This window comes from Choloepus didactylus, chromosome 1, assembly GCF_015220235.1.
Source record: "Choloepus didactylus isolate mChoDid1 chromosome 1, mChoDid1.pri, whole genome shotgun sequence".
NCBI classification, from domain to species: Eukaryota; Metazoa; Chordata; class Mammalia; order Pilosa; family Megalonychidae; genus Choloepus; species Choloepus didactylus.
Window position 1 is genome coordinate 65,322,054 of NC_051307.1, and position 144,179 is coordinate 65,466,232.

Below are 144,179 nucleotides of genomic sequence, written 5' to 3' on the forward strand. Positions count from 1 at the left end.
GTACACGTAATAAAGTTATTTTGTCAAGAATCTCTGTGCCTGAGTCTGTGTTCCCACAACACACTGTACAGCCACTCTACAACTTGGTTTTTCGATCACAGCAATGCTCATGGTAGCATCTTCTTTGTCTTCCAGATTCTGTTGACTTTCAGCTTCTGGCTGCTCCCTGTGGCTTCTTTTTCTGGGTTCATTTTCCTTTGTTTATAATAAGGACTTCAGCCATATTGGATTAAAGCCCACTCTCATTCAGTCTGGGTATACCGTAATAACATCCTGTGTTATATAACATGGGAAAAATCTACACATTGCATACTAGGGACTGTAATTAATAGGAATACCATACTAGTATTACACAAATACTAGGGACAAATCATTGGGGGCTGACAAGAGCTGCAAGATACTTTGAGTCCTGAGTATTGTTGAAAATGAAGAGTAATGAGTATTGTACAACTTAGTGGTGAGAGTGTGAGATATGGATAGATTATCGTGGACATAACATATGCTATGTGAACTTAGGAACCCCCTACTTTATAACTTGGGCTCTTGAGATTGAGGCTTCCTCAGGTGAAATTTATGGCTGTGAAGACGAGACTGAGCACATGTGCCGGTTTGAATATATTATGTCTTCCCAAATGCCATTATCTTTGATGTAATCTTGTGTGGGCAGACCCATCAGTGTTAATTAGATTGTAATTCTTTGAGTGTTTCCATGGAGATGTGCCCCACCCAACTGTGGGTAATGACTCTGATTGGATAATTTCCATGGAGTTGTTGGCCCATTCAGGGCGGGTCTGAATTAAATTACTGGAGCACTATATAAGATCAGACAGAAGGAGCAAGCTGCTACAGCCAAGAGGGACACTTTGAAAAAAGCACAGGAGCTGCAGATGAGAGACAGTTTGAAGACGGCCATTGAAAGCAGAGAAGCTAAGAGGACAAATACCCCAAGTGCAACTAACAGTGACATTTTTGAGGAACTGCAGTCTAGAGAGGAACATCCTGGGAGAAAGCCATTTTGAAACCAAAACTTTGGAGCAGATGCCAGCCACATGCCTTCCCAGCTAACAAAAGTTTTCTGGACACCATTGGCCATCCTCCAGTGAAGGTACCCAATTGCTGATGTGTTACCTTGGACGCTTTATGGCCTTAACTGTGTAACCAAATAAACCCCCTTTTATATAAGCCAATCCATCTCTGGTGTTTTGCATTCCAGCAGCATTAGCAAACTAGAACAGCACACCTGTAATTATGCCTAGAAAACACCTCCAGAAAACCTTTTTTGTTGCTCAAATGTGGACTTTCTCTCTCTAAGCCTAACTTTGCAAATAAATTCATCACCGTCCCCCCTGATGTGGGACAGGTACCCCAGTACCAGTTTATATATGTTATGTTCCCCAGAAAAAGCCATGTTCTTTGATGCATTCTTGTGGGGGCAGACATATTAGTGTTGATTACATTGGAATGTTTGGATTAGGTTGTTTCCATGGAGATGTGCCTCACCCAACTGTGGGTGATAACTCTGATTGGATAATTTCCACGGAGGTGTGGCCCCGCCTATTCAGCATGGGCCTTGATTAGTTTACTAGAGCAACATATAAGCTCAGATAGAAGGAGCAAGTTTGCTACAGCCAAGAGGGACAATTTGAACAATGTACAGGAGCTGAGAGAGGAGCTGCAGCTTACAGAGACATTTCAGAGATGGCCTTTGAAAGCAGACTTTTGCTCCAGAGAAGCTAAGAGAGGACAAATGCCCCAACAGCAACTGAGAGTGACATTTTGAAGAGGAGCTGTGGCCTAGAGAGGAGCATCCTGGGAGAAAGTCATTTTGAAACCAGAACTTGGAGCAGACACCAGCCACATGCCTTCCCAGCTAACAGAGGTATTCTGGATGCCACTGGCCATCCTCCAGTGAAGGTACCTGATTGTTGATGCGTTACCTTGGACACCTTATGGCCTTAAGACTGTAACTGTGTAATCAAATAAACCCCCTTTTATAAAAGCCAATCCATTTCTGGTGTTTTGCATTCCGGCAGAATTAGCAAATTCAGAACAACCCCCAAGATGAATGAGCCTTCCTAGCAATGTGGGACATGAATTTTGGGAATGAGCCTCACCCTGGTACTGAGGGATTGAGAATGCTTTTTGACCAAAAGGGGGAAAAGAAAGGCAACAAAATAAGGTTTTAGTGGCTAAGAGAATTCAAATAGAGTCAGGAGGTTGTCCTGGAGGTTACTCCTATGCAAACCTCACCTAGATAAGCTAAATGACCACAATATGATAGGCCCAAATCAACAGTAGTCCTGAAAACCTTTAAGAGTGCCTGGGTCCCTATCTGAAACTCTAAAGGTTTCATTCACTAAGTTTATTTGTCAGAAACTTAAATCTTTCAGAGTGCCCCTATGCCAGCTAAGTCCCAAAACCCAGAGGCAATAGCCTCTTCAAGAACATCAACTAGATGTGCCCCCTTTGCTAATAAAGTTGACACCCCTTTTCAACATGAACAGGTTAGGGTGGTCACTGCCTAGACATCCCTGAAGATCGGGAAAATGATTAAACGAGAGGAAGGGGTAACAACAGACAAGATGGAATTTAACAAAGGATTATGAATACTGAATCTTTATATAATTTTCTTTTTGTTTGTTGCTAGGGTATCAGAATAGTTAGAAGAATTGAAATGGTGGATATGTAACCCATAGCATACTTGGAAATTTGTTCTGTAGCTACTTGTTATATGGTAATTTGAAAGCTATACCTTTTTGTATATATGTTATATTTCATAATGAAATAACTGAAACTATGGTACTATAACTCATAAAAACTTTGGAAATTTCATATGTATCTGCTTGTTAAATCATACTTTGAAAGATATTACATATATGTATATCATAATGAAATAACTGAAACTGTGGAATTGTAAGCTGTAATATTCTTTGAAATTTGCTCTGTACTTGTTAAAGTTTACTACTTGGAAAGTTACTATTTTTATGTATATATGTTATTTTCTACAATTTAAAAAATATAAAAAAATTTGTCCTTTTGTGTCTGGCTTATTTCACTTTTAATCTTTTCAAGGTTCATCCATGTTGTAGTATGTATCAGAACTTCATTCCTTTTGATAGCTGAACAGTCCATTGTATGCATATACCACATTTTGTTTATCCATTCTTCCATTGGTGGACACTTGGGTTGCTTCCATGTTTTGGCAACTGTGAATAATGCTAGGTACATTGATGGGTACATATCTTGTTCAAGTCCCTGCTTTCAATTCTTTTGGGATATACCTTGAAGTTGGATTTCCAGGCCATATGGTACTTCTACACTTAACTTTCTGAGGAACAGCCAAACAGTTTTCTGCAGCAGCTGCACCATTTTACATTCCCACCAAGAATTCATGAGGGATGGATGATTGTATGGTATGGGAATATATCTCAATAAAAGTGAATTTTTAAAAAAATGTATGAGGGTCTAATTTCTTAGCATCCTCATCAATACTTGACATTTTAATGTTTGCAACACATCTTAATTTAAATTCCAAATGTTCAGTGGTTAAGGTGAAATGCAGTCTTACAAAACAACAGCATTGTGTTTAATAAAAAAAAATTGTACACTGCTTCACTTATTAAATTTAAAATAAAATTTAAAATTTCTGCCACAATAACCACATTTCAAATGTTTAAGAGCCAATTGTAGCTAGGGGCTGTCATACTGAACAGTGCAGCTCTAGAGTACTGCTTGCTCAATATCCCCACAATCTGTTTCGTGACTACATCACTTCTATAATTTCCAGCCACATACAGTGACCATTTCTTACTAATTATTGAACCATAGCATAAGTCTTTGGACTCTCACTTCCTTGAAATGTTCCTTCCTTGATTTCCATAACAAGGCAATTATCTTATTTTTCCTACTCTAGCTGCTTATCTTCCTCATTGGTGCATTCACTCATTAAATATTTATTGAGTACCCATTATGTGCCCACAAGTGTTTTAAGTGCTAGTGGTACAGCAGTGAACAAAATGTGGATGTTAAATTCTGGGTGAGGGGGAAAGGACACAGGCAAACATAAATAAATATGTAAGTGTCAGATGATGATAAGACATATCAAGGGCAAAGGAGATGTTACTATTTTATAAAAGGTGGCTGGGGAGCACTTTCTAGGCAGGTTGCACAAGAACACCTATACTACCCTTTCCAAGCCAAGCACTCTGGTGTAGTCCTGTGTTTGCTGGAAGGAAGAGGCAACATTTTCTTCATACATAGCATTATCTGCCTTTAAGCCATGTGCTTCAATGATTGCATCCACTAAGAATGTATCCCTTTTCTAATTTGCAGAAAGACTGATAAGGTGATATCTGAGCAGAGCTGAAGGAAGTAAGAGTGAGTGATGAAAACATGGGGGAAATGAGTTCCAAGTAGAAGAAGATCAAGTGTAAAGGCCCTGAGAGAGGGTTCTAGGTACAGCAAGGAGGCTGGTGTGACTGAAGCAGAGTGGGTAAAAAAAGTCAGAGGAGTAGCTGGAGCTGTCACATAAGGCCCATAGGCCATTGTAAAGAATGAGTTTTTACTCTGAATGAGAGGAGAAGAAGACAAGTTTTCAAACAAAGAGGTGACATCTGATTCATGTTTTAATAGGATAACCAGATTGTAAGCTCCTTGGGGGCAGGGACCGTGTGTGTGTGTGTGTGTGTGTGTGTGTGTGTGTGTGTGTCTTATTCACTGCTATATCCCCAGGGCCCAGAATAATGCCTGGTACATAACAAGCAATTAAAATTTTGTTGACTGAGTGAATCTAATTCATTTTAAAAGTGTCACTCTGGCTGCTCTGTTGAGAAAAGATTATAAGTGTGGAGGACCAGTTACGAGGCTATTGTAAGTGAGAGATAATAGTGGGTTGGATCAGGGTGGTAGCAGAGTAGGTAGTGAGAAGTAGTTAGATCTGAATACATTATTTTAAAGGTAGAGCTGGTAGTCAATGGATTGAATGGGGCTGTGTGTGGTGGCCTGTACCCCAGAAAAACATGTTCTTAAACATAATCCATTCCTATGGGTGTGAACTCTTATAAATAGGACCTGTTGATGAGATTACTTCAGTTGAAGTGTGGCCCAGATGAATCAGTATAGGACTTAGTTCTGTTGCTGGAGGATTTACAGAGAAGGCCTCAGAGCAGAAAGACACAGGGAGCAGCCAGAATTGGAAGTCCACTGTTCTGGTTTGCTAATGCTGCTATTATGCAAAATACCAGAAATGGATTGGCTTTTAAAAAGGAGTTTTATTTGGTTATAAATTTACAGTCTGAAGCCCATGAAAATATCCAAATTAAGGCATCAACACAAGTATACCTTCACCAAAGGAAGGCCAATGATATCTGGAAAACCTCTGTTAGCTGGGAAGGCACGTAGCTGGTGTCTGCTAATTCCAGGTTGTGTTACAGCTCCCCTCTCAGACCTGTGTGTTCTTCAAACTGTTGCTCTTGGGGTGTTTTGTCCTCTTTTAGCTTCTCCAGAGCAAAGTGCCAGTAAAAGTCTGCTTTCAAAGGCTGTCTCCAAAATGTCTCTCTCGGCTGTAGCTGCATTGAGTCCCTTCTGTTTGCCAGCCCTTTTATATGGCCCCAGTGATTTAATTAAAACCAACCTGAATAGGTGGGGTAACACTTCCCTGGACATTATCCAATCAAAGGTCTTGCCCACAGTTGATTGAGTCACATCTCTATGGAAACAATAAGTTCCAACCTAATCAACACTAACATGTCTGTCCCCACAAGATTGCATCAAAGAACATGTCATTTTGGAGGACATAATACATCCAAACCAGCAAATCCACAGAACCTGGAAGAGCAAATAGAAGCCAAGAAAGGCTGCCATATGCATTGCCATGTGACAGAAAAGCCAAGGGCCAAGAATTGTTGCAGCCAGCCCCAGAATGCCACAGTCTTCTGGGAGAAAGCATTGCCTTGATAATACCCTGATTTTGGACTCCCAGCCTCAAAACCATAAGCCAATAAATTCCCACTGTTTAAGCCAACCCCCTGCATGGTATTTGTTTTAGCAAACAGGAAACTAAAACGGGGGAATGAGAAAGGAAATTTGAGGATGACTTCAAGATTGTTGACTTGAGAAACTGGAAGGAAAGAGTTAATCATTTCCTGAAATGCAGGAGAAGCAGGCTTTGAGGGGATGAGTAATCAAGAGTTAACTCTGGGACATTTTTGTCAGAATTACCAAGTGGAGACATCAAAAAGGCAGTTGGATATGAGTCTGGAGTTCAAAGGTATGGTCTGGCTGGAGATATGAGCAACATCAATATATAGATGGCTAATTAAGTGCACCAGACTAATTAAGATAATATAGGGAGTATGGATAAAAACAGATCTCAGGCCTGAGGCCTGAGGCATTCCAACATTTAGAGTGCTGGGAGATCAGAGGAAGCCAACCAATGAGACTGAAATAGAGCAACCAGTGAGAAAGAAAAACAAGAGAAAATGTCCTGGAAGCAAAATAATAAAAAAAATCATTTCTTGCTGCAAATCAAGTAAGATGAAACCTGAGAATTGACCACTGAATTTAGGAATAAGGAGGCCACTGGTGATCTTGACAAGAGTAATTTTGATGTAGGTTTAGAAAGAAAGCCAGATTGGAATAGGTTCAGAAGAAAATGGGCAGGCAAGACTCTGGTCCCTGCTCAATCCATAAATGGCTACAGGACCTTAGGGCAGTGCCTCTGCCTCTCTGCCTTCATTTCCCCATCTGTAAAATATTGCATGTCAAACTAGATATTGCTGCAGTTCTTTCAGCTCAGCATTCAACAATTCTCTCTCAGTCTCAAAGGTGTTGGCTCTAAAGCCCAATTAGGATAAACCAATTTCAAAAATGCTCATTTCTCTCAGATCTGTTCTCCTCCAACTGAATCTCATTTATCTGTCATCATCCAAAGTAACTACTTATTAATTACTAAGGAGAAGGCAATTAGATAGAGAGGAAGGAGTGGCAATAGTCAATCTTAACAAAATGTGATTCCAAATAAAATTTCATCCCCTTCCCCTCCACAGCAACCACCACCAAAGAGAGAGAATGGATGGAGATATTGGAAACACTGAGTATAAACAATACTTTTGAAGAGTCTTAATATGAAGGAAATGGTAATGAGGAACTAGAGACAGATCAAGAGAAAAGTCTTGTTTTTTTTTTTTTGTTTGTTTTTTGTTAAGATGGGAGGTTTAACAGTATGTATGTATGTTGTTGGGGATGACCCAGTAGTAGAGAAACCTGATGAAGCAGTAGAGTGAGAGGGGGTGATGACTTTGTATAAGCAAGAGTGATGAGAACTACTGCCTGATTAACAGAAGAGGAGAATATGTAAAGGTAAAGATGTAGTTACCACACCAGAGATATGCAGAAGTTCTCTTGGTTGCTATTTTTTCTCAGTGAAAACAAGAAGCAAAGTCATCAGCTGCATGGGAGAAGGTATTAGACGTTTTGGAGAGCAGAGAAGGTATGAAATAGTCTAGGAGTGTGGATGAATTAGGGCAGTGGTTCTCAAACTGTGATCCCTACTACAGCAGCAGCAGCAGCAGCAGCAGCACATGGGAACTAGTTAGAAATGTAAATTTTCAGGCTGAACTAACTATATCAGAAACTCTGGCAGTGGGGCCCAGCAATCTGTGTTTTAACAAACCCTGCAGGTTATTCTGATACATGCTAAAATTTGAGAAGCACTGCTCTAGAGAAATGCAATAGGATTAGAAGACCACATTAGGAACACACTCAAGGTTAGTGAGACCAAGTTTAGGTGTTTTTCCTCTCCACTGATTTTGTTATATCTCTCTGCCTCAAATCCCAGTTCAGTTCCACCTGTTACTAAACTTTTCTGTGGCCCAGTTTCCTCTTCCATAAAAATGGGGGTAATAATAGTACTTAATTATTGGGTTGTTGTGATGATTAAATATATTTAATTTCATGTTAAATATTTGCAATGTGCTTGCCATGTAATAGATATAAATAAATGTAAGATATTGAAACTATCACCCTACAAATTACGTACCCAAACTAAAATCATAATTGTTCATATTACCTTCTATTTCCAACTTTTTATAACCACCACATAAATAGCTCCTTAGAGGTTACAAATAATAAAAGCTACCATTAAGCAAGCCCCACTATGAGCCAGGCACTGTATTACACATTTTACATATATTGCCCTTGTTATCTTCTCAGTAATAGTTAAAACAGAATCAGAAAGGTTATATTTTTCAGTACAAATGAAGAACAAGCAAATGGCAGAGTCAGAATTTAAACCAGATTTATCTGATGCAAAGATGCTGCTCTTTTGCCTTGTGCTACATTGCCTTTCCATTCCATAACCCATTTATAGGACATTACTAAAGCCTGCATTCATTTCTTAAATGAATATTTACTGAGATTGGTACAATCTAGGTTTTGAGGAAATGGTTGTGAGCAAGATAGACACAATCTGACATTTCTACAGAGGCAGTGTGACATATAGGAACTGGATAGCTGTATGTGATCTCTTTCAGCTTCATTTTCTTCATTTAAAAATAAGGTATCTAGAAATAAATACATTATTTTCACATAAAATCTTATGTTTATTTCCATTTAAAAAATAATAAAACTGAGGTCTCAACAATTAAGTAACTTGCCAAGATCATATCTAGGAAAAGTGAAACAAACATGAATTAAGCACCTACTCTATATAAGACATTTGTTGGGCACTTTTACATTAGGCCCTGTCATAAGTGGTGGACCAGAGACTTTAACCCAGTTCACGAAATAATCACCAAACTGCCGTGCTTTCTATCATGGGATGGATGGATAGTTGTGGAAATAACATATGCTATGTAAACTTAGGAACCCTCTTTGATTCTTTCTGTAGTCTCCAAACCTGAAGCCTGGGGAGTCATCCATTCACAAATACTGAGCAGCTTCCATAAACAAACAAGCAGTACAAAGTGCTGTGAAGAAAATTAAAAAGAAAAAAAGTTTCTGTTGTCAAAGAAATTTTAAGACATTTAGGGAGACACCTTTTTTTTTAAACATGTAGGAAGTAAAATGTGACCAAAGAATGGCATATAAAAATTATCTCATTTGATCCCCATGACCACCCTTTGAGGAGGTACTATTATTATTCCTATTCACAGAGAAGTAATTCAGCCAGTAAAAAAACAGATCAAAACCAAGTACTGACTCCTAAAACTATGTTCTGTAATACTCAGTGTATGTTGTAAGACAAATCCAGAAATTCCAGTTCCCTCAGCAAGAAACAGACCCATTTTAGCTAGAGAACAAGATAAATAAAAAGTGGAAGATGAGACTAAAAATGTTTAAGACTAGGATGGGATTGTAAGTATCAGAGCTGTATTGAAGGTGAATAGGATTGAAAGGTGTGTTTAAAGGCACCTTTCCCACAGATCATCACCAGAAATATAGATAGGAGCTTGCATGACATACTTCTAAGGTATGACACTAGCACAGATAGTTGACAACAGAAGGGTATATGGGAAAAATCTACACTAGGGACTATAATTGCATAGGAATACCATAATAGTATTATGCAAATACGAAGAGCTGACAAGAAATACGAGATGTTTTGGGTCATGAGAATTTGTTTAAAATGGAGAGTGATGAGGAATGTACAACTAAGTGATGATAATGTGGGATATGGATGGATTGTTGTGGATATAACATATGCTATGTAAACTTAGGAACCCCCTACTTTTTAAGTCAAGCCCTTAATATTGAGGCTTGCTCAGGTGAAACTTATGGCTGTAAAGAGGAGACTGAGCACACCTGTAATTATGCCTAGGCGTCACCTCCAGAGAACCTCTTGTTGCTCAAATGTGGACTTTCTCTCTCTAAGCCTAACTGCAAATAAATTCATCACTTCCCCCACCCCACCCCCACCCCCCATGACATGGGACAGGACCTCCAAGATGAATGAGCCTTCCTAGCAATGTGGGACATGGATTCTGGGAATGAGACTGACCCTCGTAGTGAGAGATTGAGAATGCACTTTGACCAAAAGGGGGAAAAGAAAGGCAATAAAATAAGGTTTTAGTGGCTAAGAATTCAAATAGAGTCAGGAAGTTGTCCTGGAGGTTACTCCTATGCAAGCCTCACCTAGATATGCTAAATGACCACAATATAATAGGTCCAAATCAACAGTAGTCCCAAAAACCTTAAAGAGTGCCCAGATGCCATCCAAGACTCTATAAAGGTTTCATTCAATAAATTTATTTGTCAGAAACTTAATCCTTCAGAGTGCTCCTATGATAGCTAAGTCCCAAAACCCAGAGGTAATAGCCTCTTGAAGAACATCAACTAGATGTGTTCCCTTTGCTCATAAGGTTGACACCTCTTTTCAACATGAACAGGTTAGGGTGGTCACTGCCTAGACAGCCCTGAAGATCAGGAAAGTGATTTAACTAGAGGAAGGGGTAGCAACAGACAAAGGATTATGAATACTGAAACTTTTTTTTTTTGGCTTTTATAAAGGGGGTTTATTTGGTTACACAGTTACAGTCTTAAGGCCATAAAGCATCCAAGGTAACTCATCAACAATCAGGTACCTTCACTGGAGAATGGCCAATGGCATCTGGAAAACCTCTGTTAGCTGGAAAGGCACGTGGCTGGCATCTGCTCCAAGTTCTGATTTCAAAGTGGCTTTCTCCCAGGACATTCCTCTCTAGCCTTCAACTATTCAAAAATGTTACTCTTAGTTGCTCTTGGGGCATTTGTCCTCTCTTAACTTCTCTAGAGCAAGAGTATGCTTTCAACAGCCATCTGCAAACTGTCTCTCATCTGCAGCTCCTCTCTCAGCTCCTGTGCATTTTTCAAAGCATCCCTCTTGGCTGTAGCAAGCCTGCTCCTTCTATCTGAGCTTATATAGTGCTCTAGCAAACTAATCAAGGCCCACACTGAATGGGTGGGGGCCACACCTCCACGGAAACTATCCAATCAGAGTTATCACCCACAGTTGGGTGGGGCGCATCTCCATGGTAACAACCTAATTCAAATACTCTGAATTAATCAACACTAACATGTCTGCCCCCACAAGATTGCATCAAAGAACATGGCTTTTTCTGGATGACATAATATGTACAAACTGGTACGTCTATTGAATGTATTTGATAATTTGTTCCTTTTGATTAATTTGTTCCATTGTAATTAATACACATAAATTGTTCATCCATTCACATGTTGATTGCTTATTTGGGTTGTGTCCAGCTTCGGGTTATTATGAATAAAGCTGCTGTGAACATTTATTGACAAAATTTTTTGTGGAAATACACTTTCATTTCTCTTGGAAAACACTTAGGAATAGAACTGCTCAATTGTAATGTAGGTATACGTTTAATACTTTAAGAAAAGGCCAAAGTGTTTTCCAAAGTAGTTGTACCATTTTATATCTCTTCAGTGCATGAGAGTTCTACTTATGCCACAACTTTGTCAACACTTGGTATTGGAAGTCTTTTTAATACTAGCCATTTTCGTGGGTATAAAGTTGTGTTTTCTGTAGTTTTAATTTGCATTTGTCCAATGGTGAATTTTATTGAGACTCTTTTCATGTGCTTATTGACCATTGGTATATTTTGTTTTCGTGAAGTATATTTTCAAGTGTTTTGCCCATTCTTAAACTGGATGTTTGTTTTATGTTATAGAGGTATAGATGTTATTTGTCTTGGATACTAGTCATTTATAAAGTATATATTTTTAAAATATTTTCCCCCAGTATATGTTTAGCCTATTCATTTTTTTTTTTTTTTTTTTTTGCCCCCATTTTTCTACTCATCCATCCATACACTGGTCAAATAGAAGTGTGATCCACATGGCTTTCCCAATCACAGTGTCAGCCCTCATAAGCTACATTTTTATACAACCTGAACACTGAATCTTTATAATTTTCTTTTTCTTTGTTGCTAAGGTATTAGAATAGTTAGAAGGAAAGAACTGAAATGTTGGAAATGTAACCCATAGCATCCTTTGAAATTTGTTCTATAGTTACTTGTTAAATGGTAATTTCAAAGCTATACCTTTTTGTATATATGTTATATTTCATAATAAGGAAATAACTGAAACTATGGTACTATAATTCATAACTTTGGAAATTTCCTATATATCTACTTGTTAAATCATACTTGGAAAACTATTACCTTTTCATCTATATGTTACATTTTATAATAAGGAAATAACTGAAACTGTGAAATTGCAACCTATACTATTCTTTGAAATCTAACTACTTGTTAAATTGCACTTGGAAAGCTATCACTTTTATGTATATGTTATAGTCTACAATAAAAAAAAAAGAAGAAAAAAGAACTTCCAAACTTAGGAAAAAACTTTAAAAAAGTAAGACTAGGGTCCAAAATAACGCAAGGACAGCATTCTTCATTCCCATGGGAATCCACTAAAGGTTTCTAAGTATGGAACTACAGTTTTGATTCCTTAACTCGATAGAATAATTGCGGCATGTAAAAAGAAGTGGTACTACCACTTGCTACGTACGTGACCTTGGACAAATTACCAATCCTCATAGCCAATTAGGAGAAGGTACTACATACCGCATTGTACTACTGTGGAGATTAAACAAGGTAGTGTATGAAAAGCGTCTGACACTAGAAGGCGCTCCGACAAAGTTGATTCCCCTTTATGGAAGAAAGGGTAGAGCGGATTTTTCTTTTTTTTTTTCCTTTTCTCTTTACATAGCGTAAGAAACACATGACCCAACAAGAACAGAAGACCCCGCCAGCTACAGCTGCAACTACACCCAGGTCTCCAGAGCCTTCTGAGTCCCCCACATTTCCAGGACGATGCTTCCATTTCCTTTCATTTCTGGGGACCAGACAACGGACCATGAAAACCTAACCGCCCTGTAGTTATTAAAGTCCCTAGCCCAGACCTCCACACAAACCGCACAACCTTCCTCGCCTGTCCTTCAGAATCGGTTCGTTTGTGGCGTCACATCCGCTTCCGAAAGGACCTGTTTTCCCTCTTTACGGCCGCTCTAGGCTGCCGCCTCGCCGGCTGACTCAAACCTCTGTGATTGCTGGGCGGGTCCGTGACGTTCTTGGCGTGGCATCAGGGGAGGCCGCGGCGCGGAAAATGGCGGACGGGAAGGCGGGAGAGGAGAGGCCTGAGAAGCCGCAGGGAGCTGGAACCGTCGGAGGTGAACACAACCCCAGCGTCGCGGGCTGCAGGGATGCTCCGGGCCGTTTTCTGAGTACCCCAGGGTGGGGGGAGTGGGGTGGAGCGAGAATGGGCGGGTCTGGCCCTCATCTGCTGGGGTGCTGAGCCCAGACAAGCCCCGGGCACGCCTGGTGCGGCCTGCTGGGATCCGGGCCTACGTCGCCCCCTTGCCGGGGTAAAACCAGCCACTGTCACCTCCTGGCCACAACGAAGGTCCCGCTTCCGAGGAGAGGGGAGGTGGGCCCTGAAACGGGAGCCTGACCTTTGGGTAGGACCCGGAGCGGCGGAGTAGGAGCCCGCTACCGCCCCACCGGAGACTCACATCACACAAAACACACAGAACCGGCGCGAGTCACCGAGCATTGGCTGCGGAAATTGGCCGCAGGCCGAGTTTCCAAAGGTGCCGGCCTCTCACTTAACCTAGGAGTTAATTACGCTCGTTTCTCTCTGTTCGCTGAGGAGGTGGACGACCGCGGCCTGTTCTCTGTTTATTTTCAAGTTGAATGCTGACCCTTTAATGGGATAGGCCGAGGCGATGGAGAGAAAGAGGAATTCCTCTGCCTGTACACTGGGTCTAGGGTTAGGGTTTGATTGTCTTTCTTTGAAATATCTGGTTTTCTTAAGCTGTTTCTAGCCAACACATGCCAGATATATTTAGGTAACTAAATAGGCTAGTGTGACTCTTCCTGTATTTTGTTACCATATGGAGTAAACTCAGGTTACAGCTGTCTTTATTCTATCGCCCACCACCCCATAAATTTGGTCTTGTACATTACGGGAAAGAAATACCGCGTAATCTCTCCAGCCTCCATTCCCGCATTGTGGTAACAAGGCAAATGATTTGACACGTGCGAACTGATCATAATGTCTTGTTTACAACATTTTGAGTATTATTAACTATGCTAAGTCTCCTGAGTCTTATCCTTGAAAGCATTTAATATGAGAAAATACAGAAGATTAATAGCACATGAAACTATTAGTACCTACTAACATGATCGTTAAAGGGAATTGCTTTAGGAATAAAATTCTGTTGAAAGAAGATGAGTGAAGTATTCAGTTACTTTGGACCCAGAATTTCCTTTTTAAAAACATGGGCAGTGCTATTAGTTGAGCCAAAACCACACGTTTTTTTTCCCTGATAAAATAGCTTATGAAACAGCAGTTTAACCTCCCAGTACTATCTCATTAGGAATTGTTTTCCCCAAAATTATTGTCTTAAAAATTTTCAAGTAAAATCACACAGACAATTAGAAGTAGCTTGTGGAAAAAACAAAGATCTGCAGTTTAAAAAAATCTTATATGGTTTTGACTTTTAGGCCTTCTTTTTCACTGTTGATGTGTTTAATGTGCTGCCAGAATGTACCTGAAGTGTCAGCATAATTCCACTGTGTAATTTACCCAGCACCCTTTCAGTCAGGAGATATTAATTATTAGTTCTGTGGTATGAGTCTTAAAACTGTCTACTGAAGTTTCCATTTTAACATTTTGAGGGAAAGGGGAGGATAAAATTATCTTTGCTAACCTGTATCAGAAAAATTATCTCATTGTTGGTAACTTAGAGTAAGTAATATCCCTCAAATGCTACATAATTTGCCTTGGGTGTGTTTTCCTTCACAAGAATTTCATGCTGTTGCATATAATCTTCTTGATTGTCATATTTTTAATGAGACTGTGCAGAGGAATCATGGTTGAAAATTTCATAACATGGATATTGCTGAATTGTTTATTTTTTGGCAGTTAGTCACTGCTTTGAAAACTATCAAGTTTGTCTTAAAGGCTTATTTAAAAATTATTCTGAATTTTTAATTCCTATTGAATGGTCCAATAAGTTGGCAGTATAAGTATTGTTTTATGAGTGGACTACTTCCATAGTTGACATGAATTTGTTGATCAGAGTAGCTACTTAACTTGAACTTCCGTAAAGAGAAATAATGCAAAGGGTGAGGCTTGGTATAGATTTTTTTTTTTTCTCCCCCTTCCTTTGGTTAGAATTTTGTAGCCCTTTGAAATGTAGAAATTTACAGAAAAGCTATTCAAGCTGTTTTAGTTTATGCTAGAACTACTTTAATGAAATTAACCTTTATTGTGCCAGACTCTAGTAGGATCTTGAATAGTTCACATTTAAGCTTCACCTGTTAGAGAGGTGGCATTGTTCCCTTTTCCCTCATGAACTTAAATTTCCTTTTTTGGTAATTATTTCAAAGTAAGGTACCTTTTGCTCCAAGGCCCATTCCTCTTCCCCAACTATTCAGTGAAAAAAAAAAAAAAAAAAAAAAAAAAAAAAAAAAATCTAGTACTATGTATAATTTGATTTCATATTAATCAAAATCTATGCATTGTGTGTGATCATGAGTGGAAACCAGATAAAAACCCTTTTATTAAAATATTCCTTGCTGAAGAATCTAATTTTATATAGTTTATTCATTTTATGTTTGTGATTTTGTTCTCACTCTTTAAAAAACTGACCATATATCTATTCATTCTCTAAAATACAAATCACATTGCTAAAATTTTCACAGTACTAGTCTGTGGTCACCCAAAATTTTGTTTCCACTGTTCCAAAATATAAAACATGTCATTAAATAAAATGAAAATAGCTGTCCTTGATTCAAACTTCCAACACTAAGGTAGTATGTGTGTTGTTTAAAGGAAAATACTTTGTATGTAGGAATTAATGTTAATATTTAATGGTATATTTTAGGGCTCACATTAGGTTGAAATAATCTCTTCTAATGAACTATTTATAGAATTGTAGAAATTGTCATAGCAGTCATGTTGATAATAACAAATAGATTTGATTATTTTCTTGCTTTGTTTCTCTGCTTATTCCATTTGCTTTATCTCTTAAATGCTTTGTATATTTTGCTGCATAATTGTTAAAAGAGGATTGCATAAAGAAAATAACACCTTAATCCAGGTGACACATTCAGCCTTTCAAGACTTAAGTAACAAGGACTAATAGTGCACCCAGCTTTCTTAATTCTCTCCACACACCTCAACACCTCCTTACTGAAGAGTGGATCTGATCTAAAAATGTTGATCAAGTTTTTACAATTGCTTAAAAAAACAAACAAAATAACTACTTGAGTGTGGGTAAGGCAAAACAGTTACTTACTGTGTCCAGAAATAAATTGCTGGATCTAGAATCAGTCATGTCCTAATAGATATAGTCTGTTTAATCTTCAATATGGACGTATGAAATGGATGGTCTTACTAGTTTGCCTCTTCAGATGATAGTAACTCAGGTATAAATAAAACTGAGTTGCTGACAGTTGATTCTTTAGTGAATGACAAAAGTAATTTTTCCAACTTCCCTTTACAAGCTACCTTTTTCTGGAGCAGTCTATTTGGAAATGTTTCCTATGGTACATTGCAATGGGCCATATAGTATGGTATTCCACTGTTCAAAATTATAATTAGCTGTTTGTTCATGAGAAAGAATAATGTATAAATATAAATATGATTGTTAATAGCTCTTAAGGGTAACTTTCATAGATATTAACTAAGCTTCCAAGTAGAGTTAAATTACTCATGAGAGGATGTCCTAAAAGTCCTCCAAAGTTCCTTTTCAACTTTTAAGATTCTGTGAAAGGTACTTGAGGAACACATCACTCAAGAAAATTATTCCAGGCTATATTTACACTGTAGTTCAGATTAAAATGGGCCTGTGTTCCTAACTAGGTACTTTGTGTAATGTTGCATTATTGAACAATATTATATTACAGTGTATTAGGCAAATGTATTTTATTCTTTTGTGACTAGTTGCTCACAAACTGATTTGTGTAGAAGAATTTATAGACATTAATTTCCAAAAAGCAAATTTCATAAATGATCAATTTGTTGTACGTCTTATATTATATATGATAGTGTTTAGTTGAAGGGTCGTTACTTTTTGTGAACTCTGTTTATAATTTTAAATTGCTCTGTATTTTATGCTAGTTAATTCATGGGAGCCTCTTCTACTGCCACACAATCTCAGTTCCTGCTGTATACTCTAACAAACAGTGGAAGAGACTGTTGGGTCAGTAGGTGACAACTACAGAGGTATCTTCCTTATAACGATGCTTTTTGAGGTTGCTGCTCCCATCAATCTGCTCAGTAAAAATAGCTCATCTTGGTAAGTTGTTTCGACTTCACCAGGACCTGAAGAAGAAGCAGAAAAACCTGTGAAAACTAAGACTGTTTCTTCCAGTAATGGAGGGGAAAGTTCCAGTCGCAGCGCTGAGAAACGATCAGCTGAAGAAGAAGCTGGCGACCTCCCAACAAAGCCTACAAAGATCTCCAAGTTTGGATTTGCCATAGGTAGTCAGATGACAAAGAAAGCATCAGCCATATCCATCAAACTTGGATCAAGTGTGAGTTATTATTTTAAATATAATGTTCACAATGTGTCTTAAGAATTTGCTTTCGAAACCTGCTTACTAGGTTATGGTTAATTAAGTTTAAAAAGGTACATTGCTTGAGGAGTAATTGTTGATTCATGAATTTGCATGCAACTGTTAAGAAAGTGATTAGCATCATGTTCAAGAAAGGTCTGGAATATTAGAAGGAAGACTATTAGGGAATCTATGATTTCTAAAGTGAAAACGAGCTTAGAATTTTGCTAAGTTTAGCAAAACCTCTGAAAAATATTTTCAGAGAATTTCAGTCTATTTTTATCTCTCAATGCCAGTAATATTAAAATTAGTATCTCTAGGACTCAGTTACTGTTTCTTAAAAGATTAGTGTTAGTAAAGTATTGTTTGATAAGAGCTTCCTGATTACCTTTCTTGGGAGCTATAAATGGGCACTGGGTGTTATATTTTCTCTGACAGTAGTCTTTTACCAGTCATCTTTTGCAAACTTTGAATTAATACTTAAAATATTAACTGTGGAATATTAGGTTGAGCCATTTGAGGTTGTAGAGATTTGACTAATTGTGACCTGCAGAAATCACGGTTTCAGATGTTTCAGCCAAATACATCTCTTCTTTAAGGAAAAAAGTTATGTAGTGTTAATTACTGTTGTCTTTAGAAGTGGTTACATTCTTGTGTAAGGAGAAAAATTATAAAACTGCTTTTGAGTTTTTTATTCATATTTTTTTTTGTGACAATTCATGCTCAGTTGCCAAATGTATACAGCTTTAGTTCTGCAAAGAACTTAAAATATGGTCGGAATCAGTTTCTGACCAAAGCCATTCTGTTTAAGTTGTTTCCAGTTTTAAACAAAATACTGTTCATCAGAATTACCTTGTGTTCTCTTCCTTTTGCTTTTTTTTTCCTTTTCTTCCTTTTTTAAAAAAAAATTTAGTATGAACAAAAAACATTTAGCTTATAACTTCATTACTATTCTCCCTGTTTGAGCTGATTCTTTTGTTTAGCCTGTTTTTTAAAAACATGCATATACCTGACAAAATAATTTTTTTGATACAGTGTATTAAACGTGTTCTCATGTACACTTCTAATACATGTGGTCCCCTTAATAGTTGTTATTGAAATTGGGCACAATTCCTAAATCAGATATCCAAATCCCTAGTTGTTCTAAATCATTGACATGATTTAGTAATTGTTGATCATTCTAGGAGGGAGGGTAATGTTTAAGACAGCATATTTATTAAAACTTTTTAATTTTGGGGGAGGGGGGCTGTTTTCATAAAATAAATTATAACCTAAACACAGTCTTCTTGGGGGAGTGAGGTATAGGATATAAACAATAATTGAAACTTATACTTTTGATAATATGATATGAAAAATAGTTGATCAACCACCAAATACTTACCTGTGTCTTGTTTATCTACATCAAATACATGACATCACCTTGAAAAAAGTATAGGGTGTTTCTCAAGTCACCATACATAATCTCTAACTTAACCGTATTTTATTTTTTCAATAACAAGCATTGTTTACATTGTGAAGGGAGAGAAGGGATGATGAATTTTGTCTCACCAGGTCAGAGTAGATTTCACTGATAAGGTGATGTTTGAATTGGCCTTAAATGCAAGCAAGAGGCAAAAGGACATTTCAGATGGAAGGAATTCCATACAAAAGTAGTTTAGACTTGAAGCCATATGGTACATTCAGAAAAGTGTTAATAGTTGGAAGTATTTGGTAGGCAAATGTAGGAACGGAAAGCCTTCAAAATGAAGCTGTAGGAACAGATCATAAAGGGCCTGTATGCCAAAATACAGTTTTGGTTTTATTCTTTAGGTTCTAGTGGAGCCATGGAAGCATTTTAAGGAGTCTTCAGACTTAAATAGATTTGCATTTTAGGAACACTGGCATTCTGGTGCCAGTATACAGGGAGGAAAAAGACACGGAGGGAGGAGGGACGGGAGATTTTCTAACCATAGTCCAGGCAAGTAATGCTAATTGCTTTAGGTTGATAGTTTGTTAATATGATAGGAAGTTAGAGGGAAAGGGACCTTTTAATAGAGCACACAAGTTGAGGAAAATGTTTTCTGGCTTGGATACTTAATGAAGACTATGAAGCTAAAGCACTTGTGGTAGCTGTGAATAGAGCTGTCCAGTAGAGAGATGGCAGCCTGTTTTGGGGTAGGCATAAGGATTTGGTAGTTAAAACTATGGTAATGAATGAAATTGACCAGGGGAAGTACAGAGAAGGATATGTCACTAAAGATAATCTTAGATATGAGTATCCCTTAAGAGGGGAGAAGGGAGGAGAGGCAGACAGAAAACAATGGGGCAGAGGATTATTTGAATAACCACCAAAAGCAGTGTCATAGAAGTAAAGGAATGATGTTTTAAAAAAGGAGCCAGTGATTAGAGTCAAATGCAACAGACTAGTCATTGGTGATTCTGTAGTGAATGATTTTAGGGAGCGGTCAGGGAGGAAGCCAGGTAACAAGGGGTTGACCACTGAATGGGTAGTGAGAGGGTGGACCTAGTGAGGACACATTACCTTTTCAGAAACTTAGAGAAGGTGTGGATGAAGCATGATTATAGGCTAAAGGGCAGAGAGCTAACTACTAGAGAGAAAGAGATTTGGTGCCTTTTATGTTCTCAAGGCACACTGTATTTAATGTTTTCTATGGGAAAAATATTACTAACCATTTTCTCTTGCCATACCAAGTACCCATTAGCTAGCTAATAATAAAGTATAGATCCTAACTAGAAAATCTTTTACAGGAGGGAGTAAAATGGAGATATCACTAGTACATTAAAACTACTCACAAATAATATCTCAATAAAATCGCATTACAAAAAAACAACAAAAAAACTACTCACAAATAACCCACATTTTCAAGAAGAGAATAGATTTGTTCAGAGTACTGAGTTCCTTACTGTATGAGTTTCTGTGAAAATATAAAGTAGAATCTTTCAAGATAAATTATGCATATTGTTAAACAAGCCTGTACAGATTTACTTATGGGATATTCTTTTTAATGTTTCTTCTTCAGAAGCCTAAAGAAACTGTTGCAACTCTTGCTCCAAAAACCCTTTCAGTAGCAGCAGCTTTTAATGAAGATGAAGATGTAAGTTGATACCTAGTGTTGTTTATTTTACTCTGCCTCTTTAAGGAAGGTGTTCATGGTAAATCTTAGGTGTATTAATGAATTTCTTTGCATCTTTTGAACAGTGTTTTTTGTAACACCTACAAAAACTGGATGTTTCTGTTTTTGTGTTTATTTTATTTGGTTCTAAGATTATTTAAAAATACCTTTGATGTTTGTGGCAAGAAGCTTGTGGACCAAATCAACAAATGCTTATTATTATTATTATTATTATTATCATTATCATTATTATTATAATTAGGTTTCTTTTTGTCATTATTTTTTTAATCTGTAGGTTCTGCTTCCAAGTTTTTTTTCCCTTTCAATTTATTTGTTAAAAAATACTTATTATAAATAATAATATGCTGTGCTAGGAAATATGGAGGATTCAAAAAAAAAAAATCCAAACTGCTGACTTTAGTCATTTTTTTAATTGGGGTCTTCAGTTGGTGATACCTTATAGATGCATTCATCTTAGGGAAGTGACTAGAATGCTTGTTCCCCACACTCTAAGGAAGAATAATTTAAATAGTGTAGGTGATTCTGCCTGAAATTGTACTCAGTAGGTCCCAGTTCCCTCATGCCCCTCACAGGGTCCCTATCTTACCATACTTATGAATGACTTATGAAATTTTCAAGGATAATTTTGATTGTCAGCTTTGCCTTATTTGACATTAGAACCTAACCCAACTTAAGATTTGACTCCATTGTATTAACAATTAAGTGTTAAAGGGTACATTACCAGAGCAATATGGGTAAGACTTATTCATTCAGAGAAACACAAACACTGCGGGGCCAGAATGATTTGGGAAGAATATATGAGAAGTAGTATGGGTAGGGTATTAAAACATAGATAAGGTTTTTGATGAACCAGGAAATGCTTTTGTAAGCCAGGACATCAGTTTTCTTGTCATGGGTGGTAAATACTGAGTAATTGCATTTGACCAGACTAGAGATTGTTGTAGAGGAGTATTGAACAAGGATAAATATGGAGCTCAGATTGATAGGTAAAAAATTACTGTGGTTATAACTGTATTCTTTGGGCTTTTGCTCATTGTACATGTTTGAGTGCTTTCTATATACTGAGCATTGGGAGGTTGCAAAGGTAAATCAGACATGTTCCTCTAGGAACTCAGCCTAGTAGAGCAGAGACATATATAAAGTAGTACAAGATACGAAATCAAAAGTATCTGAAGAGATGAAGTGATGTGGAAATTCAAAAGACCTGGATTCTTGTCCTGCCTTGGCTATTTATAACCAGCAGAAAGCCTTTGAGTAAATCACTTTACCTCTTTGGAGCCTTAGTTTCTCAAGTGTAAAATGAAGGCTCAATTAAAATGAAAACATTTAAAACTATTTCTCAGAGTTCTAGGGTTCTGTACAAGTGTCTCAGGAGCTAGTGTCATGTGGGGTGTGATGCCTAAGAGGACTCTCCTTGCCCTTGTTTGACTTATATTTACACTTTTGTCTGTTTCATATTTGGGAATCCAAGTAAGATTTTGTTGGGTGAAAACAATTTATTGCCAAAAAAATTTTTTGAGAAGCACTAGCTTAAATCATATTTAAGTTTTTCTGGCATCTCTGACATTCTTTTTTTTTAAAAATTACATTTCTTTATTGTGAAATTTATCATATATATATATATAATAGTGATAACTTTCAAAGTACAATTTAACAAGTAGTTATATAGGTAATTTCAAATAATGTTATGGGTTAGAATTCCATAGTTTCAGTCCTTTCCTTGTTGTGGAGTATAAGATATATACAGAAAGGTGATAACTTTCAAAGTACAATTTAACAAATATAGAGCAAATTTCAAAGAATGTTATGGTTTACAGTTCCACCATTTCAGTTATTACCTTCTAACTATTCTAATACCCTAGCATCTAAAAAAATTTTATATAAAGATTCAGTATTTGTAATCCTTTGTTAAATCCAATCTTGTCTTTTGCTACCCCTTGCTCTTGTTTAATCACTTTCTCGATCTTCAGAGGTGTCTAGGCAGTGACAACCATACTTGTCCTTATTGAGAAGGGGTGCATCTAGTTATTCTCAAAGAGGCTGTTGCCTCAGGGTTTTAGGGCTTGTCTGGCATAGGAACACTCTGGTGGATTTAAGTTTCTGAGGGAGAAACTTAGTGAGTGAAACTTTTATACAATCTCAGATAGGAACCTAGGTATTTGAGGACTACTTTTGGTTAGGGCTTGGCCTACTGTGGCTATTTGGGATATCTGGCTGGAGCTTGCATAAGATAACCTCCATTTGAAATCTCTTAGCCACTGTAACCTTATTTTGTTACCTTTCTTTTCCCACTTTTGGTCAAGAAGGCATTTTAAGTCCCTCGATGCCAGGGCCAGGATCATTCCTAGGAGTCGTGCCCCATGTCACCATGGAGATTCACTTCCTTGGGAGTCACGTCCCTCTTGGGGGGGTGTTTTAGTTTGCTAATGCTGCCAGGATGCAAAACACCAGAAATGGATCGGCTTTTATAAAGGGCATTTATTTGGTTACAAAGTTACAGTCTTAAGGCCATAAAGCGTCCAAGGTCATGCGTCAACAATCGGGTACCTTCACTGGAGGATAACGGATGGTGTCCGGAAAACGTCTCTTAGCTGGGAAGGCACATGGCTGGCTTCTGCTCCAAGTTCTGGTTTCAAAATGGCTCTCTCCCAGGATGTTCCTCTCTAGGCCGCAGCTCCTCTTCAAAATGTCACTCACAGCTGCACTGAGTTCCCTCTGCTCGTTAGCTCATTTATATGGCTCCACTGATCAAGGCCCACCCTGAACAGGTGGGGCCGTGCCTCCACTTAAATATCTCATCAGAGTTACCACCTACAGTTGGGTGGGGCGCATCTCCACAGAAACAAAGAATTACAGTCTAATCAACACTGACAAAGTCTGCCCATGCAAGATTACATCAAAGATAATGGCATTTGGGGGACATAATACATTCAAACTGGCACAGGAGGGTTAATGAATTCACTTGCCAAGTTGGACTTAGAGAGAGACAGGCCACATCTGAGCAACAGAACAGGTTCTCTGGAGGTGCCTCTTAGGCCTAATTATAGGAATGCTTAACCTATTTACAGCCCTAACTTTCACAAGAGCAAGCCTCAAGATTGAGTGTTTGACTTCTTAAGTAGGGGGTTCCTAATTTCACATAGCATATAGTCTGTCCAAGATAAACAATCAGTGTCTCACATTATGTTCACTTAGTTACACAATCATCACTCTTGATTTTAAACAATTATCATAATACACAACATCCCAGAGCTCTTATCAGCCACTAATTATTCATCCCTAGTACTAGTGTAGTGCTGGTAAGGTACTCCTATAAATATAGTCTATAATATGTAATGGGTAGTTTTTCCGTATAGCACTCTGTTATCTCTTTGTACCAGTGTCATACCTTAGAAGTATTTCATGCAAACACTTAACTTATATTCATAGGGCTACTCTGAGTAGCATGCCTTTAAACAACCTTATAATCCCATTAATGAACCATCATCACCCCTGTCTTTTCCCATACCTTTTAGTTCACCCGCATTATCATGTCTGTACATATTAGCTTATCACTCCCCCTTCACTAGCTTCTGTCTATCTCTAGGTCCCCTATATTTTACATTGCGAGACACTGATTTGACATTGTTCATTGTTCTCTCCATTTGTGTCTGGCTTATTTCACTTAGCATTATGTTTTTTCATCCCTGTTGTCATATGTTTCAGGACCTCATTCCTTCTTACTGCTGCATAGTATTCCATCATATGTATATATGTACTATATTTTGTTTATCCGTGTGTCTGTTGAAGGACACTTGGACTGTTTCCATCTCTTGGCAAGTGTGAACAGCGCCACTGTGGACATCAATGTGCAAATGTCTGTTCGTGTCACTGCTTTCAGATATTCTGGGTATATACCAAGAAGTGAAATTGCCAGATCATAGGGTAACTCAATATCTAGCTTTCTGAGGAATCGCCAAACTGTCTTCCACGATGGCCGTACCATTATATATTCCCACCAGCAATGAATGAAGGAGAGTTCCTGTTTCTCCACATCCTCTCCAGCATTTGAAGTTTCTTGTTTGTTTAAAGGCAGCCTTTCTTCCTGGTGTGAGATGATATCTCATTGTGGTTTTGATTTGCACTTCTCTAATATCTATGAACATTTTTTCATGTGGTTTTTTTTTTTTTTAGCCATTTGTATTTATTCTTTGGAGAAATGTCTTGTCATATCTTTTGCCCATTTTATGATTGGGCTGTTTGTTCTACTGTTTTTGAGTTGTAGGATTTCTTTATATGTACAGGACATCAGTCTCTTCTCAGATATATGGTTTCCCTACATTATCTTCTAGAAGTTTTATAGTACTGTCTCATATTGAGGTCTTTGATCCACTTTAAGTTAATTTTTTATAGGGTGTGAGGTAGGAGTCCTCTTTCATTCTTTTGGATATGGATATCCAGTTCACCCAGTCCCATTTGTTGAAGAGACTTTGTCCCGGCTCAGTGGCTTTGGGGGCCTTATAAAAAATCAGTCAACCATAGATTTTGGGGTCTATTCCTAAACCCTTAATTCAATTCCATGGATCAATATGTCTTTCTTTGTGCCAGTACCACACTGTTTTGACTGCTGTGGCTTTGTAGTAGGCTTCAAAGTCAGGAAATATAATTCCTCCTACTTTGTTCTTTTTTAGAATGTTTTACAGTTTGAGGCCCCTTTGCCTTCCAAATAAATGTGATAACTAGCTTTTCCATGTCTTCAAAGTAAGTTGTTGGAATTTTGATTGGAATTGCATTGAATCTGTAGATCAGTTTGGGTAGAATCGACATCTTAATGACATTTGGCCATCCTATCCATGAACACAGAATATCTTTCTACCTTTTTAGGTACCCTTTGATTTCTTTTAGTAAAGTTATGTAATTTTTTTTTGTAGAGCTCTTTTACATCCTTGGTTAAGTTTATTCCTAGGTACTTGAGTTTTTTAATTGCTATTGTGAATGGAATTGTTTTCTTGAGTGTCTCTTCAGTTAGGTCACTTCTAGGGTATAGGAACATTATTGACTTTTGCACATTGATCTTGTATCTCACACTTGCTGAATTTGTTTATTAGCTCAAGTAGCTTTGTCATCGATTTCTCAGGGTTTTCCAAATATACGATCATATCATCTTCAAATAATGACAGTTTTACTACTTCTTTTCCAATTTGGATGCCTTTTATTTTTTTGTCTTGCTGGATTGCTCTGGCTAGAACTTCTAGCACAATGTTGAATAACAGCAGTGATAACGGGCATCCTTGGAATGATGATAGCTTCATAAAATGAGGTAGGTAATATTCTTTTTTTCTTCGGTTTTTTTGAAAGAATTTGAGTCAGTTCTTTTTGGAAAGAACTTGTATCAACCATCATATCCTTTGGTAAAACTTCCTTGTGACGCCATCTGGCCCGGGCTGTTATTTGTTGGAAACTTTTTGATGACTGGTTGGATCTCTTTATTTGTGATTGGATTGTTGAGGTTTTCTATTTTTCTCTGGTCAAGTCTAAGCTAGCCACGTGTTTCCAGGAAATTATCCGTTTCCTCTAAACTTTCTAGTTTGTTGATATACAGTTGTTCATAGTATCCTCTTATGATTTTTAAAATTTCTTCAGGATCCACAGTAATGTCCCCCCTCTCATTTATGATTTTGTTTGTTTGGGACTTCTCTCTTTTTGACTTTGTCAGTCTAGCTAATCTTCTCAAAGAACCAACTTTTGGTTTTACTGATTCTGTTGTTTTTGAGTTCTCCATATCATTTCTGCTTTAATCTTTGTTATTTCTTTTCTTTGACTTGCTTTAGGGTTAGTTTGCTGATCATTCTCTAGCTTCTTCAGTTGTTCCATTAGTTCTTTGATTTTAGAGCTTTCTTCCTTTTTAATGTATGCGTTTAGAGCTATAAATTTCCCACTCAGGACTGCCTTCGCTGCATCCCATAGGTTTTAATATGTTGTGTTCTTGATTTCATTCATCACTAGATGTTTAGCATTTTCTCTTGCAATTTCTTCTTTAACCCACTGATTGTTCAGGAGTGTGTTGTTTCACTCCACATATTTGTGAATGTTCTGGTTCTTTGATGGTTATTGACTTCTGGTTGCGTTCCGTTATGGTCAGAGAATGTGCTTTGAATAATTTCAGTATTTTAAAATTTATTGGGCTTGTTTATGCCCCAGCATATGATCTATCCTGGAGAACGTTCCATGAGCACTAGAGAAGAATGTATATCCTGGTAATTTGGGATGTAATGCTCTATATATGTCTATTCAGTCTAATTCATTTATTACTTTGTTTAGGTTCTCAATTTCCTTATTGGTCCTCTTTTTTTCTATTTATAGAAGATAGTGGTGTAGAATTCTCCCACAGTATTGTAGAAACATCTTTTACTTCCTTCAGTTTGGCCACTGTTTGTCTCATGTACTTTGGAGCACCTTGATTGGTGCATAAACATTTATGATATTTCTTCTTGGCGAATTGTACCTTTTATTAACATATAGTATCTTTTTTTTTTTTTTTTTTGTCTCTTATGACATCTTTGCATTTAAAATTTATTTTGTCTGATATTAATATTACTTCCGTTCACTTTCAATCTGTGTCACAGGGTCTAAGATGAGTCTCTTGTAAACAACATATTGATGGTTCATAATTTTTAATCCACTCTGCCAATCTATACCTTTTAGTTGGAGAGTTTAATCCATTCACATTCAGTTTTGTTACTGTGAAGGCAGTTCTTGAATAAACCATCATATCCTTTGGTTTTTATTTGTCAGATCTGTTTCTCACCCACTCTACCCTTTTTTTTTCTCTCTCTTTTAAGTTTCCCTTACTAAAACTTTTCAGTTCTGTGCCCTTCTCCAGAACTTTCTCCTTTCCTTTTTTCTCAGCCATTAAAACTCCCTTTACTACTCTGTTAGGATTCTCTAGGGAAACAGAACCAACAAGAGATTATCTGTAAATATAAAATTTTATAAAGGTGTCTCATGCAACTGTGGGGATGCACAATTCCAAATTCTGTAGGGCAGGATGCATGAGTCCAAATTCTGTAGGGCAGGCAGCAAACTGGCAGCTCCTATGAAGGTATTCAGTGAACTCCTTAGGAAGTTCACTGCTGGCTGGCTGGCTGAAGAAATGAAGGTCCTCTCTCTGTCTCCCTCAGAAGTCTTCAACTGATTGGATTAAATCAGCTGAGTTCTCTCATTGCAGAAGATGCATCCGTTGTTGATGCAGTCAGTCACAAGTTCAGTCAATTGACTAGTTATTTAATATACCAGCCTTCTGGTTTATTAACCAGCCACAAATGTCCTTGCAGTAACAGGCCAGTGCTTGCTTGACTAGACATCAGGACACCATCACGTGGCCAAGTTGACACATGAACCTAACCATCACAAATACTTCTTGCAGGGCACATCTCTTGTTAACACATTCTCAGCATTTGTTTGTGAAATTTTAAATTCTCCCTCCATTTTGAAAGGGAGCTTTGCTTGATAAAGAATTCTTGGCTGGCAGTTTTTCTCTTTCAGAGTCCTAAATATGTCATACCACTGCCTTCTTGCCTCCATGCTGCCCGCTGAGTAGTCACTAGTTTAGTCTTATGTGGTTTCCCTTGTATGTAGTGAATTGCTTCTCTTTTGCTGCCTCCAGGAGGTGCTCCTTCTCTTCAAGATTTGAGAGTCTGGTTAGTATATGTCTTGGAGTATGTTTATTTCGATTTACTCTATTTGGGCATCTTTGATTTGCATGTTTGTGTTGTTTAGAAGGGTTGGGAAGTTTTCCCCAACTATGTGTTCAAATACTCTTCCCTAGTCCTTTTCTCTTCACCTTCTGGGATACCAGTGATTCTTATATTGGTGCGCTTCATGTTGTCCATCATTTCCTGAGTGCCATTTCAAATTTGTTTATTTTTTTCACCATTTGTTCTTTTGTGTGTTCACAGTCAATTGCATTGTCTCTGAGTTCACTTGTTTCTTCTGCCTCTTCAAATCTGCATTTTGTGTCTGTAGTATATTTTTAATATAATCAGTATCTTTTATTTCCATAAGATCTTTTTTTGTTTTTTGTTTTTTTATTATTTACTCTTTTAAATTCTTTTTTATGCTCTTCTAGAGTCTTCTTGATGTCCTTTATGTCCTTAGCCAACTCACTGAAGTTGTTTTGGAGATTAGTGTTTACTTCTTTGATTAATTGCTCCAAGTTACGTGTTTCCTCCGGCTTTTTAATTTGGTGGTTTGGGTTGTCCATATCTTCTAGTTTCTTCATATTCTTTATGATTTTCTTTTGTTGGCCTCACGGCATTTGCTTATTGTGATAAGGTTATTTGGGGATGTGCAGGATTATTTGAACATTTATTTATAATTTGGCAGAGGTACAAGTTGATGGGTTGCACTTTCCCTATTGTACCAGCAGATGGTACCCTCAAGCTAGCTCTCCCCCAACTTCGTCTGTGTGTTTGGTGGGGTTCATACTGCATGGAAATCCAATCAGCATACCAGTTTTCTGTGTGCACTTGGGACTGCCAGCCCTGTGGGAGGGAGGCGGACCTGCGGAGAGTCTGCTCCAGGGCACAGGGGCCCTGGCAGTTCCCGGGGCTGCAAGTGGACCTCTCTGGGGCTGTGGAGCTGCACGTCTCACACTCCAGTTCAGGTGCACCACAGTCCCTGTCCACCGTGCACCTACAAGTCCCTGGGGTTGGAGAGGCGCTCCTTGCGCTTCCATGCAGCGCCCTTGCCAGTCAGCTTTGCTCACCTTGGGCTTCTGTGGAGGAAGGGTAAATGTGGTCACCAGAAGTCCACCAAATCCTGAGTTTCCACTCAGGAGCTTTCAGTCTAGAGGCTGTGAAGGGTTATCTCCCCAGCCAACTGCTGAGATGGTTAAATGGGGTGTGGAAAGCTGCTCATTCCTGCGCTTGGTGGCTGCTGCAGCCACCAGTCCCTGGCACGGGAGCTCTCAGCTGCAGGATTGTGAAGGGTTTACTCCCCAGCCAGCTGCTGAGATGGGTGCACAGGGCTTGGAAAACTGTTCGCTCCTGCATGGCGGCCAGCTCTAGCTTCCAGTATCTGGCACGAGAACTATTGGCCATGGAGCTGTGAAGGGTTATCTCCCCAGCCAACTCCTGAGAAGGGTGCATGGGGCATGCTGAACCAAACACTCACCCCATCCTTTCAAATGCATTCTCTCTGCCTCTCCAGCTAATTCCCCACATGTGGTATAGAAGTCTCTCCCTGGCTGGTGGCACCCTGGAACTTCTGTTCCTGGAGTGCTTTCTGCCCTTTATCTAGTCTTTTTCTCAAGGATTTTGCTCTATCTCTCCTAATCCACCATCATCCCCTAAGTCCCCTCTAACATTCTTAAGAGATAAGGTACTAAGACATTTGGATATATACAGATTATACACGGGAAGGACAATATAAAAAGAAGGGAGCAGCATGTACAAAAGTGCAGAGGCTGGAAATTGTAAGCACACATAAGAAAGCTTACTTTGAGGGCTTACAATTTGAATATCTTTTCACATAAGTTTGCCCTACATACATCCCTGTAAATTGTGTGACATATTTATTCCTATTTTGCAAATGGAAAAATGAACTTGTGTTTATGAGTGTGTGCTAATATACACTGATGCTGCACTAGAACTTAGGTCTTCTGGTTTCTAATCCTGTCTTTGCTTCATTCCTTACTGTCTTCTCTAACTTTTTTTTTTTTTTTTTTGAGAAATTTTAGATAGGTTGAGACAACACTCTGCTACAGTATAGTAATGGGAGTGAGTAAAAGGTAAATTCTTAAAAAGAATAACATATCCATCTGAAATCTTTATCTGGTTCTTTTTTGTTATGTAGAGCATAGTTAAATAACCCTGGATATGTCTCTGAACCTGAAGTATATTGAACAAAGAGAGCACATTTTTGATTATTTTCAAAATATATGGTTAATGTTTTTTCAGTTATGCCACTTTAGTCTCCTTTAATCTGGAAAAATTCTCAGCGTTTCTATGTATTTCATGGCATTAATATTTTTGAAGAGTATAAGCCCATTATTTTATAGAATGATGTTTTCTCCTGATTAGATTCACATTACTTACTTTTGGTAGAAATACCACAGAATGGGTGCCAAGTTCTCAGTGCGTTGTGTCAGGGAGCACATGCTGTCAGTTTTCCTATTACTGACAAGTGTTAATTTTGGTCATTTGGTTAATGTGGTATCTGACTGGTTTCTCTAGTGTCAAGTTACTATTTTGCGTTCTGTAATTAAATATATCTTGCAGGGATAAACTTTGAGAATATGTGAATATTCCATGATTCCTCATTCACTGCCTAGTGTTAGCATCCATTCATGATTCTTACCTGAATCAGTTATTATGATGATTTTTGCCAAATGGTGATTTTCTAATTCCGTCATCCCTTCTACGTATTATTAATTGACTTACTGTAAGGAAGTGCTTCCCCTTAACCCTTTTTAAATTTATTTTTTTTATTCATATCAGTGTAGATTCATGCGTTCTTTATTAAATAGGTTATAATAGTTTATTGCCTGTAATGCTCAAATTGTTTTCAGATTTGACCAGTGGAAGCCCTTTAAGCTGAATTTTGAGGGTACCCTTTTTATGTTTAACACTGCAACAGCATTTATACATAACATATATATATAGAAAGAAGATTGACTTGTTACATATATTTTTCAGCAAATTTATAAGCATGGAAGAACAGTAAAGAATGAGCCTTTCAGATGTCTTTATAGTAAAGAAGATATTTTTGAGAATGAGCAATACTGTAAAATGGTTAAGGGCCTTTGCTTTGTCATCAGTGTTTGCCACTCATTACCTTTATGACCTTGGGCAAGTTAGGTCTCATCTGCAGCATGAGAATGATGAGAATCATATCCACCTTGTGAGATTATTAGGATTATAAAAGAGTGTTCATATTAAAGCATTTTACACAACGTATAGCAATGTATAAACAACTAAATGAGAATATTAGGATTTTACTAAATTTTTTTCTTTATTCAACATCAGCATACTAGAAGTAGGCATTTTTTAAAATGTAGTTAAGATAAATAATTCACTGATTTTCTTTTTTTACCTAATTTTATAATATTGAAAATGCTAAAAATATTAATTAACATTGTTTTGATATTAATATTAATTACTACTAAATATTAAGATGTTGATATTAATACTAATTTTAAATATCATTAAATTTAATGTTAATTTTTATTTTTTTCTCCAGAGTGAGCCAGAGGAAATGCCTCCAGAAGCAAAGATGAGGATGAAGAATATTGGAAGGTATTATAATTTTTCATTAATATAGTATTACAGAAAATGTTAGGGGTGAATTCAGAGTGAGAATAAATTGTACATAATCTTTTAGTGTTCAGCCTTTTCTCAAGTATTTGGGCAAAACAGTTTTCACCACTTTCTATATGCTAAATGCTTAACTAGGATTCAAAGATGAGTAAGACACAGACCAATCCTTATGAAGAAAAATAATGTGATGTTGTGTAAGCTATCAGTGATTTATTTTTAAGAAAAAAAATAACAATAAATTAAAGCTATTTTCAGATACATGTAACCTACTTTTTTCAAATGAGAAAGAACTTTCAGAAATTTTCCCAATTTAAAATTTAAATGAAAAATTTTTTTCTGTCATAAAATAGAATGCCATTTAGTCACTTCACTTGTGATACAATTCCCACAACCTAATCTCGATCCTGTGTGTTCTTTCTTCCTTGGTAATTAGATGCCAAATACCCAAATAAGACAAATAAAAGTATTTCTGTTTTCCTCCATTGTTTCTGTTGCCATGGAAATAACGTTAATTTCAAATTAGCATGGTGTTCATTTCACTTTTTATGATTTAAATGGATAATTTAGAGGCTAAAAAGAAAGTTAACTTCAAATCAACACATACTGTGTTCCATTTCTTCCAAATGTATGAACCTCACCCAAAAAACTACGTATATAAACCATATAGATACACATACACACACACACCGTATATAAACATTAGTCTTTCGAGATTCAGGTCTATGATTCAAGTGGAAACAGTCCCAGTGGCTGCCTGCCTGCCTTCCTTTCATTCTGGAACCTAAATAAGAAATAATTTCGAATTGTAACCTAATCCAAACACCCCATATACGTATTTCTAAACATATTATGTTAAAAAAGAAAAGTCCCTCAAACTGACCATACTATGTGTGATACATCTTCATGTTTTTATTTTTGTTTTTCTATTTCATCTTATTTTCTCTTTTCAAATGCTGATGACAAGCTACCAGATTAATGTCATGATCCTGTTAATGGGTTGCAGCTCACAGTTTAAAAAACTGTAATGGTTCCCAATCTTAACTGTGCTTCAGATTCCTTTTAAATGTTTGTTAAAACTACAGATTTACTTAGCTGTACCTCAGGTCTACTGAGTTTAAAATTCTAGGATTGGGTCTGTGGAAAGGTTGTAGAGGATCTGATACTCAGCCTCTGTTTAAAATAGTCACCAAACAAATGTGCATTGAATGAGGTTAAAACATAGCCCCCAAAAAGGCTTTATATTAAATTTTAAATAAATTTATTTCTTTTAACACAGGGATACACCAACATCAGCAGGACCAAATTCCTTCAACAAAGGAAAGCATGGGTTTTCTGATAACCAGAAGCTATGGGAGCGAAATATAAAATCTCACCTTGGAAATGTCCATGACCAAGACAATTAAATGATGTGTTTTGAGATTGGGGTGTGGGGGTGGGTGTAAAGTTAAAAGGAACAGTTTCCTTTTTTAAAGAATGGTATAAGACTATCTTTGGAGCCGCCTTTTTTTCTTTCTTTTTTTTTTTTTAAGATTGAGTGGTACACTAATAAATGAGAGTTTGAAATTAGAGGTAATTTATGTTTTATATACAGATTTCAAGACATTTGCTAATTTTGTAGTTTCATGTGATTAGTTTCCAAAGGTTACAGATAATAAAGAAATCAGAAATGGTACCTTTTTAGAATTGCATATTTTTTTAGACACAATTATTAGCACATTAAGAGGGAAACAAAAAGTAATTGCCTATTTAACCTGGTTCTTCAAAATGCAAGCAGTTGCTCTCTTAACTCCCTCATTACCTGAACTGTCTGGCTCCCAGGAACAGCCTTATAGAAGGGGGGAGTATTGTATTGGGAGGAGAATGTTACTGGACTATTGACTGAAAGTAAACTTAAATCAATTTAAAACACAGCTTTTTTTCCTATGGGCATTTGTTTCGTTTCAAGTCATCATAAACTAGTTATTGCATCGCTAGCAGTGGATACAGGCTTAGCTCTTTAAAAATAAACACTTTTTGAAATTCTGTGTAAACTGTTGAGTATTTGAAATAGCTCACTTACTTAATGGGTCTTGTCTACCTTCATTAGTCTTCAAAGAATGACCATTTGCTACCAAAGTAAATCAGTATTTTGAATGTGCTTCTGTTGGTTTTTGTTTTTAGCTAGTTCTTGTCAGCATTTCCACCAGAACTTGAGGTAAATCATAAGGAAGCTGTTTCTTTTAAAATACAAACCACCACCAAAAAAAATATATAAATGTACATATTGCTTAAATATTTGGCTATTTTTATTTTTTAAAAGATATGAACACCAAAAAAAATTAACATTGTGTGAAGATGGAAAATGAGAAGATGCACTTTCTGTACTTTGTCAAAGCATTTAAGTTACTAACTTGTGAAATCCAATTTGAATTTAACTTTCTTATTAATAGAATAATATGGCTTATTTTAAGTGTCTATGTATTGAAGAATTGCCTCTCAAAAGCACATTTTAGGGAAATGGAAGGAAAATGCATCTTCAAATGTAGTTCATGGAATCTGATCACATATACTTTGTCTCTGTGTTGTAGGGTTTGGTTTTATTTTTGGTATTTTTGTATTGTGTATGAACTTTTTTTAATGTGACAGTAAAATGCATCTTTAAAAGCATAGTCACAAATAAAAGAAACATTTAAGTATAATGGTTTCCTTAAAAATTCCTACAATGTTAAATTTGGAGGCAGCTTCAGACTATTTTATTGGTGGTGACTGCTCACTGATCTCTTCTAATAGGTAATTAATAACTCCAGAGACGCAGCCTGACTTGTATATTTCTAACACTTTGTTCACTTGCATTTAAGTTCAGAATAGGCCCCAAGTAAAACAATGGAAATATAGATGGAACTATTAGTTCTTACATGATTTAATTTTATCAAGATAATGTGGATTTAACTTACTTAAATATAGACAGACTTTACATTTTCATCCATTTTATTGTTTGTTAAAATAACAACTATCCCTCTCCTATATATTCTTTTCTTGACCCAAATGAAATATTTACCTAAGGTCAAGATGGGAGAGAGAAATGACTGAGATGAATGTCTTTACTAAAATACCAATAAATTTGTCAAGCTCAATAGTGTTCTTATTTTCTGTTCTACTTAATTGTTGCTTGTTTTTGTTTGTTGTTGTTACTTGTTTTTTTTTACAACGAAGTTAGACAAATATGATGGTTGTTTTTACTCAGCTTGTTGGCCAGAGTAATGGATTTGAAATTCCTAGATATTAGAGTCTACCTGACTTAACACATAATTGCATTATAGCATCTAAGGTTGGAAAAGACTAAAAGGGCCAAACCAATCCAAATCCTCCTCCTCTTTTACTGCCAAAGTGTTCTCTGTCCTATGCTGCAGAAAGTCCTGCCAAGGCATACATTTGAAGATCCCTAAGTTCCAGAAGGTATTCTCTTACTAATGTCTACTATCCATTAGCCCTATATATAGATTTAAGACTATTAAAAACAAACAAACAAAAATACCTAATCCCACTTCTACTTAATAGCTTTCTTTTTTCTTTTTAGTACAATAAGAATATTTATTGAATAACAGGATAGAAATTTCAGATATTACCATAGAAAGAGCTAGGCAAATCATAAGAAACCTTGACATTAACAACAGAGAGATTTTTTAACACTTGAGGATTATTTAATACATGAAGGTTAAAATGTAATTTTAAAGCATGGCATGTTTAAAAAATAACAAATCTCACATGTTTCCCTTGCCTAAATTATATTGTTTTATTTTCTTAACATGAAATATTTCAGACACTGGAGAAGAATATAGAGTAACATGATTACCATTTATCATTCAGCTTTATAAAACTGATTGCTTTATTTTCCTCAGATTTGATATAGGAAAAAAACATTGTCATACTGTTCTTTTTTACTCTCTAGAGAAAATCATTTACAAATATTTTATTCCTAATTTTACATATTATATTTGTATATGCCCATAAAGCAGTGTATGTTGTCATTTCGTATTTTTGAACTTTTACCTAAATGTTATCATACTTGTAGGCTCATTATGAAATGTTTTTCATTTAATATTATTTTTCTGAGATAGATCCATGTCAATATATATAGCTCTAGTTCATTTATTTTACCTGCTGATTAGTAGTCTATTTTATGAATGTACCACAGTATACATCATGTATCTATTTTTTTTATTTTTTTTAAATGCAGTAGCTTTCTTCAAATATTTGAAGCTATCATTCTGCCCTGCATCCCTGCCTGCCCTCCACAAGTTAAATAGCCTGTTTCTCTGATCATTTTTTAATATTGATGCTTCCAATCCCAGTTCAATACCACAGAGTTCATTCTAGTCTTCCTCCTTTCTATATTTCCAACTCCTTTTTCCAAAAGAGTGAGAAACTTGGTTTTGATTATCTCTAATACGTTTCCTTATTTGCTAAGTTCTAGAGTACACGTAAAATAGTTTCAGAATTACCCATTCCCCTCTGAAACAAAACTACTAACCAGAGTACAGCATTCATTATTTATTTTTTTAGGTATGTGAAACATTAGCATAGTTCTAAAGGAACTATACAAAAAGTGTCACTACTCCCTATCCTTTCTCTCCTGTTCCCACCTACCCCCATGGGTAGTATCTGTTTTGTTCTCGTTTCTTTTTGCATAAATGAGAAATTAGTACCCTATTGTGTGAATGTACCATAGTTCATTCAATTACTCTTCTGTGTGGGCATTTAGGTTGCTTTCAGTATCTTGCTGTTACAATACTGCAGTTGAATAACCTTGTAAGTATGTACTTTCATGTTGTTGAGGTCTGTCTGCAGGTAAATTCCCAGTATTATGATTGTTGGGTCAAAGTGTAAGTGCACATGTAATTTTGTTAGATATTGTCAAGGTCTGCTTCAAAAGGATTTACCAGTTGACTTTCCCACTAGCAGTATGTCAGAGAGCCTCTTTGTACACAGCCTTGTCAAGAGAATGTGTTGTGCTTTTTAAATTTTTGTCAATTTGATATGTGAAAGATGATATTTCAGTGTAGCTTTAGTTTTGCATCTATACCCATGAGTCAAGGTTCAGCATCTTTTTATATGTCAAAGGGCCATTTCAATATCTTTTCTCTATGAATAGTCTATTAATGTCATTCTTATTTTGCTTTTTTTTTTTTAATCTTTTCTATCATGTTAAATACTTTCCCCCAGTTTGTTAGTTGTCTTTTGGCTTTCATTACATTAATATTTTTCCATACAAAAAGTTTCTATTTCTATGTAGTAAAATCTGTCAGCCTTTTCTTTTATTACCTCTTGATAGTTTTAACCTTTTTTTCTTTATTAGAGAAGTTGAAGGTTTACAGAAAAATAATGCATAAAATACAGGTTTCCCACATACGACCCCACCACCAACATGTTGCATTGGTGTGGAACATTTGTTACAGTTGATGATAGCACATTTTTATAACTGTACAATTAACTATAGTCCATGGTTTAACTTAGGGTTCAGTGCATAGTGTAGTTCCTGGATTTTTTTTTTAATTTTTTCTTCTGTTACCTAATGTTTCCTCTTTTAATCATATTCAGATATATATTTCAGTGCTGTTAATTACGTTCACAATGCACTACCTCATACAAAAGCTAGATAAAGATACGAGAAGAAAAGAAAACTATAAACCAGTTACCTCTAGGGAATATAGATGTAAAAATCCTCAGTGAAATACTAGCAAACTGAATCCAACAGCATCTTAAAACAATTACACACCATGATCAAATGAAATTTATCCCTAGTATGCAAGGTTGGGATGAGAAAATCAATGTAATACACCACATGAACACAATGAAGGAAAAAAAAAAAACATGATCCTGTTGATGCAGAAAAGGCATTTGACAAAAGCCACCACCCCTTCTTGATAAAAACTTAGAACACTAGGAATCATCAACGTGATAAAGGACATACATGAAAAGCCCAAGCCTACAGCTAACATCCTACTTAATGGTGAAAGACTGAAAGTTTACCTTTAAGATCAAGAACAATACCATGATGCCCACTGTCACCTGTTATTCAACATTGTAGTGGAAGTTCTTGCCAGTGCAGTTAGGCAAGAAAACTAAATAAAGTTATCCAAATTGGAAAGGAAGAAGTAAACCTATTTGCAGATGATATGGTCCTTTTTATGAAAATCATGAAAAATCCAAAATAAAGCTCCTGGAGTTAATCAATGAATTTTGCCAGTGTTTTAAGAACTATGTCTGGAGTCCTCAACCCAGACCTAAAGACTTCAGTTAATGCGAGGCCAGATTATAATTTCCATTTAATTTCCCAATCCTATGTTGCATATGCATTTGTTAATCTATTCAGTGTTGAGCCCTTTAGTTATTCATGGCTCCACTCGAATGCAACCTCTTCTACTAAATGGGGGCTAAACCACACAAATACAAAGGCTCTGGGGTGTTTAACTGGGTTCCAACTTGTCTTAGTTCACCAATGCTGCCAAAATGCAATATACCAGAAATGGACTGGCTTTTAACAATGGGAATTTATTGGTTTACAAGCTTACAGTTCTGAGGCTGTGAAAGTGTCCAAATCAAGTCATCAACAGGCGATCCGGCAATCCTGGACTCCTGGCTACATGGCAAGGCACATGGCAGTGTCTGCTGGTCCTCTCCTGAGTTTCATTGCTTTTTTCTTCTAGCTGCTCCATCTGTGGCTTTTTTCCTGAACTTCTGTGTCCTCTCAGCTTCTGTGTGTTTCTCCCTGTATTTTAGCCTCGTGTAAAGGACTCCAGCAGGAGAATCAATGTTACCAGACCAAGGCAGGCGATTCTTTGCCTGATGCGTGCAAATGCCGGTTCCTGAGACACTGGGTTACAAAGAGAGAGTTTATTGCTAGGTGCGAAGCAGAAGAGCAGATGGCCAGTCAGTCTGTCCAAAAATCTGTCTCGCCAAACTGCAATAATTCTGATTGTATCAAAAGATAGGATAATGAGCACCATGGCCCCGATGATGTAATTAGAGGTGATTTAATTATTAAGCATGTGCAGATTGATTACATGCTTAGACACAGAATGTATGTAAGAAAATGATGGCCTTTATATGATGATGGGTGTGATTTTTAGTATTATAATGAGGTATAGGTAACCTATAGGTTAAAGCTGCTACTCATGTCAGGCAGGCCCACTTTGGTTAGATCCAGCTCCAGTTATCAAGATAAACTTTGGACTTGGGCCAGGTTAGTTCTGGGGTGACCCAAGACCTTTCATTAATAAACAGGCTGTCATTAGTGATCATAAGACTCTAAAGTCAAAAAACTGGATAAATGGGTACAAGTGAAGGTTAGTCACAAGGTTTTGCAATCACCAGGGCAGAGTCCTTGTATATGCCCAACTGCCACTTTGTAGCCTTTTCTACATCCACCTGGAAGAGACCCTGTGGATTTTGGGTCCTTGCCCAGCATAGCAGAAATGACTCATCACACTGGTTTGGTTGCAAAGAAAAGTGATTTAATAGCTGACAGAGACAGGGGACTTCAAATCTCAAACCTGCCTCCCTGAACTTGAGAAACATAGATTTTTATTAAAATCAAAGGGAGGTGGAAACAAGAATGTTTGGGGTATTGGCATATGGTGATTGGTAAATCTCTAAATTAGCAACTGCAGGTTAACTATTGCCATTGGCTGTTTAAAATATTCAAATTAGGGATTGCAAACTAGCTACTTCTGCTAATTGGTCCTTTATTGTGATAGTGGTGGCCTGTGTCCTTGTGGGAGCTGGTAATGAATGGAACTCTTGCCTTCTTTTTGGGTCCAGTGTTTCTTTTTCCTGTTGTTCCTCCTCACTTTAATTCTGCTCCCAGGGTATTTTATGTTCTAGAGTCACTTTAAGTTCAGGGTCCCTCTTTCAGCGCATGCACAGTACTGGTTTGGACTGCTTTTTACATACAGTGGGCTCCCGGTCTTATCTACACATTTCCAGAACAGGAGGAGACCCTTGGCTGGGTTTTTATCTGGCCATCCCACGAGGAGGAGGGAGTGGGTGGGGGCCCTTGGCTCAGGTAACCTGTGGTCAAAGGCCTGGACTCTATCACACCTCCCAATAATGCCTCCCTGAGGTGAAGCCCTCCACAGCCAACACAGTGGCACTGAAGTCAAATCTCTCTGGGTTATCAGAAAAAAACCTGGAGGATATTTCCAAATCTCACACATCTCAGATCCTCAGATAAGACTAGATAATGATTGGCTATTTCAAGATCCAAAGTATATGTTTAGCATTTTGCTCATTCCTGTTATTTGGCAAAAACTTGGGTGTGTACGCTTTGGACGTATTGTATGGTATGTGAAGATATCGTAATGAAACTGCATTAAAAAATTAAAATTGCATTTAAAAAGTGAATTAAGTTTGTGATATGGGCAAGCTGTAGACACTGAAGCAGTTAGTGACTCACTCCTTTCTTGCATTCTGGAGCAGTGATAAGGCAGATTCCCCACACTTTTCTAGCTCCATGGTGATGCTTTGGAAGCTGCTAATCTGTTCAGAGACCCTGACTTCACTCTCCTTCAGTTTATTCATGTTCTCTCTTCCCCAACTGTTTAGTCTCTTGGATCTCCTGGGACTTCTCTTCTGGCTCTCTGGCAAACCCTATCAGATGATTCAGACTGGCTTCTCTCATATTCAGGTTGAATAAGCATCCTTGCAGTTTCAAGAAGTTCATCTCATTCTCTTCATTCAACAACTGGAACCTTATCCTATATTCAAACTCAATCATCTCTTTAAATTCTGTTCCTCTGCCTGAATCATCACCATTCTTTCTTACTCATCAGCCATATCCTTTTAGCTACTTCAAGTCTCTCCTTCAATGTGTTCGATATCTCTTGGAATAACTTCCTGTAATTCACAGCAGTTTCATCTACTCCATTGAACATGTGATTCTTGTGCTCTTGGGACAGGAAACACAAAGCATGATTTGCTTATCATCACAGAATAGCTGTGGTGGTTCCAGATGTTTCATACAGTAGTAATCTTCTGGGACTTTTTGCTGTAAATGGGAGCTGAGCCTTTTGAACATCCTGGCATGTGTTGCTAGTTGAAGATAGGACTGCTTATTTCTGATGTGGACAGGAAAAAGATTCACAGGTTCCTTCCATGTTCTGGAGCAGACTACTTGGCAGCTGCTATACCCACAGTCAAATATCGATGGCCCAAGGAAACAGTTCATACAGGCATAGGCATTGGCTCATTCTAGACTCCTCAAATCACAGGGATCCCTGTGCTTCTTTCTTTCCAATCCTGAGTATTTTCTTTAGGGAAGAACAACTGGAACAAAGGAAGTCAATCCCACTCAAACATAGATTTAAAAAGCCTAAACTAAAATATTAGCAAACTGAATCTAATGATATATTCCAGAAATAAATAGTTGCTTTCACATTCGATACATCAATTAAATTTTCCACATTTTTGGAATGAGATACCAAAAGAAAATAAGGGTATGGTAAAAGTAATCATCCACTCAAAAAATCATCTTAGAAAACTTAGAAGGGAACTTTATTCATCTGATAAAAAAATGTCTGCTAAAATCTACAGCAAAGCATTCTAAATAGTGATATGTTGAAATTTTTCACTCTGAGAATGGAAATAAGAAAAGGATGCTGGCTATCACATCTATTTAACACTGTGCTACAAGTCTTAGATTGATAAGGCAAGTGTGAAGGATTGGAAAAGTAGAAATAAAACTTTGATATTTGCAGATGACATAATTTGGTAGGTAGAAAACCCGAGCTACTTAAATTAATAAGGGAATTTAGCAAGGTTGCTGGATGAAAGGTCTTATTTCCAATCTTAGAATGAACATTTTAGACCCTTAACCATTTAGGATAGTTTGCTGCAAGCTTTTTTTTTTCCCTTACTTGAACTTTTTTTTAAAGCACAAATATTCTACATACTAAAATTATATATATATATATATATATTATACCAATATCCAATCTTGTATCGATCTATTCACAATTAAACAGCACCAGCACCATGGTTTTCTCATCTAGGTTAGTTAAACATGCCCAGAGAATTGTTATTCAAAGCATATGTTCCTTTAAAATAAAATAATTTCTTAAGAGAGCTCAAATCAACAACAAACAACTGTAGACTATTGATGACATAACTAAATTTACTTAAGAAAAATAGGTGTAAACACTTTTTTTTCCCAGTTGACAAACTTTGAGAGATGTTGCTGTTCAATGTGGCACACAAATGAACAAAGAAATTTTTGATCACTGGGGTATTTAATGGAAATAACCTCATACCTCCATCTCCAAAAATAAAAATTCTCCTTTGGAATTAATGTCACTGTCTTATCTTGAATTCGGATTCCATCATCAGCACATCTAAGTGAGATACAGTTACAATTTTAAAAATAATTGCATTAAAACAGGAAGCAATTAAAGCTCTTAGAAACATAAGTTACAAATATACATATGCTATCCATCAGGCTATAGGAAATTTAATACCATTTTAAACAAGATATTTAATGATCAGTTTCATTTGCCGTCAAAATGAATAACGGTGCTTTGCATCCAAATAGGTGTGGTAGTTTGATATTTCCCAACCGAGAACAACGTAAGTGCCTTCTTGCCTCCACTCCTCCATCTCATGATGTCAAGGTTGCAAGGAACATGTGTTAGTCTCTGGCTCACTTATGGAACCAACTTCTAAAATCTCAAAATTAAATACATCCTCGGCAGCTTTATTACAGTCATAATACGGAAGAATTAGGTTATTTCACAGAGTTTTTCAGTCCCCTAACTAATTTTCAGATGGTTCTTAATTTATCTCTTTGCTAGGGAAGATGATGGAGGAGAATTGTCATCCACCATGGTAGAGGTAACAGTGACCTGGAAAGCACTAAGGCATAAAACAATGTTATATCATTTGGTCTCACTGCTGATGTTTAAGTGACATCAGTAAACCTTTCACACTGGTAAATTATGAGTTCAAATGTTCTCTAAAAGACCAAAATCAGGCACAGTTCTCTCAGGCACAGACAGAATAGGTTTTCCTTATACTCTACCTGCAATTTGAGAAAGAAAAAAGACAAATACTTTATTATCTGTATTGGGCATAGCTGTACTAAATTCACTGTGTTCCCTGGTCCAGGACCTGTACATCTAGGGGCAGAGTTAGTTATGAAAACTTCCAATCAGAGTAGGACTATCAATGAAGATATTATATAGTAATGACCTTCTAACCATGGATATGAAAACATCTTTGTTATATAGACATTTCAAAATACCTATGCAGCAAGAGGATAAGAGATGTTTCAGCTGAGTTTCAGTTGACACTCAAAGATGTGACTGCACTGACTGAATTATTGCCTAGTGTTCTGGAAGCATGCCTGCCATCAGCGTTATGGAAGGCACCAACATTTACTATGAATTTAAATAAGGAGCTCAATATGTAGAGATGGGGAAAGCAATAGTGAAACACAATTTGCCAGTCTCCTTTGTGGCTAGATATTAATTAAGCAAGTAATTAAAAACAGAATAGAAGGAAACCTTAAATACTGCTCTTCAATTTTCATTTTAAAAAAAGCTTAAGTTTTTGTGCTGGTTTTAATCTATTATGTATCCCAGAAAAGACTGTTCTTTTAATCCAGTCTTGGGAGAGCAGATCTATTTTAAGTGGGACTTTTGATTAGGTTGTTTCCATGGAGATGTGACCCCACCCATTCAAGGCGGGTCTTAATCGTCTTTACTGGAGTCCTTTATAGAAGGATAAAAGACAGAGACATTTTGGAGAGAGCTCAGAGAAGCTAAGATATGTAATCCAGAGTTTGGCCCAGGAGAAGCTAAGAGACAGAAGCTAAGACAGAAGCCCAGAGACATTTGAAGAAACCCACGGAAACCAGAAACTAAACCCAGGAGAGGACCAGTAGACTCCAGCCATGTGCCTTCTCATGTGACAGAGGAACCCCAGTGCCATTGGCCTTTCTTCAGAGAAGGTATCATCCTGTTGATGCCTTAACTGGGACATTTTTATGGCCTTACAACTGTAAATTTGTGAACTAATAAACCCTAATAATTGTAAAAGCCAATCCATTTCTGGTATATTGCATTTTGGCAGCGTTAATACTACTCTGTGGAGTGCCTGATGGCGCATCTGATGCTAGGCTGGGTGGGGTAGAGAGTAGGGGCGGTAGTCGGGGGTGGTGGGAGAAGGAGGAGGTGGCGAATCATTTATAAGTAGCGCCGAAGCAGGACCCGAAGCCTAAATTCCAGGAGGATGAGCAAGTGCTGTGCTTTCATGGGCCTCCGCTTTATGAAGCAAAGTGTGTAAGGGTTGTCATAAAGGACAAGCAAGTGAAATACTTTATACATTACAGTGGTTGGAATAAAAACTGGGATGAATGGGTTCCAGAAAGCGGAGTACTCAAATACGTGGACACCAATCTGCAGAAACAGAGAAAACTTCAAAAAGCCAATCAGGAGCAGTATGCAGAGGCGAAGATGAGAGGGGCTCCCCCAGGAAAGAAAACATCTGGTCTGCAGCAGAAAAATGTTGAAGTGAAAACAAAAAAGATCAAACAGAAAACACCTGGAAATGGAGATGGTGGCAGCACCAGTGAGACACCTCAGCTTCCTCGGAAGAAAAGGACCCGAGCAGATGCTACTGTTGAAAATGAGGAAACATTCATGAACAGAGTTGAAATTAAAGATTCCTGAAGAACTAAAACCATGGCTTGTTGATGACTGGGACTTAATTACCAGACAAAAACAGCTCTTTTATCTTCCTGCCAAGAAGAATGTGGATTCCATTGTAGAGGATTATGCAAATTATAAGAAATCATCAAGGAAACACAGATAATAAGGAATATGCTGTTAATGAAGTTGTGGCAGGGATAAAAGAATACTTCAATGCAATGTTGGGCACTCAGCTACTCTACAAATTTGAGAGAACACAGAATGCTGAAATCCTTGCAGATCACCCAGATGCACCCATGTCCCAGGTGTATGGAGTGCCACACCTACTGAGATTATGTGTACGAACTGGAGCAATGTTGGCCTATATACCTCTGGAAGAGAAGAGCCTTGCTTTATTACTGAACTATCTTCATGATTTCCTAAAGTATCTGGCAAAGAATTCTGTGACTTTGTTTAGTGCCAGTGATTATGAAGTGATTCCTCTTGAGTACCACCAGAAAGCTGTGTGAGACTGCTGACACTCACTTATGTTTGAATCTCTGTTAACACATTTTTGTTCCTAGTCTTCATGTACAAATGATGTACTTTGAAAATGTTAACTTATAACAGAATTGATGTATGTTCGTTTCTGTTTGATTTTAAACAGAAAATAAATGGGGTTATTCTCCTTTTTTTCTTTTCTTTTCTTTTTTTTTTTTAATTTCAAAATTGCTGCCAGTGTATTCAGTGATGGACAACAGAATGCTGTAGAGTGTTTTATGGCCTAATTGGCAAAGCTGCTTTTGAATGCTGGTGGTTCTATTCCTTTGACACGATGCACTTTTATAATATGTGTTAATGCTATATGACAAAATGCTCTGATTAGTGCCAAAGGTTCAATTCAGTGTATATAACTGAACATACTCATCCATTTGTGCTCTTTTTTCTTTCTTTCTTTTTTCTTTACGGTGCTTAAAGTAAAGAGCCCATCCTTTGCAGGTCATCCATGTTGTTCCTTAGGCATTTTATCTTTGCTCAGATTGTTGAAGAATGGTGGCTCATCTCATGGTTTTCGTATTTGTGTCTAATGCACGTTTTAACATGACAGATGCAATGCATTGTGTAGCTACAGTTTTCTGGAAATGTCAATCTTTTAGGAATTGCTTTTTAGATCTTCAATAAATTTTTTCTTTAAATTTCAAAAAAAAAATACTCTATGGCATAAAATTTATTTTCACTGTTTTGAATTCCTTGTGGATGGATTTATTTCTGAGGAATGACCAGTAAAAAATTCCATCAGTGATGGAGATGAAAAAAAATAATAATAAAACATAAAGAGCCAGTCTTTGAAACTCATGTAACTAGAATTTCTAAGACAAAGACTTTTAAAATGTCCTAAATATGCTCAAACAGCTAAAGGAAAATATGGACAAAGAACTAAAGGAAATCAGGAAAATGATAGATGAATGCAAAGAGAATATCAATAGAGACATGGAAATTATGAAGAGGAACCAAACAGAGCTGAAGACCATAGGAACAAATTTAAAATTCCCTAAAGGGGTTCAAGAGCAGGGTGGAGCTGGCAGAAGAATCAGTGGACTTGAAGATAACATTAGTGAAATCATCCAGTCTGAGCAGAAGGAAGAAAGAATGAAGAAAAGTGACCAGAGCCTGAGGAACCTGTGGGACATTGTATTAGTTAGGGCTCTCTAGGGAAACAGAATCAACAGAGATATCTGTAAATATCAGATTTTATAAAAGTGTCTCATGCAACTGTGGGGATACATGAGTCAAAATTCATAGGGCAGGCAGCAAACTGGCAACTCTGATGAAGGTGTTTGATGAACTCCTAGGAAATACTTCGCTGGCTAGCCGAAGAGTAGGTGAAGGTCCTCTCTCTCTTCCTTAAAAGTCTTCAACTAGCTTATTATAAAGCCACAGTTGCCAAAACAGCATGGTACTGGCACAAAGATAGACATATAGATCAATGGAATCGAATTGAGAATTCAGAGATAGACCCTCAGATCTATGGCCGACTGATCTTTGATAAGGCCCCCAAAGTCACTGAACTGAGTCATAATGGTCTTTTCAACAAATGGGGCTGGGAGAGTTGGATATCCATATCCAAAAGAATGAAAGAGGACCCCTACCTCACCCCCTACACAAAAATTAACTCAAAATGGACCAAAGATCTCAATATAAAAGAAACTACCATAAAACTCCTAGAAGATAATGTAGGAAAACATCTTCAAGACCTTGTATTAGGCGGCCACTTCCTAGACTTTACACCCAAAGCACAAGCAACAAAAGAGAAAATAGATAAATGGGAACTCCTCAAGCTTAGAAGTTTCTGCACCTCAAAGGAATTTCTCAAAAAGGTAAAGAGGCAGCCAACTCAATGGGAAAAAATTTTTGGAAACCATGTATCTGACAAAAGACTGATATCTTGCATATATAAAGAAATCCTACAACTCAATGACAATAGTACAGTCGGCCCAATTATAAAATGGGCAAAAGATGTGAAAAGACAGTTCTCTGAAGAGGAAATACAAATGGCCAAGAAACACATGAAAAAATGTTCAGCTTCACTAGCTATTAGAGAGATGCAAATTAACACCACAATGAGATACCATCTAACACCGGTTAGAATGGCTGCCATTAAACAAACAGGAAACTACAAATGCTGGAGGGGATGTGGAGAAATTGGAACTCTTATTCATTGTTGGTGGGACTGTATAATGGTTCAGCCACTCTGGAAGTCAGCTTGGCAGTTCGTTAGAAAACTAGATATAGAGTTACCATTCGATCCAGCGATTGCACTTCTCAGTATATACCCGGAAGATCGGAAAGCAGTGACACGAACAGATATCTGCATGCCAATGTTCATAGCAGCATTATTCACAATTGCCAAGAGATGGAAACAACCCAAATGTCCTTCAACAGATGAGTGGATAAATAAAATGTGGTATATACACACGATGGAATACTACATGGCAGTAAGAAGGAACGATCTCGTGAAACATATGACAACATGGATGAACCTTGAAGCCATAATGCTGAGCGAAATAAGCCAGGCACAAAAAGAGAAATATTATATGCTACCACTAATGTGAACTTTGAAAAATGTAAAACAAATGGTTTATAATGTAGAATGTAGGGGAACTAGCAATAGAGAGCAATTAAGGAAGGGGGAACAATAATCCAAGAAGAACAGATAAGCTATTTAACGTTCTGGGGATGCCCAGGAATGACTATGGTCTGTTAATTTCCGATGGATATAGTAGGAGCAAGTTCACAGAAATGTTGCTATATTAGGTAACTTTCTTGGGGTAAAGTAGGAACATGTTGGAAGTTAAGCAGTTATCTTAGGTTAATTGTCTTTTTCTTACTCCCTTGTTACGGTCTCTTTAAAATGTTCTTTTATTGTATGTTTGTTTTCTTTTTAACTTTTTTATCATACAGTTGATTTAAAAAAGAAGGGAAAGTTAAAAAAAAAAAAAGAAAAAAGAAAAACAAGGAAAAAAAAAAAGATGTAGTGCCCCCTTGAGGAGCCTGTGGAGAATGCAGGGGTGTTCGCCTACCCCACCTCCATGGTTGCTAACATGACCACAGACATAGGGGACTGGTGGTTTGATGGGTTGAGCCCTCTACCACAGGTTTTACCCTTGGGAAGACGGTTGCTGCAAAGGAGAGGCTAGGCCTCCCTATGGTTGTGCCTAAGAGCCTCCTCCTGAATGCCTCTTTGTTGCTCAGACGTGGCCCTGTCTCTCTAGCTAAGCCAACTTGAAAGGTGAAATCACTGCCCTCCCCACTACGTGGGATCAGACACCCAGGGGAGTGAATCTCCCTGGCAACGTGGAATATGACTCCCGGGGAGGAATGTAGACCTGGCATCGTGGGACGGAGAACATCTTCTTGACCAAAAGGGGGATGTGAAAGGAAATGAAATAAGCTTCAGTGGCAGAGAGATTCCAAAAGGAGCCGAGAGGTCACTCTGGTGGGCACTCTTATGCACACTTTAGACAACCCTTTTTAGGTTCTAAAGAATTGGGGTAGCTGGTGGTGGATACCTGAAACTATCAAACTACAACCCAGAACCCATGAATCTCGAAGACAGTTGTATAAAAATGTAGCTTATGAGGGGTGACAATGGGACTGGGAAAGCCATAAGGACCACACTCCACTTTGTCTAGTTTATGGATGGATGAGTAGAAAAATAGGGGAAGGAAACAAACAAAGGTACCCAGTGTTCTTTTTTACTTCAATTGCTCTTTTTCACTCTAATTATTATTCTTGTTATTTTTGTGTGTGTGCTAATGAAGGTGTCAGGGATTTATTTGGGTGGTGAATGTACCACTATGTAATGGTACTGTAAACAATCGAAAGTACGATTTGTTTTGTATGACTGCATGGTATGTGAATATATCTCAATAAAATGAAGATTAAAAAAAAAAAAAAAAAAAGAACAATGCAAGGCAACATATCCTGTAGTACCTAAATGAGCAAAATAGACAAGGAGTGGTGAAGTACTTCAGAAAAGGGAGGAGTCAGTGTTGACTGGACGGCCTTGTGGAATAGGTAGAGCTCGACCTGATGTATAAACTGAGAAGTAGGAGACTGAAAGATAAAGTGCTCTGGTCTCATCGGTTTAGACATATAGGCATGGCATAGCTATGGAGACAGGGTTACCCAGCACATCGTGTACCAGGCAAAATATGCATAATCTGAATCTAATCATGAGGAAACATCAGACAAACCCAAATTTAAGATCATTCTCGTAACTGATCAGTATTCTTCAAAAATGCCAATGCAATTAAATGACAAAAAAAAAAAGTTGAGAAACTGTTTCAGATGAAAGAAGACTGAAGAGATATGTTATGATAATCAACACAGTACATAATCCAGGACTGAATTCTCAAACTGCATTTTTTTAAGTGCCAAAAGGAACATCATTGGGACAACCTACAAAATTGAAATGTGGACTGTTAATAGATAAAAGTATTCTATCAGTATTTGAATTTGGTAAATATACCATGGTTATATAACAGAATGTCCTTATTCTTAGAAAATATACACTGAAGTAATGAGGAGGAAAGGGACATTATCTATGCATCCTACTCTCAAATTGTTCAGAAAGCAATTATACATATATAATATTTATTATAGCATTATAATATATCATTATTTTATAACAGAGAATGATAAAGCAAATATAGCAAAATATTAAAAATTGGTGATTTTAAGTAGAGTATATGGTGGTTCTTGGTACTATTCTCACAGTATTTCTGTAAGCTTGAAATTATTTAAAAATAAAAAATAAATATGGTTTATATGCAGAGGAAAAAAAAAAAAAAAAAAAAAAAGAACTCCAAGGCTCTGCACTGAGTATGCTACAAATTATTTTTCTAAAATCCCATAACAAAAGCAGAATTGCTAAGGATGACAAAGAAAACAATGAATCAACTGCCTAATGCTTTCCAACAACCCTTGAAAAATAACCATTGGCTCCTTCTCAACTATATGAGTAGTTTATCTAACTGTCCAATTACTAGTTGTCCAAGAAGCCAGTTTTATAAATAATCATCCACAACTGAAAAAAATTACTTTCAAGTTTGAGTGCTTGACTCCAGTTAGCTAATGCGACAAGAAGACAAAGAGTCCTGCCATTTCCACATAACACAGACAGAGGCCCTCTGTGCAGGGATATTAATACGCTAAGAGAACAGCCTTTCAAGGAACAGATGCGCTCACTGTCAATCAGTTAAACTTTAGAAATTAATGGCCTTCACTAGCTTTGTTTAGTTATTTTTTTGTGCCAACTACTTGGGTAACAAAGTTCAATTCAAGTCAGTTTGACAGACTTAAGATAAATCCCAAATATACATTTTTCAAGTCTATAAAAATTTACCAGCTTATTGAAAGGGCCCAGCTCTGCTCATACCTACCCCAAGTCAAGACACTTTGGTTAGCAGAGGATCAAAGGCCAATTACTGGACTAAAATATAATTTTTATGACCGTTCTCTCTTTCCTTGTCTGATTTGTTAGACTCTGTACCAACTGCTTTGGCTAAGTTAAGTTGATAATAAGTACTGTCCTTGTCACTGAGTTGGTGAAATGTTTTTAATAAAAGGATATGAACATGCAAAAAAAAAAAAAAAAAGAAAAAAGAAAAATAGGGGAAGGAAACAAACAGACAAAGGTACCCAGTGTTCTTTTTTACTTCAATTGCTCTTTTTCACTCTAATTATTATTCTTGTTATTTTTGTGTGTGTGCTAATGAAGGTGTCAGGGATTGATTTGGGTGATGAATGTACTACTATGTAATGGTACTGTAAACAATCGAAAGTACGATTTGTTTTGTATGACTGCGTGGTATGTGAATATATCTCAATAAAATGAAGATTAAAAAAAAAAAAAAAGTCTTCAACTGATAGATTAAATCCAGCTGATTGAATTCTCTCATTGCAGAAAACACGCCCAGTCCGTTGACCGATGATTTAATAAACCAATGATTTTATTAACCAGCCACAAGTGTCCTTGCAGTAATAGGACAGTTCTTGCTTGACTAGACACCTGGACACCATCACCTGGCCAAGTTGACACATGAACCTAACCATCACAGACACCATCAAGCATAAAAATAATATATGTATTGCAGGAATCCCAGAAGAAGAAAGAAAGGAGCAGAGAAGATATTCAAAGACATAATGGCTGAAAAATTCCCAAATTTAATGAAAGGCATGAATAGATACATTCGATATGCTAAATGAATTCCAAACAAGATAAATGCAAATATACCCACACTTCATCATGTTATAATCAGACTGTTGAATGACAAAGATAAAGAGAATTCTAAAAGCTGCAAAAGAAGCAGTGTGTTGTGTACAAGGGAGCCTCAATAAGATTAAGTGCCAATTTCTCATCAGAAACCTTGGAGGAAAGAATACAGTGTTAAGACATATTTAGAATGCTGATAGCAAAAATTTGTCAACCAAGATTTCTATATCTGGCACAATTGTCTTTCAAAAATGAGGGAGGGATTAAGACATTCCCAGATAAACAAAAGCTGAGGGACTGCATCACCACTAGACCAACGCTACAAAAATTGATAAAAGGAGTTCAGCAGGTTGAAAGGAAAGGACACTACAATGTTGGTTGAAGCCACATGAAGAAATGAAGATCTCCAGTAAAGATAATAATATGGGTAAATATAAATGCCAGAATTATTGTATTTTTGGTTTGTAACTCCACTTTTTACTTCCTACAGGATCTGAAAGGCAAATACACAAAATGTAATAAGTCAGTGGTTTGGGACTTACAATGTATAAATATGTAATTTGACAAGAATGACGTAAAGGTGGGGGGACAGAGGGGTTGAGGAACATAGTGTGTGTATACTATTGAAGTTAAGTTGCTATGACAGCAAACACGAATGTTATGGATCTAAGATATTAAATTTAAGCCCCATAGTAAGCACAAAGAAAATATCAGAGAATATGCAAACTCATAGAGACAGAAAGTCGAGTACAGGTAACCAGGGGTGGGAGGGTCACAGGCAATGGGGAGTTAATGCAAAATAAGTGTAAGGTTTCTGTTTGGGGTTAAGAGAAAGTTCTAGTAATGGATAGTGGTGTGGGTACTGCAACATCAGGAATGAGATTTACCTCATTAAATTGTATGCTTGGGCAGGTTTGGGATGGGAAGATTTATATTGCTTATTGTTCTAGTTTGCTAATGCTGCGGAATGCAAAACACCAGAGATGGATAGGCTTTTATAAAACGGGGCTTTATTTCGCTACACAGTTACAGTCTTAAGGCCACAAAGCATCCAAGGTAACACATCAGCAATTGGGTACCTTCACTGGAGGATGGCCAATGGTGTCCGGAAAACCTCTGCTAGCTAGGAAGGCAGCTGGCGTCCGCTCCAAAGCTCTGGCCTCAAAATGGCTTTCTCCCAGGACATTCCTCTCTAGCAAGCTTGCTCCTCTTCAAAACATTACTCACAGCTGCACTGAGTTCCCTCTCTTTGAGTCAGCTCATTTATATAGCTCCACTGATCAAGGTCCACCCTGAATGGGCGGGGCCACGCCTCCATGGGAATATCTCATCAGAATCATCACCCACAGCTGGGTGGGGCACATTCCAAGCAAATCTAATCAGCACCAAAACCTCTGCCCCACAAGACTACAAAGACAATGGCATTTGGGGGACACAATACATTCAAACCGGCACATTCCACCCCCTGGACCCCAAAATGACATTATCTTTCCAAATACAAAATACATTCATTCCATCACAATACCACAAAAACTTAAATCATTTCAGTAACAAAAGTTAAGTACAAGATCCCACCAAAATCAATTATAGGCATGGCCAGTTCTAAGGCATAATTTTTCTTTAGCTGTGGATCTGTGAACTTAGAACAAGTTATGTGTTCCCAATATACAAAGGAGAGACATTCATAGGATAAACATTTCCATTGCCATAAGGAGAAACAGTAAGGAAAACAGGGTTAACAGGAGCAAAACAGTTCCTAAAACCTGCAGGACAAGCTCCATTAGATTTCAAAGTCTGAGAGTCATTTACAGAACAATGTTGCATCCTTGGGGCTTGAGAGAGTGGGAGTCTAATGCTTCCTAAGTGCCTTTGTGGCAGCCCTTTTCTCTCCAAATGCTTGGGTGAGTGCTCCAACATATCCACACATTGGGGAGACCACCTTCTCAGCCCCACCCTCCTCAAACATCGGGGCAGCTCCCGGATTCCCTTCCATCTCTGGGACACATGCTCAACCCCTTCAGAACAGTGTGGTGGCAGCCAGGCTCTCCCCAATTCCCTGGGAATGTGCTCCACCCTCTTTGGGACCTAAGATGGCAAAACTCTTCCAGAGCATCAAGGCGGAAAGCCCGCACTCGACCTCCAGGGCAGACTCACCCTTTCCATGCATGTGGGCTGCTCCGCTCTCCCAGCCTGAGACCTCTTGACTCCAGACCTCAACCTCCATGACTCTGTCTTTGAAGAGATTTTTCCTTTAATTTTTTCCTTGTCTGTCTCCTCCAGTTCAGACCGGCAATGGCTCTGTCTATAAAGATCTTGCAAAAATTGTTGGCTTTGCATGAAGCACACAGGGATCAAAGCCATTAGACAATAGGACTTTCCACAAATCCTTTCTGGATAATTCCATCTCCAGTCTTGGCTTGTACTGAAATGGCGGCTGGGTTCCGTGTTTGGTTACATCCTCATGTTGGGCTATAGCTTCAGGGATTCTACCCCCTGGAAGCTCGTAATTTTCCAAGCGATCAGCTTCTGGTCTCTTTGAACCCAAGAGTTCAGTTCTAAGTTTATCTCTTTCCGCTCACATTTTACTATAAGCTGCAAGGAGAAGCCAGGGTACATCCTCCACATGTAGTCTGGAGATCTCCTCAGCTAAGTATTCCAGGTTGTCACTTTCAAATTCCTCCTTCCATCTGACACCAGGACTCAATTTTGCCAAATTCTGTGCCACTTTAAAACAAGGATCACCTTTCTTCCAGTTTGCAACAACACATTCATCATTTCTTTTCAAGGCCTCATCAGAAGTATCTTTAGAGTCTGTATTTCCATAAACAGTCTCTTCAAAGCAGTTTAGGCCTTTTCTATCAAGCTCCTCACAATTCTTCCAGAATCTTCCCCTTATCCATTTAAAAAGCTGTTCCAACATGTTTGGTATTTGCAAACTCAGCAGCAAAAGCACCCCACTTCTGGTACCAAGATCTGTTCTCTTTTGCTAATGCTGCAGAATGCAAAACACCAGAGATGGATAGGCTTTTATAAAACGGGGGTTTATTTCGCTACACGGTTACAGTCTTAAGGCCACAAAGCGTCCAAGGTAACACATCAGCAATTGGGTACCTTCACTGGAGGATGGCCAGTGGCGTCCAGAAAACCTCTGCTAGCTAGGAAGGCAGCCAGCGTCTGCTCCAAAGCTCTGGCCTCAAAATGGCTTTCTCCCAGGATGTTCCTCTCCAGCAAGCTTGCTCCTCCTCAAAACATCACAGCTGCACTCAGTTCCCTCTCTCTGAGTCAGCTCATTTATATAGCTCCACTGTTCAAGGCCCACCCTGAATGGGCGGGGCCATGCCTCCATAGGAACACCTCATCAAAATCATCACCCACAGCTGGGTGGGGCACATTCCAAGCAAATCTAACCAGCACCAAAACGTCTGCCCCACAAGACTACAAAGATAATGGCATTTGGGGGACACAATACATTCAAACCGGCACACTTACACATTTCCATAATTAAAAAATGAGGAAAGAGAAACTAAAGAGATAGTGACAAATGCAATACATGATAGTGGATAGAATCTAAGAACGGAAGAGAACATAAAAATAATTGGAATATATTATTTTATTGGAACATAAAAATAATTGGAATATAGAATGTAAGCTTTATATCAATGTTAAATTTCTTGAACTTGATAACTGTACCTAAAGTGATTACATATATCATGAAATGGGTTGGCTTAACCAATGGGAATTTATTAGCTTACAGTTTTGAGGCTGTACAAATGTCCAAATTAAGGCATCATCAAGGCAATGCTTTCTTCCCAAAGACCAACTGCCAGCATCCTTGACTCTTCTTCCACATGGCAAGGCACATGGCGGTGTCTGCTGGTCTCTTGCTTCTCTCCTGGGTTTCGGTGATTTCAGCTTCTTGCTTCGGTGGTTTTCTTTCTCTTTTTGTCTGAATTTTATTATCTTATAAGGGACTCCAGTAATAGGATTAAGATGCATCCTGAATGAGGTGGGTCACACCTTTAACTGAAGTAGCCTCACCAAAAGATCCTATTTACAATGGGTTGACACCTACAGGAATGGATTAACTTTAAGTACATGTTTTTTCTAGGGTACATACAGTTTCAAACCACCACAGTAAGTGAATATTCTTGTTCGCAGTAAATGTACATGGAAGTATATGTTCAAGGAATATTATGTGTGCAACCTACTCTCAATTGTTCAGGGAATAGATGATAAGTAGAAGATGGATAGATAAATAGATGATAGAACAATATGGCAAAGGTGGCAAAATGTTGAAATTGGTGGATCCAGGTATCTGCAGGGGAGGTGGGATAAGGGGTTAGTTGGAGCTCTCTGTATGTGGTTTGTGTTATTCTTGCAACGTTCTTGTAAGTTTGAAATTATTTCCAAATAAATTTTTTTTCAAGTTTATAGATTGGAAGATTCAATATTATAAAGATATCAATTTTATCCACATTGAGTCAGAGTCACTGTAAGCCCAGTAAAAACCCTAGGTTTTTATCATGGAAATTGGCAAGCTGACTCTCAAAGTTACATGGAAAAATATGTAAGACAATTGGAAATAAAAGTAGGAGAACTTACTCCATTAGATGTCAAGATTATTATAAACCTACAATAAATAAGACAGTGTGGTATTGGTGCAATGATAGAGAAATAGAAAAAAGAAACAGGAGAGTCCATAAAGAATCCAACACTTGTATGTAACCTTGACTTATGACAAAGATGTCATGGTTGATCAGTGGGGAAATATCAGTTATCAACAAATTATGTTAGCACAATACACCATACATTAAAATCAGTTCCAGATGGATTATGGACCAAAATATAAAAGGCATAATTATAAAGCTTTCAAAAGATAAAATAGGAAAATATCATAATGACCTTTAGGCAGGGACAGATTTTTTTTACATGACATGAATTTCATAAGCAATGTTGTGTGACAGACACCAAACACAATAAAACATACAGTACAATTCCACTTTTATATAAGTTGAAAATGGGCAAAACTAAAACCAATCAGACTGATGCATACATCAGCATTTTAAAAATGGCAAAAACATTTTTAAAAAGGGGGTGTGGAGGTGGGTATTACCATAGAATCAGGATAGTAGTTACCTATTAGGGAGAAAGGAATATCAAGAGGGAACACACAGGGAGATTTGGGTTTACTGGCAATATTTTTTCTCCATCTGGTTTGTGGTTATACAGCTCTTTAACTATTAAACTATATATCTGTTCAATGTACTTTTCTGTAGCTATATTTCACAATAAAATTTAAAACTAAAAATTGGAGGGAGGACTTATACTACCAAATCTTAAACCAATGAAAACCATGATTATTAAAAGTGTAAAAGAAATTAGAAGGCCCAGAATATGACAAAGACACATAGAAATTAATATTTGATAAAGATAACATTATAAATCAGTGGGGAAACAGTGGTTTATTTAATATGACAATTAACCAACTGATCAACTATTTGTAAAAACTAAAACTAAATTCCCATCTCATAACATATCTCAAAAAGCGAAAAAATGAAAGTACTAGAAGAAAATCAAGACATTGATTCATTATCAGGGAAGGGGAAGGCATGTTCATACATACGTGTGAAGAAAAGAAATTCTATACTGACATGCCATAAACTGTATTAAAAGGCAAATAACACACCAAAAAAACAATTGTGATTTATGACAAAGGATAAACATACTTAATTCATAAAGAACTTACAAAACAATAAAAAAAGCAAACTCTCCAAGAGAATAATGGAAGAAATGAACACACAATTCTCAAAAGAATGACCATATATGGCCAATAAACACGAGAAAACATGTCACTAAGTAATCAAAAAATATGAAATGTAAATGTAATCCTTTTCTGTGATTATTAAATTTTCAGTTTTTTAATAGCAATCTTCAATTTTAGGAGTTTTATATACTACTATTGGGAATGTAAATGGACACAATCTTTATGGTGAATAATATAAATCAAAATTCTCAAAAACTTACATATCCTTTCACCAAGCAATTCCATTTCCAAAAATGTATCATCTGGAAATAGTCATTTTTGTACAGATGTGACTGTCTTTTAAGATGGTGATCACATCATTGTTTACTGGTTACACTACTATAAACAATCAAATTGTTAAATAGGAAATTGATTTTTTTAAATTATGGTACTTCCATTAAATGGAATATAATGCTAAATATTTAATAACATGGGAAAATATTCACAATATATAGAGCAGACTATGAAACAACATATAGTATGATTCCACTTTTGAAAATACAAATGTTTAGCTATTCCTAGAAAAATAAGAAGTACATAAATGAAAATGTTAAGAGGCTCTCTCTGAGTGAAAGCATTACAGGTGACTGTGTACATGCCCATAAGCCCTTCCATATTATCTAGTTTTCCATAAATAACAAGAAGTTTTTTATTCTAGAAAGAACATGTTAGATAAAACAGCAAATACTTTTATATTACAAAATTGTTTACTATTAATTTTTAAAACTAAAAATAAATGAGACTTTTAGCTAAGTGTACTTTTACACTTGCTTTTATCTTGGGGGCTGGGGGGAGGGAGTTGGGGGACATGAAAAGCAGTAGCTATGACTAGACATGGATTATAAGGAACTGAGTCCTTCCTATCACATGTACATCTCACTTAAATGTACTTTCAGTCAAAAAGTGAGAAGTTAAATTTAAGTAAGCACCAGTAAAACATCACCATTAACATTTTGAAGTTGCTCTAATTAATATTTTATTCTTCCTTTCAACAGATTAGACAAAAAATAACCTTGACAACCTAAGTGTATAATTTCTCTGGAGACAAGCATATAATCCTTTAAGATGACATGGAAGTGCGTATATGTGAGACTGAGATTTCTGTGGCCTTTATATGCCTCTTTTGGGGAAAAACAAAATGACATATTGGCAAAACAACAATTCAATTTTATCGTTAGAAAAAAATCAACTTCCTAACTAAACTTGAAAATCCTGTAAATGAACCTATCATCTGTTAGAACAGGTAAAGCACAAGCACAGCTAAATCCCTTCACCTGCATCAGTCCACTTAGCCTCTGCCTAAACCTCATGTTATTTCAAGCAAATGTGGTCACCTAGAAAGACCCTCCACCTTCTAGCATCTACTAAAAGTACTCATTCCTAATCAGAAGAAAGATAACATTCTTCTTAAGGGACACAGAAGAAGGAAACAGATATTGGTTAGGCTTTTCCTATGAGCTCCTTCCTAGGTACTTCACATCCAATACATCAACACCCCATGCAATCATGCATAAAATTCTTTAGAATTCCCTTCTTCACTCAAGAAAAAGGGGAATTATGTCTGCCTCATTCATTTTAGGTGATGCCTGGGACAACTAAGATTTTTTACTGAAAAAGAAGTAATAAATGCTACTTGAATATGGGTGAGAATAAGAAAAAAAGCTAAGTTAATCTGCTTGCATTTGGTTTAGAGAAAAAAAAAATGCTCTCCTATATACCAGAGTATCTGACCAATGCACAACATACTGTAAAATTTAATACAATGTGGTTAATTGCAATATTCAAAAATGAAACGTTTCAATCACAAGAAAATCATCTTCTGAAAGATGAACTGCGCTTTTTTATAGCTATCCTAACTTTATACCAGTTTCTTTCCCTCAACAATTTTCTTTCTTTCAACAATGTCTGACACCAAACTTGATACTAGTTAGACAGTCCGATGTAAGATGACACGTCAACTTGAGAGACTGAAGAGACTATTCCAATGCCCATCTTTAAAATTTATCATCAGAAGACTGATCATCATCTTCATCTCTTACTTCTTGGTATTTCCCTTAAGTCTCACCTTCTGGATTATAGCTCTGCATTTTAATATTCAGTCTTTCAGCTAATTTTTGTGCTGTGAGTTTGGCTTGAATCTCCTCATAATTCTGTTTCTGCTGTTTATGAAGTGCCAAAGATTCTTCTAAGGAGAGCAGCTACGTAGGCATATGGTGAAGTGGCAGAAGCTGACCTGATGTTTCTTATCCCTGTGCCACCTTTCTTCTGAGGAAACAGGAGACCCTCTTCTTTGACGATGACTAGATGAATCATTCTGTTGCAAAGGTAATACATTTGTTTTAAATTTATGTGGTGGGGGCACTGGATTTTTGGCTCACATTTCTAGCGCTTCCATGTAATGGGGCTTCTTCTGAGACCTACTATGGAGGGCTGCCAAGTTAGCAGTACTTCTGTTTTCTTCTGAGTGGTGTTCACCTTGGTCTTCAATGGTGATCTTCTGTATTCTATCAATAAACAGGCTGTCAGAGCTGCTGGATATCTCTTCTGCTTAACCTGAAACACTTTGCTGAGGAAGATGCTCCCTAGCTTTGGATGAGCAAGTTGCACTGGCTCTATTTCTGGAAACTGGGTACTTGTTCACTGTGCACTTTGCCTCTGAAGCCTTTTCATTGTTTTTGTAAGTGAGATGTGCAATTCCCTGTTTTTGTGAGGTTGTTTTAGATGATTTGATGAGGAACAGCCAGGAACTAGTGATGAAATATCAAGCATCTGATCAGAATCCTGGGCCTTATCTGTTTCCCCATCAACCCCTACAATCACTTTTTTGCCCTAGTTTACAGTCAAATCTAACAGGATGAGACAGTTCACTTTTTCCTCTGAACTCTTCACATCCTGCAGTGGCTGCTTTAGGTTTGGCAACAGTCTAAGATCTTTTTACCTTTGTCGGGCAATTTGCAAATGAATTTTTCCTTGTGCAAAAGTCTTTCCTGGAGCTTCAACATGTCCCACAGCTTCGCCAAACTCCACTGCCTCAAGTCCTCGAGAGCTTGAGGCTCGAAGCTGCGTGGCAGCGAGAACATTCTGCGGGGGCTGAGGCTGGGGGGGAGGTGCTGCGGGCACTCGGCTTGTTCTGTAGCTCCCGCCGCGAGAGCCAGATCCGCAGCCGGCGGCGACTCCAGGGCATGAGCGCGAGTCGCCATCTTCCCGGAAGAACGAGTCTTCGTCAAGCCGAATCAAGCTTTATTCAGGGACAGATTTTAAGAGTGCAAATATATAAATTGGGCTACTTTAAAATTAAAGACTTATATTCATCAAAAGATACCTTTAAGATAATGGAAAGACCAGCCACAGAATGGGAGATAGAATTTGCAAAAACAAAGCTTTCTCCAGAAAGAGAAAAAGACAATCCAATAGAGAAGTGGGAAAGTATTCAAGCACTTCACAAATAAGGATAACTGAATGGCCAGTAAACATATAAAAAGGTGCTCAGCTTTACTAATCAACAGGAAAAGGTAAATTAAAATTACAATGGGCCCTCTTTCCCCCCTCCCTCAGGATCCAGTCCCAAGCAGAAGTGTCACAAATGGTAGCGAGCTTTACAGTAGGGCTGACTTTTACTGCAGAGTAACGCGCAGTTTTACCCGGTTGGCTCTGTGGCGCTGCTCTTGGCACCTTACGGGAGTGTGGCTGAGCAGCAACTGAGGGACCCATGGTTTCAGACTGAGTGGAGGGAACCTGTGTAGCCGGCGTTGGCTGGATCCTGAACTATAGACAATGGCAAACTTCTGAGCTACCAGCCCAAGAAGGCATAAAACTTTCCCAGGATGGTGAAGAGGAGGAGCTGCAAATGGGTTAGAGACACACTGGAACTCGAAAATGTGGGCACAGTGGGGAAGAGGAAATGCCTGGTGACTGGTAAAAGAGACATGATGATGACAAAAAAGAAAAAAAAAAAAGGCTGCTTCAGATTATTGACAGAGAGGTTGAGAAGAAGAGGAGGAGGAAGAACCACTGGATAACAGCTCATGAAGAAAATGCTCCTCACATTTGAAAAGAGATGGTACAAAAACCCAGAATTGTGGATCAAGTTTACAGGCAATCTAGAGAAGTTCTTAGAAAAGGAGCTGGACCTAAAGACATCATCCAGGAGATGCACATAGTGGCTACTATGCCAGACCTGTACCATCTTCTGGTGAAACTGAATGCTGTGCAGTCTCTTCTGAGGTTGCTTGGACATGATAATACAGATATGAACAAAGCTGTGGTGGATTTGCTTCAGGAATTAACAGATATAGACACCCTTCATAAGAGTGAACAGAGAGCAGAAGTACTCAATACTCCGGTGGACTGGCAGATAGTGGTGCTGCTGATACAGAATTTGGAGCACCTGATTATGTTTGTGAACGAGAAGGCTGATGGCATCCATGTGGAAAACATGGCCAAGATCCTACCTGTCATGTGTACATCTTGGCCAGGCAGGGTCTTTTGCAGTGGCTGCTGAAAGAGCTGAAGGCAAAGATGCCTTTTGATGCCCACAAACTATTGCAGTGATATACTGGCCGTATTACTCCAGGACAGTTGCTCCGGGGAATTATTTGGGGAGCTGGATGGAAATCAATGTGCTACTTTGGCAGTTATCCCTCTTTAAAAGACACAATCCCAGCACAGCAGAGGAGGGAGAAATGATGATGAATATGATTCCTTCTGTTCCTGACTAATACTTAGTTCCAATCATGAGCACTTCCTGAAGGGTGAAGGTCTTCAGCTGACAAATCTCATGCTTGGAGGAAAAAAAGAACTCCCACAGCAGTGCCTTGAAAGTTGTGGACCCTGCTATGATTGCATCCGAGGGCACAGCCAATTGCCATAAGTTTGTTGACATTCTTGGTATACAAACCATCTTTCTGCTCTTTATGAAACTCTCCAGGAAGATCAAGAACGTGGAACCATGAAGAAGGAACATGAACAATCTGTTCAATCCTGGTTTCCCTCCTGTGGAATCTGAGAGAGTAGCAATGGACCTAGATTCTGACTAAATTCACTAAAAATAACAGTAAGAAGGTTGACAGACTGATGAAGTTGCATTCTAAGTATCTGGATGCAGTGCAGGCGCAAATATATTGGAGGGTGTTTCTGATGGCGAAAGCTGTGGAAATGCAATACCAGAAATGGACTGGCTTTTAACAATTAAAAGCTTACAAGTTACAATTCTAAGGCCATGAAAATGTCCAAATTAAGGAATTTTTTCAACAGGATGATACCTTCTCTGAAGAAAGGCCACTGACAATCTGGGACACCTCTGTCATATGGGAAGGCACATGGCTGGCATCTGCTGGTCCTTCTCTCCTGAGTTTTGTTGCTTTCAGTTTCTGGTTTTGATGGCTTCCTCTCTCAGCTCCTCTGGGGGCTTTTTCTCCCTAAGCTTTCTCAGTTTCATCTCTCTGATCAAGATCCACCTTGAATAGGCTAGGTCACATCTCAATGGAAATAACCTAACCAAAAGGTCCCACCCACAATAGGTCTGCATGCACAGAAATGGATTAAAAGAATATGGCCTTTTCTGGGATACATAACAGCTTCAAACCACCACAAAGAGGGAAAACATGACATCATCTGGTGTGGAGGTATCAAAGACAATGACATCAAGAATGAGTTCTGGTAAGTGCTACCTCTGGTGCTTGGACTCTCTGTTCTCCAGCACATTTGCTACATTATGGCTAAGATCTGCAATGCCAGTGTCCCCCAGATTTGCCAAAAGGTTCACCAGATCCTAAACATGTAAGGAAGCTCCAAAAAAATTGTCAGGTACATCATCAAGGAGTATGCAGAGAAAATTGATGATGGCCAGAACTCACAGTTCTGAGATAATGAGCAAAAGTGCATTCTGGTCTTGCTGGAGAACTTCCAGAGGCCCCTTGGCCCTGTGCATCATGGACTTTTTCTGGGCTCCCTCCCAGAAACAATTTTTATACAGCTCAGTGTGACTTTTGGAAAAAATCAAGTTAGTTTTGTAAAAAACAAAAAAACAGAAAAACACAATGGGATACAGTTTCAGTTTGCTAAAGCTGCTGGAATGCAAGATATCAGAAATGGGTTGACTTTTAACAATGGGGATTTATTAATTTATAAGTTAAAATTCTAAGGCCATGACCGTGGGACGGAGAACATCTTCTTGACCAAAAGGGGGATGTGAAAGGAAATGAAATAAGCTTCAGTGGCAGAGAGATTCCAAAAGGAGCCGAGAGGTCACTCTGGTGGGCACTCTTATGCACACTTTAGACAACCCTTTTTAGGTTCTAAAGAATTGGGGTAGCTGGTGGTGGATACCTGAAACTATCAAACTACAACCCAGAACCCATGAATCTCGAAGACAGTTGTATAAAAATGTAGCTTATGAGGGGTGACAATGGGATTGGGAAAGCCATAAGGACCAAACACCACTTTGTCTAGTTTATGGATGGATGTGTAGAAAAGTAGGGGAAGGAAACAAACAGACAAAGGTACCCAGTGTTCTTTTTTACTTCAATTGCTCTTTTTCACTCTAATTATTATTCTTGTTATTTTTGTGTGTGTGCTAATGAAGGTGTCAGGGATTGATTTAGGTGATGAATGTACAACTATGTAATGGTACTGTAAACAATCGAAAGTACAATTTGTTTTGTATGACTGCGTGGTATGTGAATATATCTCAATAAAATGATGATTAAAAAAAAAAAAAAAAAAAAATTCTAAGGCCATGAAAATGCCTCAAGGCATCAACAGGACAAGACCTTCTCTGAAGAAAGGCCAGTGGCATCTGGGGTTCCTCTATCATATGGGAAGGCACATGGCTGGAGTTTGCTGATCCTTCTTTCCCAGGTTCCTCCAGTGCTTAGAAATCAGTGCTTAATCTTATTGGGCATCCCTTGTAAGTAATTAATTGCTTTTCTCTCAGTGCTTTCAGAATTCTCTATCTTTGGTATGATATTCTGATTAGTATGTGTCTTGTTGTAGGTCTATTCAGATTTATTTGGTTTGGAGTACATTGCACTTCTTTGATATGGCTATCAACACCTTTCATGAGAGTTGGAAAATTCTCAGCTGTTATTTCCTCAAGTATTTCTCATGCCCCTTTTCCCCTTCTCTTCTCCTGGGACACCCATGATGTGAATGTGTGCTTCGTGTTTTCAGTTAGCTACCTGAGACGCAACCCAATTTTTCCCATTCTTTTCTCTGTTCTTTTGCCTGTTCCAATTCAAATGCTCTGTCTTCTGGCTCACTGATCTTTCTTCTGCCTTTTTGAATCTGCTGTTGTGTGCCTCTAGTGTGTGTTCATCTATTGTGCCTTTCATTCCCGTGAGATTTTATTTTTCCTTACGTTTCAAATTCTTTATTCTCACCCAGTGTCTTCTTAATATGCTTTATCTCTTTAGCCATCTCCTTGAATTGGCTTAAAAAGTTTGTCTGAACATCTTTGATTAACTATTCCAGTTTCTGTATCTCTTTTTGATTTGCTCCTTTGGGCCGTATCTTCCTGTTTCTTTGGTATGGCTTATTGTTTGCTGATGTCTGGGCATTGGAGTATCTTAGTGAATTTACCCTGAAGGTTGGATTCTCTCTCTTGTCAACAATTTTTTTGTTGATTGGCTTTGTGTTAATGCTGTTCTTTGACTCTTGGTATTACCCAACCAGGGTGGGGCCAGTGACCCATGAAGGGGGCACACACCAGTTCCACAGGGCCACAGGGAGAGGGTCAAGTAAAGACACCAAAAAACCTTGAATTCCACTCTCCAAGTGTGCATTTTCCTGGCCTACCCAGCATACAGCCAGCCCTCTTCACCCAAAAGCCTTTTAGATGTCTTCCTGGAGGTTCGGTTTCTTCGTCTGCCAGGAGATGGTGCTCTTTGGCAACCTATTCCCCTCAGCCTTCAGTAGGCAGGTTATTCTTAGCTGTCTGTTCCAGACAATGACATAGCAGCATGGGGCTAGAAGGCTGAAACCACAGGTGTCAGCAATCCAAATTCACTAACCAAATGCTAGAACAGTGCTAGACAATGTCCCACCTTGTTCTTAAGAGAGTAGACCTCTGCTTCCCTTATAGACTGCAGCTGCCCACCTGCTGGGGACAGGATTCCCCGAAGCTTTCTGCCCTGAGGGTGGGTGATGGGCACCAGGAATTGGGCCTGAGGGAGGTTACAAGTTCTCACTGCAGCTTCTCCCTTTCTTCATCTCATACTTTCCCGATTGTTGCACAGCCTACGCTACCACCACCTCCCCGACTCCCTCTCCAGAGCTCCAGAACCATTGCTCTGGTCAGTTTCTGCCTGTCTCCTAGTTGTTTTTCTGAGAAATGACCTCAGCGTCTCCTCAATCAGCTATCTTGGATCCTCCTACATTTAATTTTAAGATAACTGTTTAAGAGTAGGAAGTTTTCATATTTTTCAGTGTTTTTAAACAGTTCAATTCCCCTTTAAAATGCATTTACTTAATAAATATCGAATAATGGCAACTGATCTAAAAATTGAAAATACTGACAAGCTCAACTCCAAAACTTATGCTCTTAAACAAGGTTCAACATCTTTTATTTAACATATTTATGACATATAATAATGGTCTTATACAAATAACTAACTCTAATAACAATGGTGAGGATGGAACATAAAAGACACAATTCTGAATTTTAGTCAGGTTGAAGTACATTTCCAGTAAATGAAAGATACAGTAAACACGCAGCCATTCTAAAGTAATGGGCTTATGTCAATTCACTTCTTAAACTGAAAGTCAGCCACAAGGCTACTAAAACAATGGAAGATTTGCAAATGCAAATATTACATATGCAGGTACAATGCATGCATGGTGTTCACATTTATTCTTTATCCTTAAAGCCATTTTTAAAGTAAAGCGAAGTATTTTAATAATATATGTACATCAAGGCACATTCTTTTCTTGTGCTTTAGGAATGATTTACTTGTGATTTGCTTATTTATAAATTTTACACCTTATAATAGATTCTAATACTTAAAAGTTTAATTTTAACAATTATAGCATTAGTGGTAGTTTCTCACAGGAGAGAAATGTGGCATCTTCTCATGGTTATTTTGAAAATCAGAAAACTGGATAGCTTGAAGATGTGGGAATTTAAAATCAACACATGAATTAATGCAATTTAGTTTCCAGGTAACTTTTTAAAATAATTTACTTTCAAGAATTTGGTGGACCATAATTAATTAAGTTCTTCAAGTAGTATATGATAATGAGGGCTGTACTGAAGAATTTTCAGTATTTCTGAAATTACTTGACAATTATAATGGTATCCACAGGACTTACTGCAATGTCTATATTGCCACCCTACTTCTAACTGGCAGTTTTTCAACAAAATTACACAATTAAACATGATACAATGGCAGAAAACATACTAAATCTAGTTTTAACTTGTTCATTCTTTAGCAAAAGAATGAGGGGTTTTGCTTTTTTTTTTTCAATCATTGTCCCGTTTTCAAGGAGAAATTTCCTGTCAACAGTGTTAAATAACAATTCTCTTGTGGTCAATTTACTTGCCTTGAGGAGATAATACAAGGCTAATAGGCATTTCATGCATTTTAATGGCATTTTAATAATCAGCTATTCATTTATGGGTTCCCCATATAGATAAGTATACTGTGCAAACTTGATTACAACACGTAACTCATTAAGTGCTTTAAAATAAAGAATCCCCCACTTAGAAGGGGTTAAAATAAATAGTAAGTCAAGAATCACAGACTTCAAGCATTAAAAAAATGTAATACACCTATACATTCTACTAAAATGCTTCATATTATAATTTTCTTTTTAATCCATAAATGGGGCAAATGAAATCACAGAACTTTACCTCTGTATTTTGAGAATAAAAGGGAAGAAAAGCCCACTGGTGTAGCCTTTTACACTCAAAATACATAATGAAGTTATGTAAAAATGCAAATGAAATGGTAGTTTTAAATTTAGTGCAGTCCTTTATAAACATTAATTCATAAAAAGTATACCATGATAAACCACTGCTATCAAATGGATTTGTTTTCAATTTACAGTAAATGGACTTTTCTACAGAACCCATGGGGGAGCTAACCGTTTAGAAATATCACATCACCAAACAGCCCAGAAGCTTGACATACAAACTCTAAGCAGATAGTCACACAGTCTTGTAAACAAATGTTCCAAAAGTTCAATGATCATAAGATGTCACTTCTTTTTGTCTCCATTGCTATATTCATTCTGTTTCTGATATATGTGCCACCTCTACTTCAACAGTTTGAATAGCTTCTGCAACTTCAGAGAGCTTCTGTCCTTGCTGTTGTGCCAATACATAGTTAACCACTTGCATAATACTTTGGTCAGAAAGTGTAGATACTGATGCACACTCTTCAGTAGCTGCAACAGCTTCGAGAGCTTCCATAGTTTCCCCGGACACTACCACAGTCTCAAGTTCTTGAGAACCACTGTTTTCTTGTTCCTGCATATCTGCTGTTAAGATGCTAACAGCATGCGCCACTTGAGTTCCTTGATTATGAAACTGAAGGGTATCTTTTTCCAGCATAATTTTGCAAGGCACATAATCTCTGTGGAATTTAGTCATATGTTTGCGGAGTGTTCGAGCATCTATGTAGGCTTCACTACATACAGGGCAGACATAAGGCCGTTCACCAGTATGTGTTCTGACATGGCGTTTTAGAGATCGGGCATCAGCCCAAGCTACTCCACATGTTAAGCACTCAAATGGCTTAACTCCTGTTAAAAATAAATATATAAATAAGGAGATGTGGTGAGGTATGGGTATCAAAATATATTAGTTACCTGCTAAATAATATTTCTCTTTAAGTGCAATAACCAATAAACCTTTCTATTTTGACTTTGGCAATATTTTATTTAGGACCTAATTGTTCATCTTAGAATAAACAAGTTTCTTCACTATAATCTAAGGATATTCCAGCTGGCAAAAGTTATTGAGAAATAAGTTTGAATTAAACAGGTCTTTGTGCATAATCTCATTTAATTTTCACACAATACTATAATAAATAGCTAGGATAAAGAAACTCAGGCTTCAAATATACTATTTCAACATAAAAATGCTGACACAGAATTAAACTCACTAACAGGAATCCACCTATATACACAAGTAGATACGCTGATTCATGACCAACTCTATCACACTTACGTGTCCTAAGACATGGGATTAACCTCTTATCAGGAAAGGTGTGGTAGTAGACGAGAGGAGGGCTGACAAACAGAGATTCAGTACTGGATTGGCTTTTATTCTACTTAGATACACATAATAATAAGTAGTTACCTTCATGGTTGTTCATGTGTCTCCTATACTCTCTAAGCTGAGTGAATTTTCTTCCACATTGTTCACACACTCGTTCCAGGTTTTGCTTTGCTCTTCCTTTTTTCCCGTGAGTAGCTTTCTTTACATGCCTTCTGAACAATGCTTTTTCATAAAATTCTTTACCACATATATTACACCTAAAGAGAGGGGAAAAAAACTAAATTTTTCCCCAAATAGCAGCAACCTTAAGAATCTCTTCAAGTACATATATAGCTCAATTAAGTTCATAGCCTTCTCAAATTTACCCACCTGTAAGGCTCAGTGACAGAATGAGACTTCACATGGGAATACCAATCCTTCTTCCAACTATAGCACTTATCACAAAATTGGCACTGGAATGGCTTCACACCAAGATGCTTATTCATGTGCTGGCGAAGATCTCTGGCTTCAAAGAAACTTTTTTCACATCTGTAATAGTAAAGTTCAATCACCCAACTGGATCATCTCATTCATTTAAAACAGTTTCCAATAACTCAGTATATGCTTGGGTTTCTAGAACTCCACCACAATATGAAGCAAATTTAAAACAAAAGAATTCCGTAGTATTTCAATCCTGCACCAAGATTAGAGGGTTTTAAGTTCTCTCATCTCTAGAGCACTAGAAACATTTTAGAAAGAATCATGTAGATTTCACAAAAGTTATTATGTCTTAACCAAAAGGGGGAAAAGAAATGTAACAAAATAAGGTTTCAGGGGCTAAGAGATTTCAAATAGAGTCCAGACGCTATTCTGGAGTTACTCTTACCCAAGCTTCAGCTAGACATTGCAAATGGCCACAGTAAGCCAAGCCCAAACCAACGGTATTCCTGAAAATTCCAAGTTTATTTTTCAGAAACCTGAAACCTCCAGATTGTTCCTATGCCAGATAAGTCCCAACACCCAGAGGCACCAGTCTCTTCAAGAATATCGACCAGCTGCATCCCCCTTTCCACATAATGTTGACACCCCTTTTCAAATGAAAAAGTTAGAGTGGTCATTGCCCAGATATCCCTGAAGATTGAAACAGTGATCAAATGAGAGAGAGGAGTAGCAACAGACAAGGTAGGATTTAACAAAGGATTATGACTACTGTATCATTCATGATCTAGATAAATATTTTTAGTCTCTAGTGTATTAGAGCACCTAAAAGGAAATAACTGAAATTATGGAACTGTAACTCACACTATACTTTGAAATTTGCTCTATAACTGCTTGCTAAATCATACTTTGAAAGTTATCACTTTTCTGTATATATGTTATATTTCACAATAAAAAATGCTAAAGAAAATTCTTTGATGTAACCCTAAATAAAAGGAGTGATAATGGAAAAAAAAGTTATTATGGTGTATATTTATTTGCCTGTATTCCCCATTTTTTCTAGCAGGAGCTCTACATTTTTATTAGGGGACTCATGTCTTTAAACCATCTTTGTTTTAAAATAAGATTGATCAGAGTGACATCACTGAAGGTGGTGGCACAGGGAACTCCAAAAGCCTTTCCCTCTATGAAATAAAAAATAAAGACAAAAACTGTCAGAATCAACATTATCGGAACTGTGGAAAATTACAGCTTATAGCAACTAGGTGAACACTTAAGAAAACTGCTAGATCTCAGTTAAGAGAGTTTCGTGGCATTTAAACTCACTCAGGTCCCATCCCTCCTCCACAGCTTGGTGGTTGCCTTGAAGAAAACAGTCCACATTCTTGACAAAGAATCCTAATACTGGAGGGAGCAGAATGGACCTTATTTTCAAAGAACTGTGGTTGGTTGTTTTGACCTCCCTGAATGATCCCTCAAAATACTTTTCTTCATTTTGCCTAACTCAGAACTCTATCACGGCTGAGGTGGCTATGTGGGATGGAGGAGGATTATGAAAAACATTTAAAGGCAAATCTTAGCTCCTGCTGCCTGAGGTAAGTGATAACAGCTGGGTCAAATAATAGACAAAATTAAAAGTTAGAGAATAAAGACTGGGGAATAAGATGCTATTGGGAATAAGGGCTTTAAAAAGTTCCCACATATTCCTAGGAATCTAGAAGACCACATGCATGCTCAGAAAAGGCATGAGGAGAACCTAAGCTCTTAACCTTTGGCTGACTAAGTTCTGCACCAGAAGACTAAGGAAGACTTGTAAACTATCTGGCTAAGTGATAAACGCAAGCCCCAACACACACACACACACACACACACACACACACACACACACACACACACACACTCAGTCACTCACTCACTCACTCACAGCCCATTTTTCAAAAACTGGGAGGTGCTTTTTCTATATTTTTTTGTGTTGGCTCCAGATATTTAAAGAAATCTTTATTAAGCCATTAGTTGGCCACTAAGCTAACAGAACAGAGACCTCAGTGGCAACACAAAATAGACTTTACAACAGCTACAGCAGCAACAACAACAAAACCTTGGGAGGGGGAATAAACTGATTTTCAGAAATGCCACATTATCATATTCAAAATGTCTGGTTCTCAATAAAAAATTACAAGGCATGAAAAGAAACAAGGAAGTATGGCCCATATGCAGGAAAAAAATTTAACAGGAACCATCTTTGAGAAAAACTAGTCACTGGACTTAACTAGACAAAGACTTTAAAACAACTATTTTAAATATACTAAGAGCTAAAAGAAACCATATACAAAGAACTAAAGGAAACAATGAGAATGCTGTTTCACCAAATAGAGAATATAAATAAAGAGACAGAATTATAAAAATGAACCAAATAACACATCCAATGTGCCCAATGAACACTAAAGGGACCCAAGCTGTGACATACCATAACCAAACCACCCAATGTGAAAGATAAAGAGAATTCTGAAAGCCACAAGAGAGAAGCAACACACCAAGCCTCAAAAAGATTAAGTTCCGATTTCTCATCAGAAACCTTGGAAGCAAGAAGGCAGTGAGAAAACATACTTAAAGTGCAGAGAACAAAAAAATCAAAAATCTTAAAAGGATTGAGGGAGGAATTCAAATATAATTTACACACCAATATTCATAGCAGCACTATTCACAATTGCCAAAACATGGAAGCAACCCAAGTCCATCAGCTGATGAATGGATAAACAAAAGGTGGAATACAACATACAATGGAATTATTATTCAGTCATAAAAAAGAAATGAAGTTCTGATACATGCAACATGGATGAATTGTGAAGAAATCACGTTGAGTGAAACAAGCTAGACACGAAATGGCAAATACTGTATGATATCATTACATGAAATAATTAGAATAAGCAAAGTCACATTGTCATAGGATACTAGGGGCCAGGTGGGGTTGGGGAATGAGGAGTTAATGCTTAATCGGTAAAAAAGTTTCTGTTTGGAGTGATGAAAAGTTTTGATAATGGATGGTGGTGATGGTAGCACAATACTGTGAATGCAATTAACTCAACTTAATTATACACTAGAATGCAGTTAAAATGGAAAATTTTAGTTGGCATATATTTACTAGGATTTGAAAAAAACAGGCATGTATGGCAGGAAAGATGAACCCTAATGTATACTAAGGACTATAGTTAATAATATCATGATATTGTTTCATTAATTGTAACAAAGGTACCACAGTAATGCAAAGTGCTAAAACCAGGGAAAACTGCATGTGTGCTTGGGGGGTGGTATATTTGAACTCTGTTTTATGCATGATTTTTCTGTCAATCTACATCATCTCCAATAAAAAATAAATTAAAAACAGAAAAAAGAAAAAAAAAAAAAAGCAAAGAAGCAGTTCCACTCATAGGTATATACCTAAAAGAACTGAAAGCAGGTACTCAGATACTTGACACCAGTGTTCAACAGCCAAAAGTGGAAATAACCTATGAATGCATAAACAAAATGTAACACACACAATGTAACATTATTCAGTCATAAAAATGAAGGAAGTTCTGATACATGCTACAATATGGATATGGCTCTTGAAAACATTATGCTAAGTGAAATAAGCCAGACACAAAGGGACAAATATTATGTTTCCATTTATATGAAGTATCTAGAATAGGTGAATAGAAATAGAAAGAAAGTAAAATAGTGATTACAAGAGGCTGGGGGGGAGAGGGAATGGGAAAGTATTGCTTAATGGGTATCGAGTTTCTGTTTGTGATGATAAAATGTTCTGGGAACAGTGGTGAAAGTTACACATTGTCAGTGCCCTTAATGGCACTGAATTGTACACTTAAAATTGGTTAAAATGATTTTCTTTTGTATATTTTACCACCATATATACACACACACACACACACACACACACATATGTAAAAAAAGATGATGGAGAAATGAAGGCATTCCCAGGTAAACAAAAACAGAGACATTTTGTTGCTAGCAGCCCTGTCCTTCAAGATATCCTAAAGGAAGTCTTTCAGGCTGAAATAAAAGGACACTAGACAGTAACCTGAGCCACACAAAAAAATAACGAACAGCAGTAAAGGTAACTATTGAGGTAAATATAGCAGTCAGTAAAATGTATTTGATTTGTAATTCTTTCTTTCTTTCCCCTATATGACTTAAAAGACAACTACATAAACAATAATTTTAAATCTATGTAATGGACACACAAAGTACAAAGATATAATTTGTGATAATAATATAAAGGGAGGGTGGAACTATATAGGTAGCAGGAAAGATTTTGCATTCTATTAAAACTAAGTTGGTATTAATTCAAACTAGATTGTTATTATCAAACTAGATGTTAATTATAAGACCCAGGGCAATACTAATAAATAACTAAGAAACAAATAAAAAGAATAAACACTAATAAATAACTAAGAAACAAATAAAAGAAATGAGAAGGGAGTCAAAGTGGTATACTAGAAAATATCTATTCTAACAGAAAAGAAGGCAGTACTGGAGGAACTAAGGATCAAAAAAGATACAAGGCACAAAGAAGACAAAAAGCAAAATGGTAGTAGTCCACCCCTTCAGTAATTATATTAAGTTATGTCTGGATTAAGGTATCATTTAAAAGACAGACTAGTATAGAATAGATTTTTTTGGGAAAAAAAAAAAAAAGATCCAGCTATATGCTCACTAAAATAACTCACTTTTTATTTAAAAACACCAAGAGTCTGAAAGTGAAAGGATGGAAAAAGACATAGCATGCAAACAGTATCTAAGAGATGTTGAGTAACCATACTAACATAAGACAAAACAGACTCCTGGGTATATATCTAAGAGAAATGAAAACTTACATCCACACAAAAACTTGTACACAAATGTTCATAGGAACATTATAACCAAAGAGTGGAAAGCATCCAAATGTCCATTAACTGAAGAATGGATACGTAAAATGCAGTACACATCCATACAATGGAATATTGTTCAACAATAAAATGAAATGCTGATACATGCTACAACATGGATGAATCTTGAAAACATCATCTTAAGTGAAAGAACCAACACATAGCATAATCAAATTTATATAAAATGTCCAGAGTAAGTAAATCTCTGGAGAAGTAAAGAAGGTTATCGGTTGCTTAGGACTGGGGGGATGGAGGGATCGGTGGGTGACAGCTAAGGAGTACAAGTTTCTTTGTGGGATGATAAAAATGCTCTAAAATTGACTGTGATGATTGCACAGCTCTATGTCTACACTAACAGCCTTTGAATTGTACATGTTAAATAGGTGATTTGTATGCTATGTGGTTGATATCTTGATAAAGCTGTTTAAAACAAAATAAAGAATAAATAAATAAATAGCAATATTCAGGCCAAAGGGGGGGGGGAAGACCGACTAAAATCAAGAGAAAACTGAGATGGTGGTAATGGTAGCATAACATCACAAATGTAACTGACAGTGGTTAAAATGGAAAATGTTACGCTGTATACCTGTTTCCACAATAAAACGAAACAAAGCAAAACAAGAGTACACTGAAATTACAGTTTTATATTATCTTCTAATATTTTCTTTTGAAAACAATTTTCAAAAAAGCTAAGAACGTAATGAAACTACCGGAATACTTCACATTTATTAAATACTTACTGTGTACAATGATAGCCTCGAACCTCAGGCTTTGGCTGGTGTTTCTTTAGGTGCTTGCTGAGCCCAGAGCCCCTGTGAAAGGACTTTCCACAAACTGAGCAAAGGTACTTGGACTCTCCTATAAAAAATAAGAAGCATGCCACAAATCCAACAATCAGGTGATCTTCCAAGAGAATCTGTCATATTTCAGTAGTTACTATAAAGGTGAGGCAGAAGCAATTTGACAGCCTCCTTCTAAGAAAAAGAGCAAATTCCTTATTTCTTCTCAACTATAATATTGGCAAAGGATGCTACTCAGAGAATGTGATACACCTGCATAATCCATGGATTACAATAGCAGGAGAGTTGTATATTAAGTTCCAGAGCAGATATCTACCATTCATCAGCCATTTCTACATACCTACTTTAAAGCATCTGAAAATAAGTATGTGCAGACTAAAACTTCTAATGAAAGTTTAAGCTACATATCAGGATGACATCTACTTCTGCCTACTGCCTAACTATTTAAAAACATGACTATTTCTTTAGGTGGCTGGATCTAAGCAATGTGCAATTTAACACTTGACATACAATTTTGGGACACTGAAGAAAACAATGAGCATTTCTACATAAAAGAGACAGCTCAGAAATTAAGCTTAAGAAAACTTTTAATTTTAAAAACTCTCACTAATTAAAAAAATGCACACATACCACCTTCAGTATACCAATGTAATTTACAATACAATTATAGTATATCAAAATAATAGTAAAATACTATATGAAATGGAAGTATGTCAATATAAAATATTTCTCATTACCTGTATGAATACTCATATGTTCCTGAAGACTCCGTTTGGTAACAAATGACTTAACACATAGTTCACACTGGAACTGCTTTTGTGATTGATGGAGACTCTGATGTAACTTTAGACCATGCTTGTAGATGAAAGTCTTTCCACAAACCTATGACGACAGGGTTAAGCCAATAAAATGAGGACAGAGAGGATAGGAGCTGTTTCTGAAGAATAAGGGCAAAGAAACTAAAATGCCACTTTAAATAAAAATTTAATGTAAATTATAAATAAAATGACAAAGTAAAAACTGAAACCACATGTGCCAAAGATACTAGCCGGTTGATCCTCTTCTGATTAAGTACTTATCAAATACTGCTGCTATTATTTATTAAATCCATGTTATCACCTGAGAAGCTCAAAACAGTACAAACCTTGTGTTATCCTTGTGAAACTGGTAAACAGAAAACCTTATGTTAAAAGAAACATAGGAGTTTAATCAAGAACAATATATTAATTTCCTGCTATGTCCACTAAAATAGTGCTTCTCAAACTCTCTGTGATGAAGAACCAGCTTTTTTCTTTTCCTAAACCATTGAGAAGAGATTTTTTTAAAAACAACAAAAATGTCACAACAACATGAAATTGCTGTAAGAGTTTCTACATGCTTACTCTCAATTTCTGCATTTACCTTCTATGGACACATTTTGTAAGTTAACTAGGTGACCAGAAGTCAATGAATACATAGTATTTAAATATATGAATAGAATAATACTTGGGAGTTGGCTTCAAAAAATTAGGGGGAAAAGAGTATGGCAGTGAGTGATAGTAAACACAAAACCATGAACCTGACCATGAGTGGTAACTACTGAATCTGGGTGAAGGATAGAAGGATTCATTCTATTCTTTTAAATTTTATTCTTGTATAATAAAAAGCTAACTAAGAGAAATATTAAAAATCTTATTGGCTCCAGATGTGTTAATAAAAAATAAAATGTCATGCTTACATGCAGGTCTACAGGAGTTATTAGAAATTTTTCACCATTCCAAATAGTCTAAAGCCGGCTGATCACAGAGGATTCTTTACCCCAGGAGTCACATTAAGGTACCCTGAAGTCCTCAGCTCTAGAGAAGGATACATAGCTTAGGCAGGACTTGTGCCATGGTTTCCTTTCCAGTCTAGGTAGGTAGGTCCTGCTAAAGACTATGGGATGGTTGGGATGATTAACTGGTTATGCCCTTCCAGTACATCTTCTAGACCCTAACAATTTTCACAAACATACTAAGTGGATTCATTTCAAATTACAACTTCCCACAGCAAATTAAAAAGGTAATCACCCTTGACCTAGACAACAAACTGAAGAAGCTGTAGATTTCCCCATGACATTTTAGAAGACTGAAGATGACTCAATACAAATCAGCCAGTCCCATCGCCCAATCTTTTAATAACAAAATAAATGTTATGGCTTTACCTGGCATGCATGTGGCTTTACACCTGTGTGTTTTAACATATGTATTCGAAGAGAATATAATTTAGGTAATGTCCTTCCACATATGGAACATATAAATTCTCGTTTGGTTCTGCCCTTCTCAGATGATGTTCCCGATGCTTCAGTAGATGTGGAAGTGGAAGAGGATGAAGTGGGTGCATCTTTTCTGGTATGTCGAATAAGATGGGCTCGCAAGGAGGCACTGTACTGAAATTGTTTTTTACATAACTAAAAGAAAAAGTAAACAAAATTCTGTCAATGTATTTCTATTACAAAATGTTAAGTGTAACTCAACTCACATTTAAACCCCATTTCTTTGTTACTGTAATATACGTATATATAAAAGACAATGTGTAGGTATAAGACTATAAAGACAAAAAAGATAATACCCAGCGCCTACGATGGATAGGCTTATAATCTCACTGCAGAAACAGGATTTATATATAAAAAGGGTAAAGCACTCAACCAGAGGGAGTGATCAGAGCAATGAGGAAGGGCATTATTGATTAGGCAGAGTCTTGAACTAGGTTTTAAGGACCCAGACAAAGATAGAAGAATGCTACCATTAAATAACTAATAATTCTTAGGTGGAGCAGAAATAGGGGTTGGAAAAAGTAAAAAGATAAGATTGTGATGGTCCTTGAATTCTATCCTGTATGAAAGCTGTTTATTTTCCTTTGTAAGTCAAAGTCATATAAAGTCATATACAGGCATACATCATTTTTCATTTATGTGCAGATATTACGTTTTTTTACAAACTAAAGGTTTGCTGGCAGATTTGAAAAAGCTTAGTTCTAGGTTTTCCATTGGGAAAGCTAAAAATCAACTTAAATTGTATCGCAGAACCCTCAAAAGGCTGAGAAATTGGTGGTATTAGTACCTTGAAAGTAGAGATTCCTTCAACCTCATGAACCAACTTTCACTAGCTTCCAAGTTTTCTTCTGCTGCTTCCTCACCTCTCTCATTCTTCATAGAATTGAAAAGAATTAGGGCCTTGCTCTGGATTAGGCTTTGGCTTAAGGGAATGTTGTGGCTGATCTGATCTTCTATCCAGACCACTAAACTTTCTCACTATCAACAATAGCCTGTTTCACTTTCCTATCACTGGTGTGTTCACTGGAGTGGCACTTATAATTTCCTTCAAGAACTTTTCGTTTGCATTCTCAACTGCTAAATCAGTTACTAGTCGTCTATTTATCAGATTCCAAAATTAGTTGCTAAGATCTCCTCTCCCATTTTCTTTGTCCTTTTCATGGGTTTATATATATATTTTATTTTATTTATTATTATTTTTTTTAATCTTCATTTTATTGAGATATATTCACATACCACGCAGTCAAACAAAACAAATCGTACTTTCGATTGTTTACAGTACCATTACATGGTTGTACATTCATCACCTAAATCAATCCGACACCTTCATTAGCACACACACAAAAATAACAAGAATAATTAGAGTGAAAAAGAGCAATTGAAGTAAAAAAGAACACTGGGTACCTTTGTCTGTTTGTTTCCTTCCCCTATTTTTCTACTCATCCATCATATATATATATATTTTAAATCTTTTTACCGTTGTCTTACTATGGTGTTGGAAAGAAACAGAGCTAAGACTCTGAAGATCTTTTTTTTTTTTTTTTGCAAGAAATGACGTACAAAGCAGATGATGACTCAAAGCAATAAGCAGAATGTTGAAATAGAGACAGAGAAAATACAAGTGTTAGGATAACAACCAAGCAATATAAATTGGATTCTATTTGCCATGAAGTTAGAACCACATTTTCAATTAACTTTTTTCCAGGTACTTACTGGACATTTGTAATCTCTGGCTCTTTCATGTTTCAGTGTGTGCATTATAAGGGCATATCGTCTCTGAAAAACCATTCCACATTCCCCACATTTATGGGATGCTGCTTCTTCAGTATTTTCTTTAGCATCCCTTTTGGGTTGTTTCATCTTTTTTCCTCTCTGAACTAATTTCTGGGCCACCTAATTTAAGGGACGGAAAATACAATCTAAGTAAATAGACTCATTTTTATTTTTAGTCATCAGTCATGTGATAAATTTCTAACAGAAATATTTCAAATTTACATTACTTATTAATATTGGTATTTAAAGCAATAAGTTGCTTTCTTGGTCTCTATCCCCCAAGTAATTTTCATTATAGCCATAAGTTTATGAATAGAATGCTTTCAACCTAAAGCTAGAACTACAAAGGTAAGCCCCTTTTACATCATACCTGTTGAACTGCTGACTTAGGAACAGCTTTCCGTTTCTGCAGCTTTTTCTCCATTCCCTTGTGTAGTCGGATATATCCCCCTTCACTAACAGAGCGCTGCCGAAGCCTACTTCTGTAAGTATCAACATCAGGAATAGGGTCTGCCTTCATGGCCTGTGCTACTACATTTTCCTGATCTTTTAAAGGTGGGTCAAGGTTCTGCCTGTGTTCTGATATGCCATCAGCACAGATATCCTCAGCTGATGCATCATTTCCCATATCACTGTTCGCTGGGGAGCTGATTACATTCTCTTTAGAAAGTTCAGGGTGAATATTAGAAACTGTGCTCTCTTCTTTGCTGTTTGAAGTTTCTTTTTCTGTCTGGTTGTTTTTTGTTTCTAAATCAATAGACTCCATTTCAGGATGGGAATCAGTTATACATTCTACAGATGACACAGCACCTTCAGCCTTTGAAGAAACCTGTGGCTCTGCCTGTCGTCCAGGCTCTCCATTCTGCTCAGCTTCTGACAATTCTCCATTTACTATTAGTACAATTTCACAATCTCCAAGTTCAGTAGATAAAGTTGTTGGATTTCCCTCACTGTTAGCCACAGGAGGTGGTGTACCTTCATTCTGTTCTGACAAGTTTTGGGTAGATGCAACTGTTTGTACTTCACCCTTTTTATATACTGTTAGCTGCTTCTCTTCCATTAGTTTATGTACACTTTCACAGATTTCTAAAACTTCTGACATGAAAAGATGACGAGCCAAGATAGCTACATCAGCCATGCTGTAGAAGTCAAAACTTAACACAGAAGTATAGGCAAATTCCAGTAAAGGAAGGAAACTTGCCTTACAAAAACCTATATGAAACAAGAAAAGTAAGAGGCAAAAAAAAAAAAAAGTCAATTACCACTAAAGCAACTTATGAGAACAATTAATATAGTATCACAACAATATAAAACACAATGTAACCAGTGTGGCCATTTATTCTGCAATTAAATACCCCTAGATTTGTTTTGTGTTGTGGTGGCTTAATAAACCTTGACTAACTCACTGCTATGATCCCAAGTCTCTCAATACCTAAAATAGAAGATAATATCAGACTTACTACCTCAAAGAGTTGTTGTAAGGCTGTCATTTTCAATGTACTCCTTAGAACCCTGCGGGTTCCTCAAATTCCCCTCAAGAAAACAGCTGCTGGAGAATGGAGGGTAAAAAAAGAGGGAGGCAGGTGAGTAGGCAGGGTTCAACCAACCTGTCCCTTAAAACGTCACTTCAAAAAGTATAGCTGTATTTGCAAACAAAATTCCATGTAAAATTTTCATTGAACAAAGAGTTCTATGACTAATAATTAAAAACCAAGGTCTAAGATAGGGATCAACACAATTTTTCTGTAAAAAGTCAGATAATAAATATTGCACCATAAGATATCTATTCAATTACTCAACCATGCCGTAGCTGGAAGGCAGCAGCCATAGATAATATATAAATGAATGGGCATGGTTATATTGCAATAAAACAATATTTACAAAAGGGGGTGGGGGGTGATTGGCCCTTGGGCTGTAGCTTGCCAACCCTTACTCTAAGGAATGAAATAATTACTATCACATATGAGATAAATTCTTATTTTATGTGAGAAAATAAGGACAGTTTATTTCTAAGTTCTAAGTTCAACTTACAAAAACCATTTTTAATTTTTCATAATTACATGGTTCAAAATCAGAAAAGATAAAGGATTACACAGAGATAAGTCTAACTCCGTATCTATAACCAATATAATTAACTTTTCAGAAATTTATAAGTCAAGCAAATATTTTTATTCCCCTTCTTAAACAAGGTATCATATTATATACTGTTCTACACACTTTTTTTTAATAACAATTTATCTTAGAGATCTTTTATTAGTACATGGAAAGGCAAAGCAACCTTTAAAAAAAAAACCTCACATTTGCTTTTTTTTTTCAGTTTTGACTCAAGGTATATAAAATGAGGTCCTTTTATATAGGCAGATGGGGGGAGATGGACAAGTATGCAGGGATACCTCAAACTGAAATACGTTAAAAGTCTGGTTGAAAAGTGAAGGGACTGCACACATCATCCTAGCTAATTTAGCCATTCCTAGGAAAGCTCGTAACCGAATAGCTAAAATTACATTAAACCCTGCTACAAATGAGACCAAGGTAAGCTTGAGGTAAGAATTATTTCTTAAAAGAACAAAATTGCATACAAACAAAACTATGTATTGTTTTTTTTTACATAATACCTTGTAAATTTCTAAGTTCAAATCATAAGAAGAAACTTGCCAATGAACTAACACTGTTCCAAATAACACTTTAAATATCAAAACATTTTTCAAAGATTAAGTCACATGTTTACTGTAAAATACTATGAAGCACAAAAGAGAATAAGAAATTAAAAATCACCCATAACTCTGACCAGAGGTAACTATTTTAATATTTTGTGTTTATACCTAGCCTTTTTACTCACACATACCTATATACCCCCTTATCCCCACAAAACATTTTAATGAAAAAGAAGTGTACAAAGTGTCATAGATGGAAAAAAATGACAGAACATTCACAGCCAGCAGTATGGAAGAATAGGATACCCTGACTGAGTCCCTAGGCTCATGAAAATATTGTTCACATAGCTCTACTAATAACAAACAAAACTGACTTTAAGGTAAAAAGCATTACTAGAGATAAAAAGGGTTAGTACATAGTGGTAAAAGGATGTTTTATCATCAAGATAGAATTCTAAAAAAATAAGACTCAAGCATCATCCATTCAAATCCCTAAAGTAGAAGATAATAATAAAGACCAGAAACTAATGAAAGAAAACTGCTTCTTTTTGAAAGGAGTGTCAAGGAAAGCTAGTCAAAACTTGGAAATAAGCAAGAAGGATTTTCATGAGTTCTTTCAGGGCAGTGATAAGCATCCACTACTGATTAAATTCTACTGACTGGACTATTTTACAACTTTGTACAAGGAGATATTACCTTATAGAAAACTGATAGCAATAAAAAGAATTCTTAAAAATCCAGAAGCTATTCCTATCAGACTAGAAAAGATAACCCCAAAAGTTATAATTTATTACCCTGTGGATATTAACCAGGTTTGGATCTATTAGCAAGTTCATTTCAACATTTCCTCTGGCTGAAAGAAACATACAACTCTTTTCTTCAAAATTCTCTTTTGAAGTAGCTTTAATATGTTACTAGTTTCCTCAATTAATCTTTTGCATAAAATCTTGCTCATGTACTCATTTTATATGTAAATTATATACATTTAAATATACATATTTAAACAAGCACTTTTTATTTAGCTCACAATTCTATAGACTGGCAGATTTGTATGGATTCAGCTAGACAGGTCTTCTGAGACTTGAATTTTTAACATTTTTAAAATTACACTTTGGCACAAATATGAGCAAACGTTTTCTGTAAAGAGCCAGACAGCAAATATTTTAGATGTGTAGGTCATAGGTTTGTGTGGCAATTATTCAATTCTGCCTCTGTAAGTTCAAAACCATCCACAGACAATATGTGAATGAATAGGTACGGCTACATTCCAGTAAAATTTTATTTACAAAAACAGATGGGTTACTACATTTGGTCTGAGAGCTGAAGTTTGCCAACTCCTGTGTTAGAATGATTAAAAAAAAAAAAAAAATCAATAAAACTCTAGAAAGAAGAAATTTTAAAAGTAGGAGAAAAGGCAAATAACAACAGGAATGAAAACGGACACACTCAATACATATAGAAGAGGATATTATGAAAAATTTTGTGCTAACAAACTTGAAAATTTAGGAAAAAATGGACAAATTCCTAGAAAAATAATTTTTCTATCAATTACTTAAGATGAAATAGAAAACCTGAATGATTCCACAACCATTAATGTTTTCAAATTAGTTGTCAAAAATCTTCCCCCAAGGTATACTGCAGGCCCAGGAAATTTTAGCCACGATTCTATAGAACATTCAAGAAAGAAATAATTTTAATCCTACAGTAACTGTTTTAGTGTATATAAAAAATGGCGGGAACACATATTTTATGAGGCTGAAAACAACTTTGGTATCAAAATGCAAGTAACAGAAACAGTATGAAAAATTGGTTAACATAAAATCAATGTAATTTCCCACATAAAAGAATAAGTGAGAAAAATAAAGATGATCTCAACAGATGCCAAAAGTATGTGATAAATCATCCATTTCAAGGGAATTTCCTTAGTGTCAAAGGTAATAAAGGATTTTTTATTAAAAACAGTTACCAAATAATACACCTTCTGGATAGCATTATAGGGCAGGAAAAAAAGTTGAAAGTATAAGGAATGGAAAGCAAGAAAGAAAACCATTGTTAGTAGATAATATGATGTTTGTCTTATGTAGAAACCGCCAAAGAATTTACAGATGAGTGTCTGAATTGCCAAGGGAATTAGCCATATTACCATATATAAAATTAACACACATCAAAATAAATTAGAAAATACATAATTTAAGAAGAAACAAGTTATACTAGTATAAGAAAATATAAAGTACCTTGGAATAAATCTAACAAAAGATGTCCGAGACCTTTATGGATAAATCTCTAAAACTTTATTAATTTGATACAATCCCTATCAACTACAATCATTCTTTTCTTTGTGTGTGTGGATTTTACAATTTATACAGAAGAGCAAAGGGTTATGAATAGCTAAGATCCACCTAAATAGTAAAGGTGGAAGACTTTCCTTATGTTAAAGAATTATTATAAAGCTAAAGTAATTAAGACCAATTGACAGTAGTATAGGAAGAGACTACCAACAGAATAGAGCAGAGGGCCTAAAATCTTTCCCAAACACATGTACAAATTTGTTTCGAAAAGGGTAGAATTTTCACTAATAGTTCTGAGACAAATGACTATCAATATAAGAAAAAATGAAATTGAATTTCTATCTCACACCAAAAATAAATTCAAAAGGGATTAAGTTGAATATGAAAAAAACTATGAAACTTTAAAAAGACAATATATGAAAACATCTTTATGATTTAGAGCAGGGAAGAATTTTTTAAAAGCATAAACAACAGCAAGGAAAACGCAGGAATTCAACTACATTAAAAGAAGTAATTAAAAAACCAATGGGCATTCTATCATTTTTTATACCATACACATATTTTATACTCTTTATTTACTTAATGTTTAAATCAAATACTTTTCTTTAATAATGTTTATTTCACCTGCTATTGGCTTACATCATGTTTGCTGAACAACACATGAAAATAAGCACCTCGAATTACATTATTTCTTCTCTAAGTCACCAAACCCAGAAAAAAAATACCACTACTATAAAATGTAATATGACTCTAAGTTCCAAAAAAACTTTTTGCTCATCATTGTATCCCCAGAGCCTAGGTCAGTTCCTGGCATACAGTGGATGTTTAATCAATATATTTTAAATAACTAAACATAATGCAACTGCTGAGGAAAATATATACATATATTTGTTTTCTAAGAAGAGGTGTGGCCAAAAAGTATAAGGTAGAAGAGGATCAATGGTTAAGTACGTAAGTATTTATATACCTGGATAAAGTCACTTTTTGTTTCAGAAACGAAAACATTTCAGTCAGTAATGTCAGTAATTCAATTTAAGAGTTATACCAATTTTATATTGAGAGAAAATAGGTAAATAAGGTTACCCATTTTAATCATTAGTTGACTCTTAAACTAATATATAAATTCTAGTGAGGCCAAAAGAAAGTCAACATATTCATTTATCAAAACAAACAAACAAACAAAACACCTCACCTGGAATTTTGACTGTTCTACACTGACAGTTTGATTGTTTAAATCTATTTTCTAATGATTAATCTTCAAAAGAAAAAAGATCCACAAAAGTACTCTATACAATTCTATGTTTCACAACAAAAGTGGAAGACAATCCATTTTAAAATAACATATTCACTTATTTATATCACTGAAGTAGCTGCAGATTTCTTTCTAATTGTTTTTAATAGTTTAAATCCCAGAAATCCTTCTACCAACTACAGTTGCTGCCACCCTTCCACCCCCTCCCCAAGAGGAAGTGTGAGGGAATAACAGCCTTTTCCATAACTCTGTTTTAGAAATCTTGCTGAAAGGAAGGACTTCCAGTTCAGCTTAGTCTTGTTGCCTGGCTTCTCCCAGAATAGCATAAATCTTGTGTTTTTAAGACAGACAGGCACACGCACACACCCTTTTCCCAGAACGTACTTATAAGCAAAAGCAAGAGTATTAGAAAATTCTTACCAGAAAGATCCACCACTGCCTCATGACTGGAAACAGCTCCTTTCTCAATAAAAAGATCTCGGAAGTATTCGCTATTAGCTGACAAAACAGATTTATGGGCTCTGTACTCTTCTCCTTCAATTAACAAAGTAACATCACAGAACTGGTTGGAGAGTCTCTGTTCATTCAGCTGTTTTAAGACAGCCTGACAATGTTTTGGAGAAGACCGTTTTACCACACCTTTAGTGTCAACCTATCAAAATAAGTTTGAGACAAAGAGTTGTATTATATATCATCTGTATTTTTATCCTTAACAGAATTTAAAACAAGAAACACTTTCCTTCTTAACAGGTATTCTTAATTAATATGAAGAAAAACCTGATATCCTTTCTTTGTTACCTCTGTATTTAAATAAATAGATACGCTGTCTTCACTACTGCCTGCTATGTTCATTCTCCTTGATTTAATGAAAACCTGTATCTCTTGCACTTCTTGCTGCCTCTTCTTATGGATCAGGAATTTGATGATGTATGAAACTGATGAAGGCAAACTCAAAGACTTAGCCAGCTTAATTTTATTTGGCTGCACTGATCCAGAGACTGCTTCCAAAAATGTGTTCTGTCTACCTTTATCAATCTACCATTAAAACGAAAGAAGGAGGGATAATTAAAAACCAACAAGTTACTAAGTACATTCTGAAGACAAGAGACAAAAGGAATGTTTATGTTTAATGAAGAGGCAGTATTAGCATTTAGCCTAAAATACAGTACTTACCCGTTTTTGTCTTCTTCAACAAGTTCTACTTCAAACACATACACATGTGTATATGATCTTCAATATCAGTGCCAATGGTCAAGCAGTCTTAGCGGTTTCAGAAAAATAAAATCCAAAAATACTACAAATACTACTACACTAGTTACAAACGTTAAAACTAAATGGCGGAGTAGGCAGGGCAAGATGGCAGACTGGTGAGCTGTATGTTTTACTTACTCCTCCAGGAAAGTAGGTAGAAAGCCAGGAACTGCGTGGACTGGACACCACAAAGCAATCTGACTTTGGGCATACTTCATACAACACTCATGAAAACGTGGAACTGCTGAGATCAGCGAAATCTGTAAGTTTTTGCGGCCAGGGGACCCGCGCCCCTCCCTGCCAGGCTCAGTCCCGTGGGAGGAGGGGCTGTCAGCTCCGGGAAGGAGAAGGGAGAACTGCAGTGGCAGCCCTTATCGGAAACTCATTCTGCTGATCCAAACTCGAACCATAGATAGATGGAGACCAGACACCAGAGAATCTGAGAGCAGCCAGTCCAGCAGAGAGGAGACAGGCATAGAAAAAAAACAACACGAAAAACTCCAAAATAAAAGCGGAGGATTTTTGGAGTTCTGGTGAACATAGAAGGGGGAAGGGCAGAGCTCAGGCCCGAGCTCAGGCCCGGAGGCGCATATACAAATCCCGAAGAAAAGCTGATCTCTCTGCCCTGTGGACCTTTCCTTAATGGCCCTGGTTGCTTTCTCTCTTAGCATTTCAATAACCCATTAGATCTCTGAGGAGGGCCCTTTTTGTTTTTTTTTTTGTTTGTTTGTTTGTTTTTAATCCTTTTTTCTTTTTCTAAAACAATTACTCTAAGAAGCCCAATACAGAAAGCTTCAAAGACTTGCAATTTGGGCAGGTCAACTCAAGAGCAGAACTAGGGGAGCTCTGAGACAACACGCAATAATCCAGTGGCTGAGAAAATTCACTAAACACCACAACTTCCCAAAAAAAGGGGGGTGTCCACTCACGGCCATCATCCTGGTGGACAGGAAACACTCCTGCCCATCGCCAGCCCCATAGCCCAGAGCTGCCCCAGACAACCCAGTGTGACGGAAGCGCTTCAAATAACAGGCACACTCCACAAAACTGGGTGTGGACATTAGCCTTCCCTACAACCTCAGCTGATTGTCCCAGAGTTGGGAAGGTGGAGCAGTGTGAATTAACAAAGCCCCACTCAGCCATCATTTCAGCAGACTGGGAGCCTCCCTACACAGCCCAGCAGCCCAGAACCGCCCTGGGGGGACGGCACTCACCTGTGACATAGCACAGTCATCCCTCAACAGAGGACCAGGGGGTGCACGGCCTGGAAGAGAGACCCACTCGCAAGTCTCAGGAGCCATACGCCAATACCAAGGACTTGTGGGTCAGTGGCAGAGATAAACTGTGGCAGGACTGAACTGAAGGATTAGACTATTGCAGCAACTTTAAAACTCCAGGATCACCAGGGAGATTTGATTGTTAGAGCCACCCCCCCTCCCTGACTGCCCAGAAACACGCCCCATATACAGGGCAGGCAACACCAACTATACAGGCAAGCTTGGTACACCAATTGGACCCCACAAGACTCACTCCCCCACTCACCACAAAGGCACAGAAGGGGAGAACTGGCTTGTGGAGAACAGGTGGTTCGTGGACGCCACCTGCTGGTTAGTTAGAGAAAGTGTACTCCACGAAGCTGTAGATCTGATAAATTAGAGATAAGGACTTCAACTGGTCTACACATCCTAAAAGAACTCTATCAAGTTCAGCAAATGCCAAGAAGCCAAAAACAACAGAAAATTATAAAGCATATGAAAAAACCAGACGATATGGATAACCCAAGCCCAAGCACCCAAATCAAAAGATCAGAAGAGACACAGCACCTAGAGCAGCTACTCAAAGAACTAAAGATGAACAATGAGACCATAGTACAGAATACAAAGGATATCAAGAAGACCCTAGAAGAGCATAAAGAAGACATTGCAAGACTAAATAAAAAAATAGACGATCTTATAGAAATTAAAGAAACTGTTGACCAAATTAAAAAGATTCTGGACACTCACAGTACAAGACTACAGGAAGCTGAGCAACGAATCAGTGACCTGCAAGATGACATAATGGAAAATGAAAGCATAAAAGAAAGAATGGGGAAAAAATTGGAAAAAATCGAAATGGACCTCAGGGATATGATAGGTAATATAAAACGTCCGAATATAAGACTCATTGGTGTTCCAGAAGGGGAAGAAAAGGGTAAAGGTCTAGGAAGAGTATTCAAAGAAATTGTTGGGGAAAACTTCCGGGGAAAAAATTGGAAAAAATCGAAATGGACCTCAGGGATATGATAGATAATATAAAACGTCCGAATATAAGACTCATTGGTGATCCAGAAGGGGAAGAAAAGGGTAAAGGTCTAGGAAGAGTATTCAAAGAAATTGTTGGGGAAAACTTCCCAAATCTTCTAAACAACATAAATACACAAATCATAAATGCCCAGTGAACTCCCAATAGAATAAATCCAAATAAACCCACGCCGAGACATATTCTGATCACACTGTCAAACATGGAAGAGAAGGAGCAAGTTCTGAAAGCAGCAAGAGAAAAGCAATTGACCACATACAAAGGAAACAGCATAACACTAAGTAGTGACTACTCAGCAGCCACCATGGAGGCGAGAAGGCAGTGGCACGATATATTTAAAATTCTGAGTGAGAAAAATTTCCAAACAAGAATACTTTATCCAGCAAAGCTCTCCTTCAAATTTGAGGGAGAGCTTAAATTTTTCACAGACAAACAAATGCTGAGAGAGTTTGCTAACAAGAGACCTGCTCTACTGGAGATACTAAAGGGAGCCCTACAGACAGAGAAACACAGAAAGGACAGAGAGACTTGGAGAAAGGTTCAGTACTAAAGAGATTCGGTATGGGTACAATAAAGGATATTAATAGAGAGAGGGGAAAAATATATATGACAAACATAAACCAAAGGATAAGATGGCTGATTCAAGAAATGCCTTCAAGGTTATAACGTTGAATGTATATGGATTAAACTCCCCAATTAAAAGATATAGATTCGCAGAATGGATCAAAAAAAATGAACCATCAATATGTTGCATACAAGAGACTCATCTTAGACACAGGGACACAAAGAAATTGAAAGTGAAAGGATGGAAAAAAATATTTCATGCAAGCTACAGCCAAAAGAAAGCAGGTGTAGCAATATTAATCTCAGTAAAATAGACTTTAAATGCAGGGATGTTTTGAGAGACAAAGAAGGCCACTACATACTAATAAAAGGGGCAATTCAACAAGAAGAAATAACAATCGTAAATGTCTATGCACCCAATCAAGGTGCCACAAAATACATGAGAGAAACACTGGCAAAACTAAAGGAAGCAATTGATGTTTCCACAATAATTGTGGGAGACTTCAACACATCACTCTCTCCTATAGATAGATCAACCAGACAGAAGACCAATAAGGAAATTGAAAACCTAAACAATCTGATAAATGAATTAGATTTAACAGACATATACAGGACATTACATCCCAAATCACCAGGATACACATACTTTTCTAGTGCTCACGGAACTTTCTCCAGAATAGATCATATGCTGGGACATAAAACAAGCCTCAATAAATTTAAAAAGATTGAAATTATTCAAAGCACATTCTCTGACCACAATGGAATACAACTGGAAGTCAATAACCATCAGAGACTTAGAAAATTCACAAACACCTGGAGGTTAAACAACACACTCCTAAACAATCAGTGGGTTAAAGAAGAAATAGCAAGAGAAATTGCTAAATATGTAGAGACGAATGAAAATGAGAACACAACATACCAAAACCTATGGGATGCAGCAAAAGCAGTGCTGAGGGGGAAATTTATAGCACTAAACGCATATATTAAAAAGGAAGAAGAGCCAAAATCAAAGAACTAATGGATCAACTGAAGAAGCTAGAAAATAAACAGCAAACCAATCCTAAACCAAGTACAAGAAAAGAAATAACAAGGATTAAAGCAGAAATAAATGACATAGAGAACAAAAAAACAATAGAGAGGATAAATAACACCAAAAGTTGGTTCTCTGAGAAGATCAACAAGATTGAAAAGCCCCTAGCTAGACTGACAAAATCAAAAAGAGAGAAGACCCATATAAACAAAACAATGAATGAAAAAGGTGACATAACTGCAGATCCTGAAGAAATTAAAAAAATTATAAGAGGATACTATGAACAACTGTATGGCAACAAACTGGATAATGTAGAGGAAATGGACAATTTCCTGGAAACATATGAACAACCTAGACTGACCAGAGAAGAATTAGAAGACCTCAATCAACCCATCACAAGGAAAGAGATCCAATCAGTCATCAAAAATCTTCCCACAAATAAATGTCCAGGGCCAGATGGCTTCACAGGGGAACTCTACCAAACTTTCCAGAAAGAACTGACACCAATCTTACTCAAACTCTTTCAAAACACTGAAGAAAATGGAACACTACCTAACTCATTTTATGAAGCTAACATCAATCTAATACCAAAACCAGGCAAAAATGCTACAAAAAAGGAAAACTACCGGCCAATCTCCCTAATGAATACAGATGCAAAAATCCTCAACAAAATACTTGCAAATCGAATCCAAAGACACATTAAAAAAATCATACACCATGAACAAGTGGGGTTCATTCCAGACATGCAAGGATGGTTCAACATAAGAAAATCAATCAATGTATTACAACACATTAAAAATTCAAAAGGGAAAAATCAAATGATCATCTCAATAGACGCTGAAAAAGCATTCGACAAAATCCAACATCCGTTTTTGATAAAAACACTTCAAAAGGTAGGAATTGAAGGAAACTTCCTCAATATGATAAAGAGCATATATGAAAAACCCACAGCAGCACAGTACTCAATGGCGAGAGACTGAAAGCCTTCCCTCTAAGATCAGGAACAAGACAAGGATGCCCGCTGTCACCACTGTTATTCAGCATTGTACTAGAAGTGCTAGCCAGGGCAATCTGGCAAGACAAAGAAATAAAAGGCATCCAAATTGGAAAAGAAGAAGTAAAACTGTCATTGTTTGCAGATGATATGATCTTATATCTGGAAAACCCTGAGAAATCGACGATACAGCTACTAGAGCTAATAAATTTAGCAAAGTAGCGGGATACAAGATTAATGCACATAAGTCAGTAATGTTTCTATATGCTAGAAATGAACAAACTGAAGAGACACTCAAGATAAAGATACCATTTTCAATAGCAACTAAAAAAATCAAGTACCTAGGAATAAACTTAACCAAAGATGTAAAAGACCTATACAAAGAAAACTACGTAACTCTACTAAAAGAAATAGAAGGGGACCTTAAAAGATGGAAAAATATTCCATGTTCATGGATAGGAAGGCTAAATGTCATTAAGATGTCAATTCTACCCAAACTCATCTACACATTCAATGCAATCCCAATCAAAATTCCAACAACCTACTATGCAGGCTTGGAAAAGCTAGTTATAAAATTTATCTGGAAAGGGAAGATGCCTCGAATTGCTAAAGACACTCTAAGAAAGAAAAACGAAGTGGGAGGACTTACACTCCCTGACTTTGAAGCTTATTATAAAGCCACAGTTGTCAAAACAGCATGGTACTGGAACAAAGATAGACATATAGATCAATGGAATCGAATTGAGAATTCGGAGATAGACCCTCAGATCTATGGACGACTGATCTTTGACAAGGCCCCGAGAGTCACTGAACTGAGTCATAATGGTCTTTTCAACAAATGGGGCTGGGAGAGTTGGATATCCATATCCAAAAGAATGAAAGAGGACCCCTACCTCACCCCCTACACAAAAATTAACTCAAAATGGACCAAAGATCTCAATATAAAAGAAAGTACCATAAAACTCCTAGAAGATAATGTAGGAAAACATCTTCAAGACCTTGTATTAGGCGGCCACTTCCTAGACTTTACACCCAAAGCACAAGCAACAAAAGAAAAAACAGATAAATGGGAACTCCTCAAGCTTAGAAGTTTCTGCACCTCAAAGGAATTTCTCAAGAAGGTAAAGAGGCAGCCAACTCAATGGGAAAAAATTTTTGGAAACCATGTATCTGACAAAAGACTGATATCTTGCATAAATAAAGAAATCCTACAACTCAATGACAATAGTACAGACAGCCCAATTATAAAGTGGGCAAAGGATATGAAAAGACAGTTCTCTGAAGAGGAAATACAAATGGCCAAGAAACACATGAAAAAATGTTCAGCTTCACTAGCTATTAGAGAGATGCAAATTAAGATCACAATGAGATACCATCTAACACCTATTAGAGTGGCTGCTATTAAACAAACAGGAAACTACAAATGCTGGAGGAGATGTGGAGAAATTGGAACTCTTATTCATTGTTGGTGGGACTCTATAATGGTTCAGCCACTCTGGAAGTCAGTCTGGCAGTTCCTTAGAAAACTAGATATAGATTTACCATTCGATCCAGAGATTGCACTTCTCGGTATATACCCGGAAGATCAGAAAGCAGTGACACGAACAGACATCTGCACGCCAATGTTCATAGCAGCATTATTCACAATTGCCAAGAGATGGAAACAACCCAAATGTCCTTCAACAGATGAGTGGATAAATAAAATGTGGTATATACACACGATGGAATACTACGCGGCAGTAAGAAGGAACGATCTCGTGAAACATATGACAACATGGATGAACCTTGAAGACATAATGCTGAGCGAAATAAGCCAGGCACAAAAAGAGAAATATTATATGCTACCACTAATGTGAACTTTGAAAAATGTAAAGCAAATGGTTTATAGTGTAGAATGTAGGGGAACTAGTAATAGAGAGCAATTAAGGAAGGGGGAACAGTAATCCAAGAAGAACAGATATGCTATTTAACGTTCTGGGGATGCCCAGGAATGAGTATGGTCTGTTAATTTCTGATGGATATAGTAGGAGCAAGTTCACAGAAATGTTGCTATATTATGTAACTTTCTTGGGGTAAAGTAGGAACAGGTTGGAAGTAAAGCAGTTGTTTTAGGTTAGTTGTCTTTTTCTTACTCCCTTGTTACGGTCTCTTTGAAATGTTCTTTTATTGTATGTTTGTTTTCTTTTTAACTTTTTTTTGCATACAGTTGATTTAAAAAAGAAGGGAAAGTAAAAAAAAAAAAAGAAAAACAAGGAAAAAAAGATGTAGTGCCCCCTTGAGGAGCCTGTGGAGAATGCAGGGGTATTCGCCTACCCCACCTCGATGGTTGCTAACATGACCACAGACATAGAGGACTGGTGGTTTGATGGGTTGAGCCCTCTACCGTAGGTTTTACCCTTGGGAAGACGGTTGCTGAAAAGGAGAGGCTAGGCCTCCCTATGGTTGTGCCTAAGAGCCTCCTCCCGAATGCCTCTTTGTTGCTCAGATGTGGCCCTCTCTCTCTGGCTAAGCCAACTTGAAAGGTGAAATCACTGCCCTCCCCCCTACGTGGGATCAGACACCCAGGGGAGTGAATCTCCTTGGCAATGTGGAATACGATTTGTTTTGTATGACTGCGTGGTATGTGAATATATCTCAATAAAATGAAGATTAAAAAAAAAAAAAAAACTAAATGGCAAATATCACTTACAAATATAAGTTCATGTTTGGATACTGGTTTCTTTTTCACAGGTTTGGAGGCTGTAGTTGGAGGTGAAGTAAAATTGCTCAGGTCATCTTCTGATTCGTTACTTTCTTCTCCAGATTCAAGGTCTAGTCCCAGTTCTTCCAACATTTCTGAAGTATCTGATATTGGACGGGAGCGATCTAGTTTTTCCTGGCATTTGCTACACTGTTTAATGTAATCTTTGACTTGCTTTAATATACCTATGACAAAAAAAAAGAGTAACAAATTTAACACTGTTGGGGATTGAATTATGTATCACAAAAAACATGATGTTTTATTAAATTTTAGGATCTATTGATATTTTAAGAAATACATAAAACTATATTTTATTTTCTTCAGTTTCACTTAAGCAGCCAGTACTTTAACAGGGATTAATTCATCCACCTCAAAATGGATATTGGCACCCAAACTGCTACACTTTCCAAAGCTTGTTTTTTTTTTAAAGTTTTATTCATATATCATACAGTCTATCCGAAGTGTATAATCAATGGCTCCTGGTACAATCACAGAGTTATGCATTCACCACCATAATCAATATGAGAACATTTCCATTTCTTTGGGGGGGGGGAAGCCCATACCCTTCACTTATATTTCCCTATTATTAACATTTAGCTTTGGTATATTGCCTTTGTTACAATGAATGAAGGAATATTACAATGTTACTGTTAACTATAGACCTTAGTTTGCATTAATTGTATTTTTTCCCTTTTATATTTTATACCACCCCATTATTAATACCTCATAATAGTGACATACATTTGTTCTAGTTCATGTAAAAATGTTCTTTTATTTATACAATTTATCACTATCATCAGACACTCCAGTTTCACTAAGTTATACAGTCCTAGTTTTTATCCTCTAGCTTTCCTTCTGTTGACATACACAACCCTAGTATTCCTCTATCAACCATAGTAACATTCATCTTGAAAAACATGTTCTTAATCCGTTCCTGTGAGTATAAACCCATTTTAAATAGGACCTTTTGAAGATATTAGTTAAGGTGAGGCCAACTGAATCAGTATGGGCTTTAATCCAGATTACTGGAGTCTTTTATAAGCAGAATGAAATTCAGACAGAGAAAGAAAGCCACAGAAAGAAGTGGAAGTCAATGGAACCCAGAGGAGAAAGGAGAAGACAGTATCATGTGCATTGCCATGTGACAGAAAAGCCAGGGATCAAGGAATACTAGCAGCTAGCCCCAAAATGCCATAGTCTTCAGGGAGAAAACATCACCAATGCCTCAATTTTGGACTTAAACTCGCCTCAAACTATGAGCCAATGAAGTCCTGTTGTTTAAGCCAACCCACTGTACGGTATTTGTTTTAGCACCCAGGACACCACTCTCATATCATGACTGAATGATATACTATATCACGGATTATTTAATTTGTGTACACTAAAGTACCTTCAAGTGCATATGTGTAGACACACATTATGCCCCAAAAAGTATGTAGAGTTAGTTCTCTTAGAAGGTAAGATACATTATTTTTCAAAGATATATGGATATAAATAATGGTTTGTTTTGATGCTGAGGTAAGACTGCTTGCTGTTTATTCCCAGTTATTCACTCCTCCTCCTTATAAGATGATTATATAGCCCTGTCCATTTTCATGTGAGTTGCAATTGGAACTATATGAAATTCCCAATATTCCACTATTTTTGACCTACAAAAATAGCTATTTAATATGGCTCAAGCTAATACTTCTCCACCTCATTCATATCAGGCTTGACTATGCAATTTGCTTTGGTCAATGGAATATGAATGAACATGATGTGTGCCACGTCTGAATAAAAACTTCCAGAGGCACTGAGTGATTCTGTTATGAACTGAATCATGCCCTCCACAAAGACATGTTCAAGTTCTAATCCCTGGGCCTGTGAATGTCAACCCATTTGTAAATGGGATCTTTGAAGATGTTATTAGTTATGGTGAGGCCAGACTGAATCAGGGTGGGCCTTAATCCAATGACTAGAATCCTTATAAACAGAGGAAATCTGAATGCAGAGGCAGTTGGAGACAGAGACAGATAGCTACGTGACAGAGGCAGACCTTGAGCTTGAGCTGTGAATTGTCAACAAGCCACCACCAGAATGCTCAGACTTCCAAGAGAGCATGATCCTGCCAAAAGACCTTAATTTTGGACTTCTAGCCTCCAAAACTGGGAGATGATTAATTCCTGTTGTTTAAGCCAATGAGTTTGTGGTAGTTGTTATAGTGGTCGTGGCAAACTAATTGTTTCTTACCAGTTCTTTGATCTTTCTTTTTTTTATAGTCACATATTTATGTATTCACTGCCTTCTCCACTATTTATATAAGGACATCTCCATTTCTTCCACAAAGCAGGAGGACAAGTCAAAGAAGGTAGAGAGACAAAAGAAAAAGAAAAAAGAGGAAAACAAAAAACAAAAAACCCAAAGAAACATATGACAGCTAGGAAGCCACAAAAGGAAAGATAACACCAAACTAAAGCTGAATAAAGAGTCAGACATCACCAATGCCAAGAGCCCCATATCCCTTCCCCATGCCACCCCACCCCCCATATGCATTTAGCTTTGGTATATTGCCTTTGTTACATTAAAGGAAGCATAATACAATGGTAAAGCTATTTCCCCCTCATTGTTTTTCTTTTACAGAACTTTTTTCTATTATTCTTTGCTTATTTTTCTGCACAGGCTTTAGAATCACTGTGACTAGTTTAAAAATGACATTTAATTGGGATTGCTCTAAGTTTATAAATTAATTTGTGGAGAAATGAAGATTATGTTGTCCCTTATACAAGAACAAAGTATGCTATTCCAGTTGTCTCTTGTTTAGTGTGCATCCTTCATAAGTGTTCTAAAGTTTCCTTTTTATAGGCCTTACATATTTCTTAAGTTTATTCCTAATAATTTATATTATTTTTGTTTCTATTTAAATGGCATCTTTTCTTCAACAATATCTTTTTTTTTAATTGAGTTTGTTCACATACCATACAACTATCCAAAGATCCAAAGTGTACTATCAATTGCCCATGGTACCATCATACAGCTGTGCATCCATCACAATTTTTTTTTTCCAATTTTTAGAACATTTTCATTACTCCAGAAAAGAAATAAAGACAAGAAAGGAAACTCCAATCCTCCCATACCCCTAACCAAACCCCCCTTCATTACTGATTCACAGTTTTGGTATAGTACATTTGTTACTATTGATGAAAGAATGTTAAAATACTACTAACTGTAGTATATAGTTTGCAATAGGTACATTTTTTTCCTATATGCCCCTCTATTATTAACTTCTAGTTATAGTGTCATACATTTGTTCTAGTTCATGAGAGAGATTTCTAGTATTTGTGCAGTTAATCACAGACATTGTCCACCACAAGATACACCGTTTTATACATTCCCATCTTTTAACTTCCAACTTCCCTTCTGGTGACATGTGACTCTGAGCTTACCCTTTCCACCACACTGGCACACCTTTCAGCACTGTTAGTTATTCTCACAATGTGCTACCATCACCTCTGTCCATTTCCAAACATTTAGGTTCACCCTAGTTGAACATTCTGCTCGTAATAAGCAACTGCTCCCCATTCTTTAGCCTCATTCTATAGCCTGGTAACTTATATTTCATGTCTGTGAATCTACATATTATAACCAGTTCATATCAATGAGGCCCTACAATATTTGTCCTTATGTGTCTATCTTATTTCACTCAATAGAGTGCCCTCAAGGTTTCTTCATCAACCCATTTTTTTAAGATGGTTTTGTTCACACACCATACATTCCGTCCTAAGTAAACAATCGATGGTTCCCTGTACAGTCATGTATTTATGTATTCACCACCATCACCTCTATCTATATAACGACATCTCCATTTCTTCCACAAAGAAGGAGGAAGAGTCAAAGAAGTTAGAGAGAAAAGGAAAAGAAAAAAGAAATAGAGAACAAAATGAAACAAAACAAAACATGACAGCTAGGAAGCAACAAAAGGAAAGACAGCATTAAACTAGAGTAGAATAAAGAGTCAGACAACATCACCAATGTCAAGAGTACTATACCTTTCCCCTATGTCCCGGCCCCCATATGCATTTAGCTTTGGTATGTTGCCTTTGTTATATTAAAGGAAGCATAATACAATGTTTCTGTTAATTATAGTCTTAAGTTTGCTGATTGTATTTTCCCCCCAATTCTACCTTATTTTTAATACCTTGCAATGTTGACATTCATTTGTTCTCCCTCATGTAAAAACATATTTATACCTTTTATCACAATTGCTGAGCACCCTAGGTTTCACTGAGTGATACAGTCCCAGTCTTTAACATTCCTCTTTCCTTCTGGTGTCCCACATGCTCCTAATCTTCCTCTTTCAACCACACTCACAGTCATCTTTGTTCACTGTACTTACATTGTTGTGCTACTATCTCCAAACCTCTCACTCCTGTCTATTTCTTTCTGTCTGCAGTGCTCCTTTTAGTGTTTCCTGTAGAGCAGGTATCTTGTTCACAAACTCCGTCATTGTCTGTTTGTCAGAGAATATTTTAAGCTCTTCCTCATATTTGAAGGACAGTTTTGCTGAATATAGGATTCTTGGTTGGTAGTTTTTCTACTTCAGTATCTTGAATATATCACACCACTTCCTTCTTGCCTCCATGGTTTCTACTAAGAAATCCGCACATAGTCTTATCAAGCTCCCTTTGTATGAGATGGATTGCTTTTCTCTTGCTGCTTTCAGGATTCTCTCTTTATCTTTGATATTTCATAATCTGATTATTGTCTTGGCGTAGGCCTATTCAGATGTACTCTGGGGTACGCTGCACTTCTTGGATCCATAGTTTTATGTCTTTCAAAAGAGATAAGAAATTTTCATTGATTATTTCCTCTATTATTGCTTCTGCCCCTTTTTCCTTCTTTTCTCCTTCTGGGACACCCATGACATGTACATTCCCGCATTTTGTGTTGTCATTCAGTCCCCAAAGATGTTGCTCATGTTTCCCTTCTTTTCTCTATCTGTTCTTTTGTGTGTAGGCTTTCAGGTATTTTGTTCTCCAGTTCCTGAGTGTTTTCTTCTGCCTCTTGAGATCTGCTGTTGTATGTCTCGTTGCGTCTTTCATCTCTTCTGTTGTGCCTTTCATTTCCATAGATTCTGCCAGTTGTTTTTTCAAACTTTTGATTTCTACCTTATGTATGCCCAGTGTTTTCATTATAAGATTCATCTCTTTTGCCATATCTTCCCTGAACTTTTTAAATTGATTTAGCATTAGCTGTTTCAATTCCTGTATCTCAGTTGTTTTTTTTTAATTTTATTTTGAAATAAATTCAAAGTTACATGAATAGTTGCAAAAACAATAGCCCCATACACAGAATTCCATATCCTGACCCCCCTCCCCCAATAGCTTAATCCACCAACGTTAACACGCTGTCACATCACTATTTCTTTCCCTCCCTCCCATCTATCATCCATCATATATTTCTGTCTTCTGAATATATGAGAGTTAGCTGCACACATCCTTGAACATCCCCTATAATTCACTTATGTACTCCCCATGAACAAGAACATTGTTTTATGTAATTCCATTAAGCCCAGCTAAGAAGTATAAGAGATTCAACAATGATACAATGCTTACATTCTGTATTTCCTTTTCCTTATGTCTAAACTGTGTCCCTTTGAGCCACCTGTCCTCCACCCTCCAATCCCATCCAAGTTCATCCTTAGCATTCAATTGTCGTCTAGTTAGACAGTCCTTTTTTTTTTTTTCTTTTTTCAATTGTGGAAACATATATACAGCCTAAATCTTCCCATTCCACCCCTTTCCTAGCCGTCCATTAGTGGGATTAATCACATTTAGAATGATGGTATGCTCTTTCCCACCATCCATTACTAGAAATTTCCCTTCACCTCAAACAACAACCCTACACTCCTTTCTTAACTTCCCATTGCCCCTTCCCCCATTTCTCTTAATCCAGACTCTACTTTTCATCTCTATGGTTATATTCTCTGATAATTTCTTTGTGTTTACTGTGGAGCTTAAAATTAACCTCTTAAATCCCTATCAATCTTGTTTTTCTTTGATACCACCTTCACTTCAATAGGGCACATGAACTATGTTCCTATACTCCTTCATTGCCCCACCTTTATATAGTTGTCTAAAATTACATATTTTACATTGAGTTCAAAACCATTGATTTGTCCTTAGAGTTTGTGTCTTTTTATCATGTAGGAAGTAAATAGTGGAGTTATAGTTCAAAAATTATTGACTTCTATTTGTATTCCATTGTGTATGGAGAATGTTCTTTGAGTATATTCAATTTTTTTTTTTTTTTTAATTTCTTGAGGCTTGTTTTATGTCTCAGCTTATGGTCCCTTCTGGGGAAAGATCTGTGATCACTAGAGAAAAATGAGTGTCCTGGAGATTTGGGATGTAAGGTAGTATATATGTCTGTTAAAATTCTCTATATCTCTGTTGTAGGGCTTCCTTTAGAATCTGAAGTAGGGCAGGTCTTTCATTGGCAAAGTCTCTCAGCATTTGTTTGTGAAGAATTTAAGCTCTCCCTCAAATTTGAAGGAGAGTTTTGCTGGATAAAGTATTCTTGGCTGGAAATTTTTCTCTCTCAGAATTTTAAATATGTCACGCCACTGCCTTCTCACCTCCATAGTGGCCGCTGAGTAGTCACTACTTAGTCTTATATTGTTTCCTTTGTATGTGGTGAATTGCTTTTCTCTTGCTGCTTTCAGAACTTGCTCCTTCTCTTCAGTATTTGAGAGTCTGATCAGAATATGTCTTGGAGTGGGTTTATTTGGATTTATTCTATTTGGAGTTCGCTGGGCATTTATGCTTTGTGTGTTTATATTGTGTAGAAGGTTGGGGAAGTTTTCCCCAACAATTTCTTTGAATACTCTTTCTAGACCTTTACCCTTCTCTTCCCCTTCTGGGACACCAATGAGTCTTAAGTTTGGACGTTTTATTTTATCTATTGTATCCCTGAGATCCACTGCGATTTTTTCAATTTTTTTCCCCATTCTTTCTTTTGTTCTTTCATTTTCTGTTCTGTGGATTTCTAGGACACTGAGATGTTGTTCAGCTTCCTCTGGTCTTGAATTGTGAGTATCCAGAGTCTTTTTAATTTGGCCAACAGTTTCTCTTATTTCCATAAGATCTTCTATTTTTTTATTTACTCTTGCAATGTCTTCTTTATGCTCTTCTAGGGTCTTTTTTATGTCACTTATATCCTGGGCCATGGTCCTCTTGCCATGTTTTCATTCTTTGATTGTACCTCTTTAATTAATTTTGCGAGGATTAACGTTTCCTCGGAAATCTTGATTTGTGTGTTTGGAGCTGGATTCTCCATATCATCTGGTTTTATCATAGGCATTAAGATTTTCTGTTGTTTTTGGCCTCTTGGCATTTGTTTTGCTTGATAGGGTTCTTTCAAATTGTATCGAAAAAAAAAGGATATCAATCTAATTTTTCAGAAACACAGTTTGATGGCGTGCACTTTCTCTAGGTAACCAGCAGATGGTATCTGTGAGCCACCTATATCCCTTCAGTCAGTAGTGTGGGGAAATGATTCTTGTATGTTCTGTCGGAGAATTCAGCCTGGGCGCGCCGCTGGAGTCGCCCGCCCTGAATGTGGGGCGCGTGCACAGGTGGCCAGAGAGGAGGGGCAGCTCTCTCTCAGTGTCCCATAAACCACCAGACTTGGCGTAGCGCCTCTGGGTTCTCTGAGCGGATCCCCCCTCCCAGCCGCAATCCTCCCTCAGCCGAGAGAAAATGCCGTGCTACGTCATCAGTGTGCGCCGTCCCTCTAGGGAAGCCCTGGGCCGCTTGGCTGTGCCGCGGGGCTCTCAGCTCGCTTCAGAATGCCGATTGTGTGAGGTTGTCTCCACTGCAACTCCTTGTTGGCTGAGAGCAGCCGAGGTTTTCTCCACCAAGAGAGAGTGAGAGACAGAATATTTCCTCCGATTCTCCCAAGGTCAGCCGTCACCAAAAGCCTCTGTCTGCTTGTTGAGGATTCGCTGTCTGTATTGAGCAGTTATCGCTAAAACCTCACTTGGGGCTGGGCTGAGAAAGTGCGCGGTGCGGCTTCCATGAGGGAGGGGCTCCCGGCTCTAGGTTTTCGGCTCTCAGTGTGGGTCCACAATTTTACTTACAGATTTTATGCTGTGATCGCGGGCATTCCTCCCAATTCATGTCGGTGGATGTTGAGTGTATTGTCACATTTGTCTCCCCACTACCATTCCAGGTTATTTACTGGTTTTTTGTTCATTTATAAATTGTTCTGGGGGAGACTAAGTCTTCCACCTCTTTCTATGCCGCCATCTTCCCAGAATCTCAGTTAAGTTTAAGTTTGTTCCTTTGACTGGGCCATAACTTCGTTTTTTTTTAGTGTAGGTTGTAAGTTCTCTGTTATCTAGGCATCTGGTTTCCTTGGTTACCCCAATCAGGTTTTCCCAGACCAGAATGGGCTCAGGTCTCAGGAGGAGGCAACAGTATCAGGGTTCCCTGAGGGTGTGTCTTAGAAGACTGATGTACCCTGTGAGGCCTCAAGCCACTGTGTTTTTCCGCCCAGCAGGTGGCGCCTGTCAGCCTGTCACTCCAGACAGGTGTAAGGAGGTATGGTCCTTGGCTGTTTTCCCTCAGGCTCTGGGGTCTGGTTTTGAATGGAAGTTGGGTAGTAGAGCTTGGCTCCACCTCTTTCCTCCTAGGGAAAATACACCCCTTAGGGAAATAACATTTGTATTTGAATAGTGTCTCTGACTCTGCTATCTCCACCCTTGTCTGAGTCAGAGCATTGGGAACTGAAAATGGCTGAGGCTTTCTCCACTGAGCTAAAAAAGGGACAGAAAGCCCCCCTTCAGGGCCAGTACATGGCCACCCTCAGTTTCACCTGTCAACCAGAGATAGCACCTGGTCCTCTGAGCTCCCCCTCCCTCCCAGAGAGGTCCTCCGGCTTTCCAAGTTCAGTCATCACCAAAAGCCTCTGTCTGCTTGTTGAGAATTTGTAGCTTGTATTGAGCAGTCAACATTTGTTAATTAAAACCCCAGTTGGAGCTGGGCTGAGGTATATTCGCTTGCTCAGAGAGTACTGCTCTCTAGTAAAGCAAGGTTTTGCAGTTCGGGCTGCCATGGGGGAAGGGCTCTTGGCACGGGTCTGCAGTCTTTATTTACAGATTTTATGCTGCGATCTCGGGCATTCCTCCCAATCCAGGTTGGTGTATGATGTGTAGACAGTCACATTTGTTTCCTAGCAGTTATTCCAGATTATTTACTAGTTGTTCCTGATTGTTTATTAGTTGTTCCATGGGGACTAACTAGCTTCCACTCCTCTCTATGCTGCTATCTTCTCTCTCTCCCTCTGATACATCCAGCTCTTTGATCTTATTTATTCTCTTCTGCCAAAAGAACAGTATGTCCCAGATGGACAGGCTGTCCAGATTGCAGATGAAAAAAGACAGACAGAGCCAAACTGCAACCTGGAACAAAACTGCAACCCAGCCTCCAAAGTTGTAAAAATAAATGTTTTTGAAAGCCACAATATTTTAGGATTGTTGGAAATAATAGCATGCATAACCTATGAAAATTGACTGTACATAACTATAAAAGCCTATTTTGAATTTCAACTTCCAGCTCCATAAGCTGGGTAAAGATGGAAGAGCTAGGTGGAAGACTACACCTATACCCACACCCACATGACATCCTTTATGTAAGGTACGAATGATTAATTTCCACCCTACAGAAGAGGAAAATACAGACGCTCTAAGAATTAGGTAATTTGTGTAATGTCACATTTATTAAAGGGTAGAGTGGGCCTTCAGAAGTTATGTGATCTTCAGTATATTATGCTGCTTACCCAGGAATACATTACCCCATCCCTGTGGCAGAAACTTCTTACCACATGATTTCCAAGTAAATACAAATGAAAAGGCTTGTTAATTAGCTAATATAACACAAAGGTATATGGTATATCTGTATATTCCTGAAAAGTTTCAAGATATAAAATCATAAGTTCCTTATACTTTCAACTTTCTGATCGTATTCAAGGAATAATTCTCAAATTGTATTCTGTCCTGTATTTAATAAAAAAGCATATACTGGACTAATAAATTCATAAAGTATATTCTCATTTTAGATATACACATAGACATTATCATATTAGAAGCTCTGCGTTCTAACACGTAAGGAAACCAGTGTAAACTAGGAATTTACCAAATTTGTTTACTGTAGACCTTTTTTTGCAGAAACAATTTAAAAAATAATAGGTTAGGGTTAAATATAACTTTCAACTAAAAGCATTTACATGTGCACAGATTTAGAGACCAATTTAGAGACTGTATTCTTGTGCCTGATAATATTAAAGCCAGTAACAAGTCTGTACTGGTAGTGCAGGCACTGCGCAGGTTTAAAAAAACTAAGAAGGCAGAATGGATATATAGTTTACATACAGTTAAGACTAGATAGATATGTGAGAGGGAGGAGAAGTGTGTAAGAAAATCTTTATATTTTAGATATATTTCTATGTAAAAAATATATTTAGAGAATAAGGAGAACTACCATGGAAATTTCCACATCCAAAATAAAGAAGACAAGAAAAGACAGTTTTTAAAATTAATCTTGGATGTATTTCTAAACATTTAAGGATTCTACACATTTAAGCATACTCTACATACATGAGAGTTTTGATTAAAATATTAACTGGCTGAGTTCAAACGGTATTGGAAGAACTACAATGAAAGCATCTGAACAAGGACAAAAAAAATAAGAAAAATTGCAGGAAAAAAAAATACTAGTGTATACAAACCCAGCAGTTGTCTCAAAAATCTCCCTGTTAGGTTAAATATAGCCTTTAACCTCAAGGTGTCAGAGTCTTGATGGGATCATCTTAAATTGAGCTTTACAGATTCAGAAACTTGATCACCTCAGTTCAAGTTTGAGTTGACCAGGCTTAAAGAATTTGACTCAAATTAACCACACAATGTATAAATACAGTTAATTTACAACTTTGAGTGGGAAATTACTGCAAGAGGTTAAAATTATTTACGTGGCAGAGCAGTCTGAATCCACTAACTAGCTTTGTGACATGGACCTCTCTGTGCCTCTGTGTTATCATCTGTTAACTAAGCATAATTGTATTTACAACACTTGATAAGGTACTGAGGGTTAAATGTTAATATTGATAAAGCACTTTGAACAGTATGACACATAATAACTACTACAAAAGTGTTAAATAATGCTATTGGTCACCATTTTGCTCTTGTACCAAAACCAGAGAGTCCAAATAAAACACCAAGTTACTGTTAAAAAAAGTGTTAACATCAGAAAAGGGAAAAAATTACTTTAGTGGGTAGTCCTCTAATAAAACAACTTGAGGAACAGTTTCTCACTCTAGAGAAGGTTTCTGAACCTCAACAGAATTGACATTATGGCATGGACAGTAGTTCTTTGCTGTAGGAGGTTGCCCTGGGCATTGTAGGATGTTTAGGAGCATCCCTGGGGGCTCCTCACTAGATGCCACTAGCGTATTTCAACCCCCACTCACTCCCAAGTTATGACAATCAAAACTGTCTACAGATACAATCAAATATCCTCTGGGAGGCAACATTGCCCCTGGTTGAGAATTACTGCTCTAGAGATCTATTTGCCAAGTTGAACAATTTGCTCCTGTCAGCTGTTCCAGAATCTTAACGGCAAGGCTGGTTGCAATAACTGGTTGCAATGACTACTTCCTGCTTAGTGGCTCCTTTTTCTAGTTTCCAATCGTATTAGTCCCTCAGTTTTGTTTCCTTCAAAGAGGCTACACTACAAGTGATTAGTTATAGCTTTACTTTACACAAATACAGTTCTTAACAGATTTTCTAGAGATTACATACTCATCTTCATCATCAGGTAACAGCAGCATCAATGTATCCCTATAGTCTAAAATAAACAATTACAAATCATTTCTTAAGATAGGAACTTCGGATGTAGCTAATTTTACCTATTATGTGATTCTGCTAGTTTAATCTTTTTTCCCAACTTAATCTTATCTCCACATTTTAGAAGCATTTAACTGTAGATCTACACATATCAGCTATTGACTGAGGCAGGGGAAAGAGGCATTTATTGTGAAACTCCAGCACATATTACAATACAAGATAAAATAAGGAGGTGGGGAAAAAAAGGATGGTACTTATTAACATATTACATTCTGAAATGAATTTGGTAGCTAATATACATAAACTTTAGGCACTGAGCCAGCATTTTTCATGGTGCTCAAACAAGGCAAGTTGTTACAACCTTGCCAGGACACTAAATAGCTTATGATGGCAGCATTCCAGAACAAGTGGCATAAACAATGAATCCCTAATTCCTGATATAACTTCTACTGTACTGACTTTGACCAAATCTTAAAAGGTCCCAGATAAACAGTATCCAATGGCTTCAGAGTATGTATTTGTTTAGAGACGCCATTTATAGTTTATGACATTTAAAAACTGGGGATTAATAATGTGGACACCCATGTTCAAAAATTAATTCTGGTGATGAACGCACAACTATATAATGGTACTGTGAACAACTGATTGTATGCTTTGTATGACTGCATGGTATGTGAATATATCTTAATAAAACTGAATTATTAAAAAAAAATAATGTGGACACCCATTTTTAATATGAACAAATTAGGGTGGTCACTGTCTAGACATCCCTGAAAACTGAGAGTCACTGAACGAGAGGAAGGGGAAGCAACAGACAAGGTTGGATTTAATAAAGGATTATGCATACTGAATCTTTATATTGATACTTTTTTTAGATGTCAGGGTATTAAAATAGCATGAGGGAAATAATTGAAATAGAACTGTAACTCATAACATTCTTTGAGATCAGCTCTATAGCTACTCATTGAGTTGTACTTTGAAAGTTATCACCATTCTGTATGTTATATTTTACAATAAGGAAATAACTGAAACTGTGGAAATGTAACTCATAACATCCCTTGAAATTACCTAATGACTACTTGTTAAATTGTACTTTGAAAGTTATCACCTATCAGTATATATTTCACAATAAGGAATAACTGAAATTGTGGTACTATAACCCATTACATTCTTTGAAATTTGCTAACTACTTGTTAAATCATACTTTGAAAGTTATCACTGTTCTGTATATGTTACATTTCACAATAAAAAATGTAAAAAACAAAAAAACACACAAAATAAAAAAATAATAAAAACTGGGGGTTAAAAATGCCTCTTTTAACTATTAGATTACGACCAAAACTTGTTATAAATCCCATCTTACAACTAGAATCAATCTGCTTTATCATTCTTTTTAATTACTCAGAAGCATGCTACATAAGTTTGTTATGAAAAAGCTTTCAAAATTTTAAAACAAATTACTTATGAAGGAATTGACTAGTAAAAATTCCTTTCATTTCACTATTGTATTAAGAATGTATTTTTTTCTATTTATATAGCTTTGGTAATTCAAATAAGCCTATAATAAAGAAACAAGTACATTGCCAAAGTGTTAATGCAGTGGCAAATAAATGTATCAAAATGAATCAATGACAAACTGTTCCAACGCTTATTGAACAGTAATTCCAATTTTAAATGAGGAAACATTAAATCATAAGAAATACAGTTATCAAATAACAAACCCATTTATTATGCATTAAACAGCATTTTTATGAAAAATTATAATTTTCAAAAAAAATTAGAGAAGAGTGGCACTGTTCCACATTTTTGCAAATCTTTTTTAATGTGTGGCTTAGAAGACAGATTATCATACATGCTTCTGCACTCACTCTATTGCTGAATCACATATCATACAGCCTCTGGAAAATTCCACCGTGTATTTGTGACAATAAGAGTGAAAAAGGCACTTAACATCTCTATGAAAACAATTTTGATCTGTGGATACCCTGAAAGGATCTCAGGAACCTTCCTGCCACAGGGGTCCCTGGATCATAATTTTCAAACAGCTGTTGTAAATACTTAAGGATTTTGAAATTCCACATCTTTCATTTTCTAATTAAGCTAACAAAAACATGGCTGTAGTTTTGTTTTGTGTTTTAAGACACTGCACACTAAAGAATAACTGGCTTAGTTATTATCTATGGATATTAAATTGAGGAAAGGAAAATAAACTCATATGGCACCATATAATATGTATAATATTAAGCAGCACCATATTATTAATACAGTATTAAACAGTACCAAAATAATTTAACCAATTAAATTAATTAATTGTTTACTTAATACGAAACAGCACCTTCTTAACAGTGGTTAAGAAGAGTGTATGAAATCACAAAGGTCAGCTGTATGGCCTTTAACATGTAATTTAACCTCTTGATGTTTTTATCTAGCTGTAGAAGATATAGAAGCTTTATCGTTACCTTTAACTATAATTTTCATCTTTAACCTGTCGAAATATTAAACCTGAGAAATCTGTTCAAAACAACGTCTACCCAAACTGACGCTAACAAAATGCACTGATTACCCCGTATTTATTCTTCACAGGAATTTATTTCAGATATCTGAAATATACTTAATAAAGGAAAGCATTCAAAAACACAGAACTGGGATCTGTTTTTGAAAGCACCAAAGAACTCTCTATATGAACAAAAGGCAGGACACTAGTTGGTAAATGCATAGGCCCGATGACGAAGTTCATAAACTTAAAAAAAAAACAACTTGAGAAACTATTTAGTAGTCTAATTTCTTTATTTCCCATAGGTATCAGAGATTCATTAATTTGTCCACGGTCACACAGTAGCAGAATTCCTTCTAACAAAACCTCTTTTAAAGGTCTTCAAACTGTTATCCAAACCTAAACCAGCAATTTGAATATTCATCGTCTTGAGAGATGGCGGTTAAGAAACCAAGGGCCCTTGCAATTCTCACCTAACCCGGTCCCCAAAAAGTCAAGAAACTTGATAGAGTTAATATTTTCCTACAATGAAAATCAATTACCGTCTTTTCTCTGGGTATTCACAGTGCGCCTAACACTTCCCAAAGCGCTTGTCACATTATCTCCCATTGTGAGAATATTAGAACATTTGGAATTAAAAGTATCTGACACTTAATTCTTGCTCGAAACAGTAAGTTCAAGTCTACTATTTCCAGACACAATCACTTCATATACCACTTCTGCACATACTTGTAGTCTTCATTACTTATCTACGTCGTACTATCAATTTGAATAACTGAATAAAAAGGGCAGCGGATCTAGAGAACGTCAAACCCGCTTGCCAAAATCCTAGCGGGAGATGGTGGAGACGAGAACGGTGAGCACAAACAGGATTAAAATCCTGTTTTGATCCTGTTTGTATCCACATGCAGCCTTCACACCGCGCCACCACCGGCCGCCGAGAAACTTCCCCGGGAAAAAAAAGATTAACTGCCTCCGGCGCAGCCGAGGCGGGGCCGACGCAGACCGCGCGTCCCGGCCCCTCCCCGAGGCTGGCCCGCCCCCCGGGGAAGCCCCCTTCGCCCCACCCCGGCCAGGGCCCGCCCCCAGCTACCCGGCCTTCTTCCTGTGGGAAGTGCGGCTCGTTTCGCGTCCCCCACCTCTCGGCTCCGTCTGACAGCCGCAGCTCCGCTGAACGCAGGCTATGCGGGCTAGGGGCGTCTGGGAGGAGCGGCGCGGGACCTCCAACTCGCGAGTGCGCAAACAGGCCCCGCCAGCCGGCCTTGCCGGGGCAACAAGCCGCCAGCCCACCCCTCCCCGCGGGCGAGATCCTACCTCGCCACCAGTACGTCTTGGACAAGTCGTGCCAGGTCTGATGCCGGGTGTGGTGAGTGCCGCCCGGGCCCAGGTGCGCCGCTTCGATGAGCCCCAGACGCCGCTCGGGTTGGAGCACCACCTCCAGCTCTGCGAAGGTTTTGCGGTGCCGCTGCCGCCGCTGGTAGTACAAGGTCCCGCCGCGCACCACGTAGCAGGCAGCCGCCTTGCGGATCTTACGCTTGACATTGCCCTCAGTGCCCGGAGCGTATGGCTCGCGCTCGTTCGTCAGGTAGCGCAGGATGGCCCGGTAGCTATCCTCGCTTGACATCGCGGACGGCGGCTCCCTAAGGGCGCCTGTCAGTGGAGGGGAAGACAGCGCCCTAGCTCCTGGCGGACGCAACAGTAGCGGCGGCACTGTCGGGAGGAAAGGCTGCGTCTCTCGTGAGCACTTTTCGACAGCACCCGCAGGGCGAAAGGAGAACCGAGGAGTTAGTAACCAGGGGGAACTGCACTTCTCCAGCGCGCGGGATCCGCTGGCGACTGACAAAATGGCTGCTGCACCGCCGGAAGTGACGCGATCAAAGGCAGTGGGTGAGGGGAATGAGCCCTGATTGGAGCGCCCTCGCTTTCTGGCCTAATGATGTCGAGTGAATGACGTCAGGACTAGAAGCAGACATTTTGGAAACGGATAGGCCCTTCGTCGGAGACCGAAGTGTCTTCAGCGGACATCTTAAATTTGGGCAGTTTTCCTTTCTCCCCTCTTCTTTCCCACGCTGAGGAGCTACGTGGAGGAATTGATGAGCAGTTGTTATTCAATCGGAGAGCCAAAGGGGTAAATGGATCCGTTTTTTCCCCCGTCTACCTCCTTAGTCGACATATAAAAACATGATTTTTGAGATTCCTAGTAAAATGTTAGACTCTGGATGTTAGGACCAAAGAAAGACCAATCCAAGACCCTCCATGATAGGACTTATTGTCATTTATAAGCTTCAACTAACTCCAAACTAACCCATGGAAAAGCCAGGATTTTCCTAGAATTATGGAAACTTATATATAGTGACAAATTTCTACATATGAAGAACAATCGTATGTAGAAGGGGTGGGGGAAAACTAGCTACCACAATTTTCTTAAAGCTTCATATGCGTATCTTTTTTAGGTAAACTGGGGGTGGGTGTGGGGGGAAGGACAGTCCTCCATTTTACACCCAACATACTGAGTGCGCCAGGAGCCCAGCCGACTTGCGCTGTTTTCCAGTGTGTGGTGTGGGCCCTGATAACCCACTAATCGAAATGACTTTTAGATGGTAGTCCATCACCTTATTTAGTCCGCAGCATGAACAAGGGCCATAGATAACGCTGTCAGACACTGGGGCCAGAAGTCTCTGTTCTTCTCAGTCCCAGAGTAGCTAGCCACTGCAGCAGTAAACCCCATCCATTCTCCCCAGCCCCCCGGGTAGTCTGCAGTCGCTGGTCAGGCCCTTTGACCTCACCGAGACAGGTGAGAAGCACACGGTAGTGAAAACAGTGGGCTCAAAGCAGGACGTTGCATCAAGCCTCCGTAGTACTTCGGGGGATACGGTAATTCCCAGGTGGCCCCAGACAAATAGGCAGTGCCCTTGAAAAGATTCCGGTTGTAGGGACGTGTGCTCTCAAGGCCGGAAGAAAAGATGGTAACTACCCACTACCCAAACCCAAATTACCCAAATTCGCAGACCTTGGCCGTTACAGCTGGGGAAGAGAGCTTAGATGAGGGGCTGCCACAGCAGAGCTCCAGATCCCTCCCCGCCCCCCAGGGTCTAGTCTATTTCACCCTTCTGCAATACTTTCCGAGTGGGTAAGAGAGTATCTTTTAGATTGCACGTTGGTAACAAACAAGCTAAACTTGCTGTACTGTAAGAGGTAGTGTTTATTTCTAGCTCATTCTGGGCCCAAGGGTTAGCAGAACTGGCAGTTCCATTATATTAAAAGCCAACATTCAGACCAGAAGAGCAGTGCTCTAAGGAGACATTTTTTTGTCAAAAAATTAACATTAACTGCATTCAAGTTGGAGATTTCATTTGGCTATGTAAACTTCGCTTGGTTACAGCTAAATGATCCTGTAATTTCAGCTAAAGAAAACATCACTGTCAAGTTAACAAAGGCTTTTTTTCAAGTGAAATCTTAATATTTAAGCTTTCCTTTTATGTGCAAAAGCCAGCCAGCCAGCCAGTGTATCATGCATTTTTTTTTCATTTTACATCTTATTTATTTGCACATCCATTTGTTTTCAGGTTATTAGCTCCCCAGTGGGATTGTTTTGATCATGTTATCCTCAGCACTTGTCAGCAAGGCCTGAAAAAATGATCAGTTCCATCCTTTGGATGGAATGGGGGTAAGGGGAAAAGTGGTTGCTGTTGACTTTACCTTCAACTAGTATTCCTGTGTAAAAGCTTTGTTTCTCAAGTTCATATTAAGAATTCAACCCGTCTAACTCTATCAGTCTCTCTACTTTGTATATTTAAATATATATATATATATATTATATAATAGTTAAGGAGAAAAAGTTACACTGAAAGCTGTATTACAGGAAGCTCAGGGAAGGCCTCTTTGGAGAAGTTTCCTAGTTTCAAGGATAGGTCAGTGAATATGGGGAGGTAAGGTAGAGGTGTACACAAAATCATGCAGTACTGAACATCTATGAAAATGTTTCCTTATCTAAACACAGGGATACCTCTACCATGACAGTCAAGGATAGAGCTCACGAATGTAGTGTGCCTGACATACAGTAGGTGCTCTGCAAATCAGTGTTAATTTACCCACCAAAGCATTCAAAATCTTAATATCACATTCCAAAAGGAGATTGTGGTTTCTTCGTTTGTATTTTTGCAAACTGGTAAGTAACAAATGTTCTATAATAAAGACAGTTTACCTTATATATATATTATAGTGATTATTTTCCTTATCACTTTTATATACATTTCTTGAGTATCAACAGACTACTCAAGACACTGTTGTAATTTACCTATAGCTCTGTCAAACCCCCAGCTCAACAAGCTATTCTGGGAATGATAAAATACTTCCTTTCTCAAGGAGCAGTGCTCTTCATTTTCTGGACCCAAGAACAGATTAATACAGCTGTTAAGTTTTAAGCACCTTCTAACAGCTGTCAGCTAATCGTAAAATGTTAAGGAGCGGAGAAACAGAAAGCAAACCTAACACAGAATAATAAACCTTTATTATCAAAGTAACAATAACTTAATCCTATTTATAATTGAATTTGGATTTATCATGTATTCCCACTTCATGGAAAAGTGTTATTCTATTTAACATGAATATAATTTTATATAAAAGGTTTGAAACAAAACTCTTGAAAAATACTTAGCTCTTAAAATTCTTAACTACATAGTTCAGTTGTTAACCATGCAGGTCCAAGACCCCTGGTTTTGAGAGTTTATTATAAAAAAAGACAGCAAAATTCTGAGTGAGTCAGATCTTTATTAAAAAATCTGGCATCTTAGCGTTTTCCACCAACTCGGGGAGCAGAAACCTTCACAGGCTTCACAATCTTTTGTTTAGGTGCTGCCTTTGTGGGAGCCTGCAAAAAAAAAGATACAATTTTTGACATTATTTCATCCAACTTTTTCTTTTTACCACCTCTATGTCCAGACTCTGTGCGTATCTTAGATTGCTTTCTTATGTAACTACATTACTAACATTAATCTTAAGCAGGAGATAAAAGGCCACCTTTACAATGTAAGGGAAAGACTGAGATACTGTCAGATTGGAGAAGTAAAGACACACAACTGAATGCACCGTGGGATCCTTAATTGGATCCTGTAACAGAAAATTGACATTAGTGGCAAAACTAGTGAAATGTGAATAAGGTCTATATTTTTGTTAATAACTCTCTGTACTATTGAAACTTTTATTTCAAAATAAGTTTTAAAACAAAAGCCATTTTTATTTTCCCCTTTCTAAATTCCTGTCTAGCATTAAGTAAGACTCATCTGGCTTTGGCAGAAGTGGAGATCTGAAACACTCCACCAGAAATCAGTTACTAGCATCATTTCTATTAATGCCCTGCCCTACATTCTTAAAATTTTCATCAAAATTTGGATTAAAATAAGATTTCCTGTTAACTCTTTTAAGAAAGTCAATAAAAACCCCATAATTACCTTTGCAGCAGCCATTGCTGTCTTTTTAGATGCTTGCTTAGCCTTTTTTGCTTCTTTGGCAGCCCTGTGGGGTTAAAAGTAACGTAAGGCCAAGCACTTTACTTCTGAAGGGTACAGATTATTAACAAGGCCCTGAAAGAACTATTGGAGAAGGAGGATGATAGTTCTCCTTCCCCATCTCCATCAAGATTTGCAGGATAAATCCAAAACCCAAAATTTATGTCAATAAATTTCATTAACCAAGCCAACATCTAAAACTGTATTATACAATTTTGTATTATTTTGTATTTTAATACAAACCTAAATATTTGATTGACAATCCCCATATAGATTCACGTACCAAAACAAAATCTATACCAATAACTAAAATGCTCATAATGAAAATAATCTTCACCTGATAGCTTGTTCTCGTTGAGCCTTTCTAACTTCGGGTTTCTGATTTCTCTTGGCCATAATATCAGCAAGAGATGCACCAGTGATAGCCCTCTGGAATTTAACTGCACGGCGAGTTCTTTTCTTTTGAATTTCTTCCTGTAAAAAGATGAGCACAGTTATGAACCTTGCTCATGAACTGGGGGGGTGGGGGGGTGAGGGGAATGACAGGAATTAAGTCTTTTAAGATCAATATTCAACAAAAAGTAGTTCAATATCAAATATGGAGATAAACTTTCCACGTATGGATTGGTTAAACCATCTATTACAAAACTTGGCAATTTTTTACTAATTTAAAACTGATTTTAAGATGACTGTCTACTCATCTGTTTTGCTTTAATTTTAAAGGACTGCACTGAAAGAAATAGTCTAATTCAAACATTTTCTGCAAATACACTGGAAACTTATACACTGTTTATTAGGACAAAGATGTGCAAAATATCTTAAAATTGTTAACAAGGCATATGGAGAAAATAGGGCAGGTCTGTGGTCCACTAAAGGAAATGCTAAGATGAAATCGTGTCGGAAATGCCAGTTATTTACCTGTTGGTTTAATATTTTTCTTATCTCAAATCCATTTTTAATTGAAATTGGAAATAAATTTCTCCTTCCTCTGAACTTTAACCGTGTTTTATATATCAAGCAGTTTCCACAATACATTAGTATCTTTCGCTTAATAACCAGGAGGTATTTGAGCCTAAATATTCCAAGGTGCCTGAATCCTACACCATGACAAACTTTTGTTTCTCACAAATCACCTTCATCAAGCTAAAAAGGCACTTAATAAAAGAGAAATGCTACAAAACATATCCACTAGGCTTGAGAATGAACTGAATTAGTTACTGGAAGACTCCACTGTTTTCTATTAGAACTAATCCTATACCATAGTAACTACTCAATCTCCATGCACTGCAACACCTTAAACCCCTCCAAGGTGCCCCAAAGTGTGTTTAATGTATTGATTTGATTTATCCAAGACGGTACTTTCAAATTTCAACTTGGCATTTACTGTGAGCCTGAGATGTATAAGGAGATATTATTTTTATATTACCAGTTTCACTTCATTGTTTAATGCTTTACAGTTTCAGCACTTTCACAGTTTCATTTAAGTATAATTTTTAATTATAGACCAAAAAACTGATGCTCAGAGAGCTTAAAATAACTTCAGAAGACAGCACCACAACATCAAAATGCATTTCACTTACCGACTGACCCTTTTTATGCTTTCTTCTGTAGAGGACAGTCCAGTTTATCTGCCGAGGGTTCCTCTTGGAAAGGAATGCCGACTCGCATTTTGCATTAAGAAACTGGAAAACCTGTCATGACAAGTTTAAAGTAGTTAACTATTAAACTACACTTGTGGAAAAGGTTGTGCTTAAAATCCTTAACAGATTAATGTTCTAGTTCTAGCCTCTCATTTTACAAAACTGAAGCTCACAGACAAAAAGGCTTGTATTGCACTACCGATAGGTACCTAGCTGGGTGGCACCACGAGTCTTCGCATTTGGTCGTTCTTTCCTCTAAAGCAGACAAAATTAAGTTTATAGTGTGGGGGAAGGCGGGGTGTCAAATCCGGGGAGGCCTTCAGGATTCCAGGATGATCTAGTGCCCATAAAATAGCCAAATGTCTCGGTAGCCCCAGTTATTTCCCTTATACTGAGCTATTAAAATTACACAAACCCCAAACCTCACTTCCGACCTAGCTTACACTAGGTCAAGGCCCAAGACCGATTAGCTTCAAGACCTCAGATCCTTACAACCTCTGCATACAAGGTTCCCGAAACCTTTCAGGGACCAAGGGTGATGTGGAAAATGAACCCACCCAGAAAATTTAGACCAGTCTCCGCTCCTCCCAGGACAAAAAGCTGTCTTTACTCGACGGTGCCTCTTACCTTCCCGTCGGTCCTGGCGTAGCGTCTCCCATGTCCAGGATAGATCTTGTACCCACTGAAACTGCAAAGCTCGACCCTGTAACGAAAAGAGAAGGCCCTTTAAGGTAGATGTCTACGGTAAAGAGAAGCCATGCCCGGGACGACGGAGCGACAACTCTGCCCTAGGATGGAAACAGATTGGACCCAGGGTTCCTGCTTACTTCATGGCTGCGGACGCCGGGAGACAGGGAAGATGGCGAAAGGAAAGAGGGAATCATGGGAAAAACACCTTATATAGTCGCAGGGGTATCTCCTCCCCAAATTTCCTTCCTGACTCGGGCGCGCTGTGATGACGTCACCATAGAGCGGCTACTGTCTTCCTCCGGAGAAATTTTTTGGGAGTCTCAGGCGGCTAGAGGGAGGCGATTCTTATACAGGCAGGCGGGAGGTTGGTTTCTGTGTTACCTATTCTCTCCTCAGGTTAAGTTTCTTGAATCATCGGCTTGCTACTGAGAATGTGAATCGAAGACAAGGGGGTCCTCCCTTCTCTCCATCTTATAGTTTAGTGACAGAGACGAATTAATCCGCAGGTAAAATCTAAAGAAGTAACATTTTGCCTTCCCTGTTGCCCCATTTTCTCATCTAACAAAATTAGATTCTAATAGTTTCACCATTTGCAAAAGAGTAATATCGTCTGAGCTGTTTACAGGCCGTGCGGATGGAATTGTGCATGATGGAGCTTTTTATTGCATGCTGTCTTTGTGCCGGGAATTACACTTTGTATACATTAGCTCATTCAATTCGCAAAATCTCTTAAGCGCGGAAGCGTAGCAAAATGACGACTGCGGGTCGGGAGCAGCTCTCTGCAAAGTTGTCTGGTGGAACCAGCGGCGTGTGGACTGGCAGAGAAGGGCAAGGCACTCTCCTGGAGGCCAGGGGAAAACAGCCATGGCCAGGTGAATGGGGAGTGCCAAGGCCTCAATCTCTTGAACCGTTCTGAGAGGCTGCTTGCTTCTGCGTATGACGGGGAGTGGCAAGAGGCAATCGTTGAATTTGGTGGGAGGCTGGAGTACAAGACTAGGAAACAGAAAAGTGATGATTGACACATGCTATCTGTATGAGCAACTCTGGACAACGCTACAGGATAACTTAATTTCTTCAATAACATGTAACTTTAAAGCACGAGAGAGAGAGATTGATTAGAATCTATAGACAGGATACCCTACATAAATACTTTGCAGGGTTCAATGCAAAATGAGCGTGGGGCCCCTTGTTCAAAGAGCAGGAAAAAAGTGCTGTTAAAGAAACTAAATAAAAACTGTCCTTTCCTCTGTAGTTCTCTTTCTCCACTTTTCATGATGTTTTTTATTTGCTGTTTACTCTCATTCTCCCTCAGGCAGGAGACTACCTGCTGCGCCAGTACAAACTCTCACGGGTGCCCGGCGGGCTCTCCCAAGAGCTTGCATGAGCACATGCATAGCCCACGAGATGCCGGATACCCTCTCCTATTGGATCAATAGGCTGTGCCCCAGCTGCAGCTGGGAAGTTCAGCCAGCCATCTCCCCATCCCACAGTGGACAGCAACCCTGTGAGACCGTTGTGTACCTGGATCAGGCGTGGGCGCCAAGTTCTTGCAGAATGCGTGGTGTTACTGTCAGCTTGTGTGTGGGATGGGTGTGCAGAGAACAACAATGGTGACAGCAGGGAGGAGGCAGGAGGAGGTCCTGTGTCAGGTGACTAAGCAACAGGTGATGAAGAAGTGGTCTGGGGTTGCAGCAGAAGGTGGGACTGCATGTGAGTTGAGGCTCCAAGCCCCTGGCACATGCTCTGTTGTCCCACTGTATTTCAGTTACAAAACACAAATTCAAAGATAAAATTAAGACTTTCACAGAGCCACCACAGAGCGTTAAACCCCAAGTTTCAGACCTTTTTTAGCACCAGCCTTTCCTGACTGCACTGGTCACATCCCAGTTAAGTAAATTAAATGACCACCTGCCTTGGAGGTTACTGAGAGGGACCCTTTTCCCAGAAGGGATTTTCCAGAAGACAAAGAAAAGAGAACACACCCTACAGGGTTGCAAATAAGCAACACTCAGTGATAAACCAATTTCAGTCCAGGAGAGGCAGCTTATCAGAATGGACAAGCATACCATACTAATCAATGTATATTTACTCCCACACTTTGTAAGACCCCCTTACATAAAAAGGTAACAGCCAAACAACATTTTTTGACATTCTCTCATGTTTCTTTCCCTTATATAAGCTTTCCCTTATATAAGCTTCCCCTTTCCATTCCCTAAGAGGAACTCCCTTCTACTTTCTGAATGGGATGTTGCCTGATTTGTGAATTGCTCAATAAAGTTGTGAGATCCAAAATTGCATGAAGTTTTTCTTTCAACACATCTGAAACCTGCTGTGCCTATAGATTAAAAGAGATTTAAAAGCCACATTAACCAGTCACAACCTGTGACTCTTATCTGAGCCCTGATTGAAACAGCTGAAGGACCATCGGGCTAATTGGAATATTGACTGGATTTTTTATGATGTTAAGGAGTTACTGCTAATTTTTTGGGTGTGTGTTCCGGTTTGCTAATGCTGCCTTTTTGCAAAATACCAGAAATGGACTGGCTTTTATAAAGGGGGGTTATTTGGTTACAGAGTTACAGTCTTAAGGCCATAAAGTGTCCAAGCTAAGGCATCAACAATAGGGTACCTTAACTGGAAAAAGGCCACTGGCATTTGGAAAACCTCTGTAAGCTCAGGAGGCATGTGGCTGGCATCTGCTGATCCTGGGTTGTGTTCCAGCCTCTCTCTCAGCTCCTGTGCATTCTTTAATATATTGTTCTTGGGGCGTTTTGTCCTGTCTTAGCTTCTCTGGAGCATGAGTCTGCTTTCAACGCCATCTTCCAAATGTTTCTCTAAGTTGCAGCTCTCCAAAATGTCACTCACAGCTGCTCTGAGTTCCTTCTGTTTGTCAGCTCTTTTATATGTCTCCAGTGATTTAATTCACACCCACCCTGAATGGGTGGGGTAACACCTCCATGGAAATTATCCAGTCAAAGTTCTTGACCACAGTTGCTTGAGTCACATCTCCATGGAAACAATCGATAGGTTCCAACCTAATCAACACTAATATGTCTGCCCCCACAAGATTGCACTGAAGAACATGGAGTTTTGGGGGACATAAAACATCCAAACCAGCACAGTGTGATAATGGTCTTGTGGTTGTGTTCTCCAAAAAAAAAAAATTTAAGTTCTTACCAAGATATGTGCTAAATCCTTACAGATAAAATAATATGATGTCTGGGATTTGCCTTATAGTTATCTGGTGGTTATTGCCACAACTAGTTAAGAGTATGGATGAAAAAGGGTTGACCAGGAGTTGATAATGATTGAATCTGCATGTGGGTATGAGGGTTCATCAAAATAATCTCTATATTCTTACATACTTTCTTTAATTTAAACAAAATTTAAACGATTATAATGTACTTTGGGATTGAAAGACTTAAATCCTATACTTCAGTCTTCAAAAGTAGAAAGTACAAGCACCACCTATATTATTTTGTAATTTAAAAAGTTATAAAGGAAAAAAGAATGTATATAAGAATGTTTATAGTAGCTTTATTCACAATATACATATACAGTAAACAGTCTAGGTGCCCATGTATAGGGGAATGTATAAATAAACTGTAATATGTTTATTGCCACTCAGCAATAAAATTGATTGAATACATCAGCAATGAAAACATGAACAAATGGATTTGCACATCAACATGTATGAATCTCAAACCAATATGCTGAATGAAAGAAGCCTTACATTAAAAAGGTCACATGGTAGGATTCCATTTATATCAAGTTCTAGACCATGCAGAACTTATCTATGGTGGGAAAAACCAGAACAGTGGTGTCCTGGGGATGGTGGCATGGTGTAAGGATTGTCTGAGAAGGATATGAGGGAACGTTCTGGAGTAATGGTAATGTTCTACATTTTGATGGGTTTTGGGTTACACAGTGTGCTGGTTTGGATGTATTATGTCCCCCAAAATGCCATTATCTTTGATGCAGTCTTGTGTGGGCAGGAAATGTATTGGTGTTGATTGGGTTGGAGACTTCTGATTGGATGTTTCTGTGGAGATGTGATCACTCAACTGTGGGTGAGATCTTTCACTGGATAATTTCCATGGGTGTGGCCCCACCCATTCAGCGTGGGCCTTGATTAGTTTACTAGAGGACTATATAAATTCTGACAGAAGGAGTGAGCTTGCTACAGCCAAGAGGGACACTTTGAAGAACGCACAGAAGCTGAGAGAGGAACTGCAGATGAGAGACAGTTTGAAGATGGCCGTTGAAAGCAGACTTTTGCTCCGGAGAAGCTAAGAGAGGAAAAATGCTCCAAGAGCAACTAAGAGTGACATTTTTGAGGAACTGCAGCCTAGAGAGGAATGTCCAGGGAGAAAGCCATTTTGAAACCAGAACTTTGGAGCAGACGCCAGCCATATGCCTTCTGAGCTAACAGAGGTTTTCCAGACACCATTGGCCATCCTCCAGTGAAGGTACCCGATTGGTGATGAATTACCTTGGATACTTTATGACCTTAAGACTGTAACTTTGTAACCAAATAAACCCCCTTATGAAAGCTGATCCATTTCTGGTGTTTTGCATTCCAGCAGCATTAGCAAACTGGAACAGATTTTGGTACCAGAGAAGTGGCATGCTGGTGCTTCTGCGTTTACAAATACCAAATATGTTGGAATGGCTTTTTTTAAATTTTTTATTATTTTTTAATTTTTAATTTTTTTAAATTTTATTTTGAAATAAATTCAAAGTTACAGGAACAGTTGCAAAAGCAATACAAATCCCATACACAGCATACCCTGATGCCCCTCCCCCGATACCCCGATCCATCAACTTTAAGATGCTGTCACACCGCCATTTCTTTCTTTCCCTCCCTATCTATCATCCATCATCTATTCCTCTGTCTTCTGAACATATGACAGCAAGCTGCACACATCCTTGAAAAAACAGTATAATTCACACATACAATTCCCATGAACAAGAGCATTCTTTTATGCAATCCCGTTTAAGCGCCAGCTGAGAAGTTCAAGAAATTCAACATTGATACAAGCTTACATTCTATATTTCCTTTTTTTTTACCTTATGTCCCAACGTGTCCTTGAGCCTCCTGTTCTCCATCCTCAGATCCCATTCCAGGATCATCCTTGGCATTCAATTGTCATCTATTTAGACTGTTTTTTTTTTTTTTTTTTCCAATTGTGGAAACATATATACAGCCTAAATCTTCCCATTCCATCCACTCCCTAGCATTCCATTAGCAGGATTAATCACATTAAGAGTGTTGAAATGCTATCACCTTCCCACCATCCATTACTAGAAATTTCCCTTTACCTCAAATAGCAACCCTACACTCATTTCTTAACTCCCCATTTCCCCTTCCCCCACTTCTCATAACCCATACTCTGCTTTTCATCTCTATGGTCATATTCTCTGATAATTTCTTTGTGTTTACTGTGGGGCTTAAATTTAAGCTTTTTAATCCATTACAATCTTGGTTTTCTTTGATACCAACTTAACTTCAGTAGGACCCTTAAACTATGTTCCTATACTACTCCATTCCCCCGCCTTTATATAGTTCTTGTCAAAAATTGCATATTTTACATTGAGTCCAAAACCACTGATTTGTCATTAGAGTTTATTTTATATCCTATAGGATGTAAATAGTAGAGTTACAAATCAAAAATTATTGACTTCTACTTGTATTCCATTGTGGTCAGAGAATGTGCTTTGAATATATTCAATTGTTTTGTTTTGTTTTTAATTTATTGAGGCTTGTTTTATGTCCCAGCATATGGTCTATTCTGGAGAAAGATCCATGATCACTAGAGAAAAATGTGTGTCCTGATGATTTGGGATGTAAGGGTCTATATATGTCTGTTAAAATTCTCTATATCTCTCTCTCCTTTCTTTGTTTCTCTCTTGGTAGGGCTCCCTTTAGTATCTGAAGTAGGGCAGGTCTTTTTTTTTTTTAATTAAATTCAGTTTTATTGAAATACATTCACACACCATACAATCATCCCTGATATACAATCCACTGTCCACAGTATGATAACATAGTTATGCGTTCATCACCACAATCTATCTCTGAACATTTTGCTTACATCAGAAAGAACCAGAACAAGAATAAAAAATTAAAGTGAAAAAAAAACACCCAAATCATCCCCCCATCCCACCCCATTTGTCCTTTAGTTTTTATCCCCATTCCTCCACTCATCCATACACTAGATAAAGGGGGTGTGATCCACAAGGTCTTCACAATCACACTGTCAAGTAGGGCAGGTCTTTTATTGTCAAACTCTCTCAGCATTTGTTTGTCTGTGAAAAATTTAAGCTCTCCCTCAATTTTGAAGGAGAGTTTTGCTGGATAAAGTATTCTTGGTTGGAAATTTTTCTCTTTGAGAATTTTAAATATGTCATGCTGCTGCCTTCTCGCCTCCATGGTGGCCACTGAGTAGTCACTACTTAGTCATATGTTGTTTCCTTTGTATGTGGTGAATTGCTTTTCTCTTGCTGCTTTCAGAACTTGCTCCTTCTCTTCAGTATTTGACAATCTGATCAGAATATGTCTTGGAGTGGGTTTATTTGGATTTATTCTATTTGGAGTGTGCTGGGCATTTATGCTTTGTGTGTTTATATTGTATAGAAGGTTTGGGAAGTTTTCCCCAACAATTTCTTTGAATACTGTTTCTAGACCTTTATCCTTCTCTTCCCCTTCTGGGACACCAATGAGTCTTAAATTTGGACGTTTTATTTTATCTATCATATCCCTGAGATCCATTTCGATTTTTTCAATTTTTTTCTCCATTCTTTCTTTTGTTCTTTCATTTTCTGTTCTCTGGTCTTCTAGGACGCTGAGTTGTTGTTCAACTTCCTCTAATCTTATATTATGAGTATCCAGAGTCTTTTTAATTTGGCCAGCAGTTTATTTTATTTCCATAAGATCTTCTATTTTTTTTATTTACTCTTGCAATTTTTTCTTTATGCTGTTCTAGGGTCTTCTTTATGTCCTTTATATCCTGTGCCATGTTCTTCTTCATGTCCTGTGCCATGCTCTCATTCTTTGACTGTAGTCCTTTGATTAATTGTGCCAATTACTGTGTCTCCTCCGATCGTTTGATTTGGGTGTTTGGGATTGGGTTCTCCATATCGTGTGGTTTTAGCAAATGCTTTAAGATTTTCTGTTGTTTTTGGCCTCTTGGCATTTGCTTTGGTTGATAGCTGTCATCTTCCAGGACCTCTGGTGAGGGAAGGCTGTGCTATGTCACAAGTGTGCGCCTTCGCTCAAGGGAAGCCCCAGGCCGCCAGGCTGTGCAGGGGCGCTCCCAGGCTGATGCAAAAATGGCTGAATGGGGCATCTCAACACCCGCTCCCTTTTTGCACAGCTCCGTCTTCCCAGCTCCAGGACAACTAGCTGTGGTTGCACCCAAGGCCACTGTCCACGGCTGATATTGTGGCATGTGTAGGGTGCTGTGGGATACACTCCCCGTCAGACTGGGTTTCCTGGTGCAGCTCTGGGCTGTGGGTATGGCCCCGGGCAGGAGTGTTGCCAGCACTCTGGGAAGCTGGCTGCAAGGGGTACGGTTTCTTTCTCCTTTTGGCTCTCCCCTCTGTCCCTCTGGCCCCGGGACTATCAGCAGCAGTTGTGGGGAGGGCTATCCTCCATGCCAGACACTGAGGCTTTGGCTACAGCCTGCTCCTGCAGTGCTTCACTGCATGATTCTCACTGCCATATCTGTAGCCACTCCTGGGTTTTATTGTTTTTTTTTGTTTTTTTTTTTTAAAAGAACTAGTCCATCTTCAAATGCCAACCCGCAGTTTCCCCACACCACAGCATGGCTGCGGGACTTTCAGCCAGCTTACTCATTCGTTTCAGAATGCAGACTCCCGGTTTCACCAAGTGCACAGCCCCTGTGGATTTAGCAGACTTTGTCCAGCTGTTGCATCGTTGGAAGTGGTATTCTGCGTCACTATCTGGTTTTTATCTATTATTTTCCATGGAGCTGTTTTTTTGCCCTGTCTCTCCTAGCTGCCATCTTAGGTTCTCCCTGGAATGGCTTTTTAAATTGATAAGGGGAAGATTCTGTAAGTTGTGAAGAGCTTGATAAAAAAGGCCTAAATTGCTGTTGGTAGAAATACGGACTCTAAAGATATTTCCGATGAGGCCTTGAGCAGAAATGATGTGGTGTTGTTGCAAACTGGAAGGAAGGTGATCCTTGTTTTAAAGTGGCAGAGAATTTTGCAAAATTGTGTCCTGGTGTCAGATGGAAGGCAGAATTTGAAAATGATGACCTGGGATTCTTAGCTGAAGAGATTTTGACACTAACTTTTGAGAGTGTGGCCTGGCTTCTCCTTGCAGCTTATAGTAAAATGTGACAGGACAGAGATAAGCTGAGAAGTGAACTTTTGGTTTCAAAGAAACCAGAAATTGATGGCCTGAAAAACTATGGGCTTCCAGGAGGTGGAATCCCAGAAGCTACAGCCCAATGTGAGGATTTAACCAAACATGGAACTCAGCCTCCATTTCAGTATAAGCCAGGATTGGAGATGGAGTTATCCAGAAAGGATTTGTGGAAAGTCCTATCATCTGATGGCTTTGACCCCTGTGTGCTTCAGATGAAGCCAAGAGAACACTGTGTGTTCCAGTTTGCTAATGCTGCTGGAATGCAAAACACCAGAAGTGGATTGGCTTTTATAAGGGGGTTTATTTGGTTACAAAGTTACAGTCTTAAGGCCATAAAGTGTCCACGGTAAGTCATCAACAATCAGGTAACTTCACTGGAGGATCGCCATTGGCGTTTAGAAAACCTCTGTTAGCGCAGAAGGCACATGGCTGGCATCCGTTTGCTCCCAGGTGGCATTTCAAAATGGCATTCTCTAAAATGTTGCTTTTGGGGCATTTTGTCCTCTCTTAGCTTCAGCTGCTCTTCAAAATGTCACTCTCAGTTGCTTTCCAAAATGTCACTCTTAGCTGCCCTGAGGTCCTTCTGTCTGTTTTTTGTTTTTTGTTTATTATCTCCTTTATACGACTCCAGTGATTCAATTAACACCCACCCTGAATGGCTGAGGTAACACCTCCATGGAAATTATCCAATCAAACATTTCACTTGCAGTTGATTGAGTCAGATCTCCATGGAAACACTCAAAGAATTCCAATCTAATCAATACTAATATGTCCGCCCCCACAAGATTGCACCAAAGAACATGGCTTTTGGGGGACATAATAAATCCAAACCAGCACATGTAGTAACTCAGGAAATGTTTAAGATTTGAGCATTCCACTGCATGTAACTTTTTTTTTTACATAAAGAATATGACTGTTTATTTATAATGACAAGACATAAGCTAACTTACTTATCAAACAAAAAGAGATAAAAATAAATAAGAGCAAGTAGAACCAAGAAAAAAGTATATAGTACAAGTAAATTTTGCTTCAAAAGAAAAGAAACTGTAAAGAAATGTTGAACACTAAATGAAATATTTGAAGTATTTAGGGAGAGGTGGACTGATGCATGAAAAAACAAGATGGATTAGTGGAAGATAGAGGGATAAATGGACAGATATGTGATAAAACAAGTATAATAAAATGTTAAGAATAGAATCTAAGTGCTGAGTATATGAGGGTACACTGTAAAATCCTTTCAACTTTTCTGTGTGTTTGAAAATTTTCATTAAAAATGCTGGAAAAAAATAAAAAGAGCCATCTTCTGGTGGAAACTAGTATTACTGATTGTCCCCAAAAGACAAGAGGAGATTTTTAGATGATTGAGTATGTAATAGATGCTTATTGTTTTTCATATACCCTGCTGGCTCTCACTCATGTGTCCAAGCTCTCTTCTTTGGGTGGAGAGGCTTCCTCCCTCCTACTGGCTATTTCTTACTCAGATTTTACTTCCTCTAGAACATAGGTTGACAAAATTTTTCTGTAAAATGTCAGTATATATTTTAGGCTTTGTGGGCTGAGACAAAATTGAGGGTATTATGTAGGTACTTAGATAACAAGATAGAAAACCAACTTCAACAAAATTGTCATTAATGAAATTTAAAGTATAATAAGAATATTGAGTACTTTTTGAATTGTAATACACAAGTCTAGTAATGAGAAGAATTAAACTATTTTTTGTGGCAGTGGGGGATAACATTTTGCTTTATTGGGGTTCAAAGTTATTATCATCAAAATTGATACAAAAGTTTCATAGTGAATCCTAATCTGTAATGAGGTTTTATAAATTTCATCTTTGAAAAATGTCTTTTCAAAAAACTACTGCCCAATATGAAATCAATTCCAAGGGTATATGATATTAATTGAGCATATTCATCTCTTGGAAAGCAATTACAGAATTATATTATTTTCTTGATGTTTGCCTTTTAGCTTGTTAGATTAATTCTAAATGAAGGTTAGGTGAAATCTCCTCAATTACACAGTTAAATAGAACTTGAAATATGGAAATTTCCTTTGCACTAGCATTGAGATTGCAAAACGCTGCTAGAACTATAGATTGAGCTAGAAAAATATTACCACTGCAAACTCGTGTGAGTGGAGAATTGTTTTAATATGTGACTCAGACAACATTAGTTATTGTCAAAAATCACTTTACTGTTGAAAAGTTTTGTATGGAAGGATGTTTTATTCTGTCATTTTTAGATTGAATTCATTAAGAAACATAATCAAAATGTTCAAAACTTCCAGAGCCATCCAGTGTTACATCACAGTGGTTAGAGGACATTCTTCACACTCAGAAAAACTTAAATCTCAGCCCTGAGCTACAAAAACCTTGAAGGGCGTAGAACTGAAGAGTTAGTAAGGGTAACTTTCAAAGGAAATAAAGAGAGAGAGGGAAAAAAAATAGATGTGACAACTAAAAACCAAAGGGTAAGATGGATGATTCAAGAAACTGCCTTCATAGTAATGACATTGCTGTTAATAGGATAAACTCCCCAATTAAAAGCTATGGATTGGCAGAATGGATTTTTTTTTTAATTGTATTTTGAAATAAATTCAAACTTACAGGAACAGCTGCAAAACAATACAAACCCCACACACACAAACTCCAGCATACCCCGACCCCCCCTCCCCTGATACCCCAATCCACCAACTTTGACATCCTGTCACACCACCATTTCTTTCTTTCCCTCCCTCCCTATCACCCATCATCTATTGCTCTGTCTTCTGAACATACAAGAGCAAGCTGCACATATCCATGAACAAACAATATAATTCACATATACATTTCCCATGAACAAGAACATTCTTTTATGAAATCCCGTTAAGCACAGCTAAGAAGTTCAAGAAATTCAACATTGATACAAAGCTTACATTCTATATTTCCTCTTCTTTTTTTCTTATGTTCCATCTGTGTCCCTTTGAGCCTCCTCTCCTCCATCCTCATATCCCATCCAGGATCATCCTTGGCATTTAATTGTCTTCTATTTAGACTCTTTTTTTTTTTCAATTGTGGAAACATATATACGGCCTAAATTTTCCCATTCCAGCCCCGCCCTAGCATTCCATTAGTGGGATTAATCACATTTAGAGTGTTGAAATGCTATCACCTTCCCACCATCCATTACTAGAAATTTCCCTTCACCCCAAACAGAAACCCTACACTCATTTCTTAACTCCTCATTGCCCCTTCCCCCACTTCTCATAACCCATACTCTACTTTTCATCTCTGTGGTCATATTCTCTGATACTTTGTATTTACTGTGGGGCTTAAATTTGACCTCTTAAATCTATAGCAATCTTGTTTTTCTTTGATACCAACTTAACTTCAATAGGACACATAAACTATGTTCCTATACTCCTCCATTCCCCCACCTTTATGTAGTTCTTGTCAAAATTTACATATTTTACACTGAGTCCGAAACCACTGATTTCTCATTACAGTTTATGTGTTTTATATCCTGTAGGAAGTAAATAGTGGAGTTACAAATAAAAAATACAGTAATATTGGTATTTATATTTACCATGTGATCTTTACTGGAAATCTTTATTTCTTTAGGTAGTTTCAGTCAATTGTTTAGTGTGCCTTCCTTTCAGCCTGCTCAACTCCCTTTAGCATTTCTTACAGGAATGATCTACTGGTGATGAAGTCCCCCAGCTTTTGATTATCTGGAAATGTTTTCATCTCCCCCTCATTTTTACCCTCCAGGTATTTGTGAATTCTCCAAGTCTCTGATGGTTATTGACTTCTATTTGTATTCCATTATGGTCATAGATTTTAAAATTTATTGAGGCTTGTTTTATGTCCCAGAATACGGTCCATTTTGGAGAAAGATCCATGATCACTTGAGAAGAATATGTGTCCCGATGACCTGGGATGTAATGTTCTATATATGTCCGTTAAATTTCTCTATCTCTCTCTCTCCTTTCTTTGTTTCTCTATTGGTAGTATCTGAAGTAGGGCAGGTCTTTTATTAGCAAAATCTCTCAGCATTTGTTTTCTGTGAAAATTTTAAGCTCTCCCTCAAATTTGAAGAGTTTTATTGGATAAAGTATTCTTGGTTGGAAATTTTTCTGTCTCAGAATTTTAAATATGTCATGCCACTGCCTTCTCGCCTCCGTGGTGGCCACTGAGTAGTCACTACTTAGTCTTATGTTGTTTCCTTTGTAAGTGATGAATTGCTTTTCTCTTGCTGTTTTCAGAACTTGCTCCTTCTCTTCAGTATTTGACAGTCTGATCAGAATATGTCTTGGAGTGGGTTTATTTGGATTTATTCTATTTGGAGCTCACTGGGCATTTGTGCTTTATCTATTTATATTGTGTAGAAGGTTTGGGAAGTTTTCCCCAACAATTTCTTTGAATACTCTTTCTAGACCATTACCCTTCTCTTCCCCTTCTGGGATACCAATGAGTCTTAAATTTGGATGTTTTATTTTATCTATCATATCCCTGAGATCCATTTTGATTTTTTTGATTTTTTTCCCCATTCTTTCTTATGTTCTTTCATTTACTGTTCCGTGGTCCTCAAGGACCCTGAGTCATTGTTCAGCTTCCTCTAATCTTGTATTATGAGTATCTAGAGTCTTTTTAATTTGGCTAACAGTTTCTTTTATTTCTATAAGATCTTCTATTTTTTTATTTACTCTTGAAATTTCTTCTTTATGCTCTTCCTGGGTCTTCTTTATGTCCTTTATATCCTGTGCCATGCTCTCATTGTTTGTCTTTAGTTCTTTGATTAATTGTGCCAAGTACTGTGTCTGTTCTGATCTTTTGATTTGAGTGTTTGGGTTTGGGTTCTCCATATTTTCTGGTTTTATCATATGCTTTAAAATTTTCTGTTGTTTTTTGCCTCTTGGCATTTGCTTTACTTGATAGGGTTCTTTCAGGTTATAAAAATTACCAATCTCTAATTTTCCAGATCTACAGCGTGGTGGCGTACACTTTCTCTAACTAAACAGCAGGTGGTGCCCGCAAGTCACCTATTCCCCTCAAGTCAGTTCTCTCCAACTTTGTCTTTGTGGTGTGTGGGGATCTGATTCTTGTGGGGTTCAATTGGTGCACTAAGTTTGGATGTGTTGTTCATGCTGTCTGCCCTGAATGTGGGGCGTGTGTCTGGGTGGTTAGGGAGGCAGAGCAGCTTTAATAATCAAACCTCCCAGGTGTTCTCAGAGATTTAAGGCTGTTGCAAGAGTCTAAGCCTTCATTTCAGTTTTGCCACAGATTGTCTCTGTTGCTGACCCACAAGTCCTTGGTATTGGCATAGGGTCCCCGGGATTTCTGAGCAGGTCCCCCTTCACAGCTGTGCTCTTCCAGGACCTCTGCTGAGGGAAGGCTGTGCCATGTCACTAGTGCGCACCGGCCCTCCAGGGAAGCCCTGGGCTGCCAGGACTTGCAGGGGCATTCCCAGCCTGATGCAAAGATGGTTGAATGGGGCATGTTAATTTTCCCCTTTGCACAGCTCCTCCTTCCCTGCTCTGGGACCATTAGCTGTGGGTGCACTAAAGGCCACTGTCTACTGCTGATATTGTGGCATGTGCGCGGTGCTGCGGGAAACACTCCCTGTCACACTGGGTTTCTTAGCACGGCTCTTGGCTGTGGGTCCGGCCCCAGGCAGAAGTGTCCCCAGCCCGCAGGGGAGATGGCTGCAAGGGGCGTGATTTCTTTCTCCTTTTGGCTCCCCTCTGTCCCCCGGCCCCAAGACAATCAGCAGTGGGTGTAGGAAGGGCTATCCTCCACGCCAGACACCGAGGCTTTGGTACAGCCTGTTCCTGCCGTGCTTCACTGCGTGGTTCTCCCCGTCATATCCGCAACCGCTCCTGGGTTTTTGTTTTTTTTTTAAAAGAACTAGTCCATCTCCAAATGCCAACCCATGGTTTCCCCACACTGCAGCATGACCACCAGAATTTCAGCCGGCTCACTCACTTATTTCAGAATGCAGACTCCCGGTTTCACCAAATGCACAGTCCCTGTGGATTTAGCAGACCTTGTCCGGCTCATGCATCGCTGGAACTGGTGTTCTGGGTCACTTTCTGGTTTTTATCTAGTATTTTTCATGGAGGTGTTTTTTGCCCTGTCTCACCTAGCTGCCATCTTAGGTTCCTGGCAGAATGGATTTGAAAAATATGAACCATCGATATGCTGTTTATTTTTATAAATAGCATATTGAAGTTGGAATAGCTGGAAGGAGGTAAATGACATGGTGGAACTGTAACCTTTAACATCCCTTGAAATTTACTCTATAGATATTTGTTGAATTGTGCTTTTAAAGTCTACACCTTTCTGTGTATATCCCATATTGCATAATAAGGAAAGAACTGAAACTGGGGAAATAGAACCCATAACAATTTTTTAAATTACCTATATAACTGCTTGTTTAGCTGTGTGTTGAAAGTTAACACCTTTCTGTATGCGTGTTATGTTTTACAATAATGAAATAGTTGAAATTGTTGAACTGTGACCCATGATATTCTTTGAAATTTGCTCTCTAACTGCTTGTTAAATTGTACTTTGAAAGTTATCACTGTTATGTATACATGTTAAAGATCACAATTAAAAATGCATAAAAAAATATGCTGTTTACAAAAGACTCATCTTAGACCCAGCAACCCTGTGCCAGTTTGAATGTATTCTGTCCCCCCAAATGCCATTATCTTTGATGTAATCTTGTGTGGGCAGACCTATCAGTGTTAATTAGATTGTAATTCTTTGAGTGTTTCCATGGAATCTGCCCCACTCAACTGTGGGTGATGTCTCTGATTGAATAATTTCCATGGAGGTGTGGGCCTGCCCATTCAGGGTAGGTTTGAATTAAATTACTGGAGCACTGTATAAGATCAGACAGAAGGATTGAGCTTGCCACAGCCAAGAGGGACTCTTTGAAGAATGCACAGGAGCTGCAGATGAGAGACAGTTTGTAGATGGTTGTTGAAAGCAGACTTTTGCTGCAGAGAAGCTAAGAGAGGACAAACACTCCAAGAGCAACTAAGAGTGACATTTTTGAGGAACTGCAGCCTAGAGAGGAACATCCTGGGAGAAAGCCCTTTTGAAACCAGAACTTTGGAGCAGATGCCAGCCACATGCCTTCCCAGCTAACAGAGGTTTTCCGGACACCACTGGCCATCCTCCAGTGAAGGTACCTGATTGCTGATGTGTTACCTTGGACACTTTATGGCCTTAAGACTGTAACTATGTCACCAAATAACCCCCCCTTTATAAAAGCCAATCCATCTCTGGTGTTTTGCATTCTGGCAGCATTAGCAAACTAGAACAGACACAAAGAGATTGAAAGTGAAAGGATGGAAAAAATTTTCCACACAAGCTACAGCCAAAAGAAAGCAGGGATAGCAATCCTAATTTCAGATAAAATAGACTTTAAATGCAAGGATGTCATAAGAGACAAAGAAGGACACAATACACTAATAAAAGGGACAATTCACCAAGAAGAAATAACACTCATGAATGTTTGTGCACCCAATTAAAGTGCTCCAAAGTACATGAGACAAACATTGGCAAAAATGAAGGAAGCAATAGATGTTTCCACAATAATCATGAGAGACTTCTATACACCACTCTCTCCAATAGATAGAAAAACCAGACAGAGGACCAATAAGGAAACTGAGAACTTAAACAATGTGATAAATGAGTAAGACTTAACAGACATATATAGAGTAATTACATCCCAAATTAACAGGATATACATTCTTCTCTAGTGCTCATGGAATTTCTCCAGGATGGATCATACACTGGGGGATAAAACAAAACTCAATACATTTAAAAAGAGTGAAATTATGGAAAGCACATTTTCTAACCAATGGAATGCAACTAGAAGTCAAAGATCTAGAACATTCACAAATATACGGAGGTTAAACAACAACACTCCTAAACAATCACTGGGTCAAAGAAGAAATTGCAAGAGAAATTGCTAAATGTCTAGAGATGAATGAAAATGAGAACACAACATATCAAAACTTATGGGATGCAGTGAAGGCTGTATTGATGGGAAAATTTATAGCTCTAAATGCATACATTAAAAAGGAAGAAAGGGCTAAAATCAAAGAACTAATGGAACAACTAAAGAAGCTAGAAAATGGATGGCAAACTAATCTTAAAGAAAGTAGAGGAAGAGAAATTACAATGATTAAAGCAGAAATAAATGACATGGAGACACAAACAAACAAACAAACAAAACAATAGAATAAATAAAACCAAAAATTGGTTTTTGAGAATATCAACAAGATTGACAAACCCTTAGCTAGACTGACAACATCAGAAAGAGAGAAAACCAATTAAAGAAAATAATAACTGAGAGGGGGGACATTACTGGAGATCCCAAAGAAATTTAAAAAATCATAACAGGATACTATGAACAACTGTATGCCAACAAACTAGACAATTTAGAGGAAACAGATAATTTCCTGGAAAGACATGATCAGAGAAGAAATAGAAGACCTCAACAGACCAATCACATCAAAAAGCTTCCTACAAATAAAATCCCAGGGCCAGAGGGCTTCACAGGGGAATTCTACCAAACTTTCCAAAAAGAACTGACACCATTCCTACTCAAACTCTTTCAAAAATTGAAGAAAATGGAACACTACCTAACCATTTTATGAAGCCAACATCATTCTAATACCAAAACCAGATAAAGATGCTACAAGAAAGGAGAACTACAGGCCAATACATGAATATAGATGCTAAAATTGTTAACAAAATACTTGCAAATTCTATCCAAAGACACATTAAAACAATCATACACCACAACCAAGAAGGGTTCATCTGAGGCATGCAAGGGTGTTTCAGCATGAGAAAATCAATCAATGTAATACAACACATTAACAAATCAAAAGGGAAAAACCAAATGATCATATCAATAAATGCTGAAAATGCTTTCAACAAAATCCAGTATCCTTTTTTGATAAGAACACTTCAAAAGGTAGAAATTGAAGGAAACTTTCTTAGTATGATAAAGGGCATATACAAAAAACCCACAGCCAATGTAGTACTCAATGATGAGAGACTTAAAGCCTTCCCTTTAAAATCAGGAATGAGACAAGCATGTCTGCTGTCACTATGGTTATTCAACATTGTGCTGGAAGTGCTAGCCAGAGCAATCCAGCAAGACAAAGAATAAAAGGCATCCAATTGGAAAGGAAGAAGTAAAACTGCCATTATTTGCCAATGATATGATCTTATACTTGGAAAATCCTGAGAAATCAATGACACAGCTACTTGAGTAATAAACAAATTTAGGAAAGTGGAGAGATATAAGATTAATGCACAAAAGTCAGTAATATTCTTAAACACTAGAAATGACCTAAATGAAGTGACACTCAAGAAAAAGGTTCCATTCACAATAGTAGTTAAAAAAAATCAAGTACCTAGGAATAAACTTAACCAAATATGTAAAATACCTCTACACAGAAAATTATATAAATTTTCTAAAAGAAATAAAAGGGAACCTAAAGAGATGGAAAAATATTCCATGTTCATGGATAGGAAGAGTAAACATGATTAAGATGTCAATCCTACCCAAACTGGATTCAATGCAATGCCAATCAAAATTCCAACAACCTACTTTGCAGACTTGGAAAAGCTAGTTATCAAATTTATTTGGAAGGTAAAGGGGACTCATGTTGCTAAAAACATTTTTTAAAAGGTAAACAAAGTGGGAAGACTTACACTTCCTGACTTTGAAGGCTACTATAAAGCCTAGGTAGTCAAAGGAGGATGGTATTGGCACAAAGGTAGCCATATTGATTAGTGGAATCAAATTAAGAATTCAGAAATAGACCTACAATCAACTGATTTCTGATAATTCCCCCACATCCACAGAGCTGGAACAGAACAATTTCTTCAACATATGGGGCTGGGAGAACTGGATATTCATATCCAAAAGAATGAAAGAGGACCCCTACCTCATACCCTATACAAAAAAATTAATTCAAGGTGGATCAAAGACCTCAATATAAGAGATAGTACCATAAAACTCCTAGAAGGTAATGTAGGGAAATGTCTTCAAGATCTTGTGTTAGGAAGTCACTACTTAAATCTTACAATGAAAGGACAGCAACAAAAGAAAAAAAATATAAATTGGGCAAAAGATAGGAAAAGAGATTTCTCTGAAGAGGAAATAAAAAAGGCTAAAAAGCACATTAAAAAAAATGTTCACCTTCACAAGCTATTAGGGAAATTCAAATCAAGACCACAATGAGATATCCTCTCACACCAATAAAAATGGCTACCATTAAACAGACAGGAAACTACAAATGCTGGAGAGGATGTGGAGAAATTGGAATTCTTATTCATTGCTTGTGGGACTGTATAATGGTACAGCCACTCTGGAGGACAGTTTGGCAGTTTCTCAGAAAACTAGATATTGAGTTACCCTATGATCCAGCAACTTCATTCTTGATATATACCATGAAGGTATGAAAGCAGTGATATGAACAAATATTTGCACACCAATGTTCATAGCAGCATTGTTCACAATTCCCAAGAGATTGAAACAATCCAAATGTCTTTCAACAGATAAGTGGATAAACAAAATGTGGTATATACATATGATGGAAAACTAGGCAGCAGTAAGATGGAATGAGGTCATTGAACATATGACAACATGGATGCATGAAGCTTGAAGACATAATGCTGAGTGAAATAAGCCAGACACAAAAGGAGAGATATTGTATGTTACCACTAATGTGAACTCTGTGAAAAATGTAAAATAAGTATCTTATAATATAGAATATAGGGAACCTCGAGGTACACAGAAGCTAGTGAAGGGAGAATGATAATCTAATATGTGCAGATATGAGGGTGAACTTAATGGTATGGGAATGGTCAGATGTGAGTATGGTTCATTAATGGGACTATAAGTATCAGTGACTCATTGAAGGAGAACATGTTCATAAATGGTTGTTTAAAGGCATGTAACCAAAAGTAACACCACAAACCTAAATAAATGTTAGCATGATATACTTATAAGGTATGATACTGATGCAGAGAGTTAGTAACAAAGTGGTACATGGAATAGCCACCCATTAAATATTATATAATATTTAATATTTAATAGGAATATCTTACCAACACTATGCTAATACTAGGGATAAATAATTAGCAGCTGATAAGAGCTCTCGGGTGTTTTATGTTATGGTAATTGTTTAAAGTTGAGAGTGGTGATGATTGTACAGTTAAGTGAAAATAATGCAAGAAACTGACCATTTGTCTTGAGATACAATATATATTAAGTGAAATTAGGAACTCACTACTTAATAAATGAGGCCCTTGACTTGAGGCTTGCACTTGTGAAACTTAGGGCTGTAAATGAGAGGTTGAGCCTTCCTATAATTATGCTTACGAGGGACCTCTAGGGAACCTCTTTTTTGCTCAGATGTGGTCTTTTTCTCTCTAAGCCCAACTCAGCAAATAAATTCATTAACTTCCTCCTCAAGAGGGACATGACCCCCAAGGGAATGAATCTTCCTGGCAATGTGGGAAGTGACTCCCAGGAATGAGCTTGGCCCTGGCAGTGAGGGATTGAAAATGCTTACTTGGCCAAAAAGGGGAAAAAGAAAGGTAACAAGCTGAGGTTACAGTGGCTGAGGGATCCCAAATAGAGTCAAGACGTTATCTGGGAGGTTTCTCTTATGCAAGCTCCAACTGGACATCCCAACTGGCCACTGTATGCTAAGCCCTAATCAAATACCTAGGTCCCTACCTGAGATTCTATAAAAGATTCATTCACTAAGTTTTATCTCTCAGAAACTTAAATCCACCAGAATGTTCCTATGCCAGACAAGCCCTAGAACCCTTTTTGGGAACAACAATCAGATGTGGACCCCTTCCCCATACTGTTGACACCTCCTTTCCATATGAACAAGTTAGGGTGGTCACTGGGCCCCTGTGAAGATGGAGAGGGAGATTGGGTCGATTGGTTGTCTATACATTCCTGTGATTGATTAATAAACATGTAAATTAAGCATTGTAAGTAAGCTACTGCAATAGGCTGAATACACATTCAAATTAAGGATTGTGAATGGGTTATTATGATTGGTCCATACTACATGGTTGAACAGTGTATCCTGCTTTGTTTAACCTCCTCAGGTTTCAGGAACCTGACTGTTCTCACCAGATCCCCCCTCCCCTGCCACCCCGCATCCCTGCACCATGTCCAGAGGCACCTCAGACTCTGCAAGATGTTTTTCCTACATCTAACCTGTTTCACTGTGAGGTAGGCAAGTCAGGATGTTCAGCTGCTAATTCTGACCAAAAAAATCACGGACTGATGATGGTTAGGTTCGTGAGAGTGAAGAAGGGGCACTTCCCAAATATGGGTCTGTTGTTTGGTGCAGCTAATAGAAGTTACACCGAACCCAGCTGAAGAGGAAAAGATGGTTTATTGTTTTACCCAGGTGGAAAGCAGGGGAAGTTTTCCTAAATCTGCTTCCTCCCAAGTGTTTCTCCAATTCAGTTTTATCCCCAGGTTCAGAGACAAAGAGAGATAAGTATTTAATTAACATAAACAAAAGGCCCCTCTATCTGGAGGTTTGGGGAAATTTCTCAGAGATTCTTTAATTGGCTAAACCCATTAGAGACAAAGGGAGTCAATTTAGTTATTTCTCATTTTCCGTTTTTCTTCAGGAGCCAGGTGGCAAGGTGCAAACTTTACATTTACATATGTTTGCTGACTTTACATTTACAGATTGCTGCTTTGTGAGAATTAGGAGCTTCTACTGAATCCTGTCTCTAGCTTTGAAGGTTACATTTTACAATTTCTTGCTTGCTTACAGTTCAAGATTATATTTTAAAAATCACTGTTACAAGAGTGAATGAAGTTTATCACTGATGCTACTTGCTCAGTAATACATGGTAGAGTCAAATGTTTCTCTCAAAACACCTGTTGATTAAAATGTTGTTATAATAATAGGATTGAACACATTACATTTTCCAAGCGTTGTAAATCCGTCTGACTGAACCTTTTTATATTTATGTCAGCTATCATAGCAGATTCCAGTTCAGATGTATTGAATTAGCATTTTCTCAGCTTCTTAAAAATACTCTCATCTGTAGTAGTTCCATGCAGATAATTCATAGAGGCTAATTCTTCAGTCACTTCAAACACTGACTTCTTGAATAAACAACAATGGAGCTATAGCTCTAACATCTGTCAACTCATCAAAGCCAAGGAAAATGACTCAAAATCATTTGCCTGATTTTCAAATTTCCTATGCTGTGGTGCCTAGTATCCAAGATACTTTAAGCAACTGTTCTCACTGAAAAGCTAACGGTCTTAAAGAAGTTTGTTTTCTCTATACACATTTCTATAGCTGTAGCAATCAAACATGATTTAATTAACACACCATAACTAACAAATGAGCCACTTGGAAACTCACTTTTGTTGTAGCCTCATTTTCATTTTTTATTTTTGTCAAGAAATTCTATTGTGATGAGATAGTCTGTTATAATTTTTCTAACTTTTCTGACCATTGCTTTCCTGTGATCTGGGAATATAGTGATGAGTGCTTAGTTTTGTATGGTATTCATTACAACTATAGTTTCACTGTATAATAAACACAATGCTTTGCCATCTAATTTGATAATAATGTAACCCACACTCCACTGTGCCTTAAATGTATGACATTTTAAGTCCATTTTTTCTATTTTCTTGTTTTGACCTTGTCTGGGCTGATGAAAGCAAATACCATGAAATGTGTTGGCTTAACGGGAATTAATTAGCTTACAGTTTTGAAGCTGACAAAAATGTCTAAATCAAGGTGATGCTTTCTCCCAGAAAATTGGCTGCCAGCAATCCTTGGGTCCTCTGCCATATGGCAAGGCACATGGTAGTGTCTGCTGGTCTCTCCCTTCTCTTCTGGGTTTTGTTGCTTTCAGCTTCCTGCTTCTGTGGCTCTTTTTTTCTCTTTCTCTATATTCATCCCATTTATAAAGGACTCTAGTAAGAGGATTAAGATCCATACTGAATGAAATGGGTCACACCGTAACTGAAGTAGCCTCATCAAAAGATCCTACTTACAGGGTGCCATAAGGTCCTGCAACCTCTTTAGGGGGCATATACTTGGAAGATCTGAGAGCGGGGACATGAATGGATATTTGCACACTGGTGTTTATGAAGGCAATATTCATGATTTGCAATGGGTGGAGGTGACCTAAGGGTACATCGACTGAGGAACAGAATGGTGAACTGTGGTGTGTGCATCCAATGGAATACTGAGCAACTGTGAGAAGGAGTGAAGCTGTGAGACACACAATGAGGTGAATGGATCCTGTAGACAGAATTTCGAGTGAACTACACCAGAAACAAAGGCAAACACTATCATTCCTCACCAATATGGACTAACTACAATGTGTAAACTCAGAAATAAATTTTAGAGCACAGCTTATCAGCGGAACCCTTGTTGTAATGGTCCCTAGATTGTAAGGTCTTACAGCAGTCGCATCTATTCCTGAATTGTAATGGCTATCTCCAGATTCTGAAAGGCTGATCCCTTTGTGTATAACCTGATTGGTCTCTGGAACTTTGGGTATCCGTGTGACACCTGAACTCAGAGCTAGAGCTCGGCAGGTATGAATGTCAGCATTAGTGCATATAGCAACGGTTAAAAAAAGCTGAAAAAGAGTCCAGACTTCAGTTAGAGATATGATTGGAGCAAATCTGGTTAGGAATAGGGCAAATCGGGCGAAAGGGTAAAGGACAACACTGACTGTGTTTTAAAACTTCAACTTCCATGTGAGACCAAGGGAAGAGATGTCTACTTGGGGCAGGATCTATATTTTCTAAACTATTTAACTTGCACAGTTTATTCAAACACCATAATTACATGGAACTTTGAATAGGAAGTGAGACCTGGTAGGTTTGTATAAGTTAGGGTGAAATAGCAACACATCACAAAGTAATTTGGGAAGAAAATAAAAATATACATGCAGGCCCCCCCTGAGGAGCTGGGGGAAAATGCAGAAGTTTTGGACTTTCTCACCTGGATTGTTGCTGATGTTCTCACAAACATTGAGGACTGGCGGTTTGGTATGCCGAGCCCTCTATCTTGGACTTGCCGTTATGAAGCTCGTTACTGCAAAGGAGAGGCTAAACCTGCTTATAATTGTGCCTAAGAGTTTCCCCATGAGTACCTCTTTGTTGCTCAGATGTGGCCCTCTCTCTCTAGCTAACTCAACTTGGCAGGTGAACTCACTGACCTCCCCGCTGCGTGGGACCTGACTCCCAGGAGTGTAAATCTCCCTGACAAAGCAGGATATGACTCCCGGGGATGAATCTGGAGCTGGCATTGTGGGATTGAGAGCATCTTCTTGACCAAAAAGGAGATGCAAAATGAAACAAAGTTTCAGTGGCTGAGAGATTTCAAATGGAGTCGAGAGGTCACTTGGGTGGGCACTCTTATGCACTATATAGATAACCCTTTTAGGTTTTAATGTATTGGAATAGCTAGAAGTAAATACCTGAAACTATCAAACTGCAACCCAGTAGCCTTGACTCTTGAAGACAATTGTATAAAACAATGTAGCTTACAAGGGGTGACAGTGTGATTGTGAAAGCCTTGTGGATCACACTCCCTTTATCCAGTGTATGGATGGATGAGTAGAAAAATGGGGACAAAAGCTAAATGAAAAATTGGGTGGGGGGGATGATTTGGGTGTTTCTTTTTACTTTTATTTTTTATTCTTATTTTTACTTTTTCTGGTATAAGGAAAATGTTCAAAAAATGGATTGGGGTGATGAATGCACAACTATAATGATGGTACTGTGAACAGTTGATTTACAACATGGATGATTTCATGATATGCAAATATGTCTCAATAAAAATGAATTTTAAAAAAAAGATCTTACTTACTGTGGGTCCACACCCACAGGAATGGGTTAGCTTTAAAAGCATGATTATCTGGGGTACATACAGTTCCAAACCACCACAGACATGAAGTATACAATAAAAAAAATAAAATAAAATGTCCTAACATGGCAATGTGTGTGGCACTGCCCAGTTACAACTGCCTTATCATGATTTATAGTGTGCAGCAGCAGTACAAAGTGATTAGAGTGCCACCCAGGGTCTCTGTCACTACTGCTCAACTCCATTTTAGCGTAAAAGCAGGTGTATACAATCGGTAAGCAAGTGTGGCTGTGTTCCAACAAAATTTTTGTCATGGATACTTAAATTTGAATTTCATATAAATTTATGTGTCATGAAATATTATTCTCTTGAATTTTTTTCAAAAACTTAAAAAATAAAAGCCATTATTAGCATGCAGGCTGTACAAAACAGGCTGGATTTGGCCTGCAGGCCATAGTTTGCCAACCCTGCTAGAAACTATCTATTAAAGCAGCTTTTTGAGTTTGTTCTTTCATTTGAAGGATCATCATTCTATACCCCTTCTGTGTTACAGACTTTGTGTCACAGTTAGATATAAAAGATTTAGTGATTTCAAAGTTTTGAAAATCCATTTTCAGAAAAGTTAACAAATACATTTGCATTCCTCAACATATCATATACGTTCTATATTTTTATATTTGGTCTTATCCTCACTTGAGTGGAAAGGAAGAAGAGAGTAATTAATTTTTTTTTCTTTAAAAGGGAATAAAATGACCAAAATAGGTCACAGGGAAATGTTCAAAATATATTATTTGACAATAGCAGCGCCACATCCATACACAGAATGCATCCATTTTTTTGTTTAGAAAAATAGATACGAGAAGGATCTAAATATATTTCCATCAATAAAAAAACAAAAGGAACACAACAATATGTTAATTATTGCTGTTTCTGAGTAGTCACATTATAGGAGATTTTTTTTAAATTAAATTCGGTTTTATTGAAATATACTCACATACCACACAACCATCCATGGTGTACAATCAGCTGTTCACAGTACCATCATACAGTTATGCATTCATCACCCAAATCCACCCTTGAACATTTTCCTTACATCAGAAAGAATCAGAATAAGAATAAAAAATAAAAGTGAAAAAGAATACCCAAACCATCCCCCCCTCCATCCACCCTACTTTTCATTGAGTTTCTATTGCTGACAGGGCGGCGAAGGAATGAAACATGGACACAAAATATGAAGTTCTGGGAGCAGGGGACTCAGAGGCTTGTAGGCAAAGAGCACCTCTGCTTGCTCCACAGCATATTTATTAGCTTCACTTTCTCATAGAAAATAGGGGAGTTACTAACAGGCTAGAGAAAGCAAGATAGGGAAGTTAGCAAAACAGGGAAGTCAAGGACAGACCATCCAAGACTTGCATGCTTCTTGTATCAACAATGTGGATGCTAGGGAAGTCAAGGACACATTCCCAGCTCAGGCTATTTTCCCACAAGTTTCTGTCCCCATTTTTCTACTCATCCATCCATACACTAGATAAAGGGAGTGTGATCCAGAAGGTTTTCACAATCACACTGTTACCCCTTATAATTGACATTGTTATACAATTGACTTCAGGAGTCCAGACTATTGGGTTGGAGTTTGATAGTTTCAAATATTTATCTCTAGCTATTCCAATACATTAAAACCTAAGAGCAGTTATCTATATAGTGCATAAGAATGTCCACCAAAGTGACCTCTCTACTCCATTTGAAATCTCTCAGACACTGAAACTTTATTTCGTTTCATTTTGCATTCCCCTTTTGGTCAAGATGATGTTTTCAATCCCACGATGCTGGGTCCAGATTCTTCCCTGGGAGTCATATCCTGCATTGTCAGGGAGATTTACACCCCTGGGAGTCAGGTCCCACGTAGGGGGGAGGTCAGTGAGTTCACCTGCTAAGGTGGCTCAGTTAGAGAGAGAGGGGGCCACATCTGAGCAACAAAGAGGTACTCAGGGGGAGACTCTTAGGCATACTTATGTGCAAGTTTAGCCTCTCCTTTGCAGTAATGAACTTCATTATGGCAAGTCCCATGATAGAGGGCTCAGTACATCAAACCACTAGTCCTCAATGTTTGTGACAACATCAGCATCAGTCCAGGTGAGGAAGTCCAACACTTCCGCATTTTCCCCCACATCCTCAAGGGGGCCCGGCAAATATATTTTAATTCTCTGCCTAAATTACTTTGGGATGTGTCACTATTTCACTTTAACCCATACTAACCTGCCATATTTCACCTCCTATTCAAAGTTTCATGTAATTGTTGTGTTTGAACAAACTGACTGTAGATTTATACTGCTTAGAAAATATAGATCCTGCCCCAAACAGACATCTCTTCCCTTGGTCTCACATGGAAGTTGAAGTTTTAAAACACAGTTTCGACCTTTACCCTTTGGCCCAGTTTGCCCTAGTCTTAACCAGATCTGCTTTATTCATATCACTAATTGAAGTCTGGGCTCTTTTTCAGCTTTTTTTTTCTTTTTTCTTTTTTCTTTTTTTTAACAGTTGCTGTATGCGCTAATATTGACACTCATATCTGCCAAGCTCTAGCTCTGAGTTTCAGGTGTCACAGAGATACCCAATGTTCCAGAGACCAATCACGTTATACACTAAGGGATCAGCATCTCAAAGTTTGGAGATAGCCATTACAATTCAGGAATAGATGTGACTTCTATAAGAGCTTACAATCTAGGGGCCATTGCAATAATCGTTCACCTCTTAGGCTGTGTTTTAAGATTCAATTCTGAGTTTACACATTGTAGTCAGTCCATATTGGTGAGGAAATTATAGGAGATTTTTAATTTTTACTATTTGCTTGCCTGTATTTTTAAAGATATTTAAAATCACATATTTTTAAATAGATGCATACATGCTATATATTGTTTTAAAAAGGAAATATATTTTTTTAAATTCACTTTTATTGAGATATATCCATATACCATGCAGTCATACAAAGCGTACTTTCAATTTTTCACAGTACTATTATATAGTTGTGCGTTCATCACCAAAATTAATTTTTGAATATTTTTATTACCACACACACACACAAAATAAGAATAAAAATTGAAGTGAAAAAGAACAATTAAAATAAGAAAGAACACTGAGCATCTTTTTTTTTTTTTTTTTTTTGGCCCCATCTTTCTACTCATTCATCCATACACTGGACAAAGGGGTCCAATATGGCTTTCCCAATCACATTGTCACCCCTCATAAGATACATTTTTATACAATCATTCTTCAAGATTCATGGGTTCTGGGTTGTAGTTTGATAGTTTCAGGTATTTACTCCTAGCTATTCCAATTCATTAGAACCAAAAAGAGGTTGTCTATATTGTGCATAAGAGTGCCCACCAGAGTGACCTCTCGGCTCCTTTTGGAATCTCTCTGCCACTGAAGCTTATTTCATTTCCTTTCACATCTCCCTTTTGGTCAAGAAGATGTTCTCCATCCCATGATGCCGGGTCTAGATTCCTCTCCAGGAGTCATATTCCACGTTGCCGTGGAGATTCACTTCCCTGGGTGTCAGATCCCATGTAGAGGGAAGGGCAGTGATTTCACTTGCCAAGTTGGCTTAGCTAGAGAGAGAGGGCCACCATCTGAGCAACAAAGAGGCATTTGGGAGGAGGCTCTTATGCACAGTTATTGGCAGGCCTAGCCTCTCCTTTGCAGCAACAGTCTTAGAAGGAAATGTATCTTGTGGGACAAAGAGAAAGTCTCAAAATACATTTGGAATCCTTTTGAAATTATTCTTTGCAAACTAAATTTGAAAATTGTGTAACATTCTGTACACATGCAACTCTGTAGCAAAAGTTATTCCAATAATTGCTGTCATTGTATAACATATCAGCTACACAGATAAATGCCATTCTGGGTCAGTTCATTTATTATGAGACATACATAAGGCATC

The 144,179-nt window shown here is 37.7% G+C and overlaps 3 protein-coding genes and 4 pseudogenes across 4 annotated transcripts; 3 read left to right on the top strand and 4 right to left on the bottom strand.

The window, feature by feature from the left end:
• The first annotated feature begins 13,033 nt into the window (after positions 1-13,033).
• LOC119532506 (PEST proteolytic signal containing nuclear protein) lies at positions 13,034-35,117 on the top strand. Of its 2 annotated transcripts, XM_037834986.1 has the most exons (6): positions 13,088-13,177; positions 17,137-17,314; positions 17,390-17,552; positions 20,594-20,668; positions 31,928-31,983; positions 33,281-35,117. In XM_037834986.1, exons 2-6 carry the CDS (start codon positions 17,259-17,261, stop codon positions 33,405-33,407), a joined length of 477 nt encoding a protein of 158 aa, XP_037690914.1. In that variant the 5' UTR covers positions 13,088-13,177; positions 17,137-17,258; the 3' UTR covers positions 33,408-35,117. The 2 variants fall into 2 exon arrangements, with proteins under 2 accessions (XP_037690910.1, XP_037690914.1); XM_037834982.1 differs by lacking the exon at positions 17,137-17,314 and having other exon boundaries at positions 13,034-13,177; positions 17,338-17,552.
• A 5,317-nt stretch (positions 35,118-40,434) lies between these two features.
• On the bottom strand, positions 40,435-41,059 carry LOC119514352 (annotated as a pseudogene).
• Positions 41,060-44,264: 3,205 nt separating this feature from the next.
• Positions 44,265-45,337, top strand: LOC119533973 (annotated as a pseudogene).
• Positions 45,338-59,604: 14,267 nt separating this feature from the next.
• On the bottom strand, positions 59,605-60,965 carry LOC119534032 (annotated as a pseudogene).
• Positions 60,577-62,440, top strand: LOC119514426 (annotated as a pseudogene).
• A 3,348-nt stretch (positions 62,441-65,788) lies between these two features.
• Positions 65,789-109,984, bottom strand: ZBTB11 (zinc finger and BTB domain containing 11). Its single transcript, XM_037834992.1, has 11 exons — positions 109,428-109,984; positions 93,691-93,926; positions 85,285-85,516; positions 79,041-79,882; positions 78,611-78,790; positions 76,787-77,032; positions 75,342-75,486; positions 74,545-74,662; positions 68,832-68,990; positions 68,544-68,719; positions 65,789-67,984 (listed from the first exon to the last, which is right to left on the bottom strand). The coding sequence occupies exons 1-11, from the start codon at positions 109,735-109,737 to the stop codon at positions 67,467-67,469; spliced, it is 3,162 nt and encodes a 1,053-aa protein (XP_037690920.1). The 5' UTR covers positions 109,738-109,984; the 3' UTR covers positions 65,789-67,466.
• A 2,879-nt stretch (positions 109,985-112,863) lies between these two features.
• RPL24 (ribosomal protein L24) lies at positions 112,864-116,156 on the bottom strand. The gene is made up of 6 exons (XM_037834997.1): positions 116,088-116,156; positions 115,888-115,963; positions 115,201-115,311; positions 113,958-114,094; positions 113,564-113,627; positions 112,864-112,983 (listed from the first exon to the last, which is right to left on the bottom strand). The coding sequence occupies exons 1-6, from the start codon at positions 116,090-116,092 to the stop codon at positions 112,903-112,905; spliced, it is 474 nt and encodes a 157-aa protein (XP_037690925.1). The 5' UTR covers positions 116,093-116,156; the 3' UTR covers positions 112,864-112,902.
• Between the last annotated feature and the right edge of the window lie 28,023 nt (positions 116,157-144,179).

What these genes read in the sequence shown, in the direction of transcription:
- LOC119532506 (XM_037834982.1), top strand. Translation starts at nt 13,114, where the DNA reads ATGGCGGACGGGAAGGCGGGAGAGGAGAGGCCTGAGAAGCCGCAGGGA. An exon ending in GGGAGCTGGAACCGTCGGAG is followed by an intron (nt 13,178 to 17,337) that starts GTGAACACAACC and finishes CGACTTCACCAG; the next exon opens with GACCTGAAGAAGAAGCAGAA. An exon ending in AGGATGAAGAATATTGGAAG is followed by an intron (nt 31,984 to 33,280) that starts GTATTATAATTT and finishes CTTTTAACACAG; the next exon opens with GGATACACCAACATCAGCAG.
- ZBTB11 (XM_037834992.1), bottom strand. Translation starts at nt 109,737, where the DNA reads ATGTCAAGCGAGGATAGCTACCGGGCCATCCTGCGCTACCTGACGAAC. An exon ending in CCAGAGATTACAAATGTCCA is followed by an intron (nt 77,033 to 78,610) that starts GTAAGTACCTGG and finishes TTTTTCTTTTAG; the next exon opens with TTATGTAAAAAACAATTTCA. An exon ending in TAAAGCCACATGCATGCCAG is followed by an intron (nt 75,487 to 76,786) that starts GTAAAGCCATAA and finishes CTGTCGTCATAG; the next exon opens with GTTTGTGGAAAGACTTTCAT.
- RPL24 (XM_037834997.1), bottom strand. An exon ending in CAACGAGAACAAGCTATCAG is followed by an intron (nt 113,628 to 113,957) that starts GTGAAGATTATT and finishes TTAACCCCACAG; the next exon opens with GGCTGCCAAAGAAGCAAAAA. An exon ending in CAGCAATGGCTGCTGCAAAG is followed by an intron (nt 112,984 to 113,563) that starts GTAATTATGGGG and finishes TTTTTTTTGCAG; the next exon opens with GCTCCCACAAAGGCAGCACC.